The 142,632-nt window shown below is 37.4% G+C and overlaps 11 protein-coding genes and 1 long non-coding RNA gene across 24 annotated transcripts; 5 read left to right on the top strand and 7 right to left on the bottom strand.

Annotated features, from left to right (window-relative positions):
* Positions 1–1,261: 1,261 nt before the first annotated feature.
* On the top strand, positions 1,262–6,746 carry LOC140883383 (acetyl-CoA acetyltransferase 2). Its single transcript, XM_073289825.1, has 14 exons — positions 1,262–1,355; positions 1,833–1,897; positions 2,737–2,835; positions 2,943–3,116; positions 3,203–3,308; positions 3,657–3,795; positions 4,314–4,391; positions 4,469–4,534; positions 5,041–5,126; positions 5,579–5,678; positions 5,800–5,910; positions 6,012–6,053; positions 6,181–6,267; positions 6,435–6,746. The coding sequence occupies exons 2-14, from the start codon at positions 1,858–1,860 to the stop codon at positions 6,522–6,524; spliced, it is 1,218 nt and encodes a 405-aa protein (XP_073145926.1). The 5' UTR covers positions 1,262–1,355; positions 1,833–1,857; the 3' UTR covers positions 6,525–6,746.
* Positions 6,747–6,889: 143 nt separating this feature from the next.
* On the bottom strand, positions 6,890–13,986 carry LOC140883382 (ribulose-1,5 bisphosphate carboxylase/oxygenase large subunit N-methyltransferase, chloroplastic). The gene is made up of 12 exons (XM_073289824.1): positions 13,555–13,986; positions 12,702–12,865; positions 12,495–12,578; positions 12,294–12,351; positions 11,775–11,828; positions 11,481–11,552; positions 11,328–11,408; positions 10,267–10,439; positions 10,046–10,148; positions 8,867–8,998; positions 8,629–8,751; positions 6,890–7,386 (listed from the first exon to the last, which is right to left on the bottom strand). The coding sequence occupies exons 1-12, from the start codon at positions 13,933–13,935 to the stop codon at positions 7,300–7,302; spliced, it is 1,512 nt and encodes a 503-aa protein (XP_073145925.1). The 5' UTR covers positions 13,936–13,986; the 3' UTR covers positions 6,890–7,299.
* Positions 13,987–14,644: 658 nt separating this feature from the next.
* On the bottom strand, positions 14,645–17,743 carry LOC140884484 (uncharacterized). Its single transcript, XM_073291257.1, has 3 exons — positions 17,651–17,743; positions 15,577–15,729; positions 14,645–14,971 (listed from the first exon to the last, which is right to left on the bottom strand). The coding sequence occupies exons 2-3, from the start codon at positions 15,726–15,728 to the stop codon at positions 14,824–14,826; spliced, it is 300 nt and encodes a 99-aa protein (XP_073147358.1). The 5' UTR covers position 15,729; positions 17,651–17,743; the 3' UTR covers positions 14,645–14,823.
* A 1,544-nt stretch (positions 17,744–19,287) lies between these two features.
* LOC140880877 (long chain acyl-CoA synthetase 8) lies at positions 19,288–25,024 on the bottom strand. Its single transcript, XM_073285726.1, has 12 exons — positions 24,851–25,024; positions 23,495–24,050; positions 23,214–23,294; positions 22,776–23,039; positions 22,265–22,396; positions 22,016–22,189; positions 21,664–21,893; positions 21,402–21,519; positions 20,839–20,970; positions 20,617–20,751; positions 19,798–20,004; positions 19,288–19,642 (listed from the first exon to the last, which is right to left on the bottom strand). The coding sequence occupies exons 2-12, from the start codon at positions 24,005–24,007 to the stop codon at positions 19,478–19,480; spliced, it is 2,151 nt and encodes a 716-aa protein (XP_073141827.1). The 5' UTR covers positions 24,008–24,050; positions 24,851–25,024; the 3' UTR covers positions 19,288–19,477.
* Positions 25,025–37,566: 12,542 nt separating this feature from the next.
* LOC140883289 (rRNA (cytosine-C(5))-methyltransferase NOP2C) lies at positions 37,567–56,747 on the bottom strand. 5 transcript variants are annotated; one of them, XM_073289706.1, is made up of 12 exons: positions 56,426–56,550; positions 55,911–56,280; positions 55,391–55,538; positions 54,837–54,974; positions 54,611–54,673; positions 47,184–47,305; positions 46,530–46,719; positions 45,933–46,144; positions 44,679–44,779; positions 39,183–39,264; positions 38,612–38,673; positions 37,567–37,921 (listed from the first exon to the last, which is right to left on the bottom strand). In XM_073289706.1, exons 1-12 carry the CDS (start codon positions 56,548–56,550, stop codon positions 37,807–37,809), a joined length of 1,728 nt encoding a protein of 575 aa, XP_073145807.1. In that variant the 3' UTR covers positions 37,567–37,806. The 5 variants fall into 5 exon arrangements, 4 of the variants coding, with proteins under 4 accessions (XP_073145807.1, XP_073145806.1, XP_073145805.1 ...); XM_073289705.1 differs by adding an exon at positions 56,663–56,747 and having other exon boundaries at positions 37,567–39,264; positions 56,426–56,544; XR_012150360.1 differs by having other exon boundaries at positions 37,836–37,921; positions 38,612–39,264.
* Positions 56,748–58,005: 1,258 nt separating this feature from the next.
* Positions 58,006–62,750, top strand: LOC140884246 (uncharacterized membrane protein At3g27390). 2 transcript variants are annotated; one of them, XM_073290938.1, is made up of 10 exons: positions 58,006–58,337; positions 59,086–59,194; positions 59,313–59,505; positions 59,776–59,912; positions 59,994–60,282; positions 61,247–61,353; positions 61,511–61,655; positions 61,736–61,931; positions 62,009–62,249; positions 62,336–62,750. In XM_073290938.1, the coding sequence occupies exons 1-10, from the start codon at positions 58,244–58,246 to the stop codon at positions 62,553–62,555; spliced, it is 1,731 nt and encodes a 576-aa protein (XP_073147039.1). In that variant the 5' UTR covers positions 58,006–58,243; the 3' UTR covers positions 62,556–62,750. The 2 variants fall into 2 exon arrangements, with proteins under 2 accessions (XP_073147039.1, XP_073147040.1); XM_073290939.1 differs by having other exon boundaries at positions 58,227–58,337; positions 59,086–59,203; positions 59,399–59,505.
* Positions 62,751–83,240: 20,490 nt separating this feature from the next.
* On the bottom strand, positions 83,241–84,380 carry LOC140878288 (uncharacterized). The gene has a single exon (XM_073281888.1). The coding sequence runs from the start codon at positions 84,378–84,380 to the stop codon at positions 83,241–83,243; it is 1,140 nt and encodes a 379-aa protein (XP_073137989.1).
* A 1,870-nt stretch (positions 84,381–86,250) lies between these two features.
* Positions 86,251–88,854, bottom strand: LOC140883121 (uncharacterized). The gene is made up of 4 exons (XM_073289465.1): positions 88,722–88,854; positions 88,544–88,629; positions 87,926–88,070; positions 86,251–87,091 (listed from the first exon to the last, which is right to left on the bottom strand). Exons 1-4 carry the CDS (start codon positions 88,821–88,823, stop codon positions 86,591–86,593), a joined length of 834 nt encoding a protein of 277 aa, XP_073145566.1. The 5' UTR covers positions 88,824–88,854; the 3' UTR covers positions 86,251–86,590.
* A 1,717-nt stretch (positions 88,855–90,571) lies between these two features.
* On the top strand, positions 90,572–92,688 carry LOC140884107 (uncharacterized). Its single transcript, XR_012150550.1, has 2 exons — positions 90,572–90,807; positions 92,325–92,688. It is a non-coding gene; the product is annotated as an uncharacterized lncRNA (long non-coding RNA).
* A 135-nt stretch (positions 92,689–92,823) lies between these two features.
* LOC140881258 (uncharacterized) lies at positions 92,824–103,361 on the top strand. 5 transcript variants are annotated; one of them, XM_073286422.1, is made up of 17 exons: positions 92,824–93,577; positions 94,671–95,386; positions 96,066–96,743; positions 96,834–97,250; positions 97,900–98,010; positions 98,110–98,181; positions 98,394–98,474; positions 98,600–98,634; positions 98,766–98,853; positions 98,949–99,110; positions 99,832–100,029; positions 100,357–100,436; positions 100,523–100,595; positions 100,675–100,776; positions 101,166–101,271; positions 101,621–101,708; positions 102,825–103,361. In XM_073286422.1, exons 1-17 carry the CDS (start codon positions 93,208–93,210, stop codon positions 103,012–103,014), a joined length of 3,567 nt encoding a protein of 1,188 aa, XP_073142523.1. In that variant the 5' UTR covers positions 92,824–93,207; the 3' UTR covers positions 103,015–103,361. The 5 variants fall into 5 exon arrangements, 4 of the variants coding, with proteins under 4 accessions (XP_073142523.1, XP_073142522.1, XP_073142524.1 ...); XM_073286421.1 differs by having other exon boundaries at positions 96,066–97,250; XM_073286423.1 differs by having other exon boundaries at positions 96,066–97,250; positions 101,655–101,708; positions 102,825–102,964.
* A 22,803-nt stretch (positions 103,362–126,164) lies between these two features.
* LOC140882095 (zinc finger protein CONSTANS-LIKE 9-like) lies at positions 126,165–131,374 on the top strand. Of its 3 annotated transcripts, none has more exons than XM_073287850.1 (6): positions 126,613–126,631; positions 127,130–127,236; positions 127,373–128,072; positions 128,599–128,790; positions 129,509–129,771; positions 130,597–131,374. In XM_073287850.1, exons 3-6 carry the CDS (start codon positions 127,500–127,502, stop codon positions 130,724–130,726), a joined length of 1,158 nt encoding a protein of 385 aa, XP_073143951.1. In that variant the 5' UTR covers positions 126,613–126,631; positions 127,130–127,236; positions 127,373–127,499; the 3' UTR covers positions 130,727–131,374. The 3 variants fall into 3 exon arrangements, with proteins under 3 accessions (XP_073143949.1, XP_073143951.1, XP_073143950.1); XM_073287849.1 differs by lacking the exon at positions 126,613–126,631 and adding an exon at positions 126,638–126,656; XM_073287848.1 differs by lacking the exons at positions 126,613–126,631; positions 127,130–127,236 and adding an exon at positions 126,165–126,406.
* Positions 131,375–131,882: 508 nt separating this feature from the next.
* Positions 131,883–134,077, bottom strand: LOC140882762 (uncharacterized). Of its 2 annotated transcripts, XM_073288954.1 has the most exons (2): positions 133,996–134,062; positions 131,883–133,594 (listed from the first exon to the last, which is right to left on the bottom strand). In XM_073288954.1, the coding sequence occupies exons 1-2, from the start codon at positions 134,057–134,059 to the stop codon at positions 132,192–132,194; spliced, it is 1,467 nt and encodes a 488-aa protein (XP_073145055.1). In that variant the 5' UTR covers positions 134,060–134,062; the 3' UTR covers positions 131,883–132,191. The 2 variants fall into 2 exon arrangements, with proteins under 2 accessions (XP_073145055.1, XP_073145054.1); XM_073288953.1 differs by having other exon boundaries at positions 131,883–134,077.
* Positions 134,078–142,632: the final 8,555 nt, after the last annotated feature.

The following is a 142,632-nucleotide window of genomic DNA, read 5'->3' as shown; positions in this document are numbered from 1 at the left end:
ATTCAAAAAATAAAAAAAAATGTGATAATTTTATTAAATATACTATTTAGAAACTTATATTTATAAATAAAAATAAATATTCAACTTAAAACATATAATATTAAAATATTCCGGATAATGTTTCAAAGTTTTGTTAAGAGAAAAAATGTATCGAATAATTATTAATAAAATGTTCGAATAAAATTACTAAATAAATTTTGTTAAATATATTGTCAAATTAATCTCTTGAGTATTGTTCTACATATTTGTTCTAATTAGATAATTATAAATATGAATTAATTAAATTATTAATTTAATTTTTTTTAAAAAAACACAAAAATAAAATGGCATTTCATGATTTTACAATTTGATCGTCCCAACAATAAAAATTATGCGAATTAAGTCCACAATTAAGTGTTATATGAGTTTCAACATAATAATATTTAGCTTATTATATTAATAAAGTTATTAATAAAATATATTATTATATTATTTCGAGACGGGTCGGGAATCCCGTCGGGATAAGGTTTTATTCTCGATCCCGCTCCCGATATTAATTGGGATGGGAAAAATCCCGAAAGTTAGGGTCGGGAAAATTTCGGGTTGGAATTTTTTCGGGACAGGAACGAGATGGGTTTCGGAAAGGATCGGAATTTCGAAAATTTTTGCCACCCCTAATTTCACTCTTCGAACCTGAAATGTTGGATAATGGTAACAAAGTTTGAACTATATTTTATTATTTTATTAATAATAACTTATGTGTATTAAAGATATTTTTCACATAAAAATATAGGAGCAGTGCCCTACATGGATCCGCTCATGCTCATGATAATAATTATTTCAAGAGTATGTCTCATGTGAGATGATATTTATATTTGTGAAACATGTTGAATGATTTATATATGCAATAAAAAATAATATTTTTGATATAAAATATAATGATTTTTACGAGTCAAATCGAAAATCCTTATAATAAAATCAATCAGTGAGGATCTTACAATTTTTGTAAAAAAATCATTTTCACTTCAATCATTTTAAATCAATAAGTGAGGATCTTACAATTTTTTTTAAAATTATTTTAACTTCAATCATTTTAAACGTGGGGGCTCAATGTTTGTTTGTTGGCACTAAATAAATGATATCTAAATAAATTCATGAAAAGTATAGGAAGTAGGTGAAGGGTGAAAACACGTTTTTCACTGCGTAGCTCGTAACTCGTGAGAAGCATCAAAATAGTGCACACTTCAGAGTGGGAGCCTCCTCGGCGGTTGGCACCCACTACTATTACTATATATATATGGCCGAGATATGCAACACGCTTCGCAATGCTTTCCGTTTGTTGATAACTTTCTCGATTCTACCGCCCATCTCTTCAGGTATCCCGCTATTATTTGCATTTGATGAGGTGATGCAATTATCTCGATATTGAGTTCCAGAATTTCAATTGTTTTTTTTTTTGTTATTGTTTGTTGTGTGTTTCTGTTTTTCTTTGGTTCTTATGCTTGTGAATGGATCTAATTTTTGGATCGGTGAAGCATTTTTTAGCTTCCTCTGTGCTAGATCGTGTTAGGTGACAGAGATCTGCGATTTTGGTTGTGTACGCGTGTTCGTTGAATTAATTGATGTGTCTGTTGTGTTGATTGGGCGATAAGATTATCCTTTTGTTCGTGGATCCGTGAATAGTCGGGAGTATATGTTAGTGTGTTACGTTAGAGAGTGTATGTTCAGTGATGTAATGTTGTATCTTAAGCATTTTATTTTTTCTGGAGAAATCAAAGCTTGTGCATGACATGTTCTTCCTATGTAATATGTGGTCTTGGATCAAAATAATTTTGTTTGATACTTCAAAGCAGAATTTAAACAAAAAATAAGCTGATCATGGCTCCAGCTGCAGCAGGGGATTCAATTAAGCCTAGAGGTATCTTTTTTGTTTATTTAGCAACTGCATATACATGCTACTGCGAGTGTTTGGTGCTTCAATCCCTCAGCTTTCTTGTGGCGTTTGGGCATGCATGTGCTTTTCTGCTTAATCTCGTCGATTAGATATTCCAGTCTCAGTTTTATGTTTCCCTCATTTTCCTTGATTCTTTTGAATATTGCTTTTTTCGTTGAGCCTAAGACTCCGCTGGGTCGCTATTTTGCTCCTACGAAAGAAATTTTCGATGGTAAAGAAGTTACATCTAGTCTACAAAAATTTACGTGGTCAAGAATAAAAATTTTAATTAAAAATCTGTAGGCGGTAACTCTAGTTTCGTTGATCTGATCCGACTACTCCAAACACGGGCCTGTTGAACGGCTGAATTGTTTTTGTCAAGAGGGTTCAGAAGTCTTGAATATGTTGCAAAGTCTTGGTTTTCTTCCTGGTTAGTATTATTCTGGTCCAAACAGTCTCAAGCCCTGTTATTCCCAACGTGTTGAAAATGAAGAAGAGTCATCCCTGTTTATAGCCAAAGCCTTATAACCTTACCGGATTTTGTTAACGGGTCACTTGGTTGTATACACAATGGTCGTAAATAAATCTATGTATGCAAATTTTTTCAATTAATGTGATTTCTTTCTGACCTATTTAGAGCTTGAGGTGCATATAGGTAGTACTTTTTAGCAATTCAATACCTTTGAGAATATGCATCCTAAATTTGTCTGACTTCTTTATATCCGATGCAATACAATTATCATTCAAACTGTGAACTCTTATGCTAATAAACATTTTCTACCACGTATTTGCTTGCTCTCATCTGATCTATGCAATATCAATAGATGTCTGCATCGTTGGAGTTGCCCGGACACCTATGGGTGGATTTCTTGGTTCTCTTTCGTCATTGTCAGCAACAAAGCTTGGATCTATAGCTATTGCAAGTAACATTACAAACCTTTCCACGTTGTCTTTGAAATGGAAATGTGATGCTTTTGATTATAAGAATTGTTGTTTCTTAATAATGTTGTTTTCACCTTCTGGATTTTAGGTGCTCTGAAGCGAGCAAATATTGATGCATCACTTGTACAAGAAGTTTTCTTTGGAAATGTACTCAGTGCAAACTTAGGACAGGCTCCTGCCAGGCAGGCGGCATTAGGTGCCGGGATACCGAACACGGTGATCTGTACCACCATCAACAAAGTCTGTGCCTCAGGGATGAAAGGTTTGACGCATATCAATTGATGATTCAACTAAAATTTATTAATGCATTTATCCAGGAGAATATAAAATATTCCTTTTCCAATACAGCAACGATGCTTGCTGCACAAAGTATCCAGTTGGGCATCAATGATGTTGTTGTGGCTGGTGGCATGGAAAGCATGTCTAATGTCCCAAAGTACTTGGCAGAAGCAAGGTTGGTACTCCAGTGCAACATGGACTGGTTTTGTAATTTTCTTGCAACTTCTCAGTAAAAATGATCCTTAGATTGAAACCAAAACTGCAATCTGCTTTTGTATTTTTGGCATTTTAATCAAGCCTTGTGTGATTGTCATTACACCTTTTCATATTCTTGTATGACTTCGAGCAAAGATAGATGGTTGTCCTGAAGCCAGCTTTGATTTAAAGCACCATTGATTTCTTAAACAACAAACCAACTTCATTCTATTTGTTATTACCGGTAGAATGACTGAAAGATGATTAGCGTGTCGCGTCAACATGATTGAATTTGCATTAATATTACCTGGATCTCTTCTTATTTCAGGAAGGGATCACGACTTGGACATGATTCCCTTGTTGATGGAATGTTGAAAGATGGATTATGGGATGTTTATAATGATTTTGGCATGGGTGTTTGTGCTGAATTATGTGCTGAACACCATAATATTACAAGAGAAGATCAGGTTCATTTATATTATTATCTTGGTTTGATGAATAATTCGATCTAGTCTATTTCAAAAATAAAATATTGCGATATTTGTCTTGTTTTGGGAATTTTGAGAGAGAATGCTTTAGGAGAATAAGTTATATGTTTTGTTTTATTTTAGAGAAATCACTTTAGTAGGATAAAATTATTTTAAAACAGTAAATTACATTTTAACATAACCTAATAATAGAGTGTTCTTGGAAATGACGAAAGGTTTAGTTAATGAATAATGATCATGTTGGGAGATGTGACAATGAGGGAAATTTTGGTTTGGAAAATAAGTCTTCTATCGAGGGAAATTTTGATTTGGAAAATAAGTCTATAGAAGGTTCACAGTCCTCTTTGGCGTTTTTTTTAATAAATTTATTTGTAAAGGGAACATAAGTGACTCTATCTTGAAAATGACCTTTTTGCTTTCATTCTTCGATTTTATTAGTTAAAAATTTTGTCGCTTATGTCTAAAGGAGTTGTTACTTGTACATTCAATCTGCACAGGACAATTATGCAGTTCAGAGCTTTGAGCGTGGAATTGCTGCTCAAGATGGTGGTGCATTTGCATGGGAGATTGTTCCTGTAAGATAACCAGATAATAGCTTGTTGACTTAGCTTGTTTTTTTTGTGGCATTATAAACGTAATCTTGTGCTTGCAGGTTGAAGTGTCTGGGGGTAGAGGAAAGCCATCAACAATTGTGGACAAGGATGAAGGTTTGGGAAAGGTGAATTCACCCATCTGTTCTTTTCTATGTATACATTGGAGTACAAAGTTTTATCTTTCAGTCTTGTCCAGGTTTCTTATCTTCATTTGGCCACTGATGTCAAACCCACTCCTTGACAAGTGCCCTAACCTAAATATTCGAGAAATTTTAAGGTCTATTGAGTAATCAAACATGGATATCCAAGAAGTAAAGGTCTATACATGTAATTAAACATTTAAGGGTCCCATTATCGACCAAACAAAAGTCAATCACTATGTCCAAGAAAAAAGATCATTCGCCCACCACCCCTCCCCCTTCCACATGTAGAAGAGTTTTTCTGCAACCGTTGCACCTCCGAAGAATAAACATTTTTTTTTTCATACAAAAAATGGATGGGCATCCATCTTCAAGTTAGAAAGATGAAGAGTACTATCTTTTGTAGTGTACATCCTTGTGCAAGATTCTCATGATTTATACCTTCATCATAAAAGAGATTGTTTTACTAATCCTTTTATATATCCTGTCAGTTTGATGCTGGAAAATTGAAGAAGCTAAGACCAAGTTTTAAGGAGACAGGTGGTACAGTCACAGCGGGCAATGCTTCTAGCATAAGGTCTTTTGAGCTTATTCACTTTGTGCTGTACTATGATGTAATGAAATGGAGATATTATATTCTTTTTTAGTGAGAATGGCTGAAAATCCTCATCCTCTTCTATGTTAATTATGGATTGAAGCATAACCTCACAGTACAATTTTGCACTACTGCTCTATGATGACATCATATTACTTTCCTCTTTTAGTGCTGTTTTCATTGGTTGCAAGGGTAACAGACTAACAGAACATAGTGTTTCTTTCCAATTTCCTTAGAAATATCAGTAATTGAAATATACATGCTGTTCTCTTCAATTATATTCAAGGAATTTCACGTTTACTGCAATTAAATGTGTCACTATGATTTAACATAGGGACTGAATCCAAAGCTAATGGTTTTTCTTTAAGCAATGTTTCTCAGAATGTTGGTTGTTTTTTTTTAAAGTGACGGTTGAAATAAGATTTTATTTTCAGTGATGGTGCTGCTGCTCTCATTTTAGTCAGCGGAGAGAAGGCTTTGAAGCTTGGTCTAGATGTCATTGCAAAGATCTCAGGATATGCTGATGCTGCTCAGGTAATCTTTGTGTTTATGAGTTACGACCTTTAAAGGATCTAAAAAATTTGTTGTTCTCATTTCGGTCTTGTAATATTTGAATATACATCTGTATACTCTTGAATGGGAGCACATTTTGCAGGCACCTGAATTATTTACAACTGCACCAGCACTTGCAATTCCAAAAGCAATTTCAAATGCTGGTCTAGAATCATCTCACATAGACTATTATGAGATTAATGAAGCCTTTGCGGTACGCCATTAAGCACCTTCATTTGCCCAAGTGAGAAAACAGTTTGCTGACAATGAACCTGTTGTTCTTACTTCTTACTCTACCTTGTGATCCTCATGTAGGTTGTTGCTCTTGCAAATCAGAAGCTTCTCAGTATTGTTCCTGTGAGTTTTCCAACTTCAAACTTTCTCAACTCCTCACCTAAATCCATTCTTTACAAAATGTTATCGGGCGTTTGGCCATATATCATGTAACTACCGACCTTGAAATTAGTGATAAAATATTTTGCAGGAAAAAGTTAACATTCATGGTGGAGCTGTAGCCTTGGGGCATCCTCTAGGTTGCAGTGGAGCTCGTATTCTGGTCACACTTTTGGGGGTATATTTTCTGTTTTACCAAGTATTCAATAAATTTGCACGATTCTACTTGAAATTTGTATTGGATTGGCGATCAGCAGTCAACAATTGTGGAAATGCTATTTTCCTTCAAAAAAGCAAGTTAAGAGGCAAAAATTAATTAAAAATGATAAAATTTCATTGTCTTAGGTATTGAAGCAGAAGAATGGTAAATACGGAGTTGGTGGTGTTTGCAACGGAGGAGGAGGTGCTTCGGCCTTGGTTGTAGAGCTTCTGTAACCAGATACCCAGCTTTTTTGGTAAGTATGAGGCTAAATCTGCATTTGTCTGGCTCTATGGAAGAAATGGGCACCCAAGCAAACTAAATTGGTCTGTAGCATCTCCAGTGTAGATTGCGTGTTTCTTTTATCAAGTGAGTCGAATAAATTGTACACTTTGATTGTAGTAGTTAATGAATGTTTTAGTGGCTAATTGAGTTTCAGTATTGGACAGTGTCCTCAATTTACTGTTATTTTTTTATTTTTCAATTTATCCTAGGCAAGATCTCCAGTGTCCATACAAATAAACCAAATATAAAACACTACCGCGTTTAAGCTTTTCCGAACACTGATTTCATTGAAACAGCTCAAAGTCGAAATATCTTTGGTTTTCAGTTTGATCAGATTTCAAAATCAAATTCAATTAGCATGGTTTTTTTTATCAGTCTAAACATAAACCATTAGAACCCTCAATTTAGGTCCAAATGTATTCATATTAACTAAACTGGTCACCTCTTGTTTTCTTTTGTATTGGTATTGATCAATCTAAACATAACAACCATCACGCAAACATAGTTTTATCTGTAGAACAATTGATGACACAATTTTTCGGTAAAGTACATTAACAAATGAGTGAGTATTAGATCTGGATATCATGTATACAGAAGAAAATCTCGAGAAAGATCCTGATCTACGGGAGATAACCCTGAGCCCCTCACCAACACCACGAATTTACAAGCCAAAAAGTACATACAATTTTGCATATAGTAGCCAACTCAAATGCTACATTTGATTTCTCAATTGAAAAACTTCCTGAAGCCGTCAAAAATCTTGAGAGCCCTCAATTCACCACTTCTAATATCTCTCAATCTCCTTCTCAGTATCTGGCATACAAAAACAAAAGGAAGATGATGATCATCACGTCACAATAGCCAGATTAATGTTCCATCAGTAAGAAACATCAAGAAGAAAATCAACTTCAAGGAAGTTCAAGTAGCCCAAATAGTCGCTGTTCAAAGCTCGAACACTCAAACTTCAGCTATTGTTCTTTATTTTTAACACTTTGCCATTTATCTTTTTTTTAGGTCACTAGTTAAACAATTGAGTTTATAAAATTCAGTGATACTCTAATTAAAATATTGCCATACTTGAACTAAATTGATACTCCTAAAAATCGAGCTTCAGTGATGTGAAAAATCCTACAATCAAGCTTGAGCTTGAAAATTACTCATTTGAACTCAAGCATTGAATTTGATGTCAAGTTGAGCTTGAATCCACTGCAAGTTCTGTTGAAGCATATGTACGAGTGCTTTGTACACTTGCAGGAGTGAAACGACAACATTAAAGCACTCTTGCAGGAGTGAAACGACAACATTGTTTGAACATTGAAAATTGGATGATTATATGTATTATCTGTGCTTCATGCATTTGAAACGTAATTAATGAATTATCTAAGCTCCATGCGTTTGAAAAGTTATTAATGACAATTAAGGAAAAAAGGCAGGATCATTTCCTAGTGCATTGTCCATTCACAATTTCCCTGTGGTGACTAGCTTTGAATGATCTTGGGTTATCATGGGTGACACCGAAGAACACGAAGGAACTGTTCGCAGCAAATCTTGGGTCTTATCTGGGCATTAGAGGGAGAATTCTATGGACTACAATAACACAATGCATCTGCTGGATCGTTTGGCTAGAACGGAATAGGAGGATTTTCGAAGATGAAGAGGGTTCGAGTGAAGAGATTTGGGACAAGATCAAATTGAGAGTAGCTTCTTGGTTACAAATCTCAAAACACTTCAAGTCTTTAACAGTTTCGGATTTGTACAGGGACTGGAATTTAGCCCTTCAGTAGCTGCTAATTTTTATTTAATTTTCAGAACTTGCCTTAGTGGACCACTGGTTCACCTCCTTTGTAGTTACTTTGACTTCTAATAATAATTCAGTTTCTTATAAAAAAAAACAATTAAGGAAAAAAAGAATATATATTTTTCAAAAGAACTATTGGATTATAATAGTCATAGAAATGTTATGCAGGCTTTGAGTGCTCCCCAATTAATGCATTATATTGTTTAGATTATTGAAAAAGAGAAGCTGGTGGTCATCAAGATCGAGAGACTGCTTACATATTGTGCTCGGAACAATATTCTTTGTTCGCTTGTACATAAATCCACTGCTAGCTGTTTCAAGAACACTTTTCGGTTCAAGAGCTTTGGATTTGTCACATCTAAATCCATTGTTCCACTTTCCTGTCGTATAAAAGGCAAAACAAGTAAGTTATTATAACTCGTATTTATTTAGTGAATAAATTTACCATTAAACATTGTGTAACTATTGCTTTGGGAAGAAATATAAAATGCTTACTTGAATAAACTTGGAATACTTGGATATACTAGCCTCACAAACATCCAAAATAAATTGTAGTGCTTCTTCTTCTATTTCAAGATATCTGGTATCCTTCTTTGATGTACTCTTATTCGATGCTGCTGCAGCCATCTGTAAACAGTCTGTCGTGAGAGTTCTATTATTATCAAAAACCTATATAGTCTCTGTCATGCCTGCGGTACTCGTCAGATCACGTTGATCTTTTTGCAGGTCCTATGTAATTTTATCTAGATCTCGTCCAAGTCCTCCTACTTCAACATAAGGGCCTATGTCTCGTTGAACGAGTTCATGAGTCTATTGAGTCACTCGAAATGAGCTCAACTGAGTTTCAGATGTTTTGAGGTTGAATTCGAGTTCAAATTTACCTTTTTAAAAAGTCTTGAGCAGTCTCATAAGTTTAATACTACATTTGAGATTATTCATATCTTCAATTTATATAACAATGAAATATAAGTTTTATTGCTTCGTGAGCTTGCCAAACAACCCATGAGCCAGATCGCGAGCTCAATGTTACCGCGGACTTAGCCCTTCTAAGATCACGTGCGGCCTTTGCTCCTTGACTTTGCCCCTCGCGAGTACTAGCAAAGCAGTCTTTGTTGCGCAAGTGTGTGTGCAAGTGTTTGAGTAAGAACACAAGAGAGTTTGGAGAATGCTTTTGTATTACTTTCAAACTTGGTGAGTTACAAATGATGAATCCACCCTTTTATAGTGTGGCTTCCTACAATGAATGGTCAAGATCGTTTTGATCCGATGGAGATTAACTCTTCAGAAGCTTCTAGCTCCTACACAATTCTAGATGCATCATGATTCTATAAGTCATATATGTACAAGTGTATTCTAGAGAGTTCTACATAAGTCTATATCATGAATAGTGTAGAGACCTCTAGAACTCATACAACCCCTACCATGCACCATGTTTTAGAGTCTTCCGGAATTCGCGTGAAGGTGCCGGTTGCGACATCAAGTTCTTGAGCTTAAACTTCTCAATCCTGAACTCAACAAGTCTAGCTCAAGTTCGATTTTTCAAGTTAAGCTTGAGCATGTGAAATGGCACAAGCTCGAGTTAATTACACTTCCTAAATTTCGACGTAGCAACACTCATGTGCTTGTGTTGAGTGTAGCAAGGACAAAACGTGCACTCAGAAAAGTTCACCTGACCTCATCAAACCGGCTTCTCATACTTGGTGGGCAAACAGCTAAATAAGCATATGCCATTAATTCCACTGGCCAACCAGTTATTTGTAAGGGATAACACTGTGACCTGTTAACAGCATATGGTAATTCACAGGTAACTATCTTGGTGAGGAATTATAGAAAAACATCCTTTAGTATGAAAGTTGGTTCGAGCAATAAAATGAGAGTTATATTCAAGCACTCACACTGAAAGGCTCTGCTTCTTCAAAGCTTCAGATTTCTCCTTGTAACATTTGTCGGATTTTTTTAATGAGAATGACAACTCAACCGAGTCACGAGGATTGGTGCCTTCTCGAGGAACAAATCCATAAGAAAGCAAAAGCTCTCCATTAGATTTCCTTCCATATGATATAAAAACCTGCATGAAATCATGCACAACTTACATACAATGACACTATAGCCTCATGTATGGTCTTATCATCTGATATATTAAGGAAAAAATGGATTATCTTTTACGAATGCTGTGTGAAAATTTCTGTGTTATCATTCAACAAAAAATAACCTGAAGTGTCTGAAATTGAAAATGATTTTTGAATGTATCAGAAAAATATATGACTCTTTCTTTCTTGTTTATAACACATTGAAAGTTTCAAAGATTTTTAAAGAATGATTTTGCCAAAATCATCAAAGATTTTTAAAGAATGATATGGCCAAAATTGAGTAGAAAAGGAAATATATGTTTAATTGCATTCAGAACGCCATTTTAATTTTTAAACCTACAAAATTTGAATTTTTTTTAAATTTCATATACAGGAGCTTAAAAAAATTGTACCACAAAAAAATTGATGGTAGGAGATTTCATCTACAAATTTAATAACCAAAGGGGTTTTAGATAATAAATTAGTGGATGGGGTCTATCTAGCATTCTGCATTCCTGACGGGATTTAGCTTGTTAGTTTTTAGCAGGGGGTTTCAACTTTTTAGCTTATGGATTTTTTTATGAAGGGAGTTTATGAAATTTTAAAAACCAACACATGAATGGTTTTTGCAATTATCCAGAAAAAAATGAACATTAGTGAATTGAGAAAATAGTTTGATCTCTCTTACTAAAACTACATTGATTCATTTAAATGAAAGCATTCCTTTACCTAAATAATTTAATTATTATCAAAACTGCAATACATGCACACTTGGAAAGAAGAGAAGCAAAATGGCATATAATGTCCAAAAGGATCGAGTTATTCCCAATTTGGTTACTATGAAATGTTGATAAAAATGATAATGCTAACACGCTGATAGCTCGTACCTGCTCACCTGGCTGATAAGCTCGATCTGTCGTGAACACAACTCCCTGAGAAGATTTATCGTAATCTAGAAATGTTTCTACCTAGATCAATAAAATATCCATCAAAATTATAGTTCATGACTACGTCTAGGGGAACAATAAAAACAGTGATACCTCACAACTATGATTCAGCATATCTGCCCAAGGAACCAAAGCAACCCTTCCATCCATGGATGGTAATCGGACCTGTTTCCAATACAACCATAATTTTCATGCATTTGAGTTCAACTATACAAAACTAAGAATAAATGCATCTTACAAGGAGCATAAAACTTATCAATGTATCTCTTTTTTCCTCCACTTTGTCTTACCTCTTGCTCTCCCTCTCTCTGTCTGTCAGTGTGCAATTGTACAAATAAAAGTAATTTGAGGATTTAATTGTAGCTTCCATCATAAAAAATAACTTACCAATCGTGAGAAAAGAATGCCAAATGACCATTTAAATGTCTCCATGTTGAATACCTATCATGACACGCATCACATGTATAAACTCAATGCCTATATACTAGAGTAGGAAAAATACAAGTTGCCAAAAAAAAAAACCCATAAATTTCTGGGCAATGTCAACCGCAACAAACAAATCAAAATAATAGGATAGTGAATACACATTAATGGAGACCATGACATGTGGGACTATCACTCATCATTTTGCAATTAACCAGAAAGAGACGTTATAATCAACGGAGTGGCCATAATTAACAACCCATTCTCTTTGAACAAGAGTTTGGAAACTGACTAGGTCACAAGGGAATGGAAAGTTGAGCCTGACTCTTGTACCCTGTATATTTCTCTGTTTTCCGAATTTCATAATGGAAATTAATATTTATCGAACAAAACATCGATAAATGGTTCACCAATTACAGTGTCACACATATAGGTAATCTCAATTGACAGAAAAATTGACCATTAAAATGGATGCATGCATACCTCTTCTGGAAATAAACTAGGATGGTTGGAGAATATCCTGAGTCTTAAGTCATTATACCTGCATAAGATATATGATATAATGAGGCAATTATACAAAAAAATTAACAAACTTTAAGTTTCTTTATATAGAAATAAAGAATTGGTAACACAGTATATCCATGTGTAGTTCAATGGCAGAGAAATAGAGAAAATAACCCATACGTTCCAGTAACATCATTGATCCTCTCAATTGCCCGTTGTCTTATTTGTGAGGCTTCTAGATATCTGTCTAGTTCTGAGCGTGTCCTGAAATTACATGGAGTTGCTGTAGAGAAACCTTCTGAGCCTGGACCCAATATAATATTGGAAAAAAAAAAAAAAAAAAAAGACAGAAAAGAAACATCCTTCAGACTACCAAATAAAGCTTACCAATACAGGAGTGAATATGGTTGTCTCGGTAAGGCTGATATGTAGTTACTCCATTTTGAAGAGTTCGCTAGACTTGCCTCACTAATCAAATAGGTAGCAAGCAGTGGCCAATCTGGTACACTGTACTGTTTTAGAACCTCACCTGCCTCTTGACAGCTCCACTCCTGTCATTCAGAACTCCAAAACCAAAGTAGGCATAAGTCGCTAATACAGGTAATCACTAATCAGACAATATAATACAAGAAAATTTCTTATTCAACAGGAGGAAATGTTCTAATTATTGAAGTATTAATTAAGTTTTTTTGGCAGAAGAGGCTTCTTACTTCTACAATGTATTTTAAATGACAAGCTGCTAAGATGAAAATACCGGCATTGAGATAATGATTTTCTTTGGAAACGATTTATTTAACGGTAAATTACCATTGATTTCTATATCTTAAACCCTTAAGCCAAGGATGTTTATGTAGACTCCAGAAATCAATTACCAAGAAGATATCATGGTGGGCAGTTTTCTTTAGAAATTATCTTTGAAACTGAATCCACAAATGGTTGCACGCACATTATGATATATTCAATGATCAGAAGAAAGCCTACAGATAGAGATCATATACACCACATCATTACACATATTCCATCTCAAATATATGATAATCTCTTGAGCAAAAATCTTACAAAGCATCATTACTAAGGAGACAAGTTTTCTTTCATTGACCTCTACTCCTTACGATACTCAAAGACTGCAATCAAGAAGTTAAGTTAACCATGCCCAAACTCAAGAATGAAAAAAAAAAATTCAAAATTTCCAAAGACCGATTCAATCAAAACCCAAAAAGAGAGAACCATCAAAACGTACAGAATCAGCGGTGATGAAGAGCGAAGGGGGCACAAAAAGCAGTTTTTCACCCTTCCTAATATTCTTCATAGCCACCAGGCCCCGCTCCCCTACTTGCACTTTCTGTATCGCCATCTTCTGGGGAGGCAGGCCACAGTCCGTCAGCCATTGCTGCAAAGCCGAAGCATTTTGTACCGAGTCAATATCGCAACCCCACTTAACGGCGGCGGTTCCGACTGGGCTCTCACTGTCAGTAGCGGCCGTATATAATGATGTACAGCGAATCCGGTGGAATCTTTTGAAGGAGCAGAGGTGATTGGTGGCTCTGCAAGGAGATTGGCTTTGGGAAAAGGTGGGGATCAGTGTAGTTTGGAGGATTCTTGAAGCATCCGCCATGGCCATGGCTATGGCTTTGCTTAGTTGATGATAGTATGCTATACTAACTTTGCAGTATTTATTACCTTATCCGCTGCTGCTCTTGTACATGTAGTTTGGAGGATTCATAAATAAGTCTCATATGGTACATATTATTTTTTATTTTTTTTGTGACATGTTAACCGGCAGCCGCTACCTTTCGGTGCGCTCTGAGTTCGTATTAAATGATAATTATCTATCTATGTTGCTTGTCATTTGATCGATACGTCAATTTTATTTATCTTATAATATTGGTTACTTTTATACGCAGACTATTTTAAAAACAAAGATCAACCACATATTTTCATGAAACTCACGTGTCTAAATCAATTTTAAATCATTAAATTTCATGTCAATATATTATCCTTATGTTAAGGTATCGTCAACCAACCCTCCAAAGATGATAGGATCAAAATATGGTTTTTTAATTGAACTCCGAATGTTACCATTACCAAATATAGAGACCATACCTAAAATCAATTCGGCTTTTAAATGTTAATTGAAATCAGCTGTTCTCTTTTTTCTTTTCCTCAATGAAAAATCTAATATAGAACATCAACCAACTTCGTGGTTTTGTTAGCTTGCATTTCGGTTTATTGTAATCACCCGGGAATGCCTGGTTTAGTCGTACTTTTACCCATTTACCTTTAATTAATTCTTCATTTATTAAAAACAAACAAAGAAACAAACAAAAAAATAAAAAGTAAAAGGCCCAGTGAGATGCCTGCTCATAGTTTCTTGAAAGACTAAAGAGGGCATGTGGTATAAGTCAAACATCATGTTGATACAAGAATCGCTCAAATAACACATATCAGGGCATTGTTTTCCTCTGGTAATATAGTTATTAGCATTAAACCATTTGTTGACCAATATGTTTCATTGATTGTCACCCCCCTTGAATAGACGAGAAACAAGACCAAGCCTCCACCAAGGTGTCAAGGGAAATTCCTCTTTCTTGAGGGATATAAGAGCAGGCAAACCACTCCGTTCAGTTTCAACCACCGAGGCAACCTCTTTCCTAGACCTGTTACAAAAAATTCAGCAGCACAAGCTCAGAAGACCATGCTCAAATCATATAAAGTTCAGCGTTCCAACTTGATAAAGGTTATTGGGATCATTTAGTATCATGCTTAATTAGAGATGACTCATTTAACTAAATTAGCCCGATGAAGCATTATCCCTCAACATCCGGTCAAAATCAAAAGGCAATTGAAACTTGAAACTGCATGCTTACCAAAAAGACATCCAGTTGCAGATTGTACAAGTTGAATTTAAAGTAAAAAGATAATATTTCTGTCTTCAAGCAGTGCGAAGGTAGATGTAATTTGTAAGATTTTGTCCCATCTTCAGAATGAATACATTTCTCCTAACGTGCTGATACTATGCAATATGACCAAATTCGAGAGCAACTCATTTCTGAATAAAAACACAACAGCATTGTGCTTATTTTCATGATTTCACAAGTTGACCAGCTGCATAGATAAAATATTTTCTTGTTTATCTGTACATTGGACTGATGAGGATTTTGTAGATAAGGAATCAGAAGCAGATGCTTGCAAGTTCAATCTAATTGTGCGAGCTTATAAACTTGAATCGAATATTCATGATAACTAACAATAAGATACGTACGCAGAAGGAACCACACCCTCATAGGCAAACGTTGACACTCCTTGTCGCTGCTTGTGCTTGGGATTCACAGAGCACAACACATAAACGCGCCCACGTCGTTTCACAGTCCGGCAAAACTCACACATTTTTTTAACTGAAGATCGCACCTTCATGCTGTAAATAGAAGACAGACAATACTATTACATTAAAAAGGTGTAGGTGATTTATCATGGGAACAGTGGAGTTCAAGCATTTCATGGATTCTGTCATGTGGTAAGAGAGGTAAATAAAAATATCTAACCAAGGTTGCCCAATTTATGTCTACCAACCAGCAAAAACAATTATCACATTAGAATATCTATCTACTTTTTCTAAAGGTCTATTACTGTGTATATTAGGCATTATGCACTTAAACCTGGCTGAGACATGACTTTGGTTAAACTAGATTTAAAATAGTCATAATTATTTAAATTTATGCAAACTAACGGGTAACAACACATTTTGGTGGAGATGACAAGTTCTGGAGTTGATACTTTGTCCAAAAGTTTGTGTTCTTGAAAGCGGACACCCAACAACCAAGACATGGGCAAGTAAATTCAGTTAACTGTACAAAGGTTTCTCTCCAAAAATAGGATTGTCTATTTTCTTCTTCTTTTCCTTGTTCTTTTTTCTTTTTAATATGGATTTTCTGTTTTCTTCTGACGAAGAAACTGGTTTTGGGTCATGGAAACTGAAGGAATGTAGTCATTGAAAGTTGTGCTTTCCTCTGGTTCCATAGCTTGTAAATAGCAACAAAATTCGACTGAGCTATATAGCTTTAACAGTGGAATTAGTGGAGATTAAGCATACGACTTCGGCAGAGCAGATTTTAACTGCCTTTTGATTTCTCATTGGCTAGTGATGGACATCTCCCTATAAAAATGGGCTTTCACAAAGCCAGCCTCCTCAAAATAACCATTGAGAACTTTGCAAACTGTTTTGGCATGTATAATACCTGAATCAGCCACTTGACTCAATGCAAAGATAATTCCAGACTTCCAGTGCAACGATAGAGGATAAGGAATATAATATAACTAAAGGAGGGCCAATTTTATTCTTGTAGTTCAAATGACGGGTTTTAACATCCCAAATTTGCAGTAACTATTAAATTAATCCCAAGATTCCATCTTTAGCAATGAACTTACTGTCAGCACATACTACTAAAGAACAAATAATCTACCCCTTTCTCATGGAAGTTCAATCTTTCATTGGCACAAAGGTAGAGGTACATCACCTTGTAACCAACCAAATTGTCACGACTTTCAGTTGAGCATTGCTCAACAAAGAAGTTCTCAGCATTTCCAAACATGTCATTACTCTCCCAAAAATGTGTTTTATCAACTTCAGCAAAGCTTAAAACAGCATTTGAGAACAGATCACAATCCGACAATTCATTCTATTCCACCAAGTATGGATGCTGAAGACTTTCTCCTCTCACTTCTATTTCTCAAACAAAAGCCTAGTTTTACCGTGGTGATCATTCACCAGACTACATCGTGTTTATCAACCAATGCACGAAAAATACATGTTGTCAACATCAAGAATCAAGAAATCAAAAGTATAAAACAGAAACAAAAAGGACTCCTTTTTTTTTTATCAGAAACAAAAAGAACTCTAAAAAACCAAAAAAAAATAAAATCGGTGGATTAAGCAATTGATTACCAAGACCAAGCCTTTTCAGACTCGAAAATTCAATAATCGACCTCTCTCATATGACATAAAATATATAAACATTCTAATGTCAATCGAGCTCTGTTGAATAACATAATTGCTTAAAAGAACACCATTTTTTTGGTATAACATTAAAGGAAAAATTTGCTACAAAGCAAATGGGCATCATCTCCCACTATACACGATAACAAGCTAACATTAAGACCCACGTAAATTCAATTTCTAGTAAAGTGCAAGGACTAGACATGAATGAAAACACAGCAACCAAAAAAAAAACAATCTGGAATCCCAGCTGAAAAAGAACCCTTTTGCGAACACAAAATTCTCGATAGAATAGTGCTCTATAAAAGTGTAAAAATTTATTGATCGAGAAACTTTACTGTACCTTGAATCTTGAAGCTTTAGCAAGAGTTCCAACTTCCAATGGAGAATAGAGTACCCTGCGTTGAGCGAACGAGGATTAAGAAAAATGGATGGGCCCAAGTAGAAAATTAAAGGCCCATAAAATGGGCCAAACCCGTATAATCTCTTTTTTATATGGGTCAGACCTCTCCCTTTTAACCCTTGTAACCGGATTACTAATTGGGCTACAAGCCCTCGGTAAGCCCAGATAATTTTTCAACCACTCTATTTCATGGTACATATGCTATGCTGGATATATAGCCCATGGATGATATGTATCCACACGAATTGATGTGGGTCCCACTTTTAAGATTCAAAGATTATAGTTAGGCCCCGTTTGCTTGATAACTTCATGATTGTCTTGCAAGCCCACGTTTGTCTCAATTTTCGAGCTTAGATATAAGGATACGGATTGATACAAATTCACTGTAGCAATTTGACAGCCAATTTACCTCAAACGGATTGTAAAAAAAACTGATTAGTATTTCTAGAAGTTCTCCAAAATATTTTGTGTGTCTGGCTATGTTCTTATCTTATGAAGGGGTGCAAATGAACCGAATCGAGCCGAATAATGGTAAAATTTTAAGGCTCGAATTTGGCTCGATAAGAGTATATTCGAGTTCGAGTTCGAGCTCGATTCGAAGCTCGATAATTTTAAATATTTTGGCTCGAGCTCGGCTCGAAACGAAGTTTGAGTTCAAGTTCGACTCGAAACATTCAAACTTATTCGTGAACTATTGCTTGGATATCATGGCTCGAAAAGCTCGAAATGTTCGAAAAGGTTTGAAATGTATATATATTTATTATATAATTATATTATATTAATTAAATATTAAGGCTCGCGAACTATCGAACAAAATAATTTTGGTTCGAGTTCGGCTCGAAAAAAGTTCGAACATATTCGAAATCGGCTCGAGTTCGATAAGCTCGAATAAGAATCAAATATTTATCGAACAGACTCGTAAAGCTCATGAGCTCGGATCGTTTGCACCCCTTTCATCAAGTTCAAAATGATGGAATAACTTTTATCATTATTAAATATTATTAGGATAAAATGTAACACTTGGTAAGAAATTAGTCAATTACCAATTTTAATATTAGTTGGATGCCGATGTCATTCCAAAAAATAACAATTTAATGTCATGTTATAAAAAATTGTATGCCTAAAACCGGGAGTAATTATGATGCACTAATCTGATTTTTTTTTAAAAAAAAAACTAAAATTATAAAGCAATAATATATCAGATAATAATCTGATTTTTTTAAAAAAATAAAACTATAAAGCACTAATATATAATATATTAGATAATTATCTGATTTTTTTTTAAAAAAATAAAACCATAAAGCACTAATATATTAGATACTAATTAATGACCACGTTAACATATTCCAAGCATACGTAATTTTAGACCCTCAAAAAACAAGTTTACGATTTTCGAAATAAACGAGCTCCTCCATTCTATGTTGTATTCCATGTTTTTTTTTTATTTTTTATGTTGTATTCCATGTTAGTATTTTACATATATAAACATAAAAAATTTATTTTGCTGACCAAACAAATAAATCACGGCCAATTATACATGTTCCATGTTAGTATTAATGTTGAACAAATGGAAATGATTATTACTCGCAATTAAACCAACGGCCAATTTACAATATGCATTCGTGTGACATTTCATGTGAGTTCACAGAGGATTTCGTTCCAAGATTTTCCTATAAAAGTTGCTCATGATTAAATTCCCAAAATCGAAATACATAATTTCTCCACAGTAAGGACAAAGCTTGACAAATTGATAATCGTGAATTTGGTTCACTTGTACAACTGTTCGAGCTCATCTTTAAATTTGTTCTTCAATGACTCCCTCTTCAATTTCAGAGCTGCAGTAACCAAGCCAGTTTCTGGAGTCCAAGGCTCCGGCAACAGCGTAACCTTTGCCGGAATTTCAAACTTTTCCAGCTTACCTGCCTTGGCCGCCTGCAAGTTTTACCAATGGAGTGAGTAAAATGCTATGTTACACGGATACAGATGTGCCGGAATCACAGATTCACGATAGAAACAAGAGGTTCATGCGATGGATTTCAACTAGATTACGAGGGTATATATTCCACGGAAATGAAAACGGAACAAACCTTGGCAAGTGATTGTTGAACCTCGTTCTTCGCTTCAGTCTTTTTGCATAGATCAGGAAAATCCTCGAACTTTATTCCAGATTCACGGGCCCATCCCTCAAGAGCCTGATGCGCAGGCACCACGAGAGCTACACAAAAGTTGTGGAAGGGGTCCGCGTAGACCATAATACTATCAACATATGTGCTCAACGACACTGCTGCCTCAACCTGAAATTATCAACACTGACGTGTCAAATTCTGCCCAGATCAGACACAGCAACATAAAATTATACTTTGCTCGTGTCGAACTTGGAGTGTATCCTCATTGGTTGATCATAAGCTCAGGTCATAAACCTACCTTAATGAAGAGTCCAAGCCCAAAACACTAGCCTATTACATTTGAGAGTCTGAGACCTCGATGCTTCTAAGTGACTCAAAATCTTGCTTGTGCAACTAATATGATATCGTGACGTTGTCCACCTCTTGACAATCAATGCCCATGGGGGTCCATCACTCACGTTTATTTGTATTCGAGCACTTCTTAATACGATCTATAAGGGCTACACAACGTGCATGCGACCACAATATCAGTGTTGACCGATGGCGACCTTTCCAATGCACCTATCGGTCACCTTTCCAATGCACCTCATCCACTTAATAGATTCTCAGCAAACGCACAAATACTAGACCATAACCTTAAGACGAAAGATCAAATCTAATGGCATTAATATCATGAATTAGGCCAAAAAGAGAGATCAATCCTAGAAAATAGTCTATTTGGTGAGAGACCAACCAAGTATATTACCCACTCTACAATTGCTGGTGCAACTGATATATTACCTTTCCAAGTGAGATGTATTCGCCATGTTGAAGCTTCACGATATCTTTCTTCCTATCAATAATCTCAAGACATCCATCAGGGTGAAACCTTCCAATATCACCAGTGTAGAACCAACGCATGCCTCTCTCATCGACCTGTATGAGAGAAATGCATTAGTTAGAAACTAGAAAGAGGTACCAATGGTTACCTAATTACCATGTCCACTAAAAGCGAGTTTGCACCTCGTAAACCTCTTTAGTTTTGGCATCATTGTTAAAATAACCAGCTGTCACGCTGTGTCCACCAATAACAATCTCTCCGCGTGGCATTGGCTTATCTGCTACAGTATAACCACCTTCGTCCCAAGACACGAGCTTCAAAAATAAGTACCAAATAAAAAGTTAGGCAGAACTAAACAAAAATGTTTGATTTCCAAAAACTGAACACTTCAAAATTACAACCGGTAGTTTCTTTTGGCTTCGTATTTTATAATCTTCAGCAGGAAGTGTTTTAACTATAGGCAATCGGGACTGAAATGTAGAAGTTAACTTTCCGGATTGCAAACATTCCTAGATAAGGATCAATCCAAGAATAGATTACAACATATAACGAATGGTTACGGGGTGCTCTTGAATATTGTTTTGAGCGCAGTTTTTAATAGTTGAATGAAGAATGAATTCCATTAAAATCATAGAAGAAAGACAAACGAGGATGATGTCTCAGATATTATTCCCTTCGCTTGTTCTAGCAAGAAAAATCACAAATTTAATATTCAAATAATTCTTAGCTTAGACTTAAATTTTACCTTGACGTAGCAACAAGGAAGTGGAGGACCAACACGCCCAACAGAAGGGTCATCCCACTCTGAAAAGGCAGCTCCTGCACATGTTTCTGTCAGGCCATATCCTTGACCAATTGGTGCCCTATAAACATAAGCAGATCCAGGTGCCAAAGAACATATCAAACACAATTTGAAAAATTGCAGACAACTCGTTAAGCAGAAACAACTGCACTGGTTGAACGGATACTCTGATTATTTCTATGAAGTAAAATCATCGAAGAATTACCCCATGCAAATGTTGATAAATCTCTGAGCATCTCCAGACAAAGGAGCTCCGCCACAAAGCATAAGTCGAATTTCTCCTCCAAGGATAGACCTTATCTTCTTAAAAACAACAATATCCCAAAAGAGACTTTCTATACCCCACGCACCAAACCAGCTTCCCTCAATAGTTGCTAGTCGGCGATTGTATGCAATATTGAAAAGTTTTTTCACCAAACCTCCCTTCTCATCAACCTGACACAAAGAAAAGGATACATATTAAAGAAGATATAACTGAATCTCTTAGACCTTGACAACCTCATACACAACACATATAAAGCATACTGATGAAGTAGAAAACACAGTTTGCAAAATACCTTCTTCAGAACTCCATCTCTAACTCGGTCTAGAATAGCTGGAACAGCTGCCATCAACGTAGGCTTCAATGCAGATGCATCTCCTTGTGTTCCTTTTTTTATTTTGTTAGAGGTGTCTGTTAATGTCAGTGCCGAGCCATAGCCAATTGCGGCACCTGCAGTCAACATCACAGTCTGGAAGAGCACAAAATCTTAGAGGTAGAAGAACTATCACCTGTGGCCATGACAATAAGTTAATTAACATGCTACCTCTGCTGCTAACTCAAACACGTGAGCTAAAGGCAAATAAGCAAGATAGACATCTTTGCTTCCGATTCCTGGAATGACTGTCATAACGGCAGCTGCAGTGGCCACGATGTTTCCATGAGTCATCATAACACCCTTCAAAACACATAGGAGACCATGTTATTGATGATCCGCTTTGTGAAGATTATATACGCGTGCGAATCAGACTTCGTGTCAAAATTTGGGGGAAAAAGGATCACAATTTGAGAGCAAAATGTGGCAGAAAGGAGAACAGGCATTATTCAACATTTTCTCAAACATATTAACTTTCTAACACCATTTAACTTCTCTACGTACAACTTTAAAATCTTCTCATTCAGAAAAGAGGTAACATAATTCTTTGTTTCAGGTATCCTTCTTCATTGCAACCCATAAACATTAACTTCCGCTGAAGAAGAGCATGGTGCATTCATGAACCAAGTAATAAATTGATTTGAATGCATGTCTATCAGCATAACGAAAATTTCAGTCAAACCTTAGGAAGGCCCGTACTGCCACTTGTGTACATTATGACAGCTACATCTTTCTTGATTGGAAGACTAGGACGAGAAGGATTATCGCTTCCAAGTTTTTCAACGTCCGAAAAAGAGAATTTTCTCCAATTTCCAGTATCTTGGGAACCACTTGAAGTGTCTTCATCATCAATATATATAACCTGACTAACGGTTTTCAAACTCGAACTTACTGCAGCCAACTTCTTCAATTGCTTGGAGTCACAAATCACAGTTGATACTTGAGTCTGGCAAATACTGGAGAAAGTAAGTAATACGCACAGATGGAGTTCTAACAAGCCAAAAAAAAAACAATAACAACAAAATAAACCAAAAGCAAGCTAAAGTGAAGATACGAGGTAAAATCATGCATACAGAGATTGGATAGGAGAAAGGTTTTGAAGTGAGGTATTAATTACAACCTCATTAAGCGAGTGAATTAGGGCATCATCCCCTAAGGAAGCATAAATTGTAACGATAGTGATATTCTGCCGGAAGCATGCCTGTCACCAAAGAGCAAGTAAATTGGTAATTGCACAGAAAGAAAAAAACTCAGAACCAAAAATAAGAAGTCCAAAAATAATAAAGTATACACCAGATTTTCTATGGGTACAAAAGAGCAAGTAAAATTGGTTATGGCACGGAAAAGACTCAGGAGAACAATACAAAGTTAAAAACCCAACTTGAAAACTTTTAACCTTACCTGAAATGCTATCATCCACTCGGGGCAAGATTCAGAAAAAATTGCAGCACGAGTGTCCACATCATGACCTATTTGAAGAAGACCAGACGCAAAGTTACAGGCACGAGTAAAAGTCTGCGCGTAAGTTTCCCACTGGTACTCCCCCAAATGAAGTTTCTCGAATTTTCTCCCGTCACTAGATGTAACAAATTCCTTCCCAAAAACTTTTCTTGTCCCAAGAAACTTCTCACTGGAATGTTTTTTACAAGACTGCTCGAACAAAGCCGCCAAAGTTGTAGCCCCTTCCCAAGGAACCTCAACCAATTTGAAAGATCTAGCATTGCGCATTACCAAGTCAGTCTCACCAACAACTTGAACCGGAACACCTCTCTGCTTTGCCTTTCTTTTTCCCCCAAGAACCACGGCAAGAAGTATAGGTAAAACCACGGCCGCGATGACAGCACAAACAATACCATATGAACCGTTATCTTTAAATGTCGAAAAAGAAAAGCTACCCCCCACATCATCCATCATGCTTGTTCAAGATACTTCTCTTTGCCCCAGTTGCGTTCAACTTCTGATGATCAACATTGAGACAAGTGAAAAGTTAGCCATATTTGGAGAAATATCAGAAAAGTGAATATCAAACATTGTGTAGCTAAGTTAATATTATGTTCACGGAGAATTTAAAAAATATCATTACAACTTACAATCCTATCAAAGTAGATGACTGGACATAGCAGACAATCTTATAAACCAATCCAAAGCACATATATAAGGGACCAGAAATTCCTAGGCACTTTTAAACATTGTGCTTCAGATAAGATCCCCCTAACCACTGCATGGGCAGGATAAGCAAGACTCACGCAACAACCAATTTCTTCCAAACGAATGGGTTTAGGCAGATCAAAGATCTGTAATGAGGTACCTGTACCTCCCTTGGTTTCTCCTCGGTCGTTTGGCTTGACAGAGAAAATCAAACTAATGCACGACACAAGATTAAAACTAGAAAAAACACACGACATTCAGAACAAAGCAGCTGACATGAAACACAAATAATTCACACAATACGAAAGTTAATTTTCCTCGAAATCAATCATCAGTTTTTAATTTGTAATCCATCAGACGTCAAAATCGTTGAATTAAAAAAAGCAGTGATCCTGATGAATGCAAGCAGTAATGAATGACTAAATCAAAGCTAGTCAGTGACCAATTCATTTCAAAAACAAGAAATAAAATACAAGAGCTGATCATCCAACACACGCCAAAAAATTATTAAAAACCATCGAAATCACGATCATATACATGGATACAGATTTTTCAGAAAAACAAAAAACAAAATTGAGTATCACAATGAATCAAAACAGTAACCCATACCTTGGTGGAGGAGAGCGAATAGAATTAGTGCGGTTTGAAGATTTAGGATTTGTTAATCGGAAAAATCGTAAAGCTGGCAGCTGGATCGGGCAAAATTAGGAAACTTGTTGCTTACTACTCTACTTTGGAGGACATATCTATCTCCGGGCTATTGGGGCGAGTGGTACAAGTACTTGAAGAATTGCAGTGCTTTCAAATTCAATAAATATATATATATATATATATTTTTTAAGAACAATTCAAACCAATGTTTTCAATGCTATTTTCGGATAATGCTCGAGAATAGATTTAGATTTTTCGTGAACATTTCGCTGAAAAAAATTATAGATCTTTTTTTTTTTCGAACTCTATCCGAAGAGTTGAATAAATATTATATTTGTTATTTACATAGAATGAAGCAATATAGAAATTTATATTTTATATATTTGTTATTTAAATAGAATGAAGCAATATAGAAATTTATATTTTATTTCTATATTTTTACATGCATGCTAAATTTCTTGAAATTCAAACAAAATAAAACAAAATTTCCCAAATAGAGTCGTTTCTTTTTCTTTTTCTTTTTCTGTTTTTTTTTTTGAATTTTTTTGTCAGTTATATTATTATTTTTTGTTATCTTAGATTGATTGGTGAATAGGGTGAGGCACACTACCCCATGCCATGTATTGATTTTCTTTATATCTTTTAATTGGGTACGTGTTAAATCGTAGTAAATGAGCTAAGAAAATGTTCCTATAAAAAATTCCAAAAAAAAAAATAAATAAATAAATACGTTGTTTCTAGAAATTGCGAATATTGTATGAGTCAGAACACGTGGAGTGATATAATTTCATATACACTCCCAACTTCGAGAATGTGATTCGTCGATTCTATACGTGTTTCGTTTACAATTATGATATGTTTTTTGGGAAGACAAATATTTTTTATGAATAAATTAATTTCAATATGCTTCAAATTTTTTGGATGTACTCAAACGAGTGACGGAAAATATACTAGACTAGAGATATATTGGGTGAACTTTACTGAAAACTATTGGATGCGCGAATAGAATAAACTTGTGTTTTGTCACTCTAGACTTCTATGGTTTTTTAATCTGATTAAAAGTGAATTATTATTTTTATTATCCACATATTTAAAAGAATATAAAATCAATTGATTTAAGAGATTTTACTTTATGAATTGGAATATCATTTAAACGTTAAATCTTGAATTTGTAATATTTGTTTATATATAAATTTGAGTAAGAGAGTTGTTTTTTTTTTTTTCCCAATAACTCTACGTTAACTAATTTGTAAATTGTAATTCATCGGACATCGACATTTCAAATTTAATTTTAAATTCAAGTTACTAGAAAAAAAAAATACAACAAAACATAGCATCCGCTTTTACTTTCATCAGCTTCGTCAACTTAATTAGAAAATTGGGTGAACTTCATGTTTTTCCAGAGGTGTTTTATTTATGAAGCGACGAACTTGCATCTTGAAACGAGCGAAGAACAGTCATATTCGTCTTTACTCACATTAAAATAAAATTTATTTTAGGGTAAATCATTTAAAAATCCCTACCGACCCTTCCAACTTTATCTTAACTCCCTAACCACAATTTTTTTTATTTCAACTCCCTAGTGGTCCCCATTTTTGAATTAAATATCATTTATTAACTAATTCTTTGTACGTGGCATTGTTTAACCTATCGAACCAGTCCCGGCCATGCAAGATTATCAGTTACGCAAGGTTTCCAGCCGATATACTCCGAATTAGGGTCCAACATGCTTCCGTAAGATGAATTAAATTCAAATACCTCTTCGACCAAAATGTCGTCGGGTCATACCTGCCGAGTTTTACGAAGTGCTCCTCACACTCCAACCACGCAGTCGCAACAGATGGTTTCTGCACAAGCTCCTTCAACGACACCCAGCACAGCCTTAATTCGTTTTCTACCTTAAGGCGTATGATATATAAATTTAATTATAAAATATGAGCATGAAAGAACAAGGGGCTCCAAAGAAATTACTCAGACATAATATTATTACATAAATCAACTCCTTTGAAGAGGAGAAGACAACTTGTTTAGCTACTATGTTCTTGAAATACATAAAAGAAAACTTAATACAATAGAAAGAGAAATATTACAACAATTTATTTGTTAGAAAACTGAAGGGAATGATCGATATCTTCAGCTTTCTCAAATGTCTGTATTTATAGCTGTAGTTCCACTCGTTTCACCGAAAAACTTCAGGAAATCTCACAGCTGTCTTGTATTTCTTTATGTCATTATTGATGGCATCTTTTACTAGTGGAGGAGGCAGCTGTCTTGAATTTTTTATGTCATTATTGATGACATCTTTTACTAGTGGAGGAATCAAATGTCTGCCACTTTTTTTGGTTTTATTCTCCTCACATGCATGTTTTATTGTTGTCGGGGCATCTTTTGCTTTTGAAGTAGACCCCTGTGAAAATGCATCTTTGGTGGTCCTTGTCCACTTTTGCTTGTCTCGGAAAAATTCTTTCGATCCGTTCGGGGTCTAAATGTTTTTTCAAATTCTGGCTCCTTTTGATTTGGGCATTCTGGGCAGATATTCTCTGACCATCGTCCAATATGAGTCATGTTACAAAATTTTCGGCGAGTTTCTTTACTCCCCGACAGCTTGTTGTTTCACAAAAGATTTCTATTCTTTTCGAAGAGTTCTTACGCAAATGATGTAGTTTTTCCTGTCATTGTGTTCAACAGGAACGATCCATTCACAGAATTTTGATAAAATTTAAATGAAAACTTGACTTTGTCCATCTCAGTAAGACAGATCCAAATATCCCATGCCCTTCTGGTTGAGATATCATTTTCCCCGAAAGTGGATACCAAGGGTATTTCTTCAGTTTTAGGATCCTTGATAAATTTATGACTGTTTATATCAGGTCTCCTCAGCTTGATGAAATGAAAGGGTTTGTGTGATCCTTTCACTGTTGGTTCTGGAGCTGCACTGAAAAAATATAACTCAAGCACATCTCCTCTAGACAAATGATCATTATTTGCCCATGTTTCTTGGACTGCTTCCTGGATCCATTTTGGTAACTGTGATATCTCCGGAAAGCTTGGTGACGTTGTATAAACTGAGGCCAAAGCCCCAAATTCATACCAGAGTTTTACATCTTTAGGATTGACATTGTTTTTTAGCCAAACCCTTGGATATATTCCTGCAACATCAACCCTGCAAGTGTTCGGGTTGATTTCATTTCTTGTATTCAATTTCTCCCACATCTGTTGATAAACCTGGAATGGAGAAATAATAGATGGATTAGTATCAATCTTAGATTTGCCCTTGTCAGTGTTGGGCCTAAGATTGATCTCTTCCTCTTTTACCCCAGAGGCGGAGGGTTGACTTGATGAGTTATCCTCATCAATTGTTGCTTCATCCAGATCATCAAAGGCTGATGATAGATTAGCGCTTGTTTCTTGAGTTTTAGATTCCTCAACATCTTGTTTCACAACCGATGGTTGTATTTTTTGTTCTTGTAAAACCAATGGTTTTAGCATATCTTGTTTATGAGAAACCAATGGTTTCTCTATAGCCTTCATAATTGGCCCTTGAATAGCAACTCATAGTTGTGTTTGAGCTTGCATACATCCTGTAATTCGATTAGATACTTTGATCCGATCATCTTGTTGTAACCTGCCGGCCATTTCAGCATTAATGGCTAACTGGTTGAACTCGTTTTTAAGCAACCCAATGTGTTCCCTGAGATGCCTCTGCATTTTCATGATGGAATCCACGTCATTGTCTTCCATCTCTTGTTAAAAAATCTGCAAGAATATTTTCATGAGATTTAATAATAACAATATCAAAAATATAATTTTGACATAATGCTTGTCATCTTAATAACCTAGCTTTCTCAGGTTTAGATTCAATCTTATTTTTTAGGAAAGCTTTTACCTGGGTGTTATCAACCTTCAGAGTGAATTTTTTAGCAAGTAAAAATAATGACCATTTTTCAAAAGCCCTTTTAACCGCATAAAATTACTTCTCGTTGATATGTCATCTAATGGCCTCAGATTCTGAAAAAAGACCGCTACAGTATCTGCATGGTATTTTCCCATCTGGAGTGATCTTGGTAAGGACTGCTGCCCACCAATCGTCACTGGCATCCGTAATTAATACCAGATCATCTTCATCTACGAGTATAGCTATTTTTGGGAGATTCTTACATATCTCTTTTAATTGGTTTACCCCTTGAGTATGTTCTTTGGTCCATATAAATCTAGCATCCTTTTTTAACAAAGGACTGAACACCTTTCTGTACATTGCTAGATTGTTAATGAACATCCCTGCAAAATTAACTACTCCAAGAAAACTCTGGAGTTGTTTTACATCTTTGAGTTTATCTGGAAAATTCTTTACCTTTTCCACAATATGGGGTTGTAGAATCATTCCAGTTTCATCAATCTCAATACCGAGGAATTCAATTTTCGTTGTTGCTATGACTGCTTTCTTTTCAGATAACACCAGTCCTTCTTGTTTACAAATTTTAGAGAAAATCTATAAGTATTTAACGTGTTCGTCTATATTTTTTGATGCTATAAGAATATCATCAATATAAACAAACATAAAGTTGAAATAATCTTTAAAAAGGTTATCCATCTTTTTTTGAAATATCTGGGGTGCATTAGCCAATCCCATAGGCATAACTTCCCAAATATAGTGTCCTTGTGGCTGTGAATTTCTTACTTCCTTCTTCCATTCGAATCTGGTAAAATCCAGACTTACAATCAAATTTTGAGAACACTTTAGCATTTCGTACACAGCTAATTAGGTGTTCTCTACTCGGTATGAAGTACCCATCAAACTCCAAGATTTTATTAATACCTTGGTAGTTGATAACTAACCTGGGTTTCCCTCTTTTTATTTCACCATGATTTCTGACCAGAAATCCTGGGCTGCTATATGGTGAAACTCCTTCTTTGATTAGACCAAGGTCCAAATGTTCCTTGATAATTATTCTCATGTCCCTTTGATCTGTTATGTTCATCGGGATAGGCTTATATCTGACAAATTCATACTCTTTGCCTTTCTTTAGAGTAAGGCTGGCTTTGAGTTGATTTTTATCCCACCATGCCAAAGGATGCTCGTTGTAACTTTCTTTGAGCCTCTTTTTGACATCTTCAAGGGATACCTTATTCTCTAACTCTATATCTCTGTGATTTAGAATTACCTTGAGAAGCTCCATATCATATGTTTGGAGTTCTTGTTATGTTGTTATTTTCAACATGGTTTCTCCAAACCTTCTTGGATCTTTCATTTTTGGGTGAAAAAATTGTCCTTTATCACCACGCTGGCTGCGAAATATTATCAGCAATTATCGATAAAAAGCAACCTTGAGTCTTTGAACGATAATTTTATGATCACAAATTGTAGTGAACATAAGTCTTCTTGACTCATTGTCTTGTGTGTACTTCTTAAACATTTGTAAGAAGTTATTTCCTAACAGGATATCAGCTCCTGTATCATGCAAATAGATTGGTGGTGTCTTTACCTTATACCAAGGTGTTTGACCTGCTCCTCCCATAAGGATCTCTGCTTGTTTTATTCCTTTGCAAAGAATTAAATTCTTCGAGAGAAATCTCGTTCAGCAATTTTTGGCAATTCTTCTTCACATTCTTCAGGGAAGACTCCTCTTTTTGCTGTACAAATTCCTGCTCCCGAATCAATATAAGCTGCAAAGTATTCAGCCTTATATTGTTCATACAACATTCATATAGGAATGTATATGGAGAAAGGACTTGTTGTTATTTTTTAAAGGGATTACTAAATGGCTCTGCCATTTTTAACAGACTGTGTTGTAACTCAGTAATTCGATTAAGACTATTCACCTTTAGTCTTCCTAAAGCTTCAGAAGGTAGAGTATGGTTAATCCTTTCTACCTCTTCAATGCGTTCTAGTAAATCATGTTCATGACTTACTAATTTCAACAGTTTCTTCTTCCTCTGTTTGTGAACAGAGTTTTCGAATCTGATTAAGGGATTGTCCCTTATCCAATTCTCTTGATTTTCCATCTCGTAGAATTTTTATTGAATCCTCCAAGTCTTCTCTTTTGCCATGAACTCTATTCATTTTTCAAGGCGTTTCCATGGTTTATGTTCCTCCAGAAATTCTAGGCCAAGAATGAGCTGATCCATTTCTTTTCCTGGAATTCCATAGATTTGAACTTCCAATTCTCCAATATTTATCACTCCTTGGTAAGTTCCTTTTTCTTGTTGTTCCAAATAGTAAATCGAGTTACAAGGGAACTGATTCCGATGGCTTGTAATTTCGAATACTATTTTCACTTCTTTCCATCCTTCTGGAGATCTATGTTTTTCTATTATAGAAAACTCCTTTTCTTCTGATGGAATTTCTTGAATAGGAGATTTGTCTCATCTCCTACTTGTCATTCGGTTTCCTTGGAATGATAACCTTCGGGGTTCTATTTTAAGATCTCTGTATAGAACAGGTCTGTCTTGAATTTGAATGTCTGTTTCCTGAATTAAAGGAAACTCAATTCTTTCCGGGTATATTGCATGATCAACTTTCCCAAATATCTCTGAAATTTCAATGAACTCATTTCTAATAAATAATTCAGAATGGTGAATATTAGAAAGAGCATATGAAATTTGATATGTAATAGAATATGACCTATTACCTTCCTTCATTAGTCTTTTTTCCTCGAAGTTTTGATGCAATGTCAAGGCTCGACTAAAATCTCTATCAGCTAAATTGTAGGCTATTATTGGATAAATAACTCCCACAATTTTTCCTGCGCACAAATTTCCCGAGATAGTTCCTAGAACCGCATCTTGTATATTCCCCATCCTTTTATCGCATACTACGATATCTATGGGTGAATCTATTCCTTCTTTAAAAGTAGCTTTGATCATAATCTGGATTGCTCCAATATGAATCCAAGACATTGTCTTTGCTACTTCTGCTTTTAATTTCTGTAATTCCTCTCGAATTTATTCAAAGGGAATTAACTGCATCTCAATTTGATTACTGGTTAATTCCATAGGAATCGCCATTTCCCTTCTGGATACCTTATAAATTAAATTATGTCTTCTTTTTCTTAGCCCTAGGTTTTCTAAGACTTTTTCAACTTGTCCTGCCGAAAATCCTTGGTACTTCTGTAGTGTTGGATTTTCTCTCATAATCCTTTTGACCATATTATGAGATATCGTGGTTTGACTAAAGAACCCAGCCGTTTTCATGTGTTTCATGTCAAAACACCTCCTCTTTACTCTGATTCTGATTCTGATTCTGATTCATCATCAGAAACTTCTTGGCTAAATAATATCTCTTTTTCGTATATGCTTTCATCTGAGGGGATATCCTCAAATTGATATACTTGGACTAGATCTTGAAAGAAAAGCGCATCATCCATATCTGGTGTTGCTTCAAAGAGTTTGACTCCCTTTTTCTCGTTTTCTGGACAATTTGTAGATATATGTCCTCTTGCTCCACATGTACAGCAGTTGCAATCCTTGAAACTTTCACTTGCCCTTGCATGAGTTCTTCTGAAAGTTCTTCTTGATGGTGTTCTTCCACGGCTTTGTGATGAGCCTGTTGCTGGGGACGTTCTTGTAGGTCCACTTCTTCTACCTGATTTATAGGATCAGGCTTTTTTTTTGGACCAAAATGTTCTTGGTTTCCAAGAACTCTTCATTCTTTTATTATAGGGATTATTTCTGAATTTTTTCCTTTTAAATCCCTGTGATCTGTTTCCAATGATCGTTGGAAGATCATTTTCTCTACAACACAAAGGTGTACGCTTATTTATACCCCTTATTTTCTTGTAGGTCTTTTGTAATGCTGCCATATGACACCATTCTGCCAATTTTTCTAAAAGGACGCGCGTCTTGCCAATGTATCAAGATTACCTGGAACGTCCTTAATCAACATTTCTCTCCAGGGACTTGGCATTTTTGCGAAAATAGCTGAATAGCTACATTTTCCTCGACTCCCCAATTCCATCTATATTTAGTGAATAACATAATGTATTCATCAACTAAACAGATATCATGTAACTCGAGGCTATACAGAGGTTGAGTATATCTTCTCTTTTTCTCTGTATCTTGATTATTGAAATAGTCTACCCCTATGAATTGTGCTTCAAATAGGGTGGCCATTCTTTCTCCAATCTCGCTGAGAGATTCTCCTGCTAAGATTGATTCCTTTGTATCTAGCATAGTCATCTCCCATGCGATCTTGACAAATCCCATTAGACTCATTTCTAGAAGTTTAATGAATCCTTCTTTATTGAGATCTAATGTCTCTGCTGCAATTCTCATAGCTGACGTCCAATCATCTATTAGATCTTCTCTGTTTTTGAAGTCCAAAACATCAAGGTTTAACATAATCTCATAAGGATGTATCGGGTCTAAAAGAGTTTTACCATAAGGAGTTTGATGTAGTGGTATTTTACTCCTTCTTGATCTGGTTCCTGCTGGATGTGAATTTTCTCCAACATGGAACTCACTATGTGGTTCTTCTGGTTTTACCACATATCTTGGGGGATTTTCCATGGGTTGTTCACCCTCAGGGGAATTCATTTTTAGATCTACAACTTTGAGATTCGCAAAAGAATACGCAAGATCTTGTAGATCCTCGAGATTTAATCTTTCTAAAGTAGTCATCAGATAGTGTTTTTATCTGATACTGCTTTTATAAGATTAATCATTATTTCATCATTATTTAAAGGTTTTTGAACCATTTTGGTTTTACCTTTCTGATGTAACAAAGGTTCGGTACCAAACGAGAGTGGTAACCTTCCTCCTGTATTTTCTTTTCTAGAACCAGAAGTATGTTCTAGGTTTAGGATTTTATTTTGAAGATCCTTTAGAGTTCCAAAAATTTCTTCTTGTTTCTTAAGGATTTCTTCATTTTGTCGAGGTATTTCATACAGCTGATTGCTGTAATATTGTACCGTATTTTAAATTTCTCTAAGATCTCCGAAAAGTTTAGAGAAATTTGAGGTAATCTCTAAAAATTGAGAGTTAGAAATCATTTTTCTTTATCTCTTCAAAATTGAGAGCATTAGTCGCAACCTGTTGTAAGTAATCTATTGTGAATAGATTAACTTGTTTATAGGATTTCATATGAATAAAATCCTCTTGATTCAAACCTTCGTTTTAAGTCATCTTTTTGTAAAATTTTATCCTCAACAAAGAAAAGCATGAATTAACGAATAATATTATGTCTGAATAATTAACCTGGCTCTGATACCATTTTTGCGCATAATTCTTTATACTGCAAATGAGCATAAAATCTCCATATTCAAGCATAAAACCTTTACAAGTTAAGCATAGAACCTATAGATTTCAAGCATATATTAGCATAAATCCAGCACAAGAATTAAATATTAAAATATTCAAGTTTGGTGGTCCTAGGGAGTTATAGTAAAGAATCTTTTGCTTAGGAAGTTATAATAAAGTTAGGAAGAGTATTAGAGATTTTAGGACAATTCACTCTTTATTTTACCTGCTATGCTGCTCACATTTTAATTTTGCATAAACAAAGAAAATGATTTATTTGATGTAGGCGCATGGTAAAAAAAAAAAAAATTGATTCGATTTTTTTTTTGATGTAGGTGCATGTTTAATATGTAAACGATCCAACGATGTTGTGATGTTGATTAAAAAGATGCATGTAAAAAATAAGGTGTTATATAATATGATTAATTATATGGTATTTTGGTTTATCACGCACAAGAAGATGAATAATTTCGAATCAGTTTGTCTATATTGTCGTCGCTGAAATTGTATACATTACATACTATCAAATTAATTCACGCATTAAAATAATTTAATTGGTGACTGAAATCATTTACCAAACTAATTCATCACCCCAAAAATAATAATCTTAGTTTCAAGAAATAAATCACTCAGATATTGAGTTTACTTACGATACAAATTTCTTACTTATCTGGCGTAATTGGTCATGTGTCACATTAATTATTTAATTCTCAATTGATGAGCATAAAGAAAAAATCCAAATGATAATATATTATTTTTTTCCACTCCATCACTTTCGGTCGCAACATTTATTCAATGTTTAATACAATAAATATTGTTCAAAGTGGTTTTATAATAATGACTAAAAATAAAATTTAAAGCACCATATTTTATCTATCTTTAATTTATTTTGAAGCTTTATTTTTTATTTTATCCAATTATATTTTGTACTAATTGTGGTTATATTATATTTAAATATGATTTTTATTATTTTTTTCTATTATTGTCTTAAATAATTTCAGTATTCTTTTTATTTTTTCATTCCACTTATCATTCTAAAAAAACCCATAAAACCGACCGCAACCGCTTAAAATCGCTCAAAACCGCAAAACCAATTTTATATATAAAAAACAATTAAAAATGAAATATAATCAAATCGCAGATGACAATTCGGTTTGAATTTTATATAAAAAATCGCAAAATTGCACCGTGATCACCCCTAGCTAATCGTATGGTGTATACAACAACCCACTAGCTAGTTCGTACACAATAATTTTAAAACGTGAATCCCAAAAGTAAAACATTTCCCCTTAAATTGACAAAACATTTTTCAGAAAAAAACATAGGTTTTGTCGCAGATAAATTATAATACAAAAATGATTATACGTCGTAACTGATAACTCACAAAAATTGAGGCCCTAAAAGATTATCGCTATCAGCGTCACCTTTTGCTGCGGACATGGTAATATTTGACTTTCCAATGAGACAATGATCCAAAAACATACTCAATATTAATTATTATTAGAATTTAGAGTTTCTTCAAAACTATCGAAAAGATCCAGGCCAGCTTTGTAATAATAATTGCCGGCATTAATTCAAACATAACTAAACATATTCACCCAAAATTTATTGGAATCATCGTAATGTTACAACCTTATAAGTTACAACGTACCCTCTCTTATGATTATAATTGCATGAGCTAGAAATCATTCAATCCCATCCCAAAAACGAATTAATGAACCCACACAAAATGCTGAACAAAATATTAGGCAACAAAACACTCCATAATTTATCTTCCCATAACATCTTTTCCCATGCACGGGCCCCCGAAAACCATGCGGAGAAGAGATCACGGGCCTTGAAGATCATCCATGTAGGAGGGCTGGCAGAATGCTACTACATGGCTGTTCCTGCAGCAAGGATCATCGACAAGTACCCTAAGTTCATTCTTGCCCGGCCCGAGATATTCCGCCGGCCGTGGGACTCGATCGTCGGGCCCGAAGAGATCCTCGTCCCGGGCCAGAGATATTATGTTGTCCCACGGCAGACGGTGAAGAAACTCAGTCGTCGGATCAGGAAACCGGCTACGAAATCGCTATTGGATCATAGTGGTAATTTTGCTAACTGCAGTGTGATTAGTACGTCCAGCATTATGGTGAAGCCCGGGACAAAAGACAAGGCCAAAAGTAGTCGCCATGTAAAGTTTCTTGATGTAGAAAACAAGAAGAAGGAATCAAGTTCAAGTAGGACTGAGAAAATGGTTAGGTATGATCAAAAGAAGGGGGGAAACAATAATTTTACGAAGGAAAAGGGTGAGTTGAGAAATGTTGAAGTGCATGAGAAAAGGAGGACTAGGGACCGATTTGAGTATTCATGGGAACCATCACTTAATGCTATTGATGAAAAATACTAATGTTTTACCAATGTTGAGGCCTTTGGATTGAATCCCTCCATCATTGCTATTTTTTTAATTGTATGCAGTGAATCTGATCTTATTGTTGTAATTTTTCTTCTTTTATTTTGGAAAATATTAATTGCTGTAACCATATTTTTCTAGTTAATATTGAGCAAAAATAAAAATCGTGATGGATAATATATATATATATATATATATATATAAAACGGGAACAATGTACTTATAATAAATCTTGTTTTGTTTTTATTTTATTTTTTTATATCTAGTTTTATTTTAGCCACCGTAGATATTGTTTGGTATCATGGATGAGATGTACGATAGATGAATAAAAACATGATGAGATGTGAATAAGCAAGACATAGATATGAATAATATGTTGTTTTGTATGTTTTTTATTTTGTAGCATTATTGTTACCTTATATGACACTCATCCTTCACAAATTCCATGGATAATTACCATTGTCAATTTCACACAATGGTAATTTATGTTTCATCCAACTTTCATCTCATGTACCAAACGATATCGTAGGGTTGGATCGACAATGATTCAATATCATTCCTGTTTACTTAAAGAAAGAATGCCAATATTTTCATGTGCACAATTTAGATGGTGAGATCTCCAGATTCTCGATACCAAATGCGCTAGACTAGAAAGACTTATTTTGTGGGAAAAAAAAACTACAATATTTTTTAAAAATACAAGTTTTATAAAAATATTTTTTCTTTTCCTTTTCCTTGCTTTCTATCGATATTTTAAAAAGTCCCCAAGTAAAAACTTGAACCAAGGCAAGTTTCAACTTTCAACCTCGACGAAAGGAAAAATGCTCCGATGATGTGCAAGTAAGAAACATCGTAGGGCAGGGGTCATAGAAAAGCGTTGGACGTGCTTCATAAACATGGACCACTCAAGAAAGGTTCAAATCTTGACTCGTTACACCCTTATATGACCGCCATTTGCAAGTGGAAGTTACAATGGTATATGGATATATTGATTCACACGAAACAGCAGAGAAAAATAAAAAACACTAAGCATGAGTAAGGACGGTCTTTGCTCGAAGGCACAAAAATCTAAATCACATAAGCGACGAAGTCCCCAAGAAAATGTTCATGAATTACAGCATTTAAATTTTAGGTTCCATATTCAGAATGAACTATAGGTAAACCTGACACCTTAAAACCCCCAAGTTTACCTGGTTTCAATTCGATAAGTATGCCCTCGTGCCCCAACCTTACAAGAAACGAGGGTCAAAAGAACAGGAAAAAACCACTTCTCTGGTATTACAATTCAGATATCTTTTGAACCCACATTAAACTTGGCAATGAAAAAGCCTATGGTATCAAGTGAAGATGATGGATCAAATCTCTGGACAAGATCTTCTTCACCAGGTTTTAACCATTCCCTGACAAATATAACATAAATCACAAAATGCGTGAGGGCAACGCTGGAGTGTATTTGAAAGGACAAGAAGTTGATAGAATGTTGACGCAAAAATGCTCTGCATAACCAAATCGAATAAAGATGTCATAAATTAATTGGTAATGGATTGAAGATATCAAGTTTTAGAAGATATTCTGGCTATTCACATTAATGACATCTCATAGTAGGTTTACAGAGAATCCCCAATGATCGGAATCTTGCACTTCCACTCTAGTCCATTGAGGAAAACAGTGGCCGCAGGAACGACCTGTTAGTTTAACATTAGAAAATGGGCATGGACGAGTTATGGAGGTAATTAATTATAACATTAAACACAAAGGCTCTGACTTTAGTTCAGTGCAATATGTCACTTGGCATTAGCGGAATTGTAGAGACTTTAACCATGCCGTCTTAATGGGGATTCATTAGCAGTAAACCTATATGAAGTAACCTTCGACTTACGGCAAGGGGAATTTCAGACTGCTTGACCCAAACCATCTCTCAACCACCCCCAAGTTCTTAGGAATATCAGGGGCGCCTAAAGGATCATTTCACATCACTATCGTGTACATTTAATAACCATGATTGCAAACTAATCAAACGCTACCTAAATGTCAGCAAATTAGTTAATAAAATAAATAAAGAGTGACAAGAAACAAAATGATTGACTTACTCCAGGTATCCATCAGGAAATTGACAAGCACCAACAAGACCAGGGCCCCCTACCTTTGGATTCTACATTGAATGATCAAAGATATGTAATATATCAATCTTAGCTAGAGAAACCAGATGGATCAACCTCCATCTCGCAGTCCGAACAGTAGCTTTCATAAATGACATTAACCATGACATTTTCTATGATGTCGTGATTTGCAACAAGGATTGAACCCAAATTCTTGTAATTTGCTTTCACGAGAGGTTTGACCTAGTCTCCTTCTCATGTATTGCTTTTTTTTTTTTGAAAAAAAAAAAAAAGAAAAGAGATGGGGGTTGCCATCTCTCATCATATCCCCAGCAGTGTTTCTTAAATAATAATAATAATTTGCAACAAGAAGGTTAGTGACAAAAAGAAACTCATTTAAGAGCTTAGATAAGAATGCAATCAACTTATTGAGTTCGATACAATTTCCAACTCCAATAGCAGAACTCAACTCGTTAGCATAAAGTATTGCTTGCGGAGAGCTGATCAGAGCATTAAACGAGTATTTAATGATATAAATGAAATTCAAAAACTCTTTTCTAACCTGTGATGCCAATGAAAGAAATGCATATGTATCCAATGCATATCGAACTAATGCTTCATTTTCTCCGGGATTTATGGTACATCTGTGATAAGATGAATCACCTGAGCTCAAGATAAACTCACGGAAACACCGTAATGAATAGGAACAACACAAGCAAGGTACGTAAGTATGGAATTGAATATATAAATCCCAGAGTTTTCTCTGTAAAAAGTGTTTATACACTTCCCCTAGCACTGCTAGTAAAGGCTTCCAAAATAACAGAATGCTCTACATCACGCTTTCCACATATCTTATAACTAATTCTCCCGCCCTTCTCGTTTCTTCCTTCTAGAATATACAAACTGTATGTTGGGCTTCTTAGATTTAATTTGGCCCAATACATCTATACCTGTATCAATACCCTTTCCCTTAAAAGTAGCCTTGTCCTCAAGGCTAAGCTCCGGGAATTGAGATTGCAGCACCGCGGCGTCTTCCCAGGTCGCCTCTTCCACTGTCTGTCCTGTCCACTTCACCAGCCATTGTTGCACCGGTTCCAGCCCCCTGTTCTTGAAGCGGGTGGCCAGCACCACCTCTGGGGTGTACTTGAAGAACAGTGCTGACTCCAAGTCCTCCGGAAGATGTGAGTTGCTGTCGGGCAGATGTCCCACCGCCCTTTTTAAGCATGAGACATGAAAAACAGGATGAACTCTCGAATCTTTTGGTAAAGCTAACTCATATGCCACTGCCCCAACCCTGCGAATAATTTGAAATGGACCATAATAGCGAGCTGCCAATTTCTGATACACACGTTTGCAAATGGATTGTTGGCGATGCGGACGTAACTTGAGAAAGACCCAATCATCCACTGCGAATTCCACATCTCGCCTGTGTTTATTAGCTGTCATGATCATCCGCTGTTGTGCGCGATGTAAATTAAACTTCAGTTGGCGCAATAATTCATCTCTGTCTTCTAAAGCCTGGGACACTGCCGCCACCTGAGACTCTCCTGGGACGAACTGTATTACAGATGGTGGTTTACGGCCATACACCGCCTCGAATGGAGTCATGCCAGCTGAAGAATGAAAAGTAGTATTGTACCAATACTCAGCCCATGCAATCCAGTCGGCCCATGATTTAGGTTGCTCACAAGCAAAGCAACGTAGATAAGTCTCCAAACAGCGGTTAAGTACCTCCGATTGGCCATCCGTTTCTGGATGGTATGATGAACTCATTTTTAACTTCGTGCCTTGCCTTTGAAATAATTCCTTCCAAAAATTACTTAAAAAGATTGGATCCCGATCACTCACCACTGACCTTGGAACCCCATGAAGCCGGATGACCTCTTTAGCAAATGCCTCAGCTACGGATTTGGCAGTAATAGGATGTCGAAGAAGAATAAAGTGGGCTGCCTTAGATAACCGGTCTATCACCACCATGATTATGTCAAACCCTTTAGACTTAGGTAAACCAGTGATGAAATCAAGAGCTATATCTTCCCAAATAGCCGTAGGCAAGGGTAAGGCTTGCAACAGACCCGCCGGTGAAATGGCCGAGTATTTTTGTCATTGACAGATGAGACAGGCTGCGACGAAGTGATGCACATCTGCACGCATCCCGTGCCAATAAAAAAACTGCTGCAATTTTCTTGAGGGTGCGAAAAGCACCTGAGTGCCCTCCCACAGGGGAAGTATGAAATTCTTCTAAGAGTTTGGGAACCCACTGAGAATTTTTTGGAATGACCACTTGGTCATCATAGAACAATCTGTCGTTGATCAGTGCATAATGTGACACCTCAGTAGGGTTAGCCTGTAATTTATGAATAACCCCTTGGAGATATGGATCGGCCCTTACGGCTGCCCCCAGTGCCTCCCACACAATCCATACCGGCATGGAGAGACTCAATAACTCACCACTGTCGTTTCTGCGAGATAGTGCATCAGCTGCGCCATTTGATTTGCCAGCTCTATATTGAATTTCAAAATCATACCCCAACAATTTGGCCAACCAATGTTGTTGGTCCGGTGTATTAATCCGCTGTTGGAGCAAACATTTCAGGGATTTGTGATCAGTTAGTACCATAAATCGTCGGCCTTGCAAATAAGGTCTCCAAAATTGAATAGCCATAACCAAAGACATAAGCTCTTTTTCATAAGTCGATTTCGATAGAGCCCTTGTTGTAAGTGCCTTACTATAGAAAGCAATTGGTCGCCCCTCTTGAGACAGCACTGCTCCAATCCCCCTTCCTGATGCATCACACTCTACCACAAATGGTTTGGCAAAATCTGGTAAGCTCAAAACAGGGGCAGTACACACAGCTGTTTGTAGTTGTTCAAAGGCCCCTTGGGCTGCTACATCCCACTTGAAGTTATTCTTCTTCAAGAGTTCCGTTAAGGGTTTAGCGATCAAACCATATCCCTTAATGAATTTCCTGTAATATCCAGTTAGACCAAGAAATCCACGTACTCCCCGCACTGATTTAGGAATAGGCCATGCCCGTACTGCCGCTATTTTGGCGTTATCCATAGCCACTCCTTGCCCCGAGATAACATGGCCCAAATACTCGACATGCGTGGAACCAAAATGACATTTCTTTTCATTAAGCAGGAGCTTGTGCTGCCGCAACACCCCAAAAACAATCCTTAAGTGCTCCAAATGCTCCTCCCATGATTTACTGTATATAAGTATATCATCAAAAAAAACTAACACGAATATCCTGAGGTATGGACGCAGCACATCATTCATTGTAGCTTGAAAAGTAGCTGGGGCGTTTTTGAGCCCAAAGGGCATGACCAGAAATTCATAATGACCCGAATGTGTGCGGAATGCGGTCTTTGGCACATCTTCAGGTGCCATTCTTATTCGATGATAACCCGAACGTAAGTCCAGCTTAGAGAAATGGTGTGCCCCGTGTAATTCATCCAAAAGTTCATCCACCACCGGAATAGGATATTTGTTTGCGATTGTGATCTCATTTAAAGCTCTGTAGTCAACACAAAAACGCCAGCTACCGTCCTTCTTAATGAGAACCACTGGACTGGAATACGGGCTATAACTTGGTTGAATTACCCCAGCTCCCAACATTTCTTTGACCAATCTCTCCATCTCGTTTTTCTGACAATGAGCATACCTGTAAGGTCGTACAACCACTGGACCGCAGCCATCTCTAATACATATTGAATGAGACTGATTACGCATAGGAGGAAGCCCTGTTGGAAGGGTAAACAGATCTGCAAATTGAGACAATAAGTCCGCAATCTCCCCTGGTGTATGTGGTTCCACTTTGGCTTCCAGGGCGGTTGCTGCAGCTTCGGTGACCCACACGGCTCCACAAAAAACATCCCCTGTTTTAGTCAGAGAACGTAGGGACACCAGTGATCTGTGTAAAGTTGGGTCACCCTTTAATATCAACTCCTGCCCTTCCTGGACAAACTTCATGATCATCTGACTCCAATCGACCTTGACTTCCCCCAGTGTTCTAAGCCAATCGACCCCCAATATCAAGTCCACCCCTCCTAATTCAAATAAATAGCCATTGATAGTCGTTTGACAGACCCCAAGATCAACCGACATATTCTTACAAACCCCTTGGCAATCTACACGACAACCATCTCCCAAATAGACTCCATACGATAACCCTTTGTCAGTGATGAATTTCTTGGACACGAAATTATGACTCGCTCCGCTGTCCACCATGGTAATCACTGTCGTACCCCCAATTTTGGCCATGAACTTCATCGTTTGAGCCCCGTTCACTCCTCCCACAGCATATAAGGGTAGTTGTAACGTTCCACAGTCCGTGGTAGTTACCGGAGGCTGTTGCCCCCCTTCATCGCTAACTGGCTCGATTCCACTCTCCTCCAGACTATCGTCTTCCTCATCCATCAAAATTGTAACCCGCATGCTCTTGGACGCACACTTATGCACTGGTTTGAAGGGTTCTCCACACTTGAAACAGAGACCCTTCTCTTTACGCCGTAGATACTCTTGGTGAGACACGATTCTTCCCTCACGCCCCCTTTGGGATACCCCCATCGAACCACCTCCTCGCTCCTGACCCACGCTTCCCACTGTCGATTGCTTGGACCTCGTCAAAGAGTTGTCCAGCGATGGCCGCCGCTCCTGAGATTCTGATATTGCATCGATTTTTCTGCCCCACAGCCCATTAGTAACTCTTCGGCCTTCCATTCTAGGGCCCACCCAAAGTCACTCATGTAGCCCGATCTGAAGGAAGTAAAAGCTGGACTGCTGGGCTTTCCCAACACCAAGTCTTCTATATTGCGGGCTAAATCCATAGCCCGGATGATTGTTTTGGGCTCATGAATCCGAATGTGTTTCCGGATCTCCTCCCGTAGTCCACTTAAGAAGTAACCCATCGCCTGATTCTCTGGTAGATCCCCGATCTGCGCCATTAACACTTCATATCGGCCGATATACTCTTCCACCGATCCTTGTCCCTGCTGCAACGACGCTAGCAATTCAAACGGATTTGCAGCCTTCCGATCACTGTAACGCCTGATAAGTTCTGCAGCAAATCTCTCCCAGTCCATGTCCGGAATTTTTGTACGAATCCAGCAGAACCAATGAACTACCATTCCTTCGAGACAGATATAAGCGATTTTCAAGCGATCCCCCTTCGCCGTATCATGAAGCTCGAAAAATTGCTCTGCCTTCCCTATCCATCCAACCGGATCATCCCCATTAAAACTCGGTAATTCTACTCGCTTCAATAATTGTCTTACCTCTCCCGAATCCTCCCATCGATCGCCTTTGAGTGAACCCTTTCCATCAACGTTAGTCGTGGAAATATTGGTCTCACCAATTGGTTGCTCATCCTCCACCTCCAGGTTCACCGTTTTCCCCTTCACCAGACTGGTTAACATCGCCTTGATCTCCGACATCTCCCCTAATGCTTTCTTCACGAGACCCATATCGCTCTGTAATCCCAACACATCCTCCTTCATAGTGATTACCAAATTTTCCAACGCCTCGATTCTCGCCTCAGATCTAGTCGCCGCCATTGTTCTTCCGTGCTCAGGTATCCGGCAGGTCGGACCAATTGATAAGATGAATCACCTGAGCTCGAGATAAACTCACGGAAACACCGTAATGAATAGGAACAACACAAGCAAGGTACGTAAGTATGGAATTCAATATATAAATCCCAGAGTTTCCTCTGTAAAAAGTGTTTATACACTTCCCCTAGCACTGCTAGTAAAGGCTTCCAAAATAACAGAATGCTCTACATCACGCTTTCCACATATCTTATAACTAATTCTCCCGCCCTTCTCGTTTCTTCCTTCTAGAATATACAAACTGTATGTTGGGCTTCTTAGATTTAATTTGGCCCAATACATCTATACCCGTATCAATATGCAGCGGGATATCACATGCTATCATACTCTACCCCAATAAGCATAAGGTACAAATAATGAAACAAAAAGTCGGATGGATTACATCAAAATCGAATACTTACGCGGACAAAAAGTCGGATGGATTACATCAAAATCGAATACTTACGTGGAATACACAATAACACCACCAGGGCGAACAAGCTGCACAGCCTGGTCAAACATTCGTCTCTGATACTTAGCATGGCTTCGTAATGATTCAATTGTCTCCTACACATAGGAGACACCATAATGAAGGACAGAAACCCAAGGTATATAAATTCCCAGCATTGCTAAAAAAAATAGGAAAACAAATAAGAAGCAGGACGCAAGATATATAAACTTCCCCAGCATTATTAAAATAAAAAAAATAGAAAAACATGAGCCCCGAATGCTGGGAATCCACGATCCTTGAACTAAGAAAAAATTATACATGGTCAAATAGAAAAAGATTGGTAGAAAAAAAGTGCAAACCATATTTCTCAAATTCAAGTCATCCATAGCAAGTGATGTGAAGCGAAAGAAACCAAAACCAAAAAAAATAAAATAAAATGGAACCACAAAGAAAATCATGACAAGATTATATTTATTCGCATTTTAGTTACAAATATGAACTTAATTGCATAGGAATAAGCTATCTACGATAACAGAAATCAGATGGCAGCCAGAATTAATTTCTTCACTTTTCTCACAACAGCTTCAATGATATAGAACAGCGTAGGGAAAAGCGACTTGGGTAAACCGTAAACTGAAGTCTTATTCACAGCCCCTATTTGACAAAACTGCTGCTTGTTGCAAGCAGCTTGACTAGAATCGTCACAGATTTGCAGTATATTTCATACTCTCAGGCAAAACAAGCTCTTTTAATATGGATTGAGATCAATTATCAAAAGATCACTTAAACTTGCCTCATCCAAAAAAATAGGAACACACTCCACAATACAGATAAATTCAAGAAATTATGAACAGCATCCAAAATATCAAGGATTAAACGATAATGATATTCAGTATAGTTAGTTCGAGCTATGAGTTAACTGGCAAAACCAAATTGTGGGTTATCCTAAGCTAGTAAAAAGATGTGGGCTGTTCCACCTAGAAAATGATATAAACTAATTCAGGCCCGATATCTGGTGACAATAATGACACTCCATAGGGTAAATATTACAAAAGTACTCGCAATCTACCCATTCCTTTTTCTCAAAATAAATTCGAAAACTCCACGAGTATCAAATCTCAACAAAACCATATAGACCTGAAAACACATAATGAACTGAGTTAATGCAACTCAGATGCCAGCTGTAATCCACATATGGTGAACGAATCTAACCATTGAACTTTAAAAAATTATTATACGCAAGTATAGCAATTAAGAAATCTTCCTTACCTCTCCAGCAAACAAGCGAGGTCTCAGACCAAGAGCAGAACAAGGAGCATCAAGCAGAACTCGATCAAAGCTATTTGGTGAAAACCCATCAGATTTCTCAACTCTATGACCCAAACAGTTATTTCTTCCAGGCCCATTTCTCATTTTTCTGTTGGTATTCCTGGCATCAGCCTTATTCGTGCAATTATGGTTCCTCAATTGCTCGGAAGTATCTAATTTATTGGGTTCCAAGGGAAAAAATATGAAGACAAGGGGTTAGAAATGTAGGCATTAAGAATGAACTTGGACAACATCATCAAGTCATATTTTTTATCAAGTTTCCACATTTTCCGTATTTCTCATCTTATATTGAACTCATGATTAATTACCACCGGACCAAAATTCATCCACAGTTATCCTACCCCTTAATGCACTGAAATAAATCATGGAAGTAATTCAGTTTTGACAGCAAATCTCCACAACGTAACTCATAAATCATAAATAAATAATATGTTTTAATTTTCTGGATGGTCCTTGCATCTTCCATCTTGTTATGCCCTCCAGGTAAAGGAAGAAAATAAGAATTCATCGCAATATTAAAATATATGGAGGACTAACCATATCTACCACCCACAGAGATATTCTCCATTCCTGCTATTGATGAATCTGATAATTGTATTCCTTCAGTTTTTCCACAATTAGGGGCATCAATGTTAACAGATCTACGCACAGATTTCAGCGCATCAAGTTTGTAAGTGGATATGCATCCTAAGCCCAGTTCAGCAGCCAATTTCTGGATGTTAAGCACCTGCGTTATAATATATCAATGAAGTCAAAAATATAATCCAATCCATAAAAAAAGAGAGACAAAACCTATGTACAGAAAGAACTTTTTATTGATAGCAAACAAGAGGATAGTTGCTCTGCATCTCTGAGTTATAAATCTCAATGAGCAAACTAAAAGGCTCAGGACTTAGCGACTCGCGTTAATGCTTACTCATTTGTATGGCTATATACAGTTCCCTCGTACATACTATGGAATTGGTATCAAGGAGGTCCATGTTATTTGGGTGCCAGGATAGCACCTTAAGTGGTGTTGTCATTCATAGAATCATCAAATCAGCAGCAAAATCTAGGAATTTTAGAGAGCAGAATATCTACGATGTATGAACTACAAGAACAAGAATCATGCACATGAACAATATTTCATTTGGAGCTTTAAATGTATCAAAACATAAAAAGATGAAGACATTCAAAATCACCTGTGTGCACCTTATTATGAGACCTATCAACTGCAATAACTTCTCCTTTATCCTTCATGAGAATGGCAATTGCTGTAGTTTTCCCTCCAGGAGCCGCACACATATCCAGTATCCTCTCCCCCTCTCTAGGATCTGTGAGAAAAATGAAGGGGAAACTTGCAGAGACGTACAAACGAATAGAAGCGAAACGACTACGTGGTCAAGCAATTTGAAAGAAATTTAAGATGTACTTGAACAAATGAAATGTATATTGCCGAGCTACACAGCCAAACCGAAATTTCTCTCTCTAAGAAAAACCCTCCCGTCGCGATGTCTACGCCTAGCCCACCCCCCTCCTTCTTCCCCTCATATTTCCGACCATAGATCCGACCAACCTTAGCCCTTAACTCTTCTTCCCGCCCTTTTCTTCTCTCTCCTCCCTGCCTCCCATCTCCCTACTAATCCCGAACCTTTTTTCGCTTCCTTCCTAGAACCTTTCTTCTTTCTTTTTCCAGCTTTATCTTGACTTTGAAGCATTTCCGACTACGATGCCAAGGTGGGTTGGGCGTGGGCAGTTCAGATCGGGGTTCCACGAGAGAAGGTCTACACAAGCGAAGAACCAGTACAGATCGGGGTCCTACGAGAGAAGGTCTACACTAGTGACGAAGGATGTCAGAATCGAACAGAAGCTGTTCATTATCAGAAAGGGCCAGAAAGGGGCTTCGATTTGCCTGATCGAAAGAACGAGGAATGCGAGTTTCCCTCTGGAGTTAGACGTCATTTCCGCGAAGTGGCTTTGGGCGAAACTTTGGGAGTTCATAAAGAATCCTATCTCTAGCCCCGTCTTCAACAAGTTCAGAGGGCAGGAAGCTGTGGTATCCACGCACAAGTACTTCAACAATAGAGGCAGGTTTCTGGAAGTGTTGAAAATAGCGCAGGGGGGCGTCAAGCAGCGTGTAATCATCCCCAGTGGTTGTGCAGAGGGTGGCTGGATTAAGCTGGCCAATCATCTACGCTTCTTTTTACAAAGGGAGAACACCAATGCCTCGGCTTATGGCAGAGATAGAAAGGGAGTCGATTGTTCGAAGCAGCGAGAAACCAAGAAGATGGAGAACATGGAAACGCAACACCTCTTGGCTAACGAGAATATCCACCCCTGCTCAGTAAAGGAGTGGCAGAAAGCTATCATCATCACCAAGGCACGGGTCAATATTTCTTGGGAGGCGGTGGTTTCTGTTTTAAGCCAGGATGTTAAGAGAAAGATAGAGATATTCCCATTCCAGGCCAATAAGGCAGCATGGTGGCCTAGAAATGCAGAGGAGGCGTCTTATTTCGTGGGGTTGAAGAAAGGCTATTTTGATAGAGGGGTGACGCTGTTTTTTGAAAGTTGGAGAGCAGAGATCAATAGTGAAGTAGAGATGTTTGCTTGCTGCAATAGCTGGGTTAGGATCTTTGGCTTGCCTTGGGATTTATGGTCAAATGATCTATTCAGGAGGGTGGGGGAACTGTGTGGAGGATTACTGGATATTAGCCAAGACACCATCTTTCTTCGAGATTTGTCAGCTGCCAAAATTAAGGTGGTCGGGCCACAAGGAGGATTCATCAACGGCTTTGTGCAAATTCCAACACATCGAGGCCTCTTGATGGTGCGACTTGAAGTGGTAACGGTTAACCCAGCAGCTTACGAGTATTATGAAAAGCGCTCGTACGCTCAAGCAGTGATGAACGGACCTAAAGGGATAATAGGACGACGAGCAGGGAAGGAAGCAGTAGTATTAGGAAAGGATCCCTCTTTGGAAGTCGATGGTAAACAAGGAATGAAAAAGACCGAAACAGTGCATCTAGTAGATAGGCTTAAGGGGCAAGTAGCTGTTAACAACCGGAATAGTGAAAAGGACGTGATAGTGGAGAATATTTCAGATAAGGGGATCCCGCATCGAACCCCTTTGGAAGCAGGAGGCAGCAGTGATAGATCATGGGCTTCAGAACCTATTCTAGGAGGTTGTCAAGTTAAAATTCTGAAAAGGTTATGCCCAAAAGTGGTGGGCGAATTTCAACGAAGAATAATTCAGCCCTTGAGGGCGTTTGAAGAGGCTACAACAGAGACGAATTCTAAAGAGAAGGGCAAAGGGTTGGAGAGTCCTTCATCTCCACATTTTAGGTTTGTGTACTCAAGAAGACAAGAAAGAGCTGCAGGAAACGCTGGGAACAGTGAAGGGAATTGGTACACAGACCCGTTAGGAATTGGTTTACAAGGTCATACAAGTGACTGCTTGGGGGTTATTGAGGATGAGATTCTTCAAGAAACAGGGGGCGATTTGTCTTCGGAGGATTCTGATTCGTTCACCGATAGTTCAGTAGTAGGCGAATCCCTTGTCAATTCCCCGTCAAGCTCATGTCTCGAGGACATGAGGGGCATCTTCGCACCAGACACAGGTTCGTACTCTATTCCTTCACAGGGACACGTGAGCGATTCTGAACCCAAGTCGGATCCGTTGGCGATTCCAGTCAATCCCAGCCCTTTTAACCCTTCAAATCTTTTGTTTTCTGTTGGGAGGGGGGTAGGTGCAGGGGGGGTAGAACCGAGCCCAAGGGTGATTGATAAGCCATTAACGTCGAAGGAGCGAGCAAGAAAGGAGGAGGCTGGGGTTTCGGCGGCTGTTAAGGAGGAATTAATCAAAGATTGTCTCGATAAATTGAAGGTGAGAAGAGTCAGCTTTGGAATTCCAGAAGCTGTGGTCTTAAACTAAAGAGTCCCAAGGTGTGGTCTACTTAGGGCGATACAGTTGTTTTATGCGGATTTTTTCATGAAACATTAGAGGGGGAGGCTCGAGCAGTAGGAGAGGGCTGATTAGAACAATACTACGTAGAGAGAAGCCGGATATTGTGGTCCTTTTGGAAACTAAAAGACAGCGGGTGGATAGGAGGTACTTAGCAAGCCTATGGAAATCAAGATTTATAGAATGGGTGGAATTACCGGCGTTGGGCAGATCTGGTGGCATTTTGGTGGCGTGGGATCCCCGGACGGTGATAGTGAAGGATAATTTGATTGGGGAATTTTCTGTATCTATTGAAATAGTAAAGGATACCAACTCAACGTGGTGGTTTTCGGCAGTCTACGGGCCATGCGGACCAAGAGCTCGACAGTTTTTTTGGGATGAATTAGCAGGTTTGAAGGAGATTTGTGGGCCGTTATGGTGTGTAGGTGGAGATTTTAATGTGGTCAGAACATTAAGCGAGAAAATGAACAGCAGCACGTTAACCAGTAGCATGAGAGCTTTTGACGCTTTGATTAACGAGCTAGAACTGTATGATCCTCCCTTGTTGAACGCAAAATTCACTTGGTCAAATATGAGGGCTTCACCCATTTGGTGTAGGCTGGATAGATTCTTGCTATCGGGGGGATGGAAAGAGGTGTTTGGGTGCGGAAGGCAATAAGTGCTACCGAGAATTACTTCCGATCACTTTCCTTTGATCCTGAATACATCGAAGGAAGAGTGGGGGCCTACACCCTTCAGATTTGAAAATATTTGGCTTAAGCACAAGACCTTCAAGGAGGAATTCAACAACTGGTGGTCGAATCAGAATCCTCAAGGATGGGAAGGCTACAAATTTATGAGCAAACTGAAGGGAACGAAATCGGAGATTAAGAGGTGGAATGTACAAACTTTTGGAAACCTAGACTTGAGGAGATATGAGCTGGAAAGCAAGATTCAAATGCTGGATACTCAAGAATGGGAAGGTACGGGATCGGATACTGTGGCGGAGGAAAGAAGAGCTGTCAAAGCTGAGTTAGAGGAGTTAACATGTAGGAAATTGCAAATGGAAGCCCAGAAGGCAAAAGTCAAATGGGTAAAGGAAGGGGATTGTAACTCAAAGTTTTTCCATTCGTTACTTAGCCAACGGAGAAGCAGGACAAGTATAGAGAGGTTGGAATTGGAAGACGGAACTGTGAGCTCCAATAAAGAAATTATCAGATCAGCAATTATAGAGTTTTTCACAAAACTCTATAGCGAACCAGAGAGAGGGGGGTGGGGTATTGAAGGGGTCGAATGGAGCGCAATTGACGGAGATTCTATGGAGCAGCTCGAGCTACCTTTTACAGAGGAGGAAATTAAAAAAGCAGTGTTTGATTGTGAAGGATCAAAAGCTCCGGGACCGGATGGTTTCTCAATGGAAGTTTTTAAGGAGTGTTGGCTAACGATCAAAGAGGACTTAAAGAGAGTGTTTAAGGAATTTTATGAGGGAGGTGTTGTGAATGGAGTAACGAATGAGACATACATTTGTTTGGTACCAAAAAAAAGAAAGAGTCACTACGCATTAGGGACTTTAGACCGATTAGCCTAGTCACTAGTCTTTACAAGATAATTGCTAAGGTGCTAGCTTCGCGTCTTAAGAAGGTGCTTGAGATCACAATTGCACATTCACAGTGTGCATTCATTGAAGGCCGTCAAATCTTAGATTGCTGTTTGATAGCGAATGAGACAGTGGAGGAATTCAGAATGAAAAAGAAAAAAGGATGGGTTTTCAAGGCTGACTTTGAGAAGGCTTATGGCAACGTTAATTGGAGATTTCTGGATTTTGTTCTCCTTAAAGAAAGGATTTGGGAATAGATGGAGGAAATGGATTAATGGATGCCTCAACAATGTAAAATTTTCGGTTATTGTCAACGGGAGACCGACTGGCACTTTTAAGGGGGAGAAAGGGTTACGACAGGGAGACCCGCTGTCCCCGTTCTTATTTAACTTGGTGGCGGATGTTTTGGGACGCTTGATTGACAAGGCAAAGGCGTCAAACATCTTTAGAGGTTGGGAGATAGGGAGGGATAGAGTTGAGGTCTCTCACATTCAATTTGCCGATGACGCTTTGTTTTTTGCGCTTAATGAGGATCACGTGAGGCTGCTGATGGATATTCTGGTTGTTTTTTGTGATATGTCCGGTTTGAAAATCAATAAGGACAAAAGTGCCCTCTTGAGCTGTAATTGTGATAAAGAAGTGGAGGAAGGGTTGGCTAGGGAGATCGGCTGTGGGGTGGAAGCATGGCCTATTCAATACCTAGGAGTGCCATTGGGAGGGAACCCCTTAAGGGTCTCATTCTGGGAGCCGGTAACCTTCAAGATGTCCAAAAGGTTAGCTGGATGGAAGAAAGCCTTCCTTTCGAGAGGTGGCAGACTAACGCTAATCTCGGCAGTAATGAGTGCTCTCCCCGTGTACTGCTTGTCGCTGTTTCGGATCCCAAGAGGTGTTGCAGAGGATATGGAGAAACTTATGCGGATGGACCGGATGGGGAGGCTCATTGCCACCTGGTAGGTTGGGACAAAGTTTGTAGACCTAAAGATAGAGGAGGATTGGGAATAGGTAACCTATGCCTTCGGAACAAGGCTCTGTTGGGTAAATGGTGGTGGAGATTTTCTTCGGAGGGGGACACTTTTTGGAAGAAAGTCATAGCGAGCAAATATGGAGTTCAAGAGAATGGATGGGATGCGAGATTGGCTAGACATAACACGTTTAGAAGTCCGTGGAAATTCATATCAAGGACGTATATGGCTTTCAGTCACTCCGTGAGGGCAGTGGTTCTAGGGGGAGATAGATTTCGATTCTGGGAAGACTGCTGGGTGGAGAATTCTAGTTTTAAGGACCTATTTCCTAATATCTTTCAGATATCTAGGGAGCACAATAGGCAGATCTCTTTCTTCGTCTGTCGAGATTCGTCTTTTCCCTCTAACTCTTTGACCTGGAACTTGCATCTTAGACGTGAGTTGAGGGATGATGAATTGAGCCAGTTAGGTAACCTGCTGGAAGTTTTGAGGGGGGTTAAACTAGTAGAGGGAGCGGAGGATGTGAGGAAATGGGTTTGGGACAGTTCCGGAGTCTTTTCGGTAAAGTCCTTCTTCGAGTCTTTCTTTCCAGAGGAGCGTTTCCCAAGCTTCCCTCTTTTCTACCCAATCTGGAAAGCCACCATTCCGACAAAGGTTCAGGTTTTCTCATGGACAGCTGCGTTGGAAAGACTGCCTACCTGTGATTTGATTCAAAAGAGGCTCCCAAACATGTCCCTTAGCCCAAACAGGTGTGTTCTATGCAAGCAAGGAGGAGAAACTCAAGACCACATGATTATTCACTGCCCGTATTCAGGGAACTTGTGGAACCTGGTCCTCAAGGAATTGGGATTATATTGGGTAATCCCGAAAACAACGAAAGATCTTTTTGCCACTGATCTAGGAGGTTTGCTAGGTGAAAAAGGGAGAGTTCTTTGGCTAGTAGTGGTTCATTGCGTGTGTTGGTCGATTTGGTTGGAGAGGAACGGAAGAGTTTTTGAAGATAGTGAAGAATCAGAGAAGGAAACTTGGGATAAAATCAAACTGAGAGTTGCCACGTGGGCTCTCAAGGGTTCTAACTTTAAATCTTTGTCTATGTTAGACTTGTATAGAGATTGGAAATTGGCTTTGATCTAGATTGTTAGAAGCACTTTTGGCTTTGAATATAGCTAGCTAGCGTGGATCGCTGGTCCACTTTTTGTAATCTATCACTTTCTTTTATATATAATACATATGTTTCCTATCAAAAAAAAAAATGAAATGTATATTGCCAGAGAATATTTAGTAATTGACCAAATTTCATTTCTCTGGAGTGTAGAGAATATTAATTATAAACTAATTTCTGGAACTTAACCTATTAAAAACATCAGGTCCAGAGGAACGATGGATGAACGGTGGCATATCGTGATAACAAAACCACCCTGCCAATACCCCCATCGTGTATTAAAGCCATCTATAAAGGATTTTATAAAAAAAAAACTAGATGGGATTTGAAGGGCTAAACATTAAATATCTACAACCTTCAACTTTAATAAGGTTTCGAGAACAGCTTTAAAGAACTTATTTCAGAAGGTTTTTTAACAAATTTCTCACTACTACAATATAATTTAAACACATCCTGCCCAGAGTTCTCAACCAAATTTTTTATACGAAGATTTATCCAGCACAATCCTTAGGATGTAGTTATTCTGAACATCAGAAAAATAAATCCTTTCAATACGAATCACCAAGGTTCTCAATGAGATAAAGAGCATGAAGTTCATTGGAACAAATCAAAAAGAGACACCGAGGGGCCAGACAAACAGTCTTGATTGGAATTTTCAAGTACTAAACCAGATTCACTTCCCACTAACTTGCAAGTTGCAATGAATGCTAAACTTCAGTATCACACAACAAATAAAGAACAAATATACAAGTACAAGGAATTTGAAGTCCGGGTTTAAATGACACCAACAATGACTGTACTTGAAATGCATTGCAGTACTAATGCAAAACTTTAAATTGATAGGCGTGTGTTTACAATTTTACCCAAATCAAAATCATCCAAGCACCTAAAATGATAGATTATGAAATCGTGATTTTAATACCTCGATATAAACACATCCTAACACAAATAAATGTAACTGAAATGCATAATACGAACCTAAAGCGTGCGCCGTAATGATGCTAGGAAGGTTCTGAAGAAATATATCACCTCCAAGTAAATCTGAAGTCAGTAACAGAAACTTATATTACGAAATCAACTTTAAATTAAACATTAAAAGTTTGAATGCAAACAAATGGGCAATTAACTAAGATGCAATCATGGAATAACTGCCATGAGTCCTACTGGGATCACCCCACGTGTCTTAAAAAGAAACAGACCATACCATGAAAGGAAGGTAGTTTAAATACTCTGTTATCCAAGTCTACTGCAACTCCTTCAGATACCCGAAACATTCCAGCTCTGGACATCGTAGTGGTTCCTTGGCCAATGTAGAGGCCATTTCTTTCAAAATAGTAAGGGTCTGCATATAAGTCAAACTATCAATCCTGAAAATTTTGAGAATTATCTCCACGAGGGCAACACAGAAATAGTAAAGGCTTATTATTATTAGCACATAAAAACATGAGGCATTATTAACAAAAAGTTTTAACTGCAATGTGAAATATGAGTGAATTAAATGAAACATCATATCATCAGATGCCCGTAATTGGTTTGATGCGATGCAGCTCAGTGATTTTATAAGGCATTGGTAAAGCTGTTTATGAATAAGTAAACACATTTTTCCATGAATCTCCATAACAGTGGCATGGAAATATCATCTATTAGTGATTTATCGAAATAAGTGGTGACATTTGACAGTGATTTTGCTAGATTTCCACTCAAAAATTTACTAAGTACTCTAAGAAAGTTTGTTTCTGATAACAGGGTAATTCTTACCTGTTTGCGATCCCTCAAGTACAGTCCCACGAGTAAAACCGAATCCCCATCCACCGTCAGTGCCTTGCTGTTCCACAGCAACAGAAACTGCCACAGGTTCCCCTTTCTCTACATGAGCACTACAGGCCAAAACACCAGGCACATACACCTAATAGTTCAATAGCACAAATGGCTAAAAATCGTAATGTATCATGTATGCCATGTTTGGTAAAAAAATCTATTCCAATTTCCATGAACAAATACATGTATACATGAAAGTAAAGAGATTTCCCGTAAGAAAATAAAATGCCATTGAACTATCATGGAAAGGGAAGCTCAAGATTCAAAGTAAGTCACACATACTGTCCAGTGGATACGTACAAACTTAATGCTTCGTATCCTCATTCAGAAAACAAGAAGTTGCAAAATAGAAATAATCAAAACTTTCAATAACATGGCAGATATGTGCTTGAATTGTTTATTCATCGTTAATATAATTCAACTGGACAAAAACAAAAACTAACAGCTTCACCATGCCTACCTGAGCACCCCGAAGAACCGCTTCAGCACATTTCCGACTCACAATCACCTCTTTGGGAGTATTGTTCTCCTCATATTCGTAGTTAACAGTGAATGGCCCCAAACCATTGACGAATACTACATAGTCCAGACCGGGAATACGACATTTAGAAATGAGTGAACTTTCAATAGAACCATTTGGACCACAAGCAGTTCTAGTAGATTCACGAGGCGCCCCAGCACTACCCACTGCGTCACGATGCTCAATGGCTTCTTCAGAATAACCATTTTTCCACCCTCTTTCCTGTAAAATAGCCGAAAGCTTCTCGATAACAACATCACTGGTAGATTTGAGAGTATTCACCCGCACACAGGAGTAACACGATGGACGCCTTAGAGAAAAAAAAAAAAAAGGGTAAAGAAATGATTTTTATGAGCACTGAACTTCCTCTCCAGTTCAAAGAATAAACAAACAAAAGAAACCAATCCCCAACGCAATACATTCACATCAAAGTAGAAAGAGGTCAAGGTACGGACGTTAGGGACTTCGAAATCCGAGAGAAATGGTCGGCCCCATAAGCTTTCACGAAGTAGTCTTCAACCTTAGGGTTCCAACGCAAGATTGGGTTGTAGCAGTAACGCTCCGATGGATCCATCTGCATACACAAACACTTCGCCCGTATCAATCACTTCATACACTAGCAAATGAAAATCTATACACACGACTACGCGCATAAATACGCAGAAAGCGAGCGGGAGAGACTGTACGTATACCTGGGGAGTGGAACTTCCCTGATGCTTGAGACTTCGGAAGGTTCTGCGAAGGGTTTTGGAGAAGAAACAGGAAACTCCCCTTCCATTTTTCATTCTTTGGAAGCGAGTGATTTATATGGGTCCTTCGGATTAAAAGTTCGTCAACTCGTTGGGCCTTGAGTTCTATGTTATTCCAATATGGGCTGGTTACAATGATTTTATTCTGATCTCTAACCTTAAAAGTTCGTCAATTCGTTGGGCCTTTGACTTGTATGTTATTCCAATATGGGCCGGACACAATGGTTTTATTCTAATTTCTGTTGGATATGATTGGTGGGAGCGTTATTGAGCTTTTTTTCACAAAGATTTTGATATTGTTTGAAATAAGAGCTCAAAATTGTTTCCCAGACATAAAAAAAATTAAATAAATAACCGTTGCAAATTTTATCATCATAAAAAATATATATTTTTCGAGCAGAGAAAAATTCCTAACATCGGAAACATTTCATATTATATTCAGCAATGAAATGTACTTGTTTAATTCGATTTACTTTATTTGTAAAAAAGGGTTAACCCGAATGGTATTCTATTCTACATGAGTCAGAGGGTCATTGGTTTATGCGAAGGTTAAATTGAGGTATGTGCACGAGCGGCAGGAACCTGAAGGATGGAGCAACATAGCCCAATTCCCGAAGCATATTCCACAATATTTCAGCAGAAAATATGTTCCACACGATAATCGAACCCGCAACGCTGGGAAATCTATTCCCACGTCACCTCGTGTCTTACTTATATATGTATGTTTGTATAGATTTATGACATTTTATCAACAGAAAAATAACTTTTTACATCCAATTATGGCATCACATCTTTTTTTTAAAAAATGGTGGTCATTTTTATGGATTGATAATAAAAGATTAACCACTTTTCAATAATAATAATTGTTCATTTGTTTGTCACAGTTGTTGAATACCACTCTTTTTTTTTCAAATTACCTCAAACTCCATTTGACATTTAAATATAAATAAATTATTAAAAAATAATCGAACATGAAAATGCTATATTCGAGTGATACATACGTAGAATATCATCATTTTTTTAAAATTTTTAATTTTTTTAATTTTGAAAAGTTTTAAATTTTTATTATGCATGCTGCGTGTAGTATATTAATATATTATTATTCAATTTTGTTCCACAAAATGGAGAAAAAACGCACCTACTTCCAGAAAAAGGTCTAGTTTGCAAATTAGGTGAGACTTTGGGTTGAAATGCGAATTGGTCTGCAAAAGGCGGGGATTCATGGCATGCTCTGGTAGCAACATGTGGCGCCTTCCCCATCTCCTTGCTGCCACGCACTAAAGCAATTGGTTCTCGCCATACATTTATTGAGAAGATATGTTATATAAATCTTTCTACGCAAACGAGCTTCGGTTCTGATCGTGCCCGCATATATACTTCGAATATTTATCAATCTTTTCCGAATTCCGAAACACGGTGTTCTGGGTCGGCGCCATTGTTTTCTTGAACCCACTGAGAATAATCTTGGTGGAGAAGGTAAAAAAAAAATCTTGGGGGAGGAGGCAGAGCTCAATCAGCTCGTTAATGGAGGTACCTGTTGGGTTTGTAGCCAAGCTCTGGATTTTTCTATCTTTTTTACCATTTTTCGCGTCGCTCCTCCTTCTTGGACTTCTCAAAGGTATGTTGGATTCATGTTTATATATATATATATATACGTTTAGTTCTCGTTGTGCTTCTGTTTCATTATTTTTTTTAGCATACTGTTTTATTTGTTATTATCTTTAAGTTGGTGAGTTGAATGTAGCTTAGGTAAAGAAATTAGTTTAATGACAGAATGACACATGCTGCCATTGGCGGAATCGGTGGGCAGTCTTGGAAAAGTCCATTCTACGCCCCCCGAGTGATTCTGGTCATATGATGTGAAATATCGTGCATAATGTGATTTTCCATTGAAATATGAGCTGCAATAGGATCTAATGGTTGGTTTTGGGTACCGGGAGACTAGCCTAGACCAATGCTTAAAATAGAACATGTAGTAGTTGCTAATAAATGCAAGTTTCAGCCATGTCTAGCATGATTGGTTTTTAGAATGAGTTTCTCCTGAACAATCCATTAATGTAAAGAAAAAGAAACCTATTATTATAGCAACCATAGGAATCCTATCAGATTAATTTCTTGTAGTTAATGGAATAATGGGATTAGTAATATGTTTAATTAACCTTCATTACAATCTGAAATGCTATGTCTTGACCAGTTTTTCAAGTCTTAGTTATGGTTGACCTGAGTTGGGAGAGAACACACTCCTTAGCTTTTGTGGTCAAATTTATTGTGACACAGTTCTTTAAGAATTATCATTTCACCATTGGTTGTGCGAAAACCCGTTTTGACATATATTTGGTGGACTCGGGTATTGTTTGCTGGAGCAGGGTTGATTATATGTCCAGTCGCCTTCACCATAATAGCAGTTGGAAATTCAGCACTGGTTATTGGTCTTTGGCCCGCACATGTTATTTGGACTTACTACTGTGTGGCAAAGTACGTATAGTAGCAATATAGTTAACAATTGGCTTTATCAATGTTACACAATGCATATGTTACTATGCCTACTTCGAGTTTTGCTCTGTTATTGCTCGTCTTTGACTTTAAAATGCAGAAGCAAGAGGTTAGGGTGGATTTTGAAGATTCTTGTATTGCTTTCGTTGCCGGTGCTTTTGATTCTCTGGCCTGTCGTTGCAATAGCTGGAAGTATTCTTGGCGGAATAGGTTATGGGTTTTTTGCTCCATTGATTGCTACCTTCGAGGCTGTGGGGGAGAGAGTGACTGATAAATGGAAGCATTGTTTTTTGGTCAGTATGGGATTTGTATTTAACATTAATCACTTTGAGCAAGAAGATTGATGATTGTCACGGTTTTTCTGTCTGATTGTACCTTCCTGTTGTCGTGGGTTTTCAAAATTTTAAGAATGGTTTTAAGATGAAGCTAATGCATCAATTTTAAATGTTATTTTACTGCATACACTAGAAGGTTAAGATTTAACTAACTGCAAGACAATAATGTGACTAGTTTTCTCTTTTTCATTGAACTTTGCTTGTTGCTTATGCGCTTTATGATACCAGGATGGTTGTTGGTCGACTCTCGAAGACAGTTGTACGATAGTTCGAGATTTCATGGATTTCTGCTTCCATTCGTACTTCTCCTACATGGATGAATTGAGTGAGGAAGTGCACGAAGACGAGAAACCGATGGAAATAAAGTGAGACTCTTAACTCAGACTATGCACTTCTTTTGAACTATCCTTCACATGAGAATAATAATGACCTTGTTGTTACTTAAGGTTATCAATGCTGCCAAGCGGTTTCTTGGTTGCAGTTCTAGCTGTTCCAGTAGATGTCCCCCTCATTACGGCGATAGCTCTTTGGAAAAGCCCTTACATGTTGTTCCGAGGATGGAAGAGGCTATTAGAAGACTTGGTTGGTAGAGAAGGTCCATTCTTGGAAACTGTTTGTGTTCCATTTGCTGGTCTAGCAATCTTTCTATGGCCTCTGGCTGTAATTGGGGCGGCTTTGGCAGCTTTCTTCTCGAGTTTTTTTCTTGGCCTTTATGGTGGAGTCGTCGTGATTCAGGTGAGCGTTCAACATTTTTTATGCTTTTTATCGATTCCCTGAGACCAACATTCCCTTACGAATATAATAAATTCTCGAGGCAAAAAAAAAAGAGTTTGTGCTTTTGAGCTCAATCTCAGATAAAACATGTTTTTTTGTTCATGTTCTTCAAAAGTATTGATCATTGGAAAATTGGACTTTTGTGAACGCAAATTATGTCTTCAATTTATTAGAGGTGGAAATGTCTGAAATAGGATTAGCAAACAACTCAATGACCTACTTTGCAATTGCTAATTTCCATCTGATTTTAATTCAAAACTCGTATAGAAACAGATCTTCCTCTCCATGTTTACCATAGTTATTTAATTACCGTTGAGGGTTAGTGGACTCTTAATGGTCGGTTAGGAAGGGAGTGGACAATCAATGCATTTGAATGTAGAAGTAATGGAGTTGATAGTGCCTTAAGCTCGAGCCAATTAGTTTAAAGTTAACTCTCACATTTCTTTGGCTGAATTTTCGAGCAACCTCGCCCAAAATTCTCTCTGGTTTTTTAGTTGTTACAGTGGAAAACAGATGTTTCTAAGTTACCCCTATGCGAGGGTTAATCTATTGCAAGAAAAATTGGGAGTTTCTATGGTTTGGTATCTTGATTTTGTTTTTACAAAATTAAAATATATTTCTCATTGTGAGATGAACCGAGCTAAGAAGTATTTTCTTCGTCTGAGTAGCTTGTTTAACTCTCACCTCGTGTTGTTTCCTTTCTGTTGTTTTGGTCCTATCATTATACTGTACTCTCATCAGCCTAATGCTTTGAGCCACGTGTTCGGTTGATTTCACCTTTATTGTTTATCTCACACACACATTTATTTGTTTGAATAAAAATATTTCTAACCAATCCTAAGATCAATTGGTTGTTTTGATTTTATACGTTAATTATACATTGATTGCTAAGATTTATTGGTCGTTTGATCAAATCGGTACGCAGGAAGGTTCTCTTCAGATGGGACTTGCATATATTGTGGCTGTGGTATCTCTATTTGATGAATATTGCAACGATCTACTTTACTTAAGAGAAGGTTCATGTTTTCCAAGGTAGACGCCACTAATAAGATTCTGAAATTTTCCTTCTCGGATCTATTTTCATCTTGTTCTTCTTCTTCTTCTGTTTTTCGTTGTAACGTGCTTGGGATTTTGAATATTATATCAATCATAAACAACATCCGACTCATTGAATCCTTCTGCCAGGAAGGCCTCGTTACCGTAAAAACAAGAATGATACCAATGAGATCGAGAGAGGACAGTCAATTGATCGAAATGGTTCCCACAGTTTAAATTTAGTTTCGGAAGGATCAAGAACACTTAAACGAGCTATCCAACAATATACGCCAATGCAGGTACACATACTTGTTCTTGCCCTCCGCAGCATGGGTAGCTTTGGCTTGTGATATGAAAAATGGTGGTACTTTTAAAATAGGTGTGGGATTGGCTCTTCAAATCGTGTGAAGTGAACGGAAAAGTGCTACTTCATGAAGGACTTATCAATGTTGAAGATGTTCAAGAATGTATTCTCAAAGGAAACTGTAAGAAGCTCGGTATCAAGCTTCCTGCATTGTCGATTTTACAGTGTCTCATCAAATCATCAAAATCTGATTCTTCTGGATTGGTTCTCTGTAAGTTGATGTTCTTGGGATAATTTTCTTTGAATTTTCTGGTTTCCGAGATATCATGATCTTTTCGTGCCGTGTAGCTGAACAAATGGAGTTAAATCCGACCAACTTTCCAAGGGATAGATTGTTTGATTGGTTTCTGGCGCCTCTCCTGACCATGAAGGAGCAGATAAAGGGACTTAAACTCGAAGAGAACGAGGAAGTATTCTTGAAAAAGCTAGTCATGGTATGCAAAAACGATAGACCGGAGGAATGGGACGACAGCGGGTTCCCATCTGATGACAAAGTGAGAGTAGCGCAGTTGCAGGCTGTGATTAGGAGGTCTGTGCACTTCAACGACTATATTCTAGATTTTACTTGACACAACACCTTTGCCTCGATTTCCAACATTCTGCCTTCTGTTGCAGGCTCCAAGGGATAGTTGGCTCGATGGCCCGACTACCAACATTTAGACGACGATTCAAGAATCTGGTGAAGGTGCTCTATGTGGAAGCAATCCAGATGGGCCTATCTCTCGGGGGCTCCTCAAAATCAGGATTTGGTGGCAAATTTCTGAATGGACGTAGGAATGATGAAGAGGGTAGCATTCGAAGCAGCACCCGTGAACGTGACGGTGACATGGTATGAGCATGACCATTTGTAGCTTCAACTCGAACAGCCACCAGTAGGCACGATGAACCAGTTTAATGGTTTACTCGGCGGTGTGGATATCATTTATTGCACACAAAATTCTGAAGTTCTTCTCAACTCCACCTTCTACCTTTTAATTTATTGGCTATTTGTTGATATTGATATCGTCTATAATTTACTGAATTTGTGTAGCAGAAGAACGAAAACTTGATATGATGAACACGATATTGAAATTATACGAAGTCGTTATATTAAAAGAAATTAATGTGCATGTGAAAAGCAATTTAAGTGGGATTTTATGGGTTGACGCAGCTCATCTGTCATCAAGTTTTGAGTTTGAGACAGGTGTTTGTTGTTCTATTGTGATAATCATCTCTTTCAACTTAAAAAAATACTTTTCGTATATATTTTATTGTTATATATATTTATATATAGTAATTTTCTGCTGCGATCAGGTTTTAGTGGTTGTTGTTTTTGTTTTTTTTTTTGTTTTTATATCATTAAAACTCGATATTGGGTTTTGGAAACATGGTTGGAAGAAAATTTATATATATATGTGTGTGTAGTAATTAAAGATATATTACAATTATATTAGTTAAGGTTTCTTGATAAATAAATAAGATAATGTTTGCTAGTATTTATTTTGAGAGTTTATAAACACGGCTTAAATCATCAGTGCTTAGGGTAAAATGTTCGGTTAAAATCGAATCGAATTACCAAAGTTTGATTACCGGGATTTTGTTTCGACAAAACCCATCCGATCGAATTTTCCATAAAAAAATCAAATGAACTACAATCGATTAGGCCAATAACTTGTCCTCTTTTTTCTTTTCTTTTTTTTTGTTTTTTTAGAGGATCTTGTCATTTTTGTGTAACAGCAAAATAAGTTCAACGAATAGTTTTTAGAATACTTCAAGCGCAAATTCAGTCATTTAACCTTTACATGCAAAAGTAGTACTCGAGCTTCAATATTGCCAATTTATTAAAATGAATTGTAAAAACATTTGATTCATATATGAAAAACTTCATGGAAAATAGTGAAACAATAATACTTTTTTTTTAGTATAAATTGCATTGAATATCGAAATTACATCATATTGCAACACTAGTGAAATTTGTCCGCACACCGACGGGACTTGAGCATGAACTCGAGACGTGCTTGTCTTGAGCTAAGAAATTAGCTAATTCTACCTAAATAAATTAGGAAATCTACCCGCAGTCAGCAAGAATCGAACCTGAGACCTCGTGGTCTCAGGGCCTCAGTCTTGACCACTAGGCCAAGACCTCATTGGCATAGTGAAACAATAATACTTGACATCAATTATACATTAATAATAGTTTTAGGGAAATTATTTGGGTAAAATTAATAAGTTCTAAGAAGGGGGTTTAATGCATACGGCCCCCTTGTAAATGTTATAATTGGCTCATAACCCCTCGTATTATTTTAAGTGGCTCCACGGTCCTCGCGTATTTGAAATATTAGCTCACGTGTCCCCGATCCATCATTTTTGTTTTGCACGCGCGTAAGATGCAGGTGGTGCTTGTAGCGACCCTGCATGGAATCACCTACTAACTGGCAACTAATAGCATGCATTAAACTTAATACAGAAAAATACTTAACAGAGTAAAAACGTGCGGAAACATAATCATAATTTACATATCAGCTTAGTAACATAATTCAGGCTTAAATCTGTAGTGATACAACCAAATCGAAAGCTTAAACAGTAAACATTATACTGCTAAATCGAATCCTGCTGTATAATAAAATCCTCAAGGTTCCTGCTCCCTAGTCCTGCCTTGAACTACCAGCTCCGTCCATCCTGCGACCTGCCCCATGAAATAGGGTGTCCAAGATAACAACTAGGACGTGAGCGCTAACGCCCAGTACATAGACATGAGTAAACATATGTATATAATGCATGCAACATGATGACTGGTACAGGGTCATCTGAAAAATCATGCTCAGAACCGGCGCCACATGAGTGCTGCCATCGCACGGATCAACCTCTGGGTGCAACCACACTCGTCTAGTACACCAGAGTAGACAGACATAAATGCCCCCACCGTCGCGGTACTCTCAGTGACAGACTATCGAATATTGAGCTGAGCGGCTCTATAGTCAGGTATAACAAGGTATATACTCAACGTGTATATGCACATGACATATGAATATAGAAAGCGGTAAATCATATATCATGTCATATAATAATGCCAAATAAAATGCAACATATAAACATGTATACTCGCTGGCAATTTCAGTCAATGTGTACGTACCTCTAGGCTAGTTCAAGTATAGTAAGATCCTAGGTTCCAAGCCTATATTCAAAAGTTCACCGTATCACTACATAAATTCTATAAGCCTTAACTAAGCTAATAAGTACTCCCAAAACTTAAATAGATTCCCGGACCATACCTTCGTCCGTAGTTAGCCCTTTGGAGTCGCTAGTCCCGAATGACTATAACCACACCTTGGTTATTCCAGAACCTCTATTATAACCGATAGGGCCCTCAAGTGTATATCTCACACTATATAACTGTAGAAGGAAACTCGGGAATTTGTATTTACAAATGAATCTGAGAAGCCCTATTTATAGGCAAAATTCCCGGCCAGGATCGGAGCTTCCGATCCAGCTCATTGCATGCATGTGTGACACGTCGGGATCGGAACTTCCGATCGGAGCTTCCGATCTGCTCTACGTTCAACACTTGTCAAAATTCGTGGCTGAGTCATCGAGCATTGCTGGCAGCTGGAGATCGAAACTTCCGTTCTAGGATCGGAGCTTCCGATCTCTGTGCTTCCGCTGAGCTTCCGAAGTGGCTAGGATCGGAACTTCCGATCTGGGTTCGGAGCTTCCGATCCGGCCCAAAGTCAAAAGCCCAAATTCTCTTTCGAAGTCCAATAATACTCCGAAATTACTAATCCTTAATCATGTTTAACATATTATTATCTTAAAATGGAACCTGGGTTACTACATTCTCCCCACCTTTAGATATTTCGTCCGCGAAATAATATCTAAAGACAAAATCAAGATAACAATATGAAACATCAAACCATGTTTTATTACAACAACTGTAATTATATCTTACATGGTAAATCAAAAGTACAAAGCAAACAACTCAGGATATTTCGCTTGCATACGACTCTCAGTTTCCCAAGTTGCTTCTTCAACGCCTCGGCGCTGCCACTGTACCATCACAAGTGGTATAGTCTTGTTTCGAAGAACTTTCTCCTTCCTGTCTAGGATACATATTGGTCGTTCAACAAAAGACAGATCTGACTCTAGCTGTATATCAGTAGACTGAATCACATGAGATTCATCAGCTATATACTGTCGAAGTAACGACACATGAAAAACATTATGTATACTGGAAAGATTTGGCGGTAAAGCCAAACGATATGCATCATCTCCGATCTTTTCCAGTATCTGGAAAGGCCCAATGAAACGAGGAGACAACTTGCCTTTCACGCCGAATCTCATCACCTTTCTGAAAGGTGATACTCGGAGAAACACATGTTCACCAGGCTCAAACTGAAGTGGCCTGCGACGAATATTAGCATAACTGGCTTGTCTATCTTGAGCAACTTTGATCTTATACTTGATCAAATCTACCTTGTCTACAATCTGCTGCACCAATTCAGGACCCTCGACTTGTCGTTCCCCGACTTCATCCCAGAATAATGGAGTACGACACCGTCGACCGTATAATGCCTCGAAAGGTGCCATATCGATACTACGATGATAACTGTTATTGTAGGCAAATTCGATCAAAGGTAATTGATCCTGCCAAGATAAGCCAAAATCCATGACAAAAGAACGTAGCATATCCTCCAGCGTACAAATCGTCCGTTCTGACTGCCCGTCATTCTCCGGATGATATGCAGTGCTCAAACTCAGAGTGGTACCCAACGCCTCCTGAAAACTACCGCAGAAACGTGAGGTAAATCGCGGGTCTCTATCACTGACTATGCTCACTAGAATCTCATGTAATCGCACTATCTCCTGGATGTATAAACGTGCCATGCGATCATAATAATATTCCCGGTTATAAGGAATAAAGTGTGCTGATTTCGTCAAACGATCAACAACGACCCAGATAGCATCACACTGACGTGACGTCATAGGTAAGTGGGTGACAAAATCCATAGTTACGTGCTCCCACTTCCATTCGGGAATCTCAAGATTCTGCAGTAATCCACCTGGTCGTCGATGTTCAGCCTTGACCTGTTGACAAACCAAACATCTTGAAACAAATTGATACACGCTTCGCTTCATCCCTTTCCACCAGAATCTAGTTCGCAAGTCCTTATACATTTTCATGCTACCAGGATGAACTGATAATCGACTTCTGTGAGCTTGAGATAGAATATCATTCCTGAGCTCCGCATTATCAGGTACAACCACCCGATTAGATAAGCACAATAAACCATCTGCCTGAAAATGAAATCCAGATGTATTAACTCCATTGGCTAAACGTGCCAAACGCTGAGTCTTATCATCAGATATCTGAGCATCTCTGATCCGAGAATACAATGCTGGCTCAGATAAAATAGTATACAACCGAATCCCATTTCTCCCTTTCTTGTGCTTGAGCGTAAAACTCAATGAACAGCACTCTTGAATCATATGAGATACTTCACTAGTCTGAAGTGCAGAAAGTCTCACCTGCCGACTCAAGGCATCAGCAGTAAGATTAACAGAACCTGGATGATATTTGATTTCACAATCATAATCCTTCAGAAGATCCATCCAGCGTCTCTGTCGCATATTCAACTCCGCCTGAGTGAATAAATACTTCAAACTCTTGTGATCCGTGAATATCTCAAATTTCTCGCCATAAAGATAATGCCTCCAGATCTTGAGTGCAAATACAATGGCGGCCAACTCAAGATCATGCACTGGATAGTTAGTCTCATTCGTCTTCAACTGTCGAGAAGCATAGACAATAACATGTCCATGCTATGTCAGAACACATCCCAACCCCTGACCAGAGGCATCAGTATAGACAACATAACCTCCTGATCCAGAAGGTAGAGCTAGCACAGGTGCAGTAGTAAAACGTCCACGCAGCTCGTGAAATGACTCCTCACAATCCGAGGACCATATGAAGGCAACATCTTTCCGTGTAAGCTGTGTCAAAGGTGTAACACCCCATTTTTATCTTAAATGAGTTTATTTGAGTTAATCGGAGATTGCAGAGTTCGCGAGCCGAATTGATTTTGATCAGGGTCCTTTTTGCAAAAATTGGATTTTTCAGGGACTAAAACGCAATTAATGGATTTTATATATTATCTTGTCTAGTTTGACTTGGTCCATTCTCTCCCTCTCCTTCCCCTTGCACGCATCCTCCATTGAAGACGCCCCATTGAGCTTCCAAGCTTTCTGATTTCAGTCCGAGCTCGATCCGGCCGTTTGAATTTATTTCTGAAGGCAGATTAGTGATCACTGCAGTGAGAGCTCCGTTATACCGTAAGTATTTCTCCGATCAGATATGTTTTGTTTTTCGGAGGTTGTTAGAATCGATCTAGATTCTAGTATGTTGTTCTTGGCAGAGTTCTGATCGTTTATTATCTGTCGGTTTTGAATTAGAGCGACGTTCGGATTTGTTGTGATTTTTGGAAGCCATTTTCGAAAGTTTGAGTTTTGAGATTTGTTGGGATTGCCATGTTGTTGTTGTATTAGCATTGTTATGAGATTATATCGGTATTAAACTGCTGTCTGCGTTTCCGGTTTGTTCAGTTTTTAGCCGTTATGCCGTCGGTTTGAGTTTTGAGATTTCGAACCGTTTTTGAGTTGTTGAACTTGGCTTGTAAGTTGATCATGGTTATTGACCTTTGATTTGTATCTGAACAGATTCGTTTGGAGTTTGTCAAGCCCAAGGTTAACAGCATTTGTTCGTTTCAGAGATTTGGATGAAGATACCTTGAGCCTTGTTGTTGTTTAGATTGGTTAGACTTTGATACAATATTTTGTTGTAGCTTCCCAGAAGTTGGAACTACTGCCTTGAAAGGTAAAAGCAGTCATCGATAGCGGGATAGCATACTCGGGACAGTTGGTTCTCGAGTTTCCCTTAAAAGCACATACTTGCATCTACACTTGTTCTAGCATGAGGAACTTGTGTCTTGTTGAATTGCTTGAGCTTTTATTATATGGCTATGTTTTATATTATGTTATGCATTCATCTTGAGCCAACTTTGATTTCAGCGGGCAGAATAGCCCTTTTTGTTTAGACGTTTGGGAACTATAATTGAGTGGCCTAGGTCGTAGTCATTTCGCCTAGTGCTAGCATACTCATTATAGTTGCTCAAAGTCTAGAGGAGTGGGATACGTGGCACCACCTCGATTGGAAGAGTCGGTGAGTGGTTACGTGATCTCATCCTCGGGATCCCAAAAGCACAGCAGAAATCCCTCGTTTATCAGATTTGATATCCCGGTTTAAAGACATGCATTTCATTACGTTGTTATTGATTTTGTTGTTGTTTTGAAAGCATGTTTGTTGTTGTATTACTTGTATGTTGCGTTTACTGGGATTATCATTCTCACCGGTTATCCGGCTGTTGCTTTGTTTTGTATGTGTACTTGGCAACAGGTGGGGCAGGATCAAGTCAGAAGAGGCATGGTTAGCTTTGAGGGAATGATGTAGAAGTGAGACTCGGTTTAGAAGTCTTGTTAGCATGACAATCTAGTTTATGTTTTGAAGCATGTTAAGAACTGGAACTTGGATTGGAAGTGGTCTTGCTTGTGGTTAGAACTTTTGTATTCTGTATTCGGCTTGTAATAGTTAGCATCGATGCGTGTTCTTACTTTTATGTATTTAAATGCTATGTTGTTGGATATATATTAGTTGGATCATGTTAGAGTTCTTTTGGTTATGTTATTGCACTTTTGGAGGCTTGTTTTGAGCCAATTCAGTAGGCGATGCGCGCACGCGCCTCGGGTGGCGTGCCTCGGGTGGCGCGCCCGCGCGTCCCGCACTTCATTTCGGAAGTTTTGGGCAGAGCTTCAGGCGCGCCCGCGCGAGGGCTTGGGCAGGACGCCATGCGCGCCCGCGCGTCCCCTTTTAAAAAAAAATGCTCTTGGCTTTTAATTGCTTACTTATTGAATTACTCATTTAATTGTTATTTAGAACCGAGGTCTCACATTAAGTGGTATCAGAGAGTTAAGATTCTTGGTCGAACTAGAGTGAGCGGGTAGATCGAGTCTGCGTGTATTGGCTCCTCGCATGTGGTTTAATTATTTTAACTGTGTACTTAATTCCATGCGAGCATGCTTTATTATTGAGAATTATTGAATTACATGGTTATGTGATTTAATTTATAAAGCATGATCTACTTAAGATATAACTGTTTCTGTTATCGACTGGTATCCGGTATTCCAAGCGGTTGTAAGGGCACTGATTGTAGCGATTGAGATATCTCGTGTCCTAACCTTTGATTATCAGATGGGTCCTCGTCGAGTGATAAACAGAAACACACCGCCAGTTATCCCTGCGACTGAGCAAGCTAGCACTGAAGTTGATCAGTTGGATGCTTCAGCAACGCCTATGGAAACTTTGTTGAAGAGGTTTCAGTCGTTCAATCCGCCATTATTGATGGGTTCAGAAAATCCAGTTGACTGCGAGAGTTGGTTGGATGATATTGATCAGCTATTCGATTCCATTGATTACACAGATGATCGCAGAATCAGGTTAGTCATTCATCAGCTACGTGGGGTTGCTAAGAGCTGGTGGATCATGACAAAGAAAGCAATAGAGAATAGAGGTACGGAAGTTACTTGGACTCTTTTTAAATCTGAATTCTATAAGCGGTTTTTTCCTATCTCGTACCGTAAGGACAAGGGAGCAGAATTTGCCAATTTGAGACAAGGGAATCTGAACATCGAAGAGTACGTTGCCAAGTTTGATAGTCTGTTGCGTTTTGCACCACTAATTGCCGGAGATGAAGAAGCTAAGGCAGATCACTTCATAAATGGCTTGAATCCTGACATCTTTACTTTGGTAAACACTGCTAGGCCAGACAACTTTGCGGATGCCATGAATCACGCAAAGGGAGTAGAAGCAGGCTTGTGGAGGCAAAGAGGTAATCAGGTAGCACCTCAGCAGTAGAGGCAGTATCAGAACCAACCATCTCAGTATCAGAATCAGCCACCTCAGCATCAGAACCAGCAGCAGAGGTATGAAGGTGGTAACAGTGGGGGGAAACAGAAAGGATCAGTACAAGGCAAGAGCTAAACAGTTCAAGAGGCAGGGGAACAGTTCGTCCAGTTCCAGTGGTTCGAAGCAATTCGGTTCAGGACCGAGTTCTGGGTCATCATCATTGTACTGCAGCAAGTGTGGAGGAAGACACTCACCGGATCAGTGTGTGGGAGTCTTCGGAAATTGTAACACATGTCAGCAACCGGGACACTTCTCTAAGGTGTGCCCTCAGCGTAATAGAGATAGAGATCAGAGTGGGAGTTCGTCTAGACCTGCAGCTCAGCCTGAGAGGCAGTCTTCTGCAGTGCACTCTTTTCAGACTCAGCAGCAGAACAGACAGGGAGGTAGTACCAGTGCAAATCAGCCTTCGAGACAGCAAGCACGAGTCTTTGCTCTGACAGAGGATCAGGCTCAAGCAGCACCTAACGATGTTATAGCAGGTAACTGTTCGATTTTCGGTTATTCTGCTCATGTCTTGATAGATACATGTGCTTTTCATTCTTTTATCTCTGAGAAATTTGTATTATAGCATGCTTTGCCAACTGAATTGTTGCCTACAGTAGTAGCTGTTACTTCACCTTTGGGTGGAGGAATTGTTTCTGTCAGAGTAGTCGGGAACTGTGAACTGTGTTTTGAAGGAAATTTTTTAGAATTCGACTGTATTGTACTTGGACTGTCAGATTTTGATTGTATTGTTGGGATAGATGCTTTAACCAAGTACAGGGCGACAGTCGATTGTTTCCAGAAAGTTGTCAGGTTCAGACCTGAAATGGCAGACGAGTGGAAATTCTTTGGTAAGGGTTCTCGATCTAGAATTCCTTTGATTTCAGTGTTATCTACTCGTTTGCTACAGAGAGGTGCAGAAGGATTTTTTATTTATGCGGTTGATGTACTGAAATCTAGCCCAGCTTTGGTAGATTTACCGGTGGTTAGAGAATTTGCTGATGTGTTCCTGGAAGATGTTTCTGGTTTGCCACCTATTCGAGAAATCGAATTCAGCATTGACTTAGTGCCAGATACTCAACCTATTTAAAAAGCTCCTTATCGTATGGCACTTGTTGAATTGAGAGAGTTGAAGGAGCAGCTTGAGGATTTGATTGCCAAGGGATACATCAGACCTAGTGTATCACCTTGGGGTGCTCCTGTTCTATTCGTTCGGAAGAAGGATGGTTCTATGCGGCTCTGTATCGACTACCGTCAATTGAATCAGGCTATAGTTAAGAACAGGTATCCTTTACCCCGAATAGATGACTTGTTTGATCAACTGCAGGGTTCTTCTATCTACTCTAAGATTGATCTGAGGTCAGGTTATCACCAGTTGAGAGTGCGAGAGGAAGACGTTCCTAAGACCGCATTCAGAACAAGGTATGGTCATTTTGAGTTTATAGTCATGCCGTTTGGTTTGACTAACGCCCCAGCGGTTTTTATGGGTTTGATGAACCGTATCTTTCAGCGTTATTTAGATGAGTTCGTCATTATCTTTATCGATGATATTCTTATCTACTCGAAGAACCGTACTGACCATGCAGAGCACTTGAGGACCGTATTGCAGATTTTGCGAGTTGAGCAGTTGTTTGCTAAGCTGTCGAAATGCGAATTTTGGTTAGATCGAGTTGTCTTTCTCGGTCATATTATTTCTGAAGATGGGATTTCTGTCGATCCCAGCAAGATTGAAGTGGTTATGAATTGGCCTAGACCTGCTTCAGTGCCGGAGATCCGAAGCTTCATGGGTTTAGCTGGTTATTACCGTCGTTTCATCGAGGGTTTCTCGTCTATTGCCAAGCCTATTACCCAGCTGACTCAGAAGAATGCGCCTTTTGTTTGGACTCCAGATTGTGAGGCTAGCTTTGTTGATCTGAAGAGGAGACTGACCAGTGCTCCAATTCTTTCTATTCCGAAGGGTACTGGAGGTTTCACAGTATATTGTGATGCTTCTAACCGAGGCTTGGGTTGTGTTCTTATGCAGCATAAGCATGTGATAGCGTATGCATCGAGGTAGCTGAAACCGCACGAGACTCGTTATCCGGTCCATGATCTTGAACTAGCTGCGATCGTCTTTGCTCTGAAGATCTGGCGTCACTATCTTTATGGTGAGTCTTTCGAGATCTTTTCTGACCATAAGAGCCTTAAGTACTTGTTTTCACAGGCAGAGCTAAATATGAGACAGAGAAGATGGTTAGATCTGTTGAAGGATTTCGACTGTGAAATCAAGTACTATCCGGGGAAGTCTAATGCAGTTGCAGATGCCTTGAGCCGAAAGCTTTGTTCTTTATCTCTTTCTACTATTGGTGTTTATCAGTTGATCGATGATTGTTGCACTTCTGGTTTAGAGTTTGAAACAGATAGGGAGACTATCAGAGTGTTTGCTATTCAAGCCGAGCCAGAGTTGTTTGTTGCAATCAGAGAAGCACAGAAGTCTGAGCCGAGCATCCAGATTTTAGTAGAGAAAGTCAGATCGGGTCATCAGTCTGAATTCCAGGTTAGAGATGATGTTTTGTTCGTGAATAACCGTATTGTTGTGCCTGATATTTCGGAGTTGAGACAGCGTATTCTCCGAGAGGCTCATTGCAGTCGGTTTAGTATTCATCCTGGAGGTCGTAAGATGTACAACGATCTGAAGAACCAGTTCTTGTGGAAGATAATGAAGAGCGACGTAGCGAGGTTTGTATCTCGGTGTTTGAATTGTCAACAGGTGAAAGCAGAACGGAAGCGACCAGGAGGTCTGTTGCACAGTCTATCTGTTCCTGAATGGAAGTGGGATCACATTTCCATGGATTTTGTCACGAAGCTACCACGATCCGTTCGAGGATGCGATGCCATTTGGGTAGTGATCGATCGATTGACAAAGTCTGCGTGTTTTATTCCGTACAGGATGACGTATCGTCATGATCAGATGGCTGAGTTGTATGTTAGCAATGTTGTGAGATTGCATGGTGTGCCGAAGTCGATCGTTTCAGACAGAGATCCTAGATTCACTTCTCACTTCTGGCACAGTCTTTAGGGGGCACTTGGTACTCGATTGCATCTGAGTACAGCTTATCATCCTCAGACCGATGGACAGTTAGAGCGGACTATCCAGACGTTAGAGGATATGCTGCGAGCGGTAGTGCTAGACTTTGGCACTAGTTGGCAGGATTCTTTGCCTCTTGTCGAGTTTTCTTACAACAACAGCTTCCAAGCGAGTATCGGTAGAGCACCTTTTGAGGCATTGTACGGTAAGAAATGCCGATATCCGTTGTTTTGGGATGACTTGTCCGAGTCACCAGATTTGGGACCGGATATGCTTAGAGATATGGCAGAGCAGGTTAAGATCATTCAGACCAGAATAAAGTCAGCTCAAGATAGACAGGCGAAGTATGAGAATGTCAGGCGTACACCTCTAAGTTTTGATCAGGAAGACCGAGTCTTTCTGAAGATTTCTCCGTTCAGAGGCACTGTCAGATTCGGTAAGAGAGGGAAATTATCTCCGAGATTCATCGGGCCGTACGAGATTCTCGAGAAGATAGGCGATCTTGTGTAACGACCCACTGTATCAAGACGGGTCTTTTCAACGTGCTTATGTCCTCACTCACACGCACCCTGAAAAACTTCCCAGGGGGTCACCCATCCTATAATTGCCCCAAGTCAAGCACGCTTAACTTTGGAGTTCTTATGTGATGAGCTTCCGAAAAGAATATGCACCTTCTTGATATGAGCAGTACATATGAAATCTTTTAATCCCTCCTCAACTATGTAGTCCCATACCTACACAGTCTCAGAATCCCCTCTCATTCCGGCACGGGATCGGTTTATTCATGTCTCCCTCCGCCTAGAAGCCTACCAGGAGCCGCTCATTGTCCGTGCAACCTCTTGGCACCGGCGATCACTCCCTGCCTCTTCAGCCCCGGGCGTCACATGCCCACCAGCTTCCGCTTGGTTCGTCCCCGAACCATACCGTACTAAGAGAGGTCGGCTTTGATACCATTTGTAACGACCCACTGTATCAAGACGGGTCTTTTCAGCGTGCTTATGTCCTCACTCACACGCACCCTGAAAAACTTCCCAGGGGGTCACCCATCCTATAATTGCCCCAAGTCAAGCACGCTTAACTTTGGAGTTCTTATGTGATGAGCTTCCGAAAAGAAGATGCACCTTCTTGATATGAGCAGTACATATGAAATCTTTTAATCCCTCCTCAACTATGTAGTCCCATACCTACACAGTCTCAGAATCCCCTCTCATTCCGGCACGGGATCGGTTTATTCATGTCTCCCTCCGCCTAGAAGCCTACCAGGAGCCGCTCATTGTCCGTGCAACCTCTTGGCACCGGCGATCACTCCCTGCCTCTTCAGCCCCGGGCGTCACATCTTGCCTGCAGGCTTGCACTTCCTCCGTCTTTATCTGGTATTCATGACATTTTTCACGTCTCTATGCTGCAAAAGTATCATCCAGATCCTTCTCATATCCTTCAGCCTGACGAAGCCGAGTTAGACGAGACTCTGAGCTACTTTGAGCGACCGATTCAGATCCTTGATCGGAAGGAGAAACAACTCAGGACCAAGTCGATTCCGTTGGTGAAAGTGCAGTGGAGCCTTCACGGCATCGAGGAAGCGACTTGGGAGACAGAGTCTGACATGAGACAACGATTTCCGGAGTTATTCGGATGACGTGAGTTCTTCTTACTGTCTTTAGTTCTTTATTCTATCTTATGAATTGTGGTTCTCGTTGATTTCGAGGACGAAATCTCTTCTTAGTGGGGAGAATTGTAACGCCCCGTTTTTATCTTAAATGAGTTTATTTGAGTTAATCGGAGATTGCAGATTTCGCGAGCCGACTTGATTTTGATCAGGGTCCTTTTTGCAAAAATTGGATTTTTCAGGGACTAAAACGCAATTAATGGATTTTATATATTATCTTGTCTAGTTTGACTTGGTCCATTCTCTCCCTCTCCTTCCCCTTGCACGCATCCTCCATTGAAGACGCCCCATTGAGCTTCCAAGCTTTCTGATTTCAGTCCGAGCTCGATCCGGCCGTTTGAATTTATTTCTGAAGGCAGATTAGTGATCACTGCAGTGAGAGCTCCGTTATACCGTAAGTATTTCTCCGATCAGATATGTTTTGTTTTTCGGAGGTTGTTAGAATCGATCTAGATTCTAGTATGTTGTTCTTGGCAGAGTTCTGATCGTTTATTATCTGTCGGTTTTGAATTAGAGCGACGTTCGGATTTGTTGTGATTTTTGGAAGCCATTTTCGAAAGTTTGAGTTTTGAGATTTGTTGGGATTGCCATGTTGTTGTTGTATTAGCATTGTTATGAGATTATATCGGTATTAAACTGCTGTCTGCGTTTCCGGTTTGTTCAGTTTTTAGCCGTTATGCCGTCGGTTTGAGTTTTGGGATTTCGAACCGTTTTTGAGTTGTTGAACTTGGCTTGTAAGTTGATCATGGTTATTGACCTTTGATTTGTATCTGAACAGATTCGTTTGGAGTTTGTCAAGCCCAAGGTTAACAGCATTTGTTCGTTTCAGAGATTTGGATGAAGATACCTTGAGCCTTGTTGTTGTTTAGATTGGTTAGACTTTGATACAATATTTTGTTGTAGCTTCCCAGAAGTTGGAACTACTGCCTTGAAAGGTAAAAGCAGTCATCGATAGCGGGATAGCATACTCGGGACAGTTGGTTCTCGAGTTTCCCTTAAAAGCACATACTTGCATCTACACTTGTTCTAGCATGAGGAACTTGTGTCTTGTTGAATTGCTTGAGCTTTTATTATATGGCTATGTTTTATATTCTGTTATGCATTCATCTTGAGCCAAATTTGATTTCAGCGGGCAGAATAGCCCTTTTTGTTTAGACGTTTGGGAACTATAATTGAGTGGCCTAGTCGTAGTCATTTCGCCTAGTGCTAGCATACTCATTATAGTTGCTCAAAGTCTAGAGGAGTGGGATACGTGGCACCACCTCGATTGGAAGAGTCGGTGAGTGGTTACGTGATCTCATCCTCGGGATCCCAAAAGCACAACAGAAATCCCTCGTTTATCAGATTTGATATCCCGGTTTAAAGACATGCCTTTCATTACGTTGTTATTGATTTTGTTGTTGTTTTGAAAGCATGTTTGTTGTTGTATTACTTGTATGTTGCTTTTACTGGGATTATCATTCTCACCGGTTATCCGGCTGTTGCTTTGTTTTGTATGTGTACTTGGCAACAGGTGGGGCAGGATCAAGTCAGAAGAGGCATGGTTAGCTTTGAGGGAATGATGTAGAAGTGAGACTCGGTTTAGAAGTCTTGTTAGCATGACAATCTAGTTTATGTTTTGAAGCATGTTAAGAACTGGAACTTGGATTGGAAGTGGTCTTGCTTGTGGTTAGAACTTTTGTATTCTGTATTCGGCTTGTAATAGCTAGTATCGATGCGTGTTCTTCACTTTTATGTATTTAAATGCTATGTTGTTGGATATATATTAGTTGGATCATGTTAGAGTACTTTTGGTTATGTTATTGCACTTTTGGAGGCTTGTTTTGAGCCAATTCAGCAGGTCATGCGCGCCCGCGCATCCCGCACTTCATTTCGGAAGTTTTGGGCAGAGATTCAGGCGCGCCCGCGCCTCAAGCGGCGCGCCCGCGCGTCCTATTTTAAAAAAAAATGTTCTTGGCTTTTAATTGCTTACTTATTGAATTACTCCTTTAATTGTTGTTTAGAACCGAGGTCTCACAAAAGGCCTTGCCAACTGTGCAAAATTCTCGATGAACCGACGGTAATATCCAGCTAGACCCAAGAAACTACGAATCTCAGCAACCGTCGTCGGACGAGACCAGTTCAGCACTGCCTCTATCTTACTAGGATCAACAGATATCTCTTTATTAGAAATCACATGATCGAGAAACACTACCCGATCAAGCCAGAATTCATACTTGCTCAATTTCGCATACAGCTGCTTATCTCGTAACGTCTGTAAAACAATCCTTAGATGTTGTGCATTCTCATCCTTGTCATGATAATAGACAAGAATATCATCAATGAAGACGATGACAAATCTATCCAGATACTCTCGAAATATCTGATTCATCAGATTCATAAAGACTGCCGGTGCATTCGTCAAACCGAATGGCATCACCAGAAATTCATAATGCCCGTATCTGGTCCTGAAAGCAGTCGTAGATATATCTGAGTCTCGTACCCGCATCTGATGGTATCCAGATCTCATATCTATCTTCGAGTAAACAGAAGTACCCTGTAATTGATCGAACAGATCATCAATCCGCGACAAAGGATACTTATTCTTGATGGTGACACGATTCAACTGCCTATAATCAATACATAATCGCATCGATCCATCCTTCTTCTTGACAAATAAAACAGGTGCTCCCCATGGATAAACACTCGGACGGATATATCCCTTATCAAGCAAATCCTGTAACTGCTGTTTCAATTCCCTCATCTCTGAAGGTGCTAGACGATAAGGTGCTCGGGATATAGGCGTAGTTCCTGGTACTAAATCAATACCAAATTCAACCTCTCGCACCGGAGGAAAACCAGGAATCTCATCAGGGAATACGTCAGGAAACTCGCTGAAAACCGGTAACTGATCAATACCCGTACTACTCGTGGATATATCAACTACATAGATGAGGTAGCCCTCCCCACCTGACTCCAAGACATGACATGCCTTCAGAGCCGAAACAAGTGGCATCAGAGGTCGCGCACCCTCACCATAAAAATACCAGCTATCACCCTCAATCGGATGAAACTGTACCAGACGCTGATAACAATCCACAGTAGCGTGATACAAAGTCAGCATATCTATTCCCAAGATACAGTCAAAATCTGCCATCGCTAATATCATCAAATTAGCTGCTAACATATTACCCTCAAACTCCATAAGGCAACCCATCACTAGACGCTTAGTTACTATCTCTTGCTCCAATGGAGTAGATACAACTAAATCCATATCTAATGATACATAAGGTAATCTATGTCTCTTAACAAAGCGACTAGAAATAAAGGAATGCGATGCTCCAGTATCAATTAATACAAGTGCAGGAATACCACATAACAGAAAGGTACCTGCCAACATGCGATCGCTTCCCTCTGTAGCCTGCTTCTGAGACAGAGCAAACACCTGCCCTTGAGTCTGGGGACGATAACCAGAAGAACTCTGTGGTGGTGACTGCTGACGTGGAACAATAGAAGCCTGAGATCCAACTTGTGATCCCGATCCACTAGCAGAACCCATGCGCTGAGGACAATCTCTCCGCAGATGTTCCTGCTGACCGCAAATATAACAAGCATCAGTAGCTCTCCGACATGAAGCTGCAGGATGCTTCCCTCCACAATGGCTACAAAATTCCTCCTTCTTCTTCTTCTTCCCAAAACGGAACATACCTCGTGAACCACGAGATCCAGATGAAGTAGTAGGAGTAGAAGAATACGTAGCTCCAGATTGCACAACAGATTGAGCTCGAGGCTCAAAAGATCCACTAGGCTGTCCTGGCATCATCAATTGTGCCTGCCTGTTGCTAGTCTCCACAAGACGGCAACGGTTTACCAAAGTCTCAAAAGATACCGGGTCATCACAAACGACAACCTGAGAGTAGATATCTTGGTTCAAACCTTGTAGAAAAATATCATATTTCGACGCATCACTCTCATTGATATGAGGACTGAAAGGTAGCAGATCAAGAAATCGTTGCTGATATTGATCAATAGTCATTGATCCTTGCCTCAGAGTAAGCAACTCCATAGATCGTGCTTGGCGAACAGCCGGAGGAAAATACAATTTCTGAAACTCCCAACAAAAATCCCCCCAAGTCACCTGTTCTCTCTCAGTACGTGCCTGAGCAGCCTTGGCATCCCACCAAAAATGTGCTCGATCCCCTAGAACGAATTCTAGAACTTTCAGTTTCTGATCCTCAGTACAATCAAAAGCACGAAAAGTACTCTCGAGTTTAGACATCCAACTCCTCGCCTATTCAGGATTCTCGCCTCCCACCAAAGGTTTCGGTCCTACTTGCATGAACTTATTGATAGAGTAGCAACGTCTACCCTCATGATGACGATGATTATCATCATGATGATGATGGCGACGATGATGATGACCACCTCCCTGGCCAACACTACCATGACTCTCGTCAGCCATATCCTGAAAAGAATTGCACATTAAAATCCCAAATGCGCAAGAATTACTCAAGACTAATCTAAATCCCAAGTACTAATCCCAAAATCTAAGCATGCTCTGATACCAAAAATGTAGCGACCCTGCATGGAATCACCTACTAACTGGAAACTAATAGAATGTATTAAATTTAATACAGAAAAATACTTAACAGAGTAAAAACGTGCGGAAACATAATCATAATTTATATATCAGCTTAGTAACATAATCCAGGCTTAAATCTGTAGTGATACAACCAAATCGAAAGCTTAAATAGTAAACATTATACAGCTATATCGAATCCTACTGTATAATAAAATCCTCAAGGTTCCTGCTCCCTAGTCTTGCCTTGAACTACCAGCTCCGTCCATCCTGCGACCTGCCCCATGAAATATGGTGTCCAAGATAACAACTAGGACGTGAGTGCTAACGCCCAGTACATAGACATGAGTAAACATACGTATATAATGCATGCAACATGATGACTGGTACAGGGTCATCTGAAAAATCATGCTCAGAACCGGCGCCACATGAGTGCTGCCACCGCATGGATCAACCTCTGGGTGCAACCACACTCGTCTAGTACACCAGAGTAGACAAACATAAATGCCCCCGCCGTCGCGGTACTCTCAGTGACAGACTATCGAATATAGAGCTGAGCGGCTCTATAGTCAGGTATAACAAGGTATAGGCTCAACGTGTATATGCACATGACATATGAATATAGAAAGCGGTAAATCATATATCATGCCATATAATAATGCCAAATAAAATGCAACATATAAACATGTATACTCGCTGGCAATCTCAGTCAATATGTACATACCTCTATGATAGTTCAAGTATAGTAAGATTCTAGGTTCCAAGCCTATATTCAAAAGTTCACCGTATCACTACATAAATTCTATAAGCCTTAACTAAGCTAATAAGTACTCCCAAAACTTAAATAGATTCCCGGACCATACCTTCGTCCGTAGTTAGCCCTTTGGAGTCGCTAGTCCCGGATGACTATAACCACACCTTGGTTATTCCAGAACCTCTATTATAACCGATAGAACCCTCAAGTGTATATCTCACATTATATAACTGTAGAAGGAAACTCGGGAATTCGTATTTAGAAATGAATCTGAGAAGCCCTATTTATAGGCAAAATTCCCGGCCAGGATCGGAACTTCCGATTTCAGGATCGGAGCTTCCGATCCAGCTCATTGCATGCATGTGTGACACGTCGGGATCGGAACTTCCGATCGGGTGATCGGAGCTTCCGATCTGCTCTACGTTCAACACTTGTCAAAATTCGTGGCTGAGTCATCGAGCATTGCTGGCAGCTGGAGATCGGAACTTCCGTTCCAGGATCGGAGCTTCCGATCTCTGTGCTTCCGCTGAGCTTCCGAAGTGGCTAGGATCGGAACTTCTGATCTGGGTTCGGAGCTTCCGATCTGGCCCAAAGTCAAAAGCCCAAATTCTCTTTCGAAGTCCAATAATACTCCGAAATTACTAACCCTTAATCATGTTTAATATATTATTATCTTAAAATGGAACCTGGGTTACTATAGTGCTTGTATGTTACCCATATTTTTATATTCAATTCCTAAAATGCCCCTCCCCTCATTTATTTTAATCAATTATTCGGTTTTTTTTCTTATCTCCCTTCGTTGTCTTTTTCATTCTCACTTTACCAGTCAAAGCCATGGAATCCAAAGCTCCATTTAATTCAACCAAGAAGCCCATGTTGGACTTAAGGTATCCGATTCCTCCACTGTGTGCCTGCAACAAGAGAGCAGAAATTAAGGTTGTGATGTCCGAGAGAAAAAAATCAAAAGGTATGTTGTATTATAGTTGTACATTGAACAACTGTGGGTTCTTTGGATGGTACAAGCCCGAGACACACACGTTGGTACCAAATGGTGGCGAAAAAGAATCAAGGGAGACTAATTGCAGCAGTTTCAGTTGTCCTGAAACTAGAGTCAAGGCTCCTGAAGATGGCGAAGCTAACTCCAAGGAGCCAGCATTGATGCAAGATCCATCGGTCACTGGTTATGTGCATGTTTCCTGGGTTGCCTGTGACTTGCTTTTCCTTGTGCTCATCGGCCTTCTTTCTAAGTGATAGTGTGTTCATGTAATTGGTAGTTATCATGTGCTTTGATGTATTAAGTACTGGAGTTTTAGTTATGGTAGAATTTTGGTGTAGTATGGGAGAATTCCAGTATCGTATGCATTTGGTCATGGATTGTTTGCTCCTGTATTTGGTTATGAATGAGATCAAAATTATGTTTATTGTGTTGATAAGTTTTTGTTTACTGCATTAGTGTTATCAATATAAAATAAAGGACTGAAGCTCAATACAATCTCAATACAATTCAGAAACCACAAGCTCAATTACACTTAACAAAACCAAAAGACATCATATTCAAGTTTTTATCATTAGAGTCAAAGTTTTCAACAATTTCCATTAAACCAAAATACAAAACATTAAATTAGAGGACATTTTCTCTAAATTTCCTGATAAACACCAAACTAAAAGCCCTATTTTTCTGCAGAATGTGCACTGGAACTTGTCCTAACATGTGCATCAACATTTGCACTTGTTGCTTGAGTTCCTGCATTGGCAGCTGCACCTGCACCTGCACCTGCAATTGAACTAGCACCTGCCCTTGCACTTGCCCCTCCCAAAGCACTTGCACTTGTCCTGATCCTTGCACTTGCATTGGCCATTGCTCTGCTGTAGTGACTCATTTGCACTCTTCTATTCAAATTCTGCATTTTCTAATGTACAAAAAGTGCTTTAGAAGATAGAACATGAGAAGATAAGAACCGAATTTTGAGCATATGTGAATACACCTTCACAGAAGCAGTTGATCCATTTGCAGAAGTATTTGATGGTGCATTGTCTGCTTGTGGCTCAGAATTTGATTGTGTATCCATCTATTGAAGGTTATCCTGTGAAGAATTGTTCGACATTAGTAAATTGAAGCATTATAATTCCAAATTAATTTGTTTCTACCTTTGGATGTCTTGAGTGATGAGATGCTTGAGCTGATGAAGGCTGTGAACCTCTACTTTTCTCCCTTGTTGGTGGTCTCCTAGACGATGGATGTTGCTTTGATGGCCTAGAAGAGGCAGTCTGAGATTGCCCTGGGTTTCCATGCACCTAACACACAAAACACTGTCAATATCAATGTGAAAAGAACTTAACAATTACATTTTTATTACCTTAAAAAACTTTGATTTTGGATGAACTTCATTGGTACATGTTGCTACATTATGACCAAGTTCCAAGCATCTTGAGCAAGCATGCTTCAGTCATTTCCTTGTTGAAATGCTACCACCTTCATCTGCTTCTTTTCTTCTCAATCTTTATGGTCTTCCCTTTTGTTTCCTATAAACTGAAGCATTTAAAGGCTGGTATTGAGTTTTGAAATAGTGTTCTTGTCCAGGAACAGCATGAATGACATGAGAGTATGTCCTCAAGTATTCCATCTTGCTATAGTACTTGTGGACAAAATCTTCAATTTTCTGTCTTTCTTGACCAATTGATGTGCACGCATGCGAGCAAGGATAGCCACACAATTGGAACATGCCACATGTACATGTCCTCTTGCTCAAGTGAACCACATATTGTCCAAAAACACATTGGGCAGACAAACAGTTAACCTGATATTCTTGGTTTCCTGAGTAGAATGCATAATAGCTCCTGGAAATTTTCTGATTCTTGTTGATCCTCCTCAATATGTTGGGGCAAATGTCACCTACATATTTCTCCATTCCAGCCTTCTTCTGTTGCATTCTCTTCATCAATTTGTTTCGTATGCATTCCAGCATTGTGATGATTGACTTATCTCTTGCACCCAAGATGTAGCTGTTGAATGACTCACAAAGATTGTTCACCACCACATCACTCAAACAATCTGTTTTGAAGTAACTTCCAGCCCAATGCTCTGCTGGGATTTTTTGTAGCCATTCACTAGCTGTCTCATAAGTGGGATTCACTTTAGGATCTGCCTCAGCCATAAGTTTCATGTAATTCTCAAAATCAAACTTATTTGCTGTACATCCAACCTTCCAAAACAATCCTTTCAATTCCACTCCCCTATACTTCTTCTTGATGTTTTGGTACATGTGTCGCAAGCAGTACCTATGCTCTGAATCAGGTACAATTTCTTTTAATGCTTCAATAAGTCCCTTCTGTCTATCACTAATAAATGTCCACTTATTCTCACCCAAACCTCCTATATCATCCAATAGCTCTCTAAGGGACCATGTCCAATTCTCTCCGTTTTCTACCTGGACAACTGCCAAGGCGATGGGGACCATGTTATCATTGCCATCTCTACCAATAGCCACTAAAAGCTGCCCTCCATGAACTGTCTTAAGAAAACAACCATCCAATCCTATAATAGGCCTACATGCTGTTAAAAAACTAGCTTTCATGCCTTGCAAGCTGTAATATAGCCTATCAAATGTAGGTGGTTCCACATCTTCCTTCCTCTTAATCATTAACTTACTGCCCGGATTGAATCTCAACACTGTCTCCAAGTAATCCTACAACAGCTGGTATTGTATACTGTCCACCCCTCTAATTCTTTTCATGGCAGCTTTCTTTGCCCTCAACACCTTTCAGTAGCTAACCTCAACCCCACACTCTCTTACTATCAAATTGCTAAGTTGTTCAATATTTATGTCAGGATTGTCTTGGACAAATTTCTCAATCCTTTTGCTCAAGTAATTGTAGTTTGCAAACTTGTTTTCCCGGACTCTAGCACATGAATGTTCCCCAGTAATTGTTTTTATTTGAAATATAGGCCCACCCATAACTAAAGAAGCATGAATTCTCCAAATACATTCATTTTTGCACACAGTAGTTATTTTTTTGGACTCATTTTTCTTAAAATCCAATAGAAATCCATGTCTCACCATGTAGTCCCTCAAAACCTCTCTGAATTCACTTGCATTCTTGAACTTCATACCAACCACAAGCTGAAATCTCTCCATATCTTGACCCTCCCTGCATGTAGGATGCCTAGGGCCCTCATCTCCTGATCCATCAAGACTTACCAACTCATCATCCTCACCATCATCACTATCCCAATCATCATGACACTCACCCACCTTCCTTTTTTTCACTACCTTACTCTTGCCTTTATCATTTGTTTTTTCACAAACCTTACTCTTACCTTTGTCATTACTTTTTTCCTTAGTCCCTCCCTCTCTTACATCATTAATTTCAACTCCAATGTTATTAATTTCTACATCAGATTCAAAAGAGTAAGAAGATTCAGAATATTCAGTTGACATAGAGTAATTTCCATCTGATGAGTCATCAAACTCACTTCTCTCACTAATACCTTCATCAATGTCACTAAATCCATTTTTATGGGATACATCTGTATGATCTTCTTGATCACATGAATCAAATTCATGTTCTACATGGCTAGAGTTATGAGGTGAAAGAGCAGGACCAGAGCATGTATTCACCTCGGGTATTTCATGAGCATTTAAATCAAAAGCATGAGAGTTTGGTTGAGGTTGTGATAAAACAGGGGGGTTTGGTTGAGGTTCTGGTGACACATGACAAGACCTAGAATGATTTTCATCATGAGAATAGAATGAATGACCACTAGAAGACTCTTTTCTATATTCAATGTAGCCTACTGGACCTGAATGAATGAATTCACTAGCAGGAACAACATTCCCATCAGGATCCATCACCATTTCTGGAACTGGCATGGTCTCCTCAACCCAAATTGGAACTGTTTCTAAGTTCTTGTAAAAATCATACATTTCAGTAACTTCCTTGTCTCCAGATATCCCTGTAAGCCCATATTCTATTACATACCCAGAAATTCTAAAAAAAAAACGCACATTCAATTTGTTACCACCACACAAACGGTACATATCATATAAATTGCTGTAGTTAAACCTATCAAAGTCAACCTTTTTAAATTCATGCTTAAGCCCCCCAACATAAACTATTTTCGGCTTTCCGGGCTCGCTTTGGATCTTAAACAAACCACCAACCCACATCTCAAAATTAACTGATGACTCCATAATATCCTGTTTGTAAGAATAAGAAATGGAAGATTACCTAGTCCACCACACTTCCAACTTCAAATTCAGAATCCCATCAACGAATATCTTTGTTCCAAGATCTGGTTCGAGTTTAGGGTTTCTGCGTGAGAATTTGTCGGGTGAAATTAGGGAAGAGATTGAATAAGGGTAATCAATGCCTGAATATTAAAGCATATACACATTATATTACCGGGGTAAATTTATCAATTCATAATTAAGATATATTAAAAACATATTATAATTGAGCATGGGGCACGTGAGCTAATATTTCAAATAAGCGAAGACCGTGGAGCCACTTAAAATAATACGAAGGGTTATGAGCCAATTAGAACATTTGCAAGGGGGCCGTATGCATTAAACCCTCTAAGAAGGCTATACAGAGTTCGTCGCCAGAATGATCCAAAACTAAAAACCCACAGCACATCCAACAAAATTCGAATAAAATGGCCTTCATTTCACTGAAATTGGACCGCCATCCATTTCACTCCCACTAACATTTAAGCGCCGCAACAACAGTAATCGGTCACTCTTTAACTCATCCCCATGCAAACACAAAAAACTATCCGTGCCATTCCTTAAGAAAAGCGTGCATTTTCCGGGCAATAATCTTGATATCACTTCATCCATTTTGCTTAATTCTATGCAGTTCTCATAGTAAAGCGGCTTCTACTTCTTGTCATGGGGCCACTAGTGAGTACTCCTCTATCAGCACCATCTTTATTTTCTTGCACGAGTCTCCGCTTTACATCCGTCGGACGTTCTTCAACGACTGCGTTTTTACTTCCCCCGAGTTTTCTTTGAGCCTTACTTCTTATGCAATTCAACAAAGCTTCATCCTTTGCGGACACCGTGCTCTTTGTATTGAGAGGGCTTGCTTTATTCGAATTCAATTCTCCGTCACTGGAAAAAGCAACTGCACCGGTGCTTTGTAGTATATTATTATCAAAAATATATTTACTCGCCAAACTGGATTCGTGATGTCCTAGGTTGCTGATGAAAATATCACGGAATATAGTTATAGGAAAAGCATCCGATGACACTTGTTCTGAGTTTGCTGAAGTTGATTCGAGTTTATCAAAAGATAGGGCGGCAAACTCTTCCCAGTAATATGGAAACCCAATAACAAAATCACTGCAAACCTGTCAATAAAAAAGAATTTTGAAAAAACAGATGTTAAACTATTTGAAAGAAGAAAAATATTTATTTTTTTTCACTAGAAAGTTCAGGTAAAGAGATGGAAAAATGAACATAATTTGACAAAGGCTGGGGCAGAAGAAGCTTGCTAAAATCTGACCAAGGTTGTACTTGTACCGGCATTTAGAAATGCGGCCTTATGAAAGTTTTTCAGACATGTCAGATTGAATCAAATGTCATATCTACGCATTTTCATATATATCCGTCATATATATCCGAGTCACGGTTTTAAAAAAAGAGACAGTTAGAATCAATCTCATATATTTACCTTACATGCAGATCCAGCTTAAGGCGAACTAAGGTAGTGTTTGCAACCTTTAAAAATAAGTGATCATGTTACTTATTTTTAAAGGTCGCAAACACTATCTAAGTCATCAAATAATAATCACTTTTTCGTTCTTGATTCGAATAAGAAAATTATTAAATGTATAGATATGTTATCCTGTTGTGTTTCACATTAAACATCGTAGCTAAAACTTAAAACAGAGTACAGAGGAGGAGAGAAATCTGTCTTTTACATGATACCATGGTTTATAAATAAGATGTCGAAAAAGTAATACAAAACTATACATGGCGCGCCAGAAATGGAATGATACAATGACAATCTATTGGTTGATGCAAACATGGTACTAACAATTGTCTTGACAGGTGGCAATTTCACGGGAACAAAGTTTACATTTCATCAGTTCCGTTACACAGCTTAAAAGTACCAATTAGTGTTTCACTAATTGCAGAAAACTTTCAGATGAGGGGAGTAAAAGAGACTTAAACTCAAATACCTTTGGAGGGAATCCATTATCGAGTGTGCGAGACCTATTGAGATGACCACTGACTGTAATGGTTATGCCATCAGCTGTCTGAAGGGTAACAGCATCATGTCTCTTTACAATTGGGGCAGAGAGAAAACCCCTTGTCCCTTGGCTCCTGCAATACCAAAACGAAAAAAATAAAAGATGTTAGAGATTGTCATGCATAATTTCACAAAGATCCTAAATCGTCAAGAATCATGAACTTAAATTACTGGCTTCTTCCAACTTTAGGTGAACTTGAAAATTAAAATGTGCAGTTATCTTCATGTCGCTGGAATAAATGTGAACAACAGTAGATTCTTCATCTTATAAAGAAGCATGTGTCTCGTTTATTTTATTATAAATATATGGATCTGGATGTTCATCCTATGGTTAAGAAGTCCTTGTTTACCACTGACATGTTTCTTCATCAAAACAAAAGGAAGAAGATATCGAGTACACGAGTTAATTTCCCAAATTGAAATACAATCTTATAAATTTCAGAATAATTCGGAAACATTATCTTATCCTGATAAAATAATTTACACACAATGGCAAAGAAACATTTAAACAATAATTCAAATTACTAAAACAGAATCAAAGTTTTACCCACTCTTAGTGAAACCTCCCACGCCCAATCGTTTGCCATAAGCGTCGGAATCAGCTTTGATAAGCCACCAATCGAGCAACAATACCTGAACAGAGAGCAATAAGAATGAGCAAAATTGTTGGTCAATAAACGATCTAAACAAATGACCATTAGAATAGTTTGAGGTTAGAGGAACACCGCTTCTTTGAAATGCGGCAAGCATATCGTAGTGCCGGAGGAGAATGTTTTGCAAGAAGGTTTGCGGCCACGAAGAGCTGCGATGGAGGCCGAGGCCGCCATTGGGATCGGAATTACCCCTCCCAAACGTGGTTTAAACAAGGTTAATGAGATTCTTGCATTAATAATACTAAAATCATGTATCAATGATTTGTATTTTTACAAGTAAACACAATTAATTATATATTGTTGAATGGTAAATCATGTTAATATTTATGTGTTAGGTTGAATTCAATAATGACTGTTTTATTCATGTTGTCCGCAGGGTAGTAACGAAACGGTTTTGTTCGTGCTGCCCGAATGATACTACCCTGCGGACAACGTATAACCCCATGATTGATCAAAATCAGTGAATTTCACACGGGCCTCACTAATTTTGGCTAATCATAATCCGTCACGCCATTTCCAAGGGCACTACCCTGGACTAGCATCGACGTTACCGAACGAAACATCAAAACCAGCTTCAAATGAAAAATAAAAAATCTCACTACATATTTTATTTTTTTAAAAAAATATAAGCGGATTTGGTATTTTGGTTAAATGTAAAAAAGTTTTTTTATTAATTTTTTTTAAAATTCAATATTTATTATTTAGAAGCAGACGTCTAAAAAATCTATAAATTTTAACAACAATTTTAAGAAAAAATTATTTTTGAAAAACACTTTTAAAAAATATTTTTTAAAAGCAATAATTTTTACTTTTTGCTTCTGCTCTACTTCTATTTACAATTTTAAATACAAATAATTTCGACATTTATCTAAACATCAAAACTATCTCTGTTTTTTTTTTTAAATAAAAAACTAAAAAATTGGGTTTATTTAAATATTTTTTTTAAGTTACAGTTTCTGTATCTAAACTATCCAACATGAGTCATTTTATTAAATGAGTTTGGTCAAATTTAGAAAGAATGAGGGTCATATCACTCTCGGATTATTTTATATCACACTTGGAGTATTTATTCTCTCATGATGTGGTCAAATTACAACAATTGGATCGTCAACACACATGTCAAATTTCAAAAAAATATAAGGGTGATCTGATAACATTGAAATATAAGAAAAAATACTTTCGATGTAGCATATACTAATCCTTTATCCCCAATGTATTAAAATGCAAATATACCATTATCAAAATTAATGCAGTGCAGCAGTTCCTCCTTCCCTACCTTATATTGTTGTTGGACTGTTAATGGTGTTGTCATTTTTGCCTGTGTTACATGTATTCCTGGTACTTTAGATCCTCACATAACGGAAATGCATTATATCTATGAAGGGATTCTCGTTGCCTTTAGACTTTTTTCACAAAAAAAAGATAGTGGAGTTAGATGCGGAAATGATAGTCTTGATCATACCCGATCGATACTTCATTGGTCATGGACATTGGAAAAACACTGTCATTGCATAAAGATTGTTCATTCGATCTTGTCGACGTACAATAAATCACGCAACTGACCTTCTTACTGCCAGGGGATTGAGTTTGGATTTCAACGAAGATTTTGAACTTTCAATTCCTTATTTTTTGAAAATTGTTATTTTTATTTATGCAAGTCATTTTCAAAAAAAATATATAGATATATATAGAGCTCCGTTTGGACGTGTTTTTAACATTTTTTAAGTTAAAAAAACTGAAAATATGTGTTTGAGTAAAGTTTTGTAAATTGTTTTTTAAAAAATTTTGTCAAAAAGTGTTTTACAAGTACACTTTTTTAAAAACAATTAAAAGATGTTTTTTGGTGTTTTATCGGAAAAAACGCGGGTCAAAAAATAGGTGAACCGGGTCATAAATCGGGTTAATGGGTAAATGGGCCATTACACACTAGTTCGCCCTCCCGTGACCTAACATTTTTCTCTCCTTCTCCTCTAGTTGCTATCATTTGAACACCTCGCCGCCGCCGCCGCCGCCGCCCAATCAACAGCTAATGTTTGGGAGAAGAAATCTCGTCCCTTGGTTTTCTATTTGGTTTGTTAAAGTACGCGAGAGATTCCTTGCGAGCCGATGCAATTTTACTCCAAATTCGGCGTAATTCGTGGATTGTGATCTATACTTGGTATATGTAGAAATAATTTGATTTTATGTTTTCTTTTCAATAGGTCAGCATAAAAATTGCATTGTTTGAATTTTTTTTGAATTTATCCTGGCTAAACATATATGAATATCACAGCTTTTGTGCCGAAGGCGGAAGGCATGTACTCTTGTTTCTTATATGCACATTTCTTATGTTTCTGTTAATTTTTCTGTGTTTGGAATGTGTTATTTACTATGTATGATCATACTTTCCTACGGATATATAAAACATGCATTTTTTTCTTTTTTGTGTGTATGATTTGTCATGGGTGTAATGTAACCTTCTGGATTTATGTTTAAAACAATGATTTTGGTTCTATTTTTCAGCATCATTGCAGAAACTGCGGAGTTTGTAATCTATTCTTAGTATGTGCCAATCATATTCTTCCCATTTTGGTCTTCTCCAAAACTTGGTTATCATGGCTCTTTCCACTAGTTTTGCTGTCTATATGTAGAAGTGATTGCTTGGTGAATCGGCTGGTGATGTTCACAACAATTGCAATCATTATCTAGTTTCGGTTTTCTAAAAAAAAGAAGAAAAAAGTATATGAATTCCTCCTGCCTTTGACAATGAGCATTTCTTGTGATAATGATTTGTGGAACTGCTGCATTAGGATGATTGTTGTTTTTGCATTTGCATAGCATTTGAATTATCTTTTCTTTTTCATCCAGGTTTTAAAACTTACTTCACTAAAATTAGCATAGAATACTTCACTACAATTAGCATATGAATATTGGTGGTACATTTATTATGGATTCATCCTTGATTGAGCTGTCCTCACTTGAAGATACACATCAGTAAAGGAAAGTTTGTGTTCACCAGCATGGCCTACGGGTTTGCAAAGCTTTGGAATGTGAGTGCTGTGAAATTCTTATGAAACATTTGAAAATATTTGGGAAGATTGGTGTTATTTGCATTTCATTTTATGTTAAATACACTTCCATTTGCGGAGTAAAAACTCTGGTACGCTTACAATGAGTCAAGCTCTTCAAATACAACCAAAAGGTATAGTATGTTGTTAGGTGATGGAATATCCCACTTGCGGGCAGTCCATTAAGGCTTATTTTTTCTCATTGAAAATACAAAGTGTATTGATCAATGAAGAATTTGATGTTTGTGTTGAATGAAAAAAACTACACAAAGAAAGAAACAAAAATTTAGCACTTTTGGGAACTCTTGAATAGTATATTGTAGCAAAGTGCACTAAAATGTTGGAGAAACAAGTTGCATTTGATCGTGGCTTTATGCCTTGATTTAAGTAGTCTACATATGGTGGGATGGAATATATTTTTGTTTTTATATTATTAACCATGTTTAAAGTCTACTCACTTTCTAACTCCACTGTTGTCCATTATTTTTCTTCCACGTTGACTCGAGCTTAACTTCATTAGAGGCTTGAAAACGGTGCTGGTTTTCTTGGTTTAGATAGGACTTGAGATCAGTGTTGAAAATGATGGAGATGGTTTGGTCTTGACTTCATATATTTTGGTTTTCTTCAGCTTGCATAGTTGATTGGAGCCAGATTTTGTTGTAGCCAGGAGTGACTTCGAAGTTGGAGAAACCGTCATCGATGCGGCGGCAACAACCGCAACAGCAGCTAGAGTTCTTGAAGTGTCCCATATGTGGTTCAACAAATACAAAGTTTTGTTACTACAATATTACAAGAAGTCTTAGCCAAGCTATTTTTGTGAAGCTTGTAAGAGGCATTGGACTAAAAGCGGCAGTTTTCGAAATGTTCCGGTTAGCTGTGGCCGGAAAATCTTGCTTTCAATACTTTAAAATTAAAATTTGTATACTTCAGATTTTGTTTATACATTTAATGTTTTTATAATTATAATTATAAATAATGTCTTTTTATTTTAACATTTTAAATGAGTACTTTTGTTTAAAGTTTATACATTTAATTATGCATTAATGATAAAAAAAACGAAATAAAATCAATCACAAATATATAGAAAAAAAATAAAAGAAAAAAATAAAAAAACTCTCAATCATAGACATGAGAACAAATTAAGATATTTTTTATGAAATAGTTGTTCAAACACCTAGTTTATTATTTTTAACTTTAAAATTGTTTTTATAAAATATTTGTCCAAACTTTTTTTTAACTATTAAAATGTTTTTATAAAATAGTTTTTAAAAACACTTTTACAAAAATGTTTTTAAAGTTATTGTCCAAACAAAGCCATATATACCTTCTTTTTTTTATTTAGGTTTTTTTTTTATAACATCGGGATTTTTTTTTACCGGTGAATTCTCGAGGGGACTAAACGGGAATTTACTTTGCAATCAAAATTAGTTTTTCCCTCCACCCGCTTCGGTTTTCAAAATACGGATAAAACCCTAGCTCCAAATCGAAACAAAGCGAAGTTGATCACAGGGATGGATTCCAAGGAAGAAGCTTCAGCCGAGGGATATCGCCCCATCGCCACTACGGATAATTCCGGCGGCAGCACCACTACAATGGCTCTGCAGAGGAAGAGGGCACGGAGAGTCAGTTTTGCAGAGATGACTTCCGTTCACTTCTTCGATCGAGATGAAGAAGATAACGAAACTCCTCTCGCTAAAGCTGCAAAAAGGGACAGAATTTCGGCTAATGACCTGGATTTTGGACTGGAACTTGAGCAACCTAAGGAAATCGATGGCGAGGACACTGATGTTGAAGATATGGAAATGCCAAGATCATTTCTGCGACCGTTGGGGTCACCTTCTCCTGGAGGGAGCACCATTGGTTCTGCCTCGTCCAATGATGGCAAGTTTCAACATTCAGGCTTGATTGTGGTGGCTATTTATGGTTTTCGACTTTGTATAATCAGTACTGAACTAGTGATACTTCCATGCTGACGAGGACGTGAAATTCTTATAAACAATTAGACTATTTGCACGTACTTCATTAGATGATTTAGCGAGCTGCACATAGGACGGGAGACATTTATTAATGGACGTTCCTCATTTCTAATGGTTGCACATAGTTTTAAGTTTGATTCTGTTTAAATATACTTTCTAACTCTTATAATTGCACTGGAATTGAGAAAGGACGCTTCGTTTAGCTGAACTATAAGTTTTACCATTCCAAATCGGTGCACTAGTCACTCTTGTACCCCTGGAAGACTTTGGTTTATGCCATAAGTTGGGTTTTTTAGTTGTTGTACCCCGATCTTGGCAGTTACTGTCTGGATAACAATGATGTGCTAGGAGAACAATTCATAGACGTTATATGAAGGATTTCTTGCTCATTATTTACTTGGCCTCAGTCTATACTGCTTCATGGGTAGAAAACATGTTAAACTGATTTCTTGACTTATATCCTCTTGTTTTTACTAGGCGTGCACAGAGGTAAAGGTTATTTTCCAATATTTGAATCTGTAAAAATTTTAGATGTTGAAACTTGAAATGCCAAACATGCATCACGGCATCAACGTTGTGTTGGGAGCACGAGCAAGGTTGTCCAAGTGAAGCAAAAAATTACATACTTCTCAGCATATATTGACCATGATTGGAATTTGGAAATCTCCAGAAATAAACTAATTTGACCAAAAAATGAGGTTATTTTTTAGGCTTTACTTTCCTTATTACTGTCTAGTATCATCTCTAAAGACATTGCAAACTTCTTCATGAATCATGTTACAATACAAATTTTTCAGTAGCAGTACTGTACATGGGTAGAAATATTTCAAGGCTATTAGATATTGTTTGGTTTGTTGTAGGCGTGGTAGCATGACCTAGCATTATGTCACACATAGTCATCACTAGTATTGTTAACCTGTTTTCCAGCTTTCATTACTGACACTCCACCAATTCTGAAAAAAGTAAATAACTTATGCTTTTTACTTTTATTCTAGCAGAAGAAAATTTCTTTGGCCCGGTATCTGCCAGTTTTATAAGGCCTGGGCGGTTGTCTGATTCCGGAGCTTCAGATGATATTCATGATGTTACAATGGATTCAACTGCTTTTTCCATGCATTACCGTAGCCTTGCTAGGTCAGAGTCAGGAGGAGAATTAAAAACCCCGACAGTAGGTCAACTGCATTTTGAGGATAAAACACCTGTGAATGCAAGTGTAGAAAGCTCCATGGTATTCTCTTCACTGAAAACTCTAAGGCCCAAATCCTCTTCACCGATATCAAAATTAAGCAGTAGTCGCAATTCCAATGAAATGAGCCTAGTAGTAGAAAACCTTAACCGATATGACTATGAGAAACTGTCACCAGGATTGGATGCACTGCTGGCAGAAACTAAGAAAAATTTGCTTTCTGTAACTGCACATGATGATGTAACCGCTTCAAAATCACGTAAAAGTGAGGAAAATGAGTTTTTATTATCACCCAATCATGGGGATAACACCGTGAGTTTGAGCAATTATTCTAGGAAAGAGCAAGGTGTGATCTGTTCCCATGATAAGGCAAATGGGGATGAATCTGATGTTGGCAGCAAGTCGGATGAGGCAGATGGCATTCTTGGAAGCTTTTCCCCTAAAAAACTCTTGCTCAATGCATTTGATGTTACAGCTCGTTGCTTATCTGATCATAGACCAAATTCATCACCATATCAATTGAGTAAAGTAATGATATTTTTCCCATGGCACCATTCGTTTTTCTCGAATATATTCTACCCATATGCCTAGGTGTTAATAAACTTCATTGGCTGCAAGTGTTCGCTTTTCTTGTTTCTTGCATGCTTATCATTCATCTATGTTTCATGTTTTATCTCTTTCTTCATCTTGGAGGTTTACACTTGAGGTAAAATGCTCATATTTAGCTAACCATTGCGCTTGTTCATTACCTCATACCATATTAACATTTTTTAATTATATAATATAATTAAGAAGAACGTGTTTTCCTGTCACATATAATTTCACGAACCTTTTGATATATTCAGACTTTATGAAATCTTCTGGAGCCGTAGCTATTATCTCATCCGCTTGAGAAAATGAATATACCTGAAACCTAATATTTTATCAAAACTTTTACTCCTCTTTCTGACATTTTCATCTTAAACTTGGAATCATACCCTAACAATAAGATTTTAAGTTTCCTTAATTTTATCACGTTTATTGATTCTTGTATCAGTATAAGGATTCTATATTTATGAATACTTTCAAAGGAATTTGATTGGATCATTCTGCTAATATGGCATACAAACTCTTTTTGTGTTTTTTCCTCAAATGTGATGTTCTTGGAACTTTAGTGAAGATGAGCCACAGATATTCACCTCTATTGGTTGTTATTTGGTGTCCACAGGATGAGTATGAATCCTCAGCAGTATTGTCTAAATCTCCTGCCAAACAGCAAATGCTTCTAACAGCTGCTTCTCCTTGTAAAGATCTTGAGATCGTGAGTACTTTGCAAGAAAATCCAGATTCCTTTCTGAGAATTGAAAGCATAGGACATCAGGATATGGAGACTCCAATTCAACGAAGCATCTCCAAACTGGAATTAATGGAGAAATCTTCCTTCTGTTCTGCCTTCAGTGCCCGACTGGATAATGCCACGATCAAGACCCTGGAGTTTGTAAAATCCCCTCTTGACAGTGTTCCATACAAAAATTGTGATATTTTTAAAAGTGATCTCATGAACGATATCGTGACTCAAGAGAAACTTACAAATTCTTGTCACGGTAAAGAATTGAAAAATTCCTTAAGCTTGGATAATGACTTGGTAGAGAGTTTTAACTATGTTGGTGGTGAAAATCATTTGGAAAAATATTTGGGCCATATATCTAGTGTGAAATCCCCAAGTAGCTTGAGTGCCAGGAAGCCCTCTTCAGTTTTAAAATATGGACAAACTGCTGGAAGTAATTTGAAGCGTGGTTTGTTCACAAAAAAGCCAAGTGAAGATGAATTAATGACCAAAACTGAGTCTTTATTAGCTGAAATTGCTTTTAGCATAGAAGACAAAGCAATTGTGACTCCAAGCAAGGTTGTTTCTTCTCGTGCAAAAAATTTGGATTATAAGTTTTTAGCTTCTCAAGGTCATCAATTTAATCATTCTAAAGATTTAATGCTTCAGAATCAGCTCAAACGCACTATAGATTTTGACAAAGATCAAGGTATTGCTCCAGAGGAAAATCTCGTTGATCCAAACCTGTCAACAGAAACTGGTAAGGTGGATGTTGTAGCCTTGGGAGTGAAGTCATCGTCAAACATGCCTACTTCTGACGTCAACCACTTTGAACAATTGATTGGGCTTGAAGTAGCAAATGGCAGAGAAATTGATATAAATAACAAGGAGAATTTTGGAAGCACTGGCAACATCACTGTTCTTGGTGAAGACAATAAATCTGGAGTCATGCTTCCTAAGACTCCGGTCAAAGGTATAAAAAATAGCACAAACACCTCCAGGTTTGCAAATAACCTTGCTGGTGAAGAATTCAGAGCTATTTCAGGTGGTACCAGTTCTTCATTGCCAAGTGTGAACTTAAATGAGGTAAATTTGCAGGGTCGGATATTTTCTTAATTTTTTTCATTCTTAGCTCGATACGCATGCTCACACGCCCATATATTTTTTTACCTTGGTGTGTAGAAAATCATGGACGATTTGTCCTAGTACCGTATATTCCATAAGGCTTGACTGTTTTTCACACAATTCATAATATCCTATGTCGTGTTTGGATTGATTGATTTGAAATTCATTTTTTAAATCATTTGCATTTGCTTGGTTAGCTTTGGAGTCTTTGGATTATTAAATTCCTTAAATACCATTTTAAGTTGGTTTCTTAATTATTATTTAAATTCCCCTGTATCAAAATAATTTGAAATTTCATTTTTTAAAACCCTTATCCACCAACAAACCACAACCTAAGGACCTTGTCTGCTTGTCAACTTTGTCTTGGTGTCCTTTTCTACCACTCCGATTGTATTGTATCGTCCATGCTAAATACTAATGGTTTTTTATTCAATGCTATTGTTTATTAGAACCATTATAAGTCTAAAAGACAACTTTAAACCGCTATATAACATATTGCCTCTTAAATCTATTTTGGCAAATAGTAGATTGGAAAACTTTTCTGCACACGAGAGAAACACTAAACAACTTTCATTGGAGACATCATAAAAATGGAATGATCATAATGCAGAGAAGCCTCATGTGTCAGAGAGGCCACAGTAGTGGTCTAGAAACACTGGATTCTCTTAACGATGGCGACATGGAAACAACGATAGGCCGAGAAAGGAAACATTGGACTAATGTATGTATGTTTCATTCATTATCTCTTTTCTATCTAACTTTCTAAGCAGTCTTGGCGGCTTGATACTTTCCTTCTTATGAACTGAGTTCTTAACTGCAGATATTATCAAAATTCTCCGAGGATACCAAACATTTGTTTTTTGGATCAGGCGATGAGTTTAATCTCATGATGGTATGCCTCTCTGTTTGCCTTTTTCTCGTAATTGGTCAAAACCGGGAATCCTTCTTCTGTCTGTATCCACTATGAAATAATGACACGCTTAAATATATATAGACTTTTGAGGGCTGGGATAGAAGTTTATTTGTTTCATTCTTTGCGGCCACACTCTCTTCCTAGTTGATGCTACTTGTCTTTTGTTTTATTTTTTTTTTGCCAAATTGCAGTTTGGTGTGCTAGGAGATTTGTTGGTTCACCTGAAAAAGTCAAAATTCTACAAGACACTGTTCGCTGATGCTGCTCCCAAGGTCTTTTACCAATAATAGAAAAAAAGAACACGTGATTGTAAATGAAATATTTTATATATGTGTGTGTATTTGGACAATGATTTCCCAGCAAGCAGCTCACTGAATTCCTCTATTTTCTTCGTCAGTGTACATCTGCTCTCCATGACCAACAAATCGAGAGGCAAGTTTTATTTTTTGTCACTCTGTTGGTAGAAAAAAAACAGGACTTTTTTCCTCTACTTGGTAATTCTTTTACTCTTTTTTTCTATATTCCTCTTAAAATATGTGGTGGTTAAATTGTTGCTGATGCAGAGTCGCTGAAACAAATACAATGTTATCACAAATTGTATTAGAGAGGGCAAAATTACAGCTGAACCATTTAAAAAGGGAGACTCTTTTGGTACGGTTGTATTTGTCCCAGTTTAATATATGCTATATATATATATATATATTTTTTTATTAATTGCTGCTAATCATTTTGCTTTTTGCATGCAGAAAAGGTTACAACAGTTAAGTTCTAGAATACAGGAGTCACAATTAATAAGAACAGATCTGTCCTCATGTTCAATGGAGGTATCCAACTCTGTTATCCGATTTCATGCTGTTGGCAACCAGTCAGTTTCTGTATATCCGAATAAAGCAAATGAGGCGAATGCGGTAATGAGTCTAATATGCATTTAGAAGAAATATAGTTTTTCTTCAAATTGTCTGTCGGATGTTGCTTTTCTGCCCCAATTTAGTTAGTGAACAAACATTGTTGGTGGTGTCATTAAAGCATTTGCTGTTATCTTTTTTTTTTTTTTTTTACATGTACAGGCTTTCAGTTGGTTTCTAACATCCATAGTTGTAACGATGGCATAAACTACATCTTTGATGTATGATGTTTTAGTTCAACTTTGTAACTAACTGTCATGTTTGAGATTTGTAATCGAGAGGCATATTTTTTCCGGAATGCAGTTAACATTGCCCTTGGCTACTTCATATTCTTATTTTTAATAAATGACATCCCAGACCTCTTATGTCAACTTCCTAATGTGCTAATTGTTATAAGAGCACAAAGTTCTTTGCAGCAAAACAATTTTCGCTACCTGGTTGTCCTCGACATTCGATGCTTAAAACAATCATCACTCTCGAAATAGCTTTAGCTACTATCACATGCTTAAACGCGAGTTGTTTTCTTGTCACTTGTGGAAAATGTCGGAAAACACAGAATCTACATGCTGGGTTTTCATTCTTAAGGTGTTACTCGTGTGCCTCTCTGTTTTTGTTACTGATATCTTGATTTTATAATATGTTTTATAAATATACACCATATAGTATGTTAAGCTACCTAAATTTTGGTAGCCCATCTTCTAACTAATGCTTGTGGTTTGTTTAGCACCGGGTTTGCCATGAAAAATTGGCCGCAATGAGGACTGTCTTAGAAGCTTCAGAGAAAAAAATTTCAAACTTGAAGAAAAATTTCCATGCATCTTGCAAGATTAGAACTGAGCCAGGATGTGGTGACACCATTGCTTTGGTTAATGAACATTTTACAAAAAGGGCTTATTGCAGGTTCGTTCGTCAAGATATGCAGGTGTGAATTCCTGCCATGGGAACTTTTGCTGTTAATAGTAGTTTCAATTTGATCTTAGTTACAACTGTTGCATGTCAATCTTCTTCTCCTAACGTGGTAGCGGGGTGCAACAGTTACTTTGGATGTCTTAGATTCATAATTGTTTGGGAGACTGCAATCTTAACATAGGGTAGACTTCTTGCAAGAACTTGATAACTGGGATTAGAATATTTATGTATTGACATCCCTTTTTCTTAAAAGAAAAATAGAGAAAAAAAACATTATGTCATTAATTACTGTCGCCTGTTGTTGCTTACGCCTTACAGAACGTTTTTGTTTTTTTTTCAGATGTGGGTGTTCCATAGTGTGGAAAGCATGAGCAATCATCACAGTATTGTCCTCGACTACCTCGGCCTTGTTGTCCAGAGGTTTCTACAAATTCCTTTTTGTAGATGTGCCTTCTGTTTGTTTTTTTTTTTGGTACACACTCTGGCATGAATTTTTTTATCTGCAGAATAGAAGTTGTAGTTGGCCCTACAGCAAGCGTATCATTTTCACTTGAAGCCAATGATACTAACTTCATGAAGGTGAATCTGTTTTGACTTCAACTGGACTTTGTTTGACTTGCATTTCTGTTGCCGTAACATGAATGTCTTTCTGCTTTAGAATTTTCCAAATATGGATGCTTGCATGGCAGTTAAATTTGTGTGTAATGCCGAGATCAAGTGCAAATATGCTGGTTCTAAATCTCTGGTTCGAGAAATACAAGTAAGTGACATTGTGCAGATTAAGAATTCCTATTATGACATTTTTGCATATGAAAAATCAAGATGAAATGATTAAGAAGTCGAAACAAAATCCAAAGTCTATGCTACTGATATATTGTCTCAAGGATATATTAATATGTTATCACAACTTAAAACCTGACACATGCTGTTTAATCGTGTGAATTTGAATTTAAACTGGCCTAACATAACTTAATCTTTCAAATCCATCTTTGACTGATTATTCTTCCCAGATATTGTTGTGCTCGTGCTTGATATGACTCTGAAGTGCTCTATTTTCTAAAATATCAGCCTGAATTCCTCTGAACCTGGTCTTGAAGTGTTCCCTGAATAATTCATCCCATTCATATTATTGCCCTGCTGATTGAGCAGGTGACCAATTCACTTTTAGGTACCTTGCTGGACGTGTTTGAGGAGGTACAGCTAGCACAAATCGAGTTCCAGAACTTGACAGACTCGAGTTTTTGTTCACCATCTGGTACTTAGTTCTTTCTACTTGCTATCTGTTCAGATATGGCTTATAATGTAATTGATTGTAGACTTTTATTTGTAAAATCTTTTTAACGATGGGAACTATGCTACATGAAAGTTAATATCCTTGCTCTCTGATACATAAGCCTTTTGCTTTGACTGTAAAATAAATTTTTTTTGGGGGTGAGCTTTGACTCAAGTTCCCTGATTCTATTACTTCAATTGATGCATGAAATGATTAAGAATGCATCATAACAATCGATCATTTTCTGTGAATTCGTCTTAGTCTCTTAGATAAGTTGTGTTATGACCATTGTGTGCCGCAAAATGAACATGTATGCAAATTCCGAATGCAGTTGAGCAGCTTGTTCTGAAGCTTTGTTTCTATAGTTTCGTTGCCGAGAAGAAGGTGATCCTGGAGCTTGACATGTCTTGCTTGAAAAGGTTAGTTACTTTTATGCCCCCGCCCCCTCCCCTCCCCTCCCCTCCCCTCCCCTCCCCTCCCACCAGTTGGAATTATCTGAGGCATGAGCAAATATGCATTAGCATCCGTATGTGGTTTAGATGCCAGAGGAGAGGAACCTAATTAAATGTTTAGGGCTAAGTTGGATGCTCTTGGTTTTTGTTTGAAATAGTTCAACAATTGACATCTTATTCTGTAGTAATAAAATTTTATCAAAGGCCACACAATCCCCTAAAACATGGTAAACACATTTCCTCGTGATCAAACACGCCTTAATTTCACGCTGGTCAGTTAGTAGCTGGTTCTGTCTTTTCTGTCGCGGTTAGTTTGACTTTCAGGTACAAAATTTGAACCTACGGTTGTCATGCCTAGTCAATTAAGGCCTCCGCTTCTCTCTATTTGAGTTTTGTTACGGATTCAATTATTGTTGGGCTTAGATATAAACAGGCCCAGGAGTCGGAAGCAGTAGAAATGTCTAGAAAGAGGGAAGAAAATAAAAATGTGAAGGGAGAGATTTTTTATGCATTCTGTTATTTTGTTTCTCGACTGCAGTTACTAGCTCTGGGGTAAAGAGAGTGTATCTCTTTGTACAGAGGATTTCCCCTAGGACGGTCATTCTGTTTTTAGGCATTCGTATTTCAGTTTTCTTTCCTATCCTTTGGTCCTGCATTGATAAATGGATATGAATTTGAGGCGCAACAAGTTTAGTATTTCTATCTACTACTTTCCAGAGACTTTTACGAGTTGAGATTGAAACGTTCTCGAACCATCTTAAACCCGCAGCCATAATTTATCTTCAAACAATTTCAATTTTGTCTGATTTGTTCATTTCGTCTGTTGATGTGTATCCATGGATCCAATTTAAAACTCACAAATTACCGGCTTACTGCCACACGAAGCTTTATTTTCAATTTTAATTGACTGCTCGGAGCTTGAGACCGAAAATCGACACCGCACCTATCGTTAGAGAAGCATTCATTGCATTATCTTTTATGTTACATTTTGTCTAGCAATACATCGGATGAACTCATTTTACGTGACTGTACGTACGTACCTATAATCGATTTAAAAACCGAGTTGGCTTTGTGACACTGCAGGGGAGTCTATCCTTCGGACATTCTTCCATTTCAGATTGCAATGCCTCCTGACGTGAAGAAATGTTCGTCGTCAGAATCAATCTTAGATGAGATTAAAGATGCACTCAAGAGTCTCAAAACAGGGTACTTGAGAATTTTACGAATCTGCAGTTGTGTGTCACAGGTGGTCCAAGCTGCTTCAAGGGCATAACATCAGAGAAAGGGAAATAAATGCCTTATTGAAAGGTATATAATCCCTTCATTACATTTGTTTGTGTCGCAAAGAAAAACTTATCACGAGGTGGAAAAGACTTTCAAAGTTGGGTAAAAAAAAATTGCCAGTTTGCTGCACCTGCATGGTTTTCTAACATCTGCAAGTGTATCTACACAAGACTTTGTTGTGTTCTGTGTCATATAATGTCACTTCGGCCAAATGCTGGAAAACCTCCACATTGTGCCATGTAGTGGGACCGAATGCTGCTTAATTGGTTCTGTACTCGTTGTACAAAACTTGTTACAAAACAAGTGTACTATATTTACTTGGAATTGATTCTAATACATTGGGCATTAGCTTCTTGCACATGCAATGTATATTTATTAAATTACGCTTTTAGGTCCCCTTCGGGGTCAAGCTTTTTTTGAAATTACGCTTTTAGAAATTTTTTATAAAAAAAACAGATGAAAAAACCAACTAAAGATTTATAAATAGTAGTTACTTTTCAAATTTTGAAAATAATTTAAAAATACTAACTTGTACGTTTGATTAAAAAAATTCCTTTGTTGGGTGGAGGATAATTGCGAAACTTCGCTGGAAAAATCAAAATTAGTTATTATAATATTTTTCACTTTTTACTTTTGGACAATCTTTCATTTTATTCCGTAGTAATAGATGTTTCAGAATTGATAGGATATATACAAAAAATTCCAACAAGGTATGCTTGCAAAATGGTGTATAACATACTGAAGATTTATTTGGATTTTGTTTACATCATATTTAGAATTATTTTAGTAAATATAAAAATATATTTTGCTATAAAGTATTATTAATTATTAAGAGAAAAAGAGTGAATACTCCACATAACTAGCATTTCAGCGCAAGTAGGCTATAAAAGTTTTGTAGATGTAACACTCTTTTCTGGGGTTTTGAACATTGAAATTTATTTGGGGATCATTTCTGTAATTATCAGAAGAAAAAGATATCACTTTTTTTTTGGTATTGCATATTGGATGTTTCCTTAATTTATTTTTTTAAATGCGTTCTTTTTTTCTTTTTTCAAGAATCCAAATCCATTGCTTTTGAAGAGATTGTAAAATTTAAAATATATTCAATTGAATTAAACCATACTTTCATATTTAATATTTTGGTGCGGTATGGAAAGTGAGAATGAAAAAAAAAAAAGAGGAAATAAAATGTAATTTGAACAAAACTAAAAATGGTGTATTAATTTATTTTTTACTTCTTGAAAATGGGGAAAAAAAAGAATCTGCCAAACATGGTGTTCATTGGGCCATATGGTCATCCTAAATAAAATTCTATTTCTTTTCAGGTAAATATTTCATTTTGATTTTGCCCGTAGATTGAAGAATCTCTGATGTCTCGTTGTTGTCGTCATGACAATTATTAATTATCATCTGTATTCGTCATCTCTATTATAAATTTTCATTATATATATCAAACAATTTATTCCTTTCACTAGGCAGGTGCTATAACAATCGGTAACAATATTAAGATTTTGCATGTAAATAATTTTTTTTTATCATTGATAGGTTATACATAAAAATTCAACTAGGCCTGAGCCCAATTATGAAGGTTCACTACAAATATTTTTGAGGCTCCAGCTTATTTAAATATTATATATATTTAATTCAAGCAGACCTTGAATTCTACAAAAGCACATAAGAGGCTCAAGCCCGTGAAACACTCTCCGAATATCTATAAATAGCTCAACTCACATCATTATTAAGGTACACACTTTCTTTAGCACTATAACGCTTTACTCTCGATTATTATTCCTTGAGTAATAACTTACTTGAGCGTCGGAGTGCCTTCGCCGAAAACCCTCCCGGCTCCTCTGACTTTGTTTTGTGACGTAGGAACAACCCATTGAAGATGTCCACGGAGAACATACAAGAATCTGTTGATACTCCGGACTTTGCGGAAGCAACGTGTCATATACAAGTGATTTTTGGCTACATCAGCTTGGCGCCGTCCGTGGGAAACTTGTTCTTTACGTCATTGATTGCACATATTACTTCAAAAATGTCTCAAGAAAATAATAACCATGGAAACGCACCGCCGAGTATTACTCTCACCCATGAAGCATTGACTGCACTAATGGAAAACACAGCAGCACTCGCAGCAAAAGATGCAGTTGCTCAGTACCTAGGAACCCGTAAGCGCAAAAGCAGCAAGAAAAAGGCTCAGACTGAAGGCTCGTCATCTCTTGAGCCTAATAACGAAGACCCAAATAAAGATAAGTTTAAAGTGAATGATAAAGATCAAGGGGAGACCAAGAAAAATACTACTCAGAAAGACGGTGAAGCAAATGTTCACACCGTTCATGACACCTCTGGCGAAAACAAGATCACTAATCCAACTCGGAAGGATGGATCTCGCACACATGTAACTGGAGAGAATATGTCCACAATTTTGCCGTCACGTCGAAGCCCCTTCACTGATGACATATTATCTGAAGAATTACCAAAGGGAGTCAAAATCCCCAGCTTACCTGAGTTCGATGGAACGAGTGACCCCCAAGACCATATTGACAAATTCTATACGAAAGCGGATTTGTATGATATCACAAATGCTGCATACTGTAAAATTTTCCGAACAACATTATCAGGAAGAGCACTCACATGGTTCAATAAGTTACCCTCTGTATCTATTGCCAATTTGGAGCAACTTACTGACTACTTTCTCCAGCAATTCTTAATTAACAAGAAATATCCGAAAACAACAGCATATTTTTTCACAGTCATTCAAAAGAAAGGAGAAAGTTTGAGGGACTATATTCGGCGATTTACTCATGCGGTGCACGAAGTCTTACATGTGAACAATGATTTGTTAGCTGGAATAATGCAACAAAACTTGCGCCATCGGAAGTTCAAGGAATCAATAGCGGGAAGGCCGCCCAAAAACCTAGAGGAATTATTGGAAAGAGCTGAGAAATACATACGGGTTGAAGAATCTTTAGAACCATACTACTTGAATAAAAGAAAGAGAGAAGAATATAAATCAGATATTAGAGAGAGAGACGAGAAGCGAACAGCACAGAGCCCCCGCCTCCAGAATACACCCCTCAATGCACGTCTGACCGATATACTGGTAGTGGCTGAAAAACAAGGATTGTTACGTCCCCCTCGCCCAATGCAAAATAACGCAAAGTGCCAACTTTCGGAAAAGTACTGCCATTTTCATAAAGATAAAGGTCATACTACAGAAGATTGCTTCAGTTTGCGAGCAAAAATTGAAAAACTCATAAAGCGCGGACATTTGGGGAATTTTGTGGACAAATTCCGCGGTGAAAAGCGAGATGACAGGCGTCGGGACGAACAACCAAAACGTGACTATCAAAGCGCCATGATAAAACTGGGAAACAGCATGAACGAGCTGATGAAAATTTGCCCTCGGGGGGAGGGGGGGGTAATCGCCATAATCACTTGGGGGCTTGCTTTTGGCGACTCGAACAATGCAAGAAAAGCCCTTTTACGCAGCAAAAGGAACCAACAATTTATCTAGCCCCACATCCTTGTCGATATATGAAATTGGAACCATCCAAGATGGATTATCATTCAGTGACAAAGATTTGGAGAACCCTCGGGGTACCCATAATGATGCTTTAATCATCTCAGCCACAATCTCCAATTTTTGAGGAAAGAAAATTCTAGTGGATTCAGGAAGTTCGGCCGACATAATTTTTCATGATGCATTCGTAAAGTTGGGTATTAGTAATGCACAGTTAACTCCAGTCAACACTCCACTAGTCAGATTTTTTGGAGAAATAGTTGAAGCTTTGGGAGAAGTAACGCTTCCTCTTTCCTTGGGTTCTTACCCCAAACGGTCTACTAAGATGGTGAAATTCCTTATAGTAAAGGCTTCATCTGCGTACAATATGATATTGGGACGACCAAGTCTCAATATATTCCAAGTCATCGGATCGACATATCATATGAAGCTGAAGTTTCCGACTCTAGGAGGAGTAGGAGAAGCCATTGGTGACCATCGTCTAGCCAGAGAATTTCATGCGGTGACATTACGGGGTTCATCAGAAAATCGTAAAAGACAAGTTTCTAGTGAGGAAAGAACATCGAAACCTGGAAAAATTTTACGTGAAAACGGAATACATTTGGTGGATGAGGAAGCCGAGAGCAAAGAAAGAATAACAGCAACCGAAACTCTGAAACATGTGGAAATCATTCCAACTGATCCCAAGAAAACCCTGAAGATCGGGACCGAATTACCTCCTGAGTTGGAAGAGAAGTTGAAAATTTTCCTCATTCTCAACTTGGATGTGTTTGCCTGGGGAGATGAACCTCTGCCCGGAATACATCATGAACATGTGCTCCATCACCTTCGTGTTGATCCAAAAATGAAACCTGTGAAGCAAAAGAAAAGAGCATTTGGTCCATAGAAAAATCGGCATATAGCCGCTGAAGTGGAGAAACTCTTAGCGGCAAAGTACATCAGGCCAGTTTCATACCCAGATTGGCTTGCAAATGTTGTGTTAGTACAGAATGTAGTGACCCGCGCCGTGATCACCTACTAATCAGAACTTAAGCATGCATTTAACTTAATTAAACATAATCAGAGAAATAACAGAGGAAAATCTTAAAGATAAACAATTCCAAGATAAATAAATCTTGATACAACCAAATCGAATATATTCCGAATAAAATCTTAATCTAGAAATCCTCTGATGACCCTTGCTACCAAGCCCTGGTCACCGATCAACTACTGATCTCGCTCCTGGTCCACCTGCAAAACCTGCCCCATCGAATGGGGTGTCCGAGATAAAAGAAGGGACGTGAGCGCTAACGCCCAGTACGTAAAGTATTGAATATACAGGTCTATATGATGCATGCAACATGAACTATGAATGATCTGGGTAACTGGGATCATATCTGGAAAATCATGCTCAGTTCATAGGCGCCTCCAATATGCGCACGCTGCTCCGAAGATCCAGTGGGTGCCACACATACTGAACCCGATCTTGGACTATCACCGTCCTGGGTAAAAACCGTACACGCTGCCCCGTCGGTCCAGTGGGTGTCACACGGTACCCGATCGTATAATAACAACAACCCTAGGGCTGAGCGACCCTAGAACAACTGGTTATCTCAAAAGGATAACATGCTCAACATGGTATGCAAATGCCGCATACAAATCATGAACAGTAAATCATGCATATTATGACAGATAATAATGCAACACATAATTATGCAACACATAAACATGTATATTCAGCTGGCTATCTCAGTCTGTACTTACGTACCTTAGTTCTACTAGGCAAGCTATACCAGCTCTAAAGTCCAAGCCATAATCCGCACTACAATGCAAAATACTCATGCATTATAACCTTATTCTAAAAGTCTTAACTGCGCTATAGCATACTCCCTATTTACTATAAGGAGTCAAAGCTATACCTGCGTCCGTCGTCAGCCCGCTGATGACGATTGCCCCAGAACTTGGGCACCACTCCGCAGCAACCCTGGAGCACCTCGCCAACCTTCGGACCAAGCCTAGGAAGGATGGAATCACTCCTAAACTCCTAAAACTAGGCTGAAACCGAGAGAGAAAGATAGGAATTGGTGTGAAATTTTGGCCCTCGGAACCCATATTTATAGGCCACGATCGGAAGCTCCAATCTCCACCTGCAGCTACGTGTTCAATCATCGAAGACACTTGGCAGTAGACAGGGATCGGAAGCTCCGAACGGGTGCTTCCGAACTGGTTTTGGACCCCCGGGACCTACCCTACCATTTTCGGACGTTTTGGATCTGATTTTCCACTTATTTTAACCAAATAAGGACTCCTTAAACATGTTTTGGCACTTTTAAAATTATATGTCATTTTCTAACATGTTTAAAATCACCTAATCTTGTAAAATGGAACCGGGCTACTACACCGAAGCCTGGAGGAAAATGGCGTTTGTGCATAGATTTCACTGATCTCAACAAAGCATGCCAGAAAGATCCGTTTATACTCCCACGAATTGACTTGTTAGTCGATTTGACAGTAGGATGCGAGCTGCTCACTTTTCTTGACGCATATCAAGGATACAATCAGATCGGTCTAGCACCAGAAGACCAGAAAAAAGCAAGTTTCATCACTGATAGGGGGATTTATTGCTATGATGTTATGCCGTTTGGGCTGAAGAATGTTGGAGCTACCTATCAACGTCTGGTAAATACCATGTTCGAACACTTGATCGGATATAACGTGGAAGTTTATATAGATGACATGCTTGTCAAAAGTACCGAAGCATCTAACCACTTGAAAGATCTTGGGGAATGCTTCAGTATACTCAGAAAATACAGGATGAAGCTCAATCCAGACAAATGCACTTTTGGCGTACGAGGAGGCAAATTCCTTGGTTACATGGTATCAGAACGAGGAATAGAGGCCAACCCTGAAAAAATTAAAGCAATTTTGAACATGAATCCTCCGAAAAGTGTGAAGGGCATTCAGGAATTAACATGACGTTTGGCCGCCCTCAACCGATTTATTTCAAGATCTGCAGACAAGGGGTTACCATTCTTCAAAATGTTGAGGAGTGGGAAATGTTTTAGATGGACAGAAGAGTGTCAGCAAGCATTTGACGAGTTGAAAGTGCATCTGACCTCTCCGTCGTTGTTGTTAAAACCAAACGAAGGTGACATCTTGTTGATTTATCTGGCAATATCTGCAGAAGCAGTAAGTGCAATATTGGTCTCTGAAGTAGGACGTGAGCACAAACCAGTTTATTATATCAGTAGAACTTTACACGGAGCAGAATTAAGATATACAAAGATCAAGAAACTGGCACTGGCTTTGGTAACTACAGCGAGAAAACTACGTCCACATTCAATCTCATCCAATAATTGTACTCACCAATCATCCTCTCAAACAAATTATCTCGAGTCCTGAAGCATCAGGAAGAATGGTTAAGTGGGCTGTAGAGTTGAGCCAATATGGAATTGAATATCGTCTGCGTCCAGCAATTAAAGCACAGATTCTGGCTGATTTTCTAGTAGAGATGACAGTAACTCAAGAAGAAAGCTCCACCTCGACGTGGATGGTTTATGTCGACGGATCATCAAACTATACAGGAAGCGGTGCAGGTATAGTTGTGGAAAGCCCACGGGGAGATAAATTTCAATATGCCATCAAATTTCTATTCCCTACAACAAATAATGAGACAGAGTATGAAGCTTTCATTATGAGAATTAAATTGGCTTTATCGGTCGGAGCAAAAAGACTGACGATACACAGTGACTCCCAACTTATCGCCAGTCAGATTAATTGAAATTACGAAGCAAAGGAAGATAAAATGCTTGAATACCTCACTCAAGTAAATGAGCTTCTCTCGCGTTTGGACAACTACGATGTGAAGAAGATACCTAGAATGGAAAATGAGTCAGCAGACCGCCTGGCCAAGTTAGCAAGCTCTTTGGCCAACATTGATAACTGGAGAATAACATTCCTAACATATGACAAGGAAAAAACTGATGGAAGTGATGTTACAATCTTCTGTGCTGACAGCGAGACCTAGTTGGAAAGATAAAATAATCGACTATTTGAGGCAGGGTAACCTACCTTCTAACCAAGTCGAAGCTCGAAAACTTAGAGTGAGAGCTTCTCAGTTCACAATCATTGATGGACAACTGTATAAAAGAGGTTTCTCATCACCTTACCTAAGTTTCTAACGCCAGCTAAAGGAAATTATGTGCTCCGAGAAATTCATGAAGGAATATGTGGAAATCACTTAGCCGACAGAGCTCTCGCAGGGAAAGCATTATGCCAAGGGTACTTCTGGCCAACGATGAAGCAATACGCTATAGGACTAGTGAAGCATTGTCATGCATGTCAGGAGCATGCTAACTTTCATCACCAACCAGCCACAATCTTGCAGCCCCTAGAAAGTCCTTTACCCTTTGCTCAGTGGGGAATGGATTTGGTAGGTCCTTTTCCTCCTGGTACCGGACAAAGAAAATTTCTGATAGTTGCTGTGGATTATTTCACCAAATGGGTAGAAGCTGAACCATTGGCCAAAATATCCGTAAGAGATGTAATCAATTTCTTATGGAAGAATATAGTATGCAGATTTGGCATTCCTCAAACTTTGGTTTCTGACAATGGAACTCAGTTTTCTGGAGTGAAAATAAAAGATTGGTGCAAAGGACTTTCCATCAAGCAGTTCTTCACTTCTGTTGGGAATCCTTAAGCAAATGGGCAAACCGAGGTCACCATCCGGACCATTCTACAGCACCTCAAAACACGCCTGGGCAATGCCAAAGGAAAATGGGTGGATGAGTTGCCAAGTGTTCTATGGGCATATCGAACCACTCCACGCTCTTCAACTGGAGAATCTCCTTTCAACCTGGCCTATGGAGCGGAAGCTGTGGCTCTTGCCGAAATTGGAGAGCAATCATGGCGAGTGAAACAATACACTTCATCTGGGAATGACCAAGCCCTTCGAATTTCATTGGACTTGGTGGATGAACTGAAGATAAAGCTTCGACACGAGCCGAGAGATATCGAGCTTGTATGACTAAAGCATACAATGACCGAGTCAAACCTAGATCTTTTCAAGTAGGAGACCTGGTTTTGAGAAAATTTAACATCTTGAAGTTTGTGGGTAAATTGGACCCAAAATGGGAAGGCCCGTACAAAGTAATTGAGATTGTGAAGATGGAAACATATCGCCTCCAACATTCAGATGGAAGAATACTTCCCAGACCTTGGAACGTGGCCAACCTAAAGAAGTTTTATGCATAAACTGCAACTTTCGCCAATAATAGGCTAAATTTAACTTTTTTGTTATTAACATATTTTCTTTATGTTTGTCTATTACAATTTTGTGATGCAGTTTTCAACTAATTTGATTATTTTGTTATACAAGCAGATTACTTTGTCGAAAGCATATCATATCTCCTCTCCTATACTAACGCTTACTTATGACATAAACGTCATAGACCCTAGCAATCATAAAAAATTCCCAATAATAAGAGGCTTGGTCAGCCCCATGGGACATTTGAACTTATGATGTTGTAAGAGGTCAGGACGACATAATAATATTATAAGTCCCGGGATACCTCACCACACACCAAGTGGGTTTGGAATTCCCCATAAGACAAAATCTTGGGAGACTGATCCCCTCCCAAGTACTCCAATATTAAAGCGATAGTATTTTATCCATCAAGCAAGTATGCAATAGCAACTTCAAAATACAAAGAGATATGATAACCGACAAAATTTGAATATATAAAAAAGGAAAATAATTGTTCCTCCACCAACTGCTTACGTACTCAAAAAGAGCAAACAAAATCTAAGACTTCAAAGTCTTTATTACAAATAAAAAATATTGCCCAAAAGTGGCAAGAAATAATAAACTAAACTTCTCCACGACTCCAAAGAGTACTCTCCATTTAGCTTCGACACAAACCCGTCGTTATTGATTATATAAGCTAAAAATTCGAATGCAAAGCTTCGATCATCTCCTCATCACTCAGACCTCCCAATAAATCTCCTAAGGAAGGATCCGAGTCATCCTCAACTCTTGCAGTACTAGGCTTCGGAATTTTAGGGTGAATCATCATAATAATTTCCTCCGGAACTAGTTTAGTATCCCGTAGGTCTTTGCGACAATCCACGACAACTTCATCATGAATAACAATCGCCCGTTGAATCACTTCATCTCTAAAAGCTGTGGATTTTCGATAGCCTTCAATTGCTTTTTCTCCGGTGCTTCGCAAGAGATTCTTGCCTTGACGAATTGAGAAAAATCTCACCGGTCTCCGATTCATGGGAATATTTTCCCCTAAGTAGCTCCATCTCCATACACATTGCATCATAATTTTTGGATTTCTCTTCAAGCTCCTTTTGCGACTTGAGAAAATCATCTCGAGCATTAGCACCTGTTGGAACACGCATTTTCTGATCACACGGATGTGATACCCGGAGCAGCGGAAGTTTAAAAATTTTATTTTTCGATATGGAACGATTCCATATCGTGGGTATCAAATCCAAACGATTAAAATCTTGCAAGTAAAAATAAAAAATCACAATTAAATATTTTTATCTCTTCAAGCAATGGCTTGATTAGTGGACTCCAACAGATTTAATCTGCTCTTGTTGTAAATCCCGGGAACCGATGACTCGCTTGATCAATCTCCGGAATTAGGTCCACGAACAGAAAACTAAAACCTTCTGATCTATTGCACAAGAAATTAATCAGATGTTTATCGTAGAGATTAAACAGATTTGATCTGTCAATTCAGAAAGTGACTTTTCAGAAAAATCACAGACTGAAATTTCTCAAAAAGGGAGAGAGGATTTTCGAAAAAACACTCCTTTTATTTTATGTGATTTTTGAAAAATACCAAGTAGGAATTAATGTGTTGTTTTCGAAAACTTCACATGTATTTATATATAATTTCTAGACTAGATTAAGTTATATCTCTATTAGGACTCTAACTCCTTAGGGCCCATAATCCATAACTTAAGCCCAACAAGCCAAGCCCATTATTATAGAAATTAATATAAAATTCATCATAACTCCGATTGATAAACCGATTTCACCAATGTGCACAGAAACCATTTCTGCACCTTTTAAAGTCAAGATAATTTTTCTGAATCCGAATTCAGTGATTACCAAAAATGTCCATCCCTATGTCATTTTAGGAAATTCCACTCCCTTTAGTTAAGAAGTCCAACTTTTCTTTCATTAAATTTAACTCTTTAAATTTAACTATCTCAACGGGGTTTAGTAATCCATTACTTGTGTGACCCTCAATGGTTCAGGGATACAGCTAGCCGTGGGCTCACAACTCCTTGTGACTCGGAACAACGATTTCCGACTTACCCAACGAATCATGGTAAGAGCGTCTAGAAACATCGCCTCATGATTCCCTAGGTATCACTGATAGTGCCTGCAAGAACCAGTAAGTTTTGGTTAACGTACAGTACAGTCCCTTCATCCATATATCCCGATCGAATCAACAACCATTGGTACATCGAGAGTCGTTCGAGATTCGATAACTATGCAACGCATCTTGAAGATCAAATAGTGACATCTCATGTGCTACTAGGAAACCAAGTAACCTAAATCACATCGAGTATTCTGGCCAGAGATTTGTCACACTAATATCTCCTCAGATCGCATAGGATATCCACACTCGCAAGCGTGTGGTGAATCTTTGACAACAAAGCATCGACTCCTATATGTGTCGCAACTGTACCCAATCCCGACACCTGATAACCCCATAGAGTTGGTAAATGAGTCAAAGTACAGTACTAGTATATAGAGTCTCAATGATGTTTCAAGTAGTAAGGACTAATGGTGTACAACCAAAACCGCGGACTTATCCACTCAAATAATAATAACCACTTGGAAAGTCCGAATAGGGTAGTTCGATCATTCATCATATGAATATTCATTTGCATGCTTTGAACATCTCCATGTTCATTACCAATGAAACGTGGTACTTGACATCACAAATGCTAGTCTCAATCTCGAGCGATCCTTATCCTTATTAGCGGACGGCTCAATTGACTAGGAACTGTTTAGAATATACAATGACTATAAGATGTGTTTCATAATAGTGATCTCTCTTTATTCACTATCTCATCTTACTTACACTATAGTATATTCAAGGTCTTTATCAAAACAACAATAGTATATCACAATATAACAATATGAAGAAAGATAAAGAAAATGCCATTAATGAATGTAAATTATATTAAACAAAGATTGTTTATACATAGAGTCATAAAAGCCCTTAGCCACAAGTTGGCTAACCGGGAACCCACTTTTTCAATCTCCCACTTGCCCTAAAGCCAACTAGTCATACTACGTAATCTCATTGCTTCGCGATGTTTGTCAAACAATGGTCCTGGCAAGGGCTTGGTAAGTGGATCAGCGATATTGTCTGTAGAGGCCACTCTCTCGACAGTGATGTCTCCTCTTTCCACAATCTCTCAGATGATGTGGTATTTTCTCAGTACGTGTTTGGATCTTTGATGAGACCTTGGTTCCTTTGCCTGAGCAACGACACCAGTGTTGTCGCAGTACACCGGAACTGGACCAACAGCTTCAGGAATGACACCCAACTCTTGGATGAAATTCCTCATCCAAACGGCCTCTTTAGCAGCAGCTGATGCTGCAATGTATTCTGCCTCAGTGGTGGAATCCGCTGTGGTGTCCTGCTTGGAACTTTTCCAAGAGACAGCACCGCCATTGATCACGAATAAAAATCCAGAGGTTGACTTCGAGTCATCCACGTCGCTTTGGAAGCTAGAGTCGGTATAGCCTTCCAATTTCAATTCTCTTCCTCCATAAACCATGAATGCATTCTTAGTCCTTCTTAAGTACTTAAGAATATCCTTCACGGCTTTCCAATGCATTTGACCGGGGTTGGCCTGATATCTGCTCGTGACACTCAGAGCAAAGGCTACATCCGGTCTGGTAGATATCATCCCATACATAATACTACCTATGGCTGACGCATATGGTATGTGTGTCATTTTCTCTATCTCTTCGTCAGTCTTGGGACACATAGACTTGGATAGAGAAACTCCATGACACATAGGTATATGTCCTCTCTTGGACTCATCCATTGAAAACCTTTTTCAATATAGTGTCGATGTAGGTTGCTTGAGTGAGTCCTATCATTCTCTTAGATCTATCTCTATAGATCTGTATCCCTAGAATATAGGAGGCCTCACCCAAATTCTTCATCGAGAATCTACCTGATAACCATATCTTTGTTGAGTGCAACATCCCTACGTCATTTTCAATGAGTAGGATGTCATCAACATAAAGCACTAAGAACGTCACCGCATCCTTAACTACTTTCTTGTACATGCACGGTTCCTCCGGGTTTTTGATGAAACCAAAGTCCTTTATTGTTTCATCAAATTTCTGGTTCTAACTTCTTGATGCTTGTTTGAGACCATATATTGATCTCTGAAGCTTGCATACCTTATGCTCGCTTCCCATAGATGTGAATCCCTCGGGCTGCATCATATAGATCTCTTCCTTAATGTTTCCATTAAGGAATGCAGTCTTCACATCCATTTTCATATCTCATAGTCATACCAAGCTGCTATTGCAATAAGGATTCTTATGGATTTGAACATTGCAACTGGTGAAAAGGTTTCATCATAGTCAACTCCTTGTCTTTGAGTATAACCTTTTGCGATCAATTGTGCCTTGTAGGTCAACACCTTACCATCAGGCCCAAGTTTTCTCTTGTAGATCCATTTACACCCTATTGGAACAATTCCATCAGGAGGATCTACTAAAAACCAAACTTAGTTTGTATGCATCGAGTCTATTTCCGACTGCATAGCATCAAGCCATAAATTCGAATCCGCATCAGAAATTGCTTCCTTGAAGTTTCTTGGATCACATCCAATGTCGGGTTCACTTTGATCCCCTTCAAAAAGAAGAACATATCGTATAGGAGGTCTAGAAGTCCTCTCGGATCTTCTAGGAATAGGCGTGTCAATCAATGGTTCCTGAGGTGTAGGATCGTTATTTTGTATCTCGGGTTCTTCTCGAATTTCTTCGAGTTCCATCATCTTGTCTTTCTTATCAAGTAAGAACTCCTTCTCCATGAAGGTGGCATTCATCGAAAAAAACACTTTTGTTTTATTAGGATGATAGAAATAATATTCGATTGAATTCTTCGGATATCCTACAAAATAACATAAGGTGGAACGACTATCCAACTTATCTTCCACTGTCTGCTTCACGTAAGCAGGACATCCCCAAATCCTTAAGTACGAATACTTAGGAGCTTTGCCATTCCATAACTCGTATGGAGTTTTATCCACTGCTTTAGTGTGGACATTGTTCAACAAAAATATCGCCGTTTCAAGCGCATAGCCCCAAAACGAAGGTGGGATCTCAGTGAAGCTCATCATGGATCGAACCATGTCCAACAAAGTTCGATTTCGACGCTCCGAAACACCATTGAGCTGAGGTGTCATAGGAGGAGTCCACTGAGAGAGAATCTCATTTTCTTTTAGATAGTCCAAAAACTCGGTACTTAAGTATTCTCCACCTCGATCCGATCGAAGTGCTTTAATACTTTTTCCTAGTTTGTTCTCTACTTCAGCCTTGAATTCTTTGAACTTTTCAAATGCTTCAGACTTATATTTCATCAAATATAAATACCCATACCTAGAAAAATCATCAGTAAAGGTAATGAAGTAGGTGTGTCCAAATTTAGTACCAATACTAAATGGACCACAAACATCTGTATGGATCAAATCCAACAGATTTTGACTACGCTCAGGTTTTCCTTTAAAAGGAGATTTAGTCATTTTTTCTTTTAGGCAAGGACTCACAAGTAGGTAGAGAGTTAATATCAGACATATCAAACATGCCCTCTCCCACTAGCTTGTTCATCCTCCTTGAGGAAATGTGACCTAGCCTAGCATGCCAAAGGTTTGCTGGGTTTTGACTATCGTTTTTCCTTTTATTTGTTGTTATCGGTTTATCAACATAATTAATTGGAACGTCTTTTAATTTTAAGTTATATAGATCATTTTCAAGTTGTCCATTTCCAATTAAACATTCATTATTGTAAATATTGCAAATCTCATTCACAAAATTGCAAGAAAAACCATCTCTATCAAGTATAGAAACAGAAATAATGTTTTTAATCAAATCTGGCACAAATAAAACATCTCTTAAAAATAACTTAAAATCGTTCTGCAAAACTAAATAAACGTCTCCCACTGCTTTGGCTTCAACTCTGGAACCATTTCCGAGCCTCAGCTGGGTCTCACCCATCCTAAGCTTACGACTTCTTGTCATCACCTGCAAATCATTGCAAATGTGAGATCCACATCCGGTATCCAATACCCAAGAAGTAGTATTAAGTGAAACATTTATTTCAATGTAAAACATACCCTTTGCAGTTCGCAACTGCTCGAGGTATTCCTTGCAGTTACGTTTCCAATTACCGGGTTTCTTGCAGTGATGGCAAACAACTCCAGATATGTTCACGTTTGAAGCTTTTGTCTTGCCCTTCTTCTTTGGTACAATTTTCTTGGGTGGGGCAGAACGTTTCTTACCCTTTCCACTTGGCCCCTTCTTGGAGTAAGAAAAGGAGCCAACCAAGAGTACCGGTTTTTCCTTCTTTAATGTGGCCTCATAAGATACAAGCATATTGACCATCTCTTCAAGGGTGGCCTCTGTCTTGTTCATATTGAAGTTCACCCCAAATCCGTCAAACGATGAAGAAAGTAAAAGAAGCAATAAGTCCGTATTCAATTCATGCTCCAATGTCAAATCGAGTGTTACCAACTTCTCAATTAGCCCAATCATGTGTACCCCATGCTCACGGACAAAAATCCCATCTCGCATGCGGCATGTCATGAGCTCTTTGATGGTGGCATACCTCTCCGACCTTGACTGAGCTACAAAAAGTTTCTTGAGGTGCATGTGTATGTCAGCAGCATTCACGGCATCCTCAAATCGCCTCTGGAGTTCATCAGACATTGAAGCTTGCATATAGCATTTAGCCTTGATATCATGGTCCCACCATTGATCAAGTTTTGCCAATTCTTCCGGACTTATATTAGCCGGTGCTTCCTTTGGAGGATTCTTTTCTAACACGTAGAAAATTTTCTCCGAGTTTAGAACAATCTTTAATTTACGAAACCATTCCGTATAGTTTGCGCCAGTCAATTTGTTTTGTTCGAGAATTGAGTATAGTGGATTGCGCGAATTCATTGTAATGAAATACTGAAAAGAAACAGACAATAATCAGTGATTGTTTAATTAATTTACTAAGACATAAAATATGGCAAGATTTAATCCTATGAATTTCACTCCCACTATTTTAACGATTTCACTACCCTCTAGTGAAAACGAGAAACTTGTTTCCTTAGTGGGAACATGGAGTCCAATTGACAAACTATAGTCCCGAATAATATCAGCCAACCATAATTTTCAAAAGGTAGAGCCAAATTGCTTCCAAAGCAATCCCCATGTTTTTACCTCATGTCCAATAAGGGCCCAATAATATGACGCCGTTTATTGTGACATGTCAAGATAACCCATCAATATTAAGTTGTGATGGACGGTCGCCATGTGGATCCCCAATAATATGAGCCAATCCCATGGAAGTTCCACCCAACTTACAACTTATGTCGATCCAATGTACAGCTTTCCGACGAACGGGCCCCCCCAATAATATGAGCCAGACCGTGCCCGCGGGTAGCATCTCATACATTGATCGTTGATGGAAGGTAGGAACATTTAAACAATATTTAAATTCCCTTTATTTATCTTGATATCAATTTTAAATCATATTTAAAATGAGGGATTTTTAATTTTGAAAACTGTCTCATCATTTAGTATTTGTATGCTTGCGGGATTCATACAATTTAGTCTAAACATGCATACAACAATAATATCATTTATTATTTAAAGGATGATCGACCCCAATAACTAATCGACCCGTGATTTCCAATCACGAGTCTAAGTCCAATCCTAGGTGATATGCAGGTATGCAATGCAATCCTATTACATTGAGCTTCCAATTTACATTTCTTCGGTCTTTATTGTCTGCTGGGCCAACCATTGTCTTCAAATCTTTATCTTCCACTACGTCTAATAAATTTACAATAAATTTCGATGACAAGTAGGGGATACATATTTAAGGGTGGGAACGGACCATAAACCAGACCCACTTTTTATTACAAATGACAATTCAAATTGGGCCATAAACCAAGCTCATTAATAAAACCCAACAACAATAAAACCAAATGTAAACAGCCTAACATACACCTACAATATTGGTCATGACAATCGATCATCCTCTTATCCAAATATTAATTCAATAATTAAATAAATGGATAACATGCAATGACATCATAATTAAAAAAAAATAAAATCAAATTTTATCTTATCCTTTCATAAGATCATATCTTATCATCAATTGTAACAAAATAATTAATTTTATAAAATCTAATTTAACGGATAAAATTTATAAATTTTCAAAAAAATTCAAATTTATCCAAAAATCAATTTTAAAAATTTCGGACTCAAAAAATTTGACCCGACGCCTCGTGAACCAATCAAAAACAATTTTCGATCGGACCAAAAACTAAAATTTCAAAAATTTCAAATTCTTAAAAAATTAAAATTTTAATATTTTTCGGACTGCCCGGGACATTCTCGGGCAGCCCCGCCTCCACGTGGGACAGGGCTGCCCACGTGGAGGTGGGCAGCGTCACGGGCAGCGATCAAATCACTGCTCGTGATGCCCTGTTTCCTTCAAAATTTTAATTTAAAAATTCGTTTTGTTTTCAAAAAACCGAGGCTAAAAATTTTGTACAATCGATTAATTTTAATCGTTTGATCAAAGAACGACCTGGCTTTGACGCCACTGTTGGAACACGCGTTCTCTGATCACACGGATGTGATACCCGGAGCAGCGAAAGTTTAAAAATTTTATTTTTCGATATGGAACGATTCCATATCGTGGGTATCAAATCCAAACGATTAAAATCTTGCAAGTAAAAATAAAAAATCACAATTAAATATTTTTACCTCTTCAAGCAATGGCTTGATTAGTGGACTCCAACAGATTTAATCTGCTCTTGTTGTAAATCCCGGGAACCGATAACTCGCTTGATCAATCTTCGGAATTAGGTCCACGAACAGAAAACTAAAACCTTCTGATTGATTGCACTAGAAATCAATCAGATGTTTATCGTAGAGATTAAACAGATTTGATCTGTCAATTCAGAAAGTGACTTTTCAGAAAAATCACAGACTGAATTTTCTCAAAAAAGGAGAGAGGATTTTCGAAAAAACCCTCCTTTTATTTTATGTGTTTTTCGAAAAATACCAATTAGGAATTAATGTGTTGTTTTTGAAAACTTCATATGTATTTATATATAATTTCTAAACTGGATTAAGTTATATCTCTATTAGGACTCTAACTCCTTAGGGCCCATAATCCATAACTTAAGCCCAACAAGCCAAGCCCGTTATTATAGAAATTAATATAAAATTCATCATGACTCCGATTGATAAACCGATTTCTCTAATGTGCACAGAAACCATTTCTGCACCTTTTAAAGTCAAGATAATTTTTCTGAATCCAAATTCAGTGATTTCCAAAAATGTTCATCCCTATGTCATTTTAGGAAATTTCACTCTCTTTAGTTAAGAAGTCCAACTTCTCTTTCATTAAATTTAACTTTTTAAATTTAACTATCTCAACGGAGTTTAGTAATCCATTACTTGTGTGACCCTCAATGGTTCAGGGATACAGCTAGCCGTGGGCTCACAACTCCTTGTGACTCGGAACAACGATTTTCGACTTACCCAACGAATCATGGTAAGAGCGTCTAGCAACATCGCCCCATGATTCCCTAGGTATCACTGATAGTGTCTGCAAGAACCAGTAAGTTTTGGTTAGCGTACAATACAGTCCCTTCATCCATATATCCCGATCGAATCAACAACCATTGGTACATCGAGAGTCGTTCGAGATTCGATAACTATGCAACGCATCTTGAAGATCAAACAGTGACATCGCATGTGCTACTAGGAAACCATGTAACCTAAATCACATCGAGTACTCTGGCCAGAGATTTGTCACACTAATATCTCCTCAGATCGCATAGGATATCCACACTCGCAAGCATGTGGTGAATCTTTGACAACAATGCATCGACTCCTATATGTGTCGTAACTGTACCCAATCCCGACACCTGATGACCCCATAGAGTCGGTAAACGAGTCAAAGTACAGTACTAGTATATAGAGTCTCAATGATGTTTCAAGTAGTAAGGACTAATGGTGTACAACCAAAACCGCGGATTTATCCACTCAAATAATAATAACCACTTGAAAAGTCCGAATAGGGTAGTTCGATCATTCATCATATGAATATCCATTTGCATGCTTTGAACATCTCCATGTTCATTACCAATGAAACGTGGTACTTGGCATCACAAATGCTAGTCTCAATCTCGAGCGATCCTTATCCTTATTAGCGGACGGCTCAATTGACTAGGAACTGTTTAGAATATACAGTGACTATAAGATGTGTTTCATAATAGTGATCTCTCTTTATTCACTATCTCATCTTACTTACACTATAGTATATTCAAGGTCTTTATCAAAACAACAATAGTATATCACAATATAACAATATGAAGAAAGATAAATAAAATGCCATTAATGAATGTAAATTATATTAAACAAAGATTGTTTATACATAGAGTCATAAAAGCCCTTAGCCACAAGTTGGCTAACCGGGCACCCACTCTTTCAGCACCTTCCTCGCCGAGTCTTTTGCAGTCTCCCCATAATGACGTTACTTCTTCATCCAATCTCTTATCAGAATTTTGGGATCTCTCTTCTAGAAATTGAAAAATATGGTCAAGCGATAAAATCTGCAAACACCCATAGATAAAGAGTATTATTTACTACATAAAAATCATAACAAGTAACAAACATATAATAATATACCTGGAAGGCAGACGAGGCAAGAGACCAAGTTAATACTTTGGTAGGCTGAGGCAGTAGATGCAACCTGTCATGATCTCCAATGAGATTAGCTCCGGTTCTCCAACCAATCTCTGGATCCCTCAAATCCCAAAAAGATCCAGCATTATTCCTATGATTCACACCCTCCAAGAACAAGTGGCGACCTTCACGAGTGTCGGGAGAAACTGTTCGTTCATCATCACGTCTTCTTTTTGGATTTATTCTACCATTATCACTCTCCCTAATACGGGTGTCATGGTCAGCATCATTTCTTCTACCACCATTCCTTCGGTCACGAGCGTCTGTATTTCTAGATGGAGGACCAGAACGGTTGATAAGGTCGGATGGCCCGGGAGAATTCCTCCACCTTGGAATCCCTTGGGAATTATGATTACCTCGATCCATTGATGACTCTTTTCTCGACATCTTTGACGAAGTCTTCTCGTTTTTCTCTATGCAAACACGAACCTCCGCCAAACTTATTTTGTCGCCTACGAATAAAATAAAAAAAAAAGAGAGAATGATCAATAAATAAATTTAATAAAATTTAAAGTAACACGAGTAGAAGAATCCCAAGAAGACGCAAAATACAGTTATCAAAATTCAACATGGACAAAACATTACCAGCAGGTACCAAACTCCTAGGATCGACTATTTCGTCGAAAAAACCTAAGGATCGACAGCTAAGCTGCAAAGTGCGGTAAGTTTTACCAAGTATGATCTTTCTAGGATCCGGTCTCCAAGTCGTGGGCACCCCCCCCCCCCCCCATCATAATCCCAAGCGTAAAAAAACTCCGATCTCCACGCACTCTTTGGAGACGAAAAACGGGATAAAAATTTACAGTCCACACGAGGTTGAAAATAAATATAAGAGTCGGGCATGGAACGACGCACCACAAAGAGCGAGAAAAATAGCTTTGCAGTCGAAATCAATTGAATTTCGCTCATTCAACGGAGAAAACATGAAAATACAAGGATAGCCCTCGGGGTCAATTGACTAAAACTCACACCAAGCCTACATACAATTTCTATCAAAATGGCATTAGGAGGAAGCGAAAACCCATAATTAAAATACTCCAAGTAAACGGCGAAATATCCCGCGGGAGGGCACTGACAAGAATCTTCTTTTTTCGGAATTTTCATAATATGTTTTGTCAATAATTCAAGCTTCTCGCATGAGGTGGAAATTTTCGAATTTCCCAATACACACTCCTCAACCCCCTCCGATAAACCTTCAGATATACTCCTTTCACAATGGTCAAGTTCACTAACAATTTTTAAGGGGGTCGGACTCTCCGGATCACCTGGCAAAGGGGCGTCTAAATCACTAAAAGACGATACACAGTCATCAAAATCAATATTGTCACTAGACTCCGTGTGCGGAGATAGATCGTTACTCCAATTCGCCATCAACAAAGATAATATCTTACCCCGAGATGGACACCCTGCAAAAATATATATATTTTTAATATATATATATATATATAGTTTCTTTCAAGTGCCCACCTATCATGCCCACTACCATGCCCACCAATGATGTGGCACTATTCTATTGAATGTGATAAAGATGTGATAAATTGTAGGTCCAACAAGTTGAGTAATCACGATTTTATATCAAAATTGAGTAATACATTTAAACAAAAACATAAAAAATTATTGTTCACAGTTCACATAAGAATTATATAGCACAATAAAAAATATATGCGTATATAGATATGCGTGTATTTCTGTATCTATCTATCTTTCGCACGGCCCAAAAATTCATCGGCGTCATCTCGCCGCTAACTGGCCGCTGATTCGCAGCCAATTCACCGCCAATTCTTCGAGGACACGCCGCAGATCTCGCCCCATTCCACCACCGGAAACAATCACTGGCCGCCACTCTTCCTTCATCGCAGATCTGGAGCCGCCGTTCGTCGTCGCCATCTCATGATGGATAGATCGGCCGCTGCTTCTCCTCCTCCGCAGGCACAGATCAACCACTGCTGCATCTCCTCCTCCGCTGGAACAGATCGACCGCTGCATCTTCTCCTTAGCTGGACAAATTTGCCGTCGAATCTCCTTCCCTCCGGAACAGCTGCGTGCCGCCTCTTCCCTCTCACGACCTGCTTCAATCGTTTGCTTCCTTTTTTCACCGCCGTTGTCGCCGCCTCTCAGGTAGTGGGCCGAGGATCCTTGGAGATGGTGGATTGATAGATAGATAGGGACTTACACGTATACGCATAGACGACATGCATATTTGTAGAAAAGATGAATCTACACGGTTGGAGGGGCAAAGAACACTATACGCACATTCTCACTATGCAAAAGCAGCAAAACACAAAACAAAAAGGGGAGAGGAGAGAGAGAAATCAAAGTTGACCAAGAAGAGTAAGGGACACGTGATGATTATACCTGCCATAGTGTGATTGTATATACTCTATCAATATTTCGAACACGAACACGCAAATACTGCAAGAGAAAAATAATTTCACGTTAGTAAGTTGTGATGAAAACTATACTGTGGTGCTGAATTTATAATGACAGTAGTTGATAGAGTTTTACTGGGATTCTACAATTAATATTCTAGTAGGATTTTGATTCCTATCCAATTACATGGTGATTATTATTATTCTGCCAGAATTTTAATTTCACTCCATCACAGTCCTAATACGGTTTCTCCATATCTGAAGAGCTTTCGGGGGCGTTGCCCCGAGCCCCCACGAGGTCGATCCCCGTAATTTTCGCAGTGAAAAACAATATTCGTTCTCGGCAACTAAGTTTCTGGCAATACTCCGATAAAAAAATTCTACTCTCGGACCTCTCTACACACGCGACATGCCCGAGAGTGGGGGGCCTATGATAGGTTACACCTAAAAATTAAACTGGGCCTGAGCCCAATCATGAAGGTCCACTCCAAATATTTTTGAGGCCCAAGCTTATTTAAATATTATAAATATTTAATTCAAGCAGACCCTGAATTTTACAAAAGCTCATAAGAGGCTCAAGCCCATGAAACACTCTTCGAATATCTATAAATAGCTCAAGTCACCTCATTATTAAGGTACACACTTTCTTTAGCACTATAACGCTTTACTTTCGATTATTATTCCTTGAGTAATAACTGACTTGAGCGTCGGAGTGCCTTCGCAGAAACCCTCCCGGCTCCTCTGACTTTGTTTTGTGACGTAGGAACAACCCACTGAAGATGTCCACCGGGAACATACAAGGATCCGTTGATACTCCGGACTTTGCGAAAGCAACGTGTCATATACAAGTGATTTTTGACTACATCAATCCTAATGTAAATTAGAAGATGCCTGCATATTTATAATATATCATAAAATAATTTTATCATTTACATATATCTCCCTCCCTTTTTTGTTGTCTAAATTAGTTTACAATATTTAATTATGTGATCGAAAGTAATAATTATAAGATAGAAAAAAGTAATATTTTTAACATAAAATTAATTTTTTTTCGTGAATAAAACTAATTAACTAATAAAATTGATCAATAATTTTGTTTCACCAAAATTTGTGTAATAACAATTTAAATTCCAAACCTTATTTGATATAATAAAAGTGAGTGCCTAACTCTTATTTATTTCTTCATGAAGATGAAAATGATAGGACAAGGACCCCACATGCCCACCTCCTCTCCAACCCAATTTTCTCTCTCTTGCACTTTTTAGCACTTTTTATGATATAATAATTAGTTGTAAGGATTCAAACACAAACCCCAAAAAATAGGGAAAATCTACTAAAAAGTTCCGATCTTTTTCAGTTAGTTAGTGTTCTGCGAGTGAGTACCTAATGGGAAGCGTCCTCTGCAATTTTCCTCCTGTGTTATAATGATGATTCCTCTCTGTATTGGCTGCGGCTGCTGCTAAATCGGGTATTTTTATTTCTTTCTGGATAATGGGTTAGCTTTATTCTTTCCGTTTTTAGATGTCGGGTTCTTTGTGGGATTTGTGTTATATTTTTAAATTTACATTTATCTCGTGTGTTTCTGAGATACGGGGAAATCTTGGACAAATTGAGCTAATAAGTACAGTTTAGAGATTTTTGCGTATTCTTGAATTGTTGGATTTTGTTTTCTCAGAGCTATATATGCTTTATGGTGAATCTCGAGCTGAATACTCAAAGTTCTGTCTTGTGGTTATGCTCAATTTGCTCTCTTCTTTCTTTTTTCATCCCCCTTCTACAAATCTTCCCCTTTAAGTTTATATTTTTTTTTTTTTTTTTTAATATGCATCAATGGCAAATCTTAAAAACATTTCATGTTTGCCAGTAATCTAAGTCTGGTAATACGTTTGTTTTAATGCGGTTTAGGTTGCGTGAAAAAATTTCACTTTTTAACTCTGTTCATTCATTCCCAAAATATGGTGGATTTTTACTGTAAAAAAAAAACATATGGTGGATATTGGAGTTGTGCCTTTTTCTTTCTTTTTCTTTCTTTTGTCCGGATGGATTACCTATTATTCTTTTGGCATCTTTGGTAATTTTTAATATTGTTGTGCATAGCGTTATATGTTGTCAAATAATAATAGTTAAATATGTGAGGCGTGAAATCCATATAATTTAATGTAGAGTAATGAAAAATCACATATTTCTACAGGAAAAAAAAAAAGATTTAGAGTTAGGGGGCAACTACAGTCCCCTTGTAACCCCTTCCCTCTGACACTTGAAAAAGGTCTTGCCATCGTTTCTGTCTTGTTCTTCCAGGTTTTGACAATTCTACATACTATTTGCACACCATTGGTTTCAATGTAGTTTGCTATAACGTAAATGATATTTTCTTCTCATAGATGTTGGAACCTGATATCTTGTAAATGCTATTTTCTTTGTGCCTCTAATGCAGGTTCTTTTACGAGAAAAAGTACTGAAATTTATAATCTTTGGCTCACTGAAAGTGTGAGCTGTGAATTTAAGGAAGAGAGTTTAGAAAACTCCGAGACAGACAAAAAATAGTTTTGATTTATCAGAAAATGGGTTATCTTTGTGATTTCTGTGGGGAACAAAGATCATTTGTATATTGTCGGTCTGATGCGGCTTGTTTATGTTTATCATGTGACCGAAATGTTCATTCTGCAAATGCTCTCTCGAGACGTCACTCTAGGACACTTGTGTGCGAAAGATGCAATTCTCAGCCGGCTTTTGTAAGATGTATTGAGGAAAATCTCTCTCTTTGTCAAAATTGTGATTGGATGGAGCATGTTGGCTCCAATACTAGTCATGTACATAAGATACAAGCAGTTAATTGTTATTCTGGCTGCCCTTCTGCTACAGAACTTTCAGAAATTTGGTGGTTTCTGTTAGATTCAGCCAATGAGAAGAATACAGGTTATATGAGCATTACTGATGACAAGCCAAAGGATTTCATATGTCCCCAGCAAAAGGACAATGTTCAAGATGCATCCCTTGAGGCAGAAGAGGGTGATCTACGTACTGAGGATCTTGGTAAATCAGTAACTCAAATGGATTCACTATCACCTTTACTTGACCCCAAGATACATGATATGGTCCAGGCACCTGGAGTTTCTCAGTCTGCGTTGCCAAAGGTTGCCAAATTCTAATTATTGTTTCTTATTTTGAACTGCTGTTTTTCTGATCTGCTTTTGTGACCTTACGGATAGAAGTGAGATGCAAGATTCGATTAGAATTAAGATATGTGTACTATTACATGTTCTCATTACCTTACTTGAGTGCTGCATGCAATCACAAGACGCTCGAGATTGCAGTTGTCTGAAAAAGCCCATAAACTTATATATAGATTTGTCTATTTTGGATATAAGTTTAATCGCGTATTCCGTTCTTTGCTATCTCCACTTGCTGCGAGCCTTGCAAATATCCATTGAAAATGAAAGATTTTGAGCTGCTGATATTACTGGCACGAAATCTAACTCCTTGTGTTAGCGTGGAGCTTGAGCAAGTGCCAAATTAGTTGAGGGGGAATTGAAGAGTGGGGAAGTATTTGATGGTGAATAGCCACAATAAATAGATGCTAAATCATTATTATAAGAAACAACTGGTATTAGGGTATTGTTTTACGTGAAATACTGAAAAAACTTTTCCTTTCACCCACAGGTTTTCTTACCTGAAACAAAGGGACCTGATGCATTTCAGGACAATAGTTTCTACGATGATTTTAATGTGGACGAGGTCGACATAAATATTGAGAACTATGAAGAACTTTTTGGTGTAGCTCTTAATAATCCAGAACAGCTTTTTGATGATGAGGGACTTTTTGGGACAAAGGCCATGTCTTACACTGCTGAGGTAATCCCACAAATCATAATAGTGTTATATCATCTTTTTGTTATTGTATTGCCTAAATCCCTGTAACATTTTTTTAAGGCAAACTTTTTGTTAATCAGTAAATAAAGTTTCAGACCAAAAAACATTACAGATACATTGAGCCATACCCAAAAAAAATTCAATGAATCGTACAAATTATGACCCTACAAAATCAAGAGGGGGATACATCAATTAGATTCAACGATATGCACGAGTTTTATTTTATGAACTTAGTGGACTATCAGAAGTTCTTTATTGTCAAATATCTTCCAGTTCCAAGCAGTCCAAATGCAATAGACCAAGCTTAATGGGCCAAGATTCTTTTTTGATGATATGAGAAGACCATCGAAATTCCTTCCGTACCAATTAAAATGCAAAGCTTGGAGTAGTTTTAGATCTATGAATAGCCTGCCAACTATGAATGAGGGGCCTGATTAAGCACTAAATCCATAGTGTCAGAGAGAGATGTCCATCAGTTTCATCAGCTAAGTCATGCAAAATAATGGTTATTCTTGTCTGCAGAAAATTAAACTTCTAATGCTTATTATTTTGTCTTGATTGGTGGCTGGCAACTGATTCGCTGAGAATCTTTACCCATTAAATTATTGTTCTATGATCCGTGAAGAGTTTCCCTTCGGTTGATAACATTTTGGTATCATATCATTGGGTAACAAAATTAATATTTCTTCATACATAATAGGAATCATCTGTTGGAGGGGTAAATGTTACACTACCAGCGTGTAGCAATGCAGCATCTATCGATTCAGTGATAAGCTGTAAGACTGAACCCAATGTATGTTTTGCCGGAGAGATCAGTGCAACAGATTATCAAGATTGTGGAGCTTCCTCATCGCAAATCATGGGTGAATCACCATGGTGCCCTCTGGTTCCAGAAAGTTCATTGCCTTCTTCAAGCAGGACTGATGCTGTCATGCGTTACAAGGAGAAGAAGAAGACACGAAAGTAAAAAATTCATTTAGTTATTAACTCCAAATTGTTGTGTATTGGGAATTTTGGATACTTCTACCACACCAGGGTATTGTAGGAACTAGGAAGGGTTTGATATGGTTAATAAGGCTATATAAGGAATTTCTCTAGCAACTTGATCTAATATTTTTTGTCAATTGAGGATCAATATAAACTAGTCGCTAGGTGTAGAAATGACATAATGGTGTCAAAGTTGGGTGTTAAATGGAAACTTCAGAACTAATTGTTATGATGGATAAAAAGTGACATGCATGGGAACCACCTGTTAAACTGCAGTAATTTAAGTCTGTGACCAGTGGACTCATCGTTGCTTGTTTGTAAATTATAAGTTCGCTTCCTTATCCAGTGCGTATCGATGATTATAATGTTATATAATAAATTTCTCTAGGAACTTGGATTGGTAATTTTTGTAGAAAGAAGATGCATATGAAATAGTTGTCCATGGTGTTCATCATGAAGATTCTTAGTTGCATGAGTTTGAGGACAGGGGGTGTAAATGTGCAAGGTGAACTTTTAGCACATTTATGTTTTTAAAAAAATGCCATCTTACTTCCACCGATTGTTTTCATCAGTCTTATCTTGTCCTTTTTGATAAATAATAAATTGGAATACTTTCCAAGGATCTCTATTCCTTGCACAATGTGGATGAAGTTATGTTTTTGGTCCCTTACAATTCTAGGTTCTCTTTTTTAGCTATGAAGTTTGATTTTAATACCTCGTGACTCCTTTCTTCCCATGTCCAAGAATGAAGCTTTTGTTAACTTTCTCCTGTATCAATTTGTCATTTGGATGGCATAGCAGATTTGAGAAGAAAGTAAGATATGCATCTCGCAAAGCAAGAGCTGATGTGAGAAGAAGAGAAAAGGGACGTTTTGTCAAGGCTGGTGATGCTTATGATTATGATCCATTGATACCAAGCCGAAGCTACTGATTTTAAGGAAGTTTGTCGTACATAGGATGGAATGCACTGATGTCCCCTTTCAATAACAAATTAGCTGTCAGAGGTTGATTTGTTACAAACAAATGCAGCCGCAGGAAAGGTGTACTAACTTCTCTATTTCTCCCACAAACTTGTGCACACATTACCTGTGGGAAGCCGGGAGATGGATTTCTTACCAGCTAGTCTAGATTATTATTATCTGTGACGAAATCTATGTATATGCAAATGTGCCATATATCACAAACTTTCAAGCATGACTTGTGGCAGTCAGATTTCATGTCTGGCATCCTTTTCTAGAAGCATAAAGTTTTCGCCAGCCCAAGTTTAGCCATGACTATTTTTCTTGGGTCCAATATATTGTTCAAGTTTCATCTTGATACCATGGAATCTCTAAAAAGATTTGATATCGGTTTGATCATCACTGAAGCCTGTTCATGGAAGTTGGATACTCGTCTAAAAGATCAGAAGCCTTGTCAAAAACAGAAGCTTTAAGATTATGTATATTTTACTGCTTGAATACAGTTTTGAAAGGTCTTAATCTGGGAAAACTGAATTGTTCATTTCAATTATTTTTGTGTAAATGTAAGTATCCATTCACATTGAGATCGCTAATTAATTTGTATCATTCACATTTTCTTGAATCTATGCTCTTTATTCAGATGGCTTTGTATAGGTTGCCTTTTGCCCATGTACAGGTTCGTCGTCATGATTCTTTGTGCTGTTCATTTGTGTTAAGTTCTTCTGTTCGTTAGTTTGTCGTCATGATTCTTGTGCTGTTCATTTGTGTTAATTCTTCTGTTCATTAGTTTCTGGATATCACGAACACGGTGTAAACACGATGAGGTTGCAAAATAACAAGCACTAATATCAGTACCTTAGAAAATGTAATGAACCAGCTGGTTTGGAAATTTAGATCCAGGGAAAGAGACTAAATAGATGTTGAGTGATTAAAGAAACTATGATTGAAAAAAGCTTGTGGATATATTGGATTGCTTTTCTAGAGATTGTTTTGTTCCCTAGGAAGAAAGCATGTTTGGCTTCATTTTCTAATACTTCTTCTTTCCTATCATCCTTTTTATGACCTTAGTTAGTATTAATGCATTTTGAACTCGACATCACTAAGGTAAAGTAATTATGAATCATTCAATGATAAAAAAATATAAAAAATATACATATACCCAGTTCTAGTTATACAAAGTTTTCTTCGTCTTAAAATCAAAGAAGTAAATTTGACAGCAAATATTCAGTGTGCGGTAAAACCCGTACGTGAAACAAATATCTCTCTGCTTGCTTCGAATACAGAGATTCAAGGGACCTTCTCAAGGATGTCTTATCATAAACAAACAAAGAAAAGTTGAAAAAAGGAATATTGCATGTAATGTGAGTGCATATGATAAATACCCAATATTCGGCAAAACAAATATCGAATAATTTCTAGAGTTTTCATGTGTACGGATTAGTTACACGTATTGATACCTTTCTTGCAGTCTTTGGTTAGATCATTGAACGTCTCGATATGCCTTTTTCCCCTCAAAAGTACCTCAGAATCAACAGAAATTTTCATGAAATAATCAAATTCAACAGGTTTTCCATTGTTGAGCTTAGTCGTCTCCGCATGCCAGTCGCTATTGACATCCCAGAGATCTTTATGTTCATCAAGAAAATGTGTGGAATATTTACTCTTCAAAGGATCAAAGAACGACTTTTCCGGTTCATCTGTTGAAATGTAAAGTGCCCTTCCATCTTCGATCTTGTTTTTCAAAGTTGCTAGAAGAGATTCTGGCGAAGTATCTTTATCAAGATTCGGCCATAGCTCCTTGTTTTTCGCTTTCGCCCCTCTCTCGACATGTACAGCATCATAATCCCATTTCATTCTTGCTCCAATAGCCGAAGCCACGTCCATCAAGGGTCTTGACTTCCAAATCATACGCCATGGTCTATCAATGACAGAAGAGGCCTCACCCTCACAAACTTGGAACCAATTATTACTCGATTTTTTTGCATTTCCGAACTTTCTCATAATTAAAGTATCCTTCACTTGAGCTAGCTTCATAGGTGTGACCTTGGAATGATTCTCCACAAAATGAAGAGTCAGTCCATCTTTTTGTTGCAACCTGTTCCAGTCTGACCAGAACTCAGCCTGGTCGACCACAGATGCCGAATCCAACAAGTGCTCAAAATCAAAGTAAAATCTGAAATCTTTGCCTTCCTCATCTTGACCAGATGACGTATACATCTTAGACAAACATATGCTAAGGTCCATAACTAAGGTTCGATTCAAATACTGTGCCTCCCCTAGCATACAAAGGAAACTCCATAAATACTGATCCATGCTCTTGCACCTGTCCTTGCCACCTGAATAAATCAAATACTTGCCACTGCTAAACGAATCCTTTGATCCCATCTCAGAAAAAGTATCATTCACAATTTCCCCAGCCTCTGGCAGCACAATAGGATTAGCCTCCACCCTTTCACTCTTCTTCTTTATTGCATTCTCACCCGAACGATAATCCCCAATGCCCACCAAGCTAAACGTGCAATTCTCTAATCTTACAAGCTCAAAACTCCGATAATCCTTGTAAAATGCGGTGGCATTCGCTTCCTTAGACTTATACCTCCACGCCATATGACAAGAACTATCATTATTCCCTTTCACTGGCTTTCCAAACCGGAAGAAGTGAATGTCTTTAAGATTCACCATTGCAGACCTCATTAATAAGAGAAACAAATCGGGATCGCCACAGTCGATGGGCTCATCGACTTCTCCTCCACAATCATGGACAACAGAATCGATTTCACCCCCAGAATCTGACCCATTGTTGGCCAAGAAACCCACAGCATTCCTCACAACAGCATCGTCTGAGTCAAGAATGGCATTCGAAGTGGGTGTAAAGAAATTTCTAATCTTTGAGAAAGGGTGAAACAACTGGTTATCGGGCGTGTAAGATACAGCCATTACAGTGAAAACCAAAATCCCAACAGCAAATAAAGCGAAACAGAGGTTCTTCATCAAAGCTAACAAATTTTGTCCAAGAATCTCTCGCCTGAAACTTCTATCCCTAGATAGATTTACTGACGACTGACCCATCATTTTCGTTAACCCCCTTAAGCTTCCGATCACCACAAACCAAAAAAAAAAAAAAAAAAGGAAAACTAAAACTAAAACTAAAACCACAGATTCAAAAAATGTGATAACTGTAAAACTGATATGAAATTTGGCCAAATGATTTCCAAAATATGGAGAAAAAATCGAGATAAACCTGGGGTTTGACCGATCTGCTGAAGCTGAGCTATAAATATAGATATCTGTATCTCTTGCCTCATATGCTCTGCGTAGGAAGAATACAGCGTAATGAGTTGTTTAACTACCAACTTTGTGCTGTGTTTGGTAATTATTAAATTAGTACAGCAAAGTAATACTTTTGAGTTTAAAAGTAATAGTTTTTTATCTGTTTTCTTTATCAGTTAATTTTTTTTTTAGAGTACACGTACAATATTGTTTTTATCAGTTATTTAAAGGTATTTGTTTGGGTGATATAAGGAAGATAAATATGATTTGAGTAACTTAGATCTATCAGTGATATTATATTTAGGTAGTATTTGGGAGAGCATTTAAGAAGAATTTCTCAATTTTTTTTATGAAAATTTGTGAACAAAAGCTAAAAAGTATTTTTTAAAAATTCTCTCAAACACTACTTTAACATCTTTGGTTGAATGTAAAAATTTCAAATGTCAAACTGAAAATATTGTTCTAAAACGTTAGAAAATAAATAACATGTAAAGTTCGGGATTGGTTATATATATATATTCTCTAAAATGTTAAAAGATGAATAACATTCGTGAGTAAATTATTATTGGGTGCGCAAACCTGCTCCTAAAATGAATTGAATGTAGTTCATTTCAAATATATTTTTCATATTTTTAGGCATTATTTTAAAATTTTTATATGACCGCTCCAAACTTACATTTTAAAAAAAAATCTTTATTAGTAAACAATGGCGAGCTTAAAAGGAAAAATCAGAGAGAGGAATCATGAAGACTTGCTTGCAATAACGTGATACCAAACAGCCGCGCAAGGGCCAATGGGAATCTTCTTTCTGCCATCAAATTCGTTTAATTTTTTAAAGTTTGTCCCACCGACAGTTGGTAACAGGGGTAGAAGCGTCATTCGGCATGTGATTTTTTTTTTTGGCATAGGGAAACTCTACGTTATTAAAAAAATCAATACATCAAATACCCTGTGATATATATAGAAAGTTTTGCTATGTTGACTACCTTCATGTCCACTTATGAGGTGATACTCATCCATTGGATGAACCATTTGTATATGATTCATCTCATCTATTGAATGATTGACACCTCATAGGTGGACATGGAGGTGGGCACCGGAGGTGGGCAGCATAGCAAAACTCTATATATATATATATATATATATATATATATATATATATATATAAGAATATTTTAAATCTCAAATCATATGCTAATAACAAGCCTCGCATTATTTTGTTAAAATGTCATGGTAACTCTATAATAATCCAAATATTATTTATTTTATTTTTGGAATTTCCTCATTTCTAATTTTTCCAAATACAAGTTTGGAACCATTAACAAAAACTTTACAAAGACAAAATATTAAATAAAGTGGTGAAAAATTACATAGTTAGGACTAGATTTATAGGACTGTGCTTTGTTAGATTCAGAGACTTGGTTGCTGCCAATGGCTTGTGTTTCCACATTTGCCCTCAGAAATCCAAGTCCGCTACCTTGAGTGTCCTGCGCTCACCATTTTGTTTTGCCTCGTTAGGTTTGGTTTTTTTTTTTTTTTTTTACTAAGAATAATAATTTTTAATTTATCGTTCAAAATTATACTTTAAAAATTCTAATTTTTTTTGTAAAAAAAATGCTGCATATTTAAAAGTTTGACAATAATTTATTTGAAATACTTTAGTAGTAGCTAGAGTAACAATTTTATTTACTCAAAATAAAAATCGAACGTAAATCGTAACTCTACAAAATATCATCCCCAAAATATACACATATAATAACACTAAAATGAAAAAAAATTACCCAAAAAAAACATTAATGTAAATATAACAGAGGAGATTAATATAATTACCTCATGGTTAATGTTGTGAAAAAATATGTGTTCTCCGTTTTGGTCTGTTGCCCTCTTTCCTTGGCAAGTGAGTTTTGCTTCAGAATGACTTGTGTGATCATGTGGTGGTACCTCTTTCAGTCCAATGCAAACATGTCTAATATATGGCTCGTAAAAAAAAATAAAAAATAAAATAATATGTATATATAGGTTCGAGCCGGCTCGATCCATTAGAGGGAACGGATGGACCAAATGGCGAGAGCGACTAGTCGAGAAAATGGTTTAGGTTCGAGCTAGTTAATTAACTATATATGATCTTAATTCTTTGAATATCGTCATGATGAGTTACCATATATTAATTCATATATAGTTGAAATTTAAAATAAAATTCAATTTAATTCGCTTTCGAACGTTACCTTTGCGCGCACCAATTCATGTTGCGAGTACAAAGGGCATTGGACATTGATTTATGTTCTAAATAGTTCTTTAAAGAGAAAAATTCCTTCAAATTTGTAGTCTCCTTCATGCTCCTGTACATCTGATCATCATAATTAAGATTCAAAATTATGAAACCTTAATAATAATAATAATAACAATAATAATAAATTATTTTATATGCATATTAACTTTGAAATTATAAAACTATATCAAATGTACTTTAATTGAAATAACTCTTTTAAAATAACATTTTTTGTAAACAAAAAAAAAATAACATTTTTTGTAGTTTTTAATTTCAAAAGTAACATATATATATATATATATATATATATATATATATATATATATATATATAAAACATTTTTCATAATAAAAAATAAATAAATCCTAGTGCAAATGTAATCTACAGACACGCATTAATTAATTAATTGTGTGTTTTTCTTATAACTTATTATATAATTCATGGCCTTTGTGTATATATCGATCCTTTTCACCCTGCAAAATATCAGTTATTCAGAATTTCAATCTTTTTTTTTCATTTAATTTCTAAAACTTGTTTAAATTTCTTCAGTAAAAGAATCAAATAAAATATATATTTTAGGTACACAAAGTGTATGTTTGCATATATTCTAGTTAACATGCTAATTGTTGATAATAATTAAGTTGATTAAGAGGCTCATCACTGAAGCGATTAACCATTAATGAGAAACAACATAGGATTTATAACCTTTTATTTTTACAACACTCTTAGGTTAATTAGCAAACCTAGTAATAACCTAACTTCCTTGGAAAAATTCCGATCATATGTAAGAATTTTAGTTCGCCTAAGATCGGGGGCGGACTCGACGAGAAGGAAGGCTATTGTTATAGTAAATTAGTAAAGCTAGTATTACTAATTTAGACTAAGCTTATTAATTTCTACTAATTGAATTTATAGTAAGAGAGTATTTGGCTAAACTTATTAAAAACGTCTTACTAAGAGTTTATGAGCTGGTTTAGAAGCTTATAAGCTGTCACGACTTATTTTAAAATAAGTTGTTAAAGTGTTTCGATGAACTTATTTTAAACGAATCAAAATTTTTGTTTGGCATTAGTCATAATTATTAAATCTTTTTATTGTCAAAATTATCAAAAATGGTATAAAATTTATCAAAAATATTAAACCTATATTACAAAAAAATAAAAATATTTCATATTTTAATTTATAAAATTGATATTCTTTGGAAATTTAATTTTTAAAACATATTTAATTAATATTTAATAAGCGGAGGACATGGCGGGGATTTGTGAAAATATAGAAGACTATTTTAGAGAAGTAAAATTTTAAAATAAGATTTTTTTATTAAATCATGCAAGGTCACCCCAAGTTTTTTAAAAACAGCTTACACGCGGTCAAAATGCTTATTTTGATAGCTTATAAGTTTTTTGACCAAATTATTGTTAAACAAATTGGAAGGGTTTATAAGCTCCAAAACAACCTATAAGTTGTTCTGTAGAGCTTATGAGTTCAGTTAAATACCCTCTTATAACCCATAGTATTACTAATTTCTCCTAATACAAACTCAAATTAAAATTTAGATAAACAAAATATCATACCAATATTATTATTTATATATATATATATATATATATATATATATATATTTAAAAAAAATTACATAAATTTAAAATTTAATATATATGCACGCATCTTATGCCAAACATAGCTAGCATATGTAAATCGTGTCTCTCAAATACATAAATTTGTGTATCTGGCGCTGTGTATCTAATTAAGTTCCTTGTCTATATATGCTTTGATTAATATTGTAGCTTTTTATTATGAGATTTGAATGATGTAAGGTTGCGCTTGGATTGAAGTATTTCAAATCCATAGATTTCGATTATAATTTTAGTGTTAACAATGAAACATAGAGAAATCTCAAATTCATAACTTAATTATTTACACATTACTCAGATGGATTAAAAAGGATTTTAAATCACCATTTTATTGGATCATTTAAAATCCATCATAACTACCATGAATTACCATATAAACATAAAAGAAGTAGATTTGATGTTTGTGGTGCTACTTCTCTAAACAACAAAAATGCATTTAAAATCCATGGATTTGAAATACTTCAATCCAAGTGAAGCCTAAAAGTTCGGTCAGTACTGTTCTTACATATTTTCACTTTTTTTAATTAATATTGTAGCAAACATCAATTATTTTAATTATTTCGAATTTGTGCAAGTTACTCATTTAATTTAAAAACAAACTTAATATATATATATATATATATATATATATATATATATATATATATATATACCTGCAGATGACTTTTGATATGAGAAACCTTAAGCCCTTTCACAGCCATAACTTGCATGATCCGCTTTGGCGTAGCTTCTATTATCAAATCAAATACACTAATATTAATTAATTAATAATTAGTTTGCTTTTGTTTGAAAATGTGAAATGGCGAGCCAAACTATTGATATAATATCGATCGTAAAAAAACATTATGCAAATTAAAATTGAACAAATTTTCATCATCAAAAGTTTATACATGCAAATATATATATATATATATATATATAATTATATATATATATATATATATATAAAGAAAACTCTGATACAATAATATTAGCTTGTTAAAGATTAAATAATATTAATTTTTATCCTAAGTTGCATCCATGAAAAAGGAAAAAAAATAAAGTATTGTAAAACCTTACTGTTTTTGCCTCCAAGAATATGAACAACTTGAACAAAACGATCGTGAAGCTCGGAGGTCCACCGTAACCGCGGAAGTGACGATTTCCTGTATTGCCTGACCCTAGGTTTCTGGGAATTTTCCATTTCAACTATGTAGTATGCAAGAATTTTATTTTACTTAGACTGATATATATATTGGGTCAGAGAATGTATGTATTTGTGTGTGTGTGTGTGTGTGTATTTATATATATAGATATTATATATGTATGTATTTATAATGTGGCTATGGAGAAGGAATATTAAATAAAGTTATAGGAGTAGGAGTATGCATAGGAGAGTATTCACATTTTTCCCCGTATGAATCTGAATGAAATTTCTTGTATCATGTCCAAAAAAATTATGTTTAGTGAATTTTTTATCCCCTAATTAAAACATCGTGTTTGTTTCTCCAAATCCATGAATGATTTTCTTAAATGCAAATTCTATTTCTAATGAATATGAATATGAATTGTTCCCCTGATAAACATATAATATTATTTATTGAAACAAATCAATAACAAACCAAACTTAATATCACAATCGTTTATATATGCATCCAACTTTTAATTAAAAACGGATTTCTGGAGATATAATTTTCAGCTTTAAACTTTTTTTCAGAAACAAAATATATGAACTGAATTCTCATTAGGAGTGAGCATAGTGATCTACATATTCAAGAACCTCGGGAAAAAAAACTAATTAGTAAAATTTAATTTTGTTAGGAATATTTGGTTACTACTAGGTTGCAGGTGGGTAAGTGCTTGTGATTCATGAGAATATAATTTAAATTTGTTAGGAAAATTTGGTTACTACTAGGTTGCAGGTGGGTACGTACGTGATTGTGATTCATGAGAATATATATATATATATATATATATATATATATATATATATATATATATATATATATATAGGCTCCGTTTGGTAGGGATGATAGGATAAATAATATATAGATAAGTAATGTAATGAAATAAAAAATAAATAAGAAATGATAGTGAATATAGTAATTGATTTGATTGATAGATTATAGTTTATTTGATTTGATTAGTTGAATTTTATATAAAAATATAAAATTACCATTTTGTCCTTTTTAATAATAAATAAAATATGAATAATATTATTTATAAGGGGTAATATAGTAATTTAAATTCGATAATTTGATTAATGTAAGATAAATAATTAATGATTTGATTGATGTAAAATAAATACTTAATAGAAGGATAAATAATATGGCGAAAAGAACGTAGGATTAGACAAGATAAATTATACATAGATTAATAATAATCCTACCAAACGGAGCCATAATTTACGTTCTATAGTTATATATATACTAGCAAAACCACACGTGCACACGCGATAAGTGTGTGTAAAATAATATAATATTTTTAATTATGATTTTTTTTCTAAAGTAATGTTTAAATAACTTTAAAAATTATTTATCTTATCTATAATTGTTAGTTGAGAATATTATGAAAAAACATGTACAAATAGAATTTACATATTTATTTAGCATAATTAGGGCAATTTTGGGGGAAAAAGAAAAGAAAAGTCGGAGGGAAATATATAAGAGATCATATAATTAATGGTGCTATATTAATTAAATAAAAAAATTACTTTATATACATATATATAAATATAATTCTTCATATACGATTATACAGTTCATTTTCTAAAAACATTAATAGATACAGTCAGCACGTATGATATACAAATACAATACAGTAAATTTGTATATTATACTAACGATTTTTGGCACCTAGCTAATTAATATTTAATTTTAGAATAGTTACTCCTACTCTATTCAGGTTAAGCTAATTAGTCCACCCTAAATGTAGATTTTAGATGCATGTGTGCCCACAGCTAGCCCTCCAAACAATCAACTTGAGTCCTAATTAAAAGCACATTGGGTATATATGTTTAAGATTCTATAGAATAGAGATATTCTCACAAAAACTAATATATATTTATATGTATATACATGGGCTACGATCATCTCGCCTTTCGATATTGACCAATAAAAATTAAATAGACATTATATTTATGGAGTAGATCCTGGTGAATATTTAAGGGTTCATTACTTTACATTATGATAATTAATTGTTCGATCGTCACTGAAAGGAACATTTTTGCGGCCAATTCTAGCGTGTATATAATAATATATAAATGTACGATAGATACCATCTATTTTATACATGTATATCATAATTTTATGTATATCGGAAACTCACAACTTAAATTTATTCTTCGAAGTGTTGGCGTGAAATCAAACTATCGATCATTGATCAAACGTTTATCTACTCCATCAACTTAAAACACTCTAAAAAACAATAAAATCACCGTTCTTGATTCAACATAAGCCAGCCGCACACCATAGTGATATAAACATCTACTCTTTTAATATAGTGTATAGGTTGGAATCCACATTTACGTATCAATATAATATTCTTCCTACATCTATGATATCCTAGGTTTCTACAGCTAGGTTTCTACATGCAATTAGTCAAAATTCCTTGTGGCACGCACTTACATACATAGGATTTAACTTAATTTCTTGCAAGCATCAATTTAGTTCCGACGGCCTCGAGGCTATTGCAAATTGTTTGATCGATCTTCTATGATTTTTGAAGGGATTCAAACATGAAATAATATTTCACAAAATTTGAGCGATTCTTAAAATGCAAAACTCTTGTGATAATGTCTTACGAGTGTAATATTTTGAGACAAATGTCTTACTTGATCTGAAATATTAAAAAATTGAAAAATATATTTTTTGATTTACTAACTTGTTCAATTTTATTTTTTTAGACATTAAATACTGGATGTTGTTGGTTTGCCTAAGCTTCGCAACGTGCTTCATGTTGAAGGATTAACTTTAAATTTAATAAGCATTAGTCAGCTTTGTGATGACAACTTGCATGTGCAATTTGATAAGAAATTATGCAAAGTTTTTGATAGTTCTAACATGTGTGTTATAACAGGTACGAGGTCATCTGATAATCGCTACCAACTTGGAGAAGAGATGACTTGTAGGCATACAAAGGTGGATGAATTTAACTTTTGGCATCGAAAGTTGGAACATGCAAACTTCAAGACTTTGAATAATTTAAGTAAGCTTGATGTTGTTAGAGGTATACCTAATTTAAAATCTGAAATTTCATTTGTTTGTGAGGCATGTCAAAAAGAAGCAAACCAAGGTGTTGCACCAGATGTTGCCAACATCTGAGACAACACTCTGTCTTAAGTTTGTACATATGGACTCGAATGGTCCAATGGATGTGAAAAACTGTGGAGGTAAGAAATATTTTGTTGTTTGTGTAGATGATTTTTCACTATATACTTGGTAAGATTTGTGAGAGAAAAATCAGATATATTTGATGTTTTTAGGAATTTGCTCACAAGGATTGTGAATCTTCACAACTTGAAGGTGACCAAAATTCGTACTGATTATGGTAAGGAGTTCGAAAACTCTTATTTTGAGAATTTATGTGGTAAGAAAGGTATTTATCATGAATTTTTTGCTCTCAAAACCCCACAACAGAATGAATTTGTTGAAAAGAAGAATATAACTTTGCAAGAGATGGCTAGAGTGATGTTAAGTTCTGAAAATATCTCAAAACATTTTTTGGC

The sequence above is a fragment of the Henckelia pumila genome, chromosome 2, assembly GCF_033568475.1.
Source record: "Henckelia pumila isolate YLH828 chromosome 2, ASM3356847v2, whole genome shotgun sequence".
In the NCBI taxonomy this organism is placed as follows: domain Eukaryota; kingdom Viridiplantae; phylum Streptophyta; class Magnoliopsida; order Lamiales; family Gesneriaceae; genus Henckelia; species Henckelia pumila.
The sequence above is the reverse complement of the archived record's forward strand: the minus strand, read 5'-3'. Positions and strand labels throughout refer to the sequence as shown.

Bases quoted from the DNA above. Each gene is read 5' to 3' on its own strand.
- LOC140882095 (XM_073287848.1), top strand. From the start codon at position 127,500: ATGGGTTATCTTTGTGATTTCTGTGGGGAACAAAGATCATTTGTATAT. The intron at 128,791-129,508 runs GTAATCCCACAA...CATACATAATAG, and splicing joins CCATGTCTTACACTGCTGAG to GAATCATCTGTTGGAGGGGT. The intron at 129,772-130,596 runs GTAAAAAATTCA...ATGGCATAGCAG, and splicing joins GAGAAGAAGAAGACACGAAA to ATTTGAGAAGAAAGTAAGAT.
- LOC140882762 (XM_073288953.1), bottom strand. From the start codon at position 133,826: ATGATGGGTCAGTCGTCAGTAAATCTATCTAGGGATAGAAGTTTCAGG.
- LOC140883383 (XM_073289825.1), top strand. From the start codon at position 1,858: ATGGCTCCAGCTGCAGCAGGGGATTCAATTAAGCCTAGAG. The intron at 5,911-6,011 runs GTACGCCATTAA...ATCCTCATGTAG, and splicing joins AGATTAATGAAGCCTTTGCG to GTTGTTGCTCTTGCAAATCA. The intron at 6,268-6,434 runs GTATATTTTCTG...TCATTGTCTTAG, and splicing joins TTCTGGTCACACTTTTGGGG to GTATTGAAGCAGAAGAATGG.
- LOC140884484 (XM_073291257.1), bottom strand. From the start codon at position 15,728: ATGAAGGTGCGATCTTCAGTTAAAAAAATGTGTGAGTTTTGCCGGACT. The intron at 14,972-15,576 runs GTACGTATCTTA...TTTTTGTAACAG, and splicing joins GAGGGTGTGGTTCCTTCTGC to GTCTAGGAAAGAGGTTGCCT.
- LOC140878288 (XM_073281888.1), bottom strand. From the start codon at position 84,380: ATGATTAAGAGGAAGGAAGATGTGGAACCACCTACATTTGATAGGCTA.
- LOC140883121 (XM_073289465.1), bottom strand. From the start codon at position 88,823: ATGGCGGCCTCGGCCTCCATCGCAGCTCTTCGTGGCCGCAAACCTTCT. The intron at 88,630-88,721 runs GTGTTCCTCTAA...CTCTCTGTTCAG, and splicing joins TGCCGCATTTCAAAGAAGCG to GTATTGTTGCTCGATTGGTG. The intron at 88,071-88,543 runs GTAAAACTTTGA...TTGGTATTGCAG, and splicing joins GGAGGTTTCACTAAGAGTGG to GAGCCAAGGGACAAGGGGTT.
- LOC140880877 (XM_073285726.1), bottom strand. From the start codon at position 24,007: ATGATGGATGATGTGGGGGGTAGCTTTTCTTTTTCGACATTTAAAGAT. The intron at 23,295-23,494 runs GTAAGGTTAAAA...CTTTGGTGACAG, and splicing joins AGTGGATGATAGCATTTCAG to GCATGCTTCCGGCAGAATAT. The intron at 23,040-23,213 runs GTTGTAATTAAT...AGTATTTGCCAG, and splicing joins TAATTCACTCGCTTAATGAG to ACTCAAGTATCAACTGTGAT.
- LOC140883289 (XM_073289704.1), bottom strand. From the start codon at position 56,550: ATGCAGATGGATCCATCGGAGCGTTACTGCTACAACCCAATCTTGCGT. The intron at 54,975-55,390 runs GTAAGAATTACC...ACTTATATGCAG, and splicing joins ACTTGAGGGATCGCAAACAG to ACCCTTACTATTTTGAAAGA. The intron at 39,265-44,678 runs GTAAGTATTCGA...ATCTTATCACAG, and splicing joins GGTGTTATTGTGTATTCCAC to ATGTACCATAAATCCCGGAG.
- LOC140881258 (XM_073286421.1), top strand. From the start codon at position 93,208: ATGGATTCCAAGGAAGAAGCTTCAGCCGAGGGATATCGCCCCATCGCC. The intron at 95,387-96,065 runs GTAATGATATTT...TGGTGTCCACAG, and splicing joins CACCATATCAATTGAGTAAA to GATGAGTATGAATCCTCAGC. The intron at 98,182-98,393 runs GTATGCCTCTCT...GCCAAATTGCAG, and splicing joins ATGAGTTTAATCTCATGATG to TTTGGTGTGCTAGGAGATTT.
- LOC140883382 (XM_073289824.1), bottom strand. From the start codon at position 13,935: ATGGCCATGGCGGATGCTTCAAGAATCCTCCAAACTACACTGATCCCC. The intron at 11,829-12,293 runs GTATGCATGCAT...GTGTCATGATAG, and splicing joins CTAGTTTATTTCCAGAAGAG to GTATTCAACATGGAGACATT. The intron at 8,752-8,866 runs GTAAGCATTTTA...TTTATACGACAG, and splicing joins AGTATTCCAAGTTTATTCAA to GAAAGTGGAACAATGGATTT.
- LOC140884246 (XM_073290938.1), top strand. From the start codon at position 58,244: ATGGAGGTACCTGTTGGGTTTGTAGCCAAGCTCTGGATTTTTCTATCT. The intron at 60,283-61,246 runs GTGAGCGTTCAA...ATCGGTACGCAG, and splicing joins GTGGAGTCGTCGTGATTCAG to GAAGGTTCTCTTCAGATGGG. The intron at 61,656-61,735 runs GTACACATACTT...CTTTTAAAATAG, and splicing joins AACAATATACGCCAATGCAG to GTGTGGGATTGGCTCTTCAA.